General features: G+C 43.5%; 2 protein-coding genes across 6 annotated transcripts; one reads left to right on the forward strand and one right to left on the reverse strand.

The window, feature by feature from the left end:
• Window positions 1-25,487: 25,487 nt before the first annotated feature.
• FBXL4 (F-box and leucine rich repeat protein 4) lies at window positions 25,488-94,298 on the forward strand. Of its 5 annotated transcripts, none has more exons than XM_042802948.1 (10): window positions 25,488-25,567; window positions 31,301-31,472; window positions 32,276-32,865; window positions 39,293-39,325; window positions 40,894-41,239; window positions 49,795-50,039; window positions 59,706-59,919; window positions 75,469-75,540; window positions 76,740-77,052; window positions 84,987-94,298. In XM_042802948.1, the coding sequence occupies exons 3-10, from the start codon at window positions 32,357-32,359 to the stop codon at window positions 85,148-85,150; spliced, it is 1,896 nt and encodes a 631-aa protein (XP_042658882.1). In that variant the 5' UTR covers window positions 25,488-25,567; window positions 31,301-31,472; window positions 32,276-32,356; the 3' UTR covers window positions 85,151-94,298. The 5 variants fall into 5 exon arrangements, with proteins under 5 accessions (XP_042658882.1, XP_032862305.1, XP_032862306.1 ...); XM_033006414.2 differs by lacking the exon at window positions 25,488-25,567 and adding an exon at window positions 25,697-28,675; XM_033006415.2 differs by lacking the exon at window positions 25,488-25,567 and adding an exon at window positions 25,697-28,675 and having other exon boundaries at window positions 31,301-31,443.
• Window positions 94,299-111,134: 16,836 nt separating this feature from the next.
• POU3F2 (POU class 3 homeobox 2) lies at window positions 111,135-112,851 on the reverse strand. The gene has a single exon (XM_042803286.1). The coding sequence runs from the start codon at window positions 112,573-112,575 to the stop codon at window positions 111,229-111,231; it is 1,347 nt and encodes a 448-aa protein (XP_042659220.1). The 5' UTR covers window positions 112,576-112,851; the 3' UTR covers window positions 111,135-111,228.
• Between the last annotated feature and the right edge of the window lie 31,328 nt (window positions 112,852-144,179).

The raw sequence follows: 144,179 nt of genomic DNA on the forward strand, positions 1-144,179 counted from the left end.
AAAAGAGCATTCTGGCCAATTAAAGAACTGGGGTAGAAATAATGGTTTGTCACCAAGTGTGTAACTGAGGCCAATTGGTCCGGATTAACCAATGGGTTATCCTTTGTAAGTGAATTTAAAGGTCACGATGAGCTGTCTTGGTGGGTAAAAGATAAAAATGTTAAATTAATATGGTGGCAAAAGATTTTCAAATGTGAGTCGTGGAGATAAAAATTAGATTTGCAAATCATGCAAAATCACCTGGAGTGGACTAAGCAAATTGCTCTTATGGCAGAAGGTCATTAAGAAAAAAGTGTGAATAAAAGTATGAATTTCTATCCACTGTAGAAGGCAGAAGCTTTCTTTTAGTATTCATAGGCAAATGTACTCCTGAAGGACTTTTTATAAACTGACAGCCGGGTGCATATACCTCTGTATTCTTGGGGGAAGTGAGGTGGGGCTGGTTTAGGGCAATCTAGTTTCCACCTTCTACAATAAAACAACTGGTTATATCATTGGTAGCTGACCTATGGGATACAACTTGATCATGAAGAGATGATCTCTAATCTAGCTGTAAATGTTAGCATTTCCATGTTGCAGACTGTCCTGGGGACAAAACCCATTGAAGACGATTTTTCCAGCATGTTTTTCTCTACAATCTTCCATTGCACAGAGAAGTAAAGTTTGACGCTGACTCTGGACAAAGAAGATGTTCACAGACTTCAGAATCCCCACAAGACCTCTAGGAAGCCCTAGGATGTCCATGGGGATGGAGTTTTAGTGTCCCTGGTTTGGCTGTGACAGAGCAGAGTCCCTAAGGTTATGTTGCCTGAGCATCCCAAACTACAACCAGACACCTCAGGAGAGAGAATTGAGAGAGAATTGAACCCAAAAGTTTGCACTCAGTGCTGGGAGGAACCACTCAGTGCTGGGGGGTGAGATCTGTTCCTCCCAGACTTGCTCTTGACTTTCTCCTTGGTCAGTCCTGCTCTGTCCCCACAGACTGATGTAGATGGAGATGTGAGTGGCCACTAACGGGATGAAAGGATGTTTACACTGTAAATGACTTTCTGGCTTCCCAAATGCAAGGGAGCCTCACACAATGTGATATCTAGCTGAGAGCTGAAACCTCTCCAAACCCAACTCTCCCTGTGGTAAGGTAAGGTAAGATGTCCTGCCCTCGTGCCTACCCCACGCGCGAGGAATACGGGGGCAGCCTCACAGCTCTGGCTCTCATCTACCAGCACTGCCAATCCTCATGGGCACCTCTGCCCCATCCCTCTCCACAATGTCCTGTTGTGCTATTAACATGAGAGAGAGCCAGTCCACCAAACCCTTCTGATTTCTTGTGCATCACAGCCAGCAACTGTATTCAAATGGCTCTGCTGCTACTTGAGAGATAAGATTCCCCAAATAAGGCAGCAAATATCCATAGTAGCTGTTGCTTATTTTTACAAGCACCTGCAAGAAGGAGGGTCCACATTATCACTGCAGTGCATAAAAATGTAGATGTTTATGACAAGCCAAGTCTAGCCAGACCCATAGAGAGGCCTCTTGGTGCTCACAGCCTCCCAGCTGTGCTCGGCCTCTCCCTTCCAAGCTAGAGGGGGTAAACCCCAGCACCCCAATTGGGGACGTGCTGCTTGTTGCCTCTTCTGGGTCCCTCTTTCAAGCAGATGAATAGTCTGGGATGGAGCCTGCTTGTCACGCACCCTGCCTGGGGCTGAGCTGCTGGGGACGGGTGGGTGGGCACTTTCTTTGTCTTCCAGAGCTGCTGGAGAGGAGAGGAGCAGTGGCAGCCTGAGTGCAGAAGCAAAGAGCAGGACCAAGGAGGTTGCAGCTGGCTGCTCCTTTCCTCCAGGCAGAGTGAAAATACTTGTTATTTAGCCCCCTTCTTCCAGCACCAGGTCTGACTGCATCTGCAAACTGCTGTTCTGGCAGGATTTGGGTGGCTCTGGAGTCATAGAAAACAGAAATGGCTCCAAGAGAGCTCAAGCACTGTTAAAAATCGTAGAGCTTGATTCCTGCACATAGGATTGAGATATTGGTGCCAAGCCGCGAGGTTTCGGGGCTTCAGAAATGTGTTATTACAAGTATATAACCAGTGATCATAAATGGTATTTATTTTTCTTTATGTGAGTACCTAAAATACTCAAAACACACATAAAACAGCTATTTATTTCTCCAAGGAGCATTTAAAATGCTTGTTCTTCCATGGATTACCCATGCGAGTGAATGAACTTAAACCACTAAACAGTTGATTCTGAGCCAAATTTTCAATGGATATTAAAAAAGATGTACACATACCTAGGAAAGTGTGCACTGCCACACTAGGTAAATGCATGCAAATGAAGATATCCAAGTACAATGGCCATAAAGCGTTGATGAAAGGTATTTTATTGACACCAAAGTAATCTTGTTGAATTGCAAATTTTGGCTTCATTTCCTTTTCTGTAACCAGTGCAAAGGCAAAGAAAGGATCTGATTTCCTGGAAGCAGGTTTGTCTTATCTGTTAATATATAGTCCTACCTTCTACATTGGATGAATATATTTGTATGTCCTTGGTTATCATAATTTGGGACAAAAAGGAGGAGATATCTTGATTTCTTAGAGAGAAGCAGCTATTTTGAAGACAAATTCTTGGGGAGTATTCGGATGTTTCTTTAAAGAAAATGTAAATCCAAATCATGTCAGAGCATTAGCAAATTGCTAATTACCATTCCGAAACTTGTAGTATACGGTTTCCTATAGGTAGACTACCTTATAGGGTTTTGTAGGAAGAGAGACAGCCAAGCTGAAGTTGGTTTGTATGTGAGTTTCCTTAGGATGGGGCCTTCAGAAATACTAGGCGGTGCATGAGTTTAATTCCCATTTTTGCAAGCGCCTGAGCTTAGAAACACAAGAGCACGTGGCAGCGGACACTGGTGATGGTGTGGAGAATCCTGACGGCTGCTCCCGATCAGGCTGCACCGGCATCTGTCCGGGTCTGCCTCTGCCTGGTGGTGTCTGTAAGGCGATGGAGGAGCTAGCAAGCTCTTCTGATTCTGGCTAACGAGGCTGGTGTCAGGGCTGTGCTCATGTGGTGCCACCTCGGGGACCGCTACACCACTGCTAGCTGCACTACAGTCCCACTGATTCTCAATCCAGTGCAGGATCCCCAGTCCGTTACTCGCTTTTGAAGACTCACTTAGGAAGCTTCTGGAGCTTTTCCCTTAAGTCTCTTTGCTGGCACCATGAGAAAGTGAGGGAGCGGACGCAAGTACTCATGTAAAATAAAAATATAAGTACTTAATATATGAAATGTCAATGGAACCACTGTTCTGCTTAGAGATAGTCCATTCAAGTGCCAGAGTGAGAAGCATCTCATCTTAAACCCACAGAGCTGGCAAAAGCTCCCTCTGAAATCACAGTATTTCTTTCATGAGATGCAAAATATGGAGAAATACTGTCAAACTTTCCCTTCACTCAGGAGGTAAAATAGAAAAAAAACCCCAAACCCTACACAAACAACAAGTAGAGCCTTCTTGACCCAGATGACTTCACTAGTTGGTGCCTTGTTTTCTTCCCTTTCCTTAGCTGTCATTGCATCTCGCGCCCTGTAAGCAGCTCAGTCTCATTAAAAGCAATGTGGTGAAACTAGCCACATCATTATACTCACTTAGACGGAGTTCTTGCAGCCAGCACTTACCATTCATAATAACTGCCACTTAGGATTTGTGAACCCCCTATTGGCACCTTCCCGGTGGTTTGTTGGGGGATTTTTGTGTGTGTGTCTTACTTTGAAATTTACATGCCTTCAGAACAACTAAAATTCACAAGAACAAACTAATTAATGGATTCCAGTTTTGACAGCTACAAGAAGACAGATGAGAAAGTAACATGCTTCTGGCAGCGTGTTATCAATTGGGAGGCACCAGTGCATCGCCTCTATGTGGTACAGTGAGCTGGAACCGACACTGACAGATGACACAGCCCTTGACAGTGAAGCCTGTATGAGCTGACAGCTCCACTTGCACTCAGGCAGGTCCACGCTCGGCGCTGGAACTGAACCAGCTTGATGTGCAGAATATGCTGGCTTTTATCTTCCCCCCGGCTGTACGGTGGGCAGGCTGAACAGCACTGTCAGGTGCATCCCAGGACCTACCTTAGAAAGTGAGAACTGTAACAACTGCGAAGATTTTTACCAGTAAAAATAAACTAAAACAACAAGTATCATTATCTTCCAAACCGGTGCTTTGCTCTCCTTTTCGGAAGCAGGGTGGCTCCCCCGGCGGTGGGACCAAGGGAGCCTGGTTTCCTATGGACCAACGGGTGTCTCTGGTTGGATTCTCAAGTGTCTACTAAGGGGCTTGCTCCGAGCGAGCCTCTGCCACAGCCGGGCAGCCTGATGGATCCTGCCACGTGGATTCTCCGGAGTCGAGGAGTGGCTGAACACCCATACCCGCCTTCCTTTGAGGTGAATCTCTCTTCTCTGGGTAGCTGCCTGCTTTCACAGAGACTGTCCTTGGGCCTATTAACCCCCTGGCAAACTTGGTTAAACCCGGCCAAAGGTTTAGGTTCAGGTGGTGCTGGGGGGTGGAGAGAGGGTGCAGATGTACATGCAAATACACGATATAGCAGCATAGGCCTAATTGCCTTTGCAAACAAGGGCAATACAGCATGGGTAGAGTTTCTTCACACTATACATTCAAGAAATATCTCTACAACCTTAAGATTAGATTGAGTCTGAGTGTGGAGGCCCTGGCAGACTTATCTAATTCTTCCCTAAGGGGACGGGGATGCTAGAGGCACCTGGGTAACTGCTCCATGCCGTGGTGAATTACAACCCCACAGCAAGTATCTCTTCACAGATTACTGTGACAGATATTCGTTCCAGTCCTCCTCTCTTACTGTACATAGACAAGCTCAAGAAAAGACCGTATGCTTTTAAAAGGAACAGAATAGTGGAATCAATATTCTCTGGTGGATTTAAGACAATATGGTTTTAATGAAGAAAGAGTCTGGTCAAATTAGTTTGAATCAGCCTAGATCTTCAAGAAGCTTCCTTTCCTTCATCTCTAATGCTGTCATTTTTTTCAGATCACATTACAGAGGAACTGAGAGCCCTATTAAGGGGAAAATCCAAGTTTTATGGCTCCAGTGAGGGGATTTATTGCAGCCAACACATCTCTCTCCCTTGCTCCTTACAGCTCCATGTGGCCCTTCTGCCTGCTTCCCTCCTGTTCATTACGGTCTCCTTTGGCCCTCGAGAGCAGCTGCCAGTGCTCCCTTGGCCTAACGCCGGGGTGACACAAGCAATAATACCGGCAGAAGCCAGAATGGCATTGGGCATACTTGTCCGCGTTCAGCAGCTGTCAGCGGGAGCTATTTGAAAGATAGATGGGGGTTTATATGGCTTTGTTTGTGCACATGTGCCTCAGAATACAGCGCTTAACTAGAAGGTACATAATTCCACCAGCTTCACTGGGACTATTCGTATCCTTAGTATTACGCTCCTATTTTAGGGGTTTTGTTGAATCGGGACCTAAATTTGTGAAATTTGTGTCGTGTGCACATTTGCCTGGATTTCTCTGTGCTGCGGCTATCCGTGCATGCTGTTGTTTCAGCTATTCAAGAGCTTGATAGTACTACGTAACAGGAGGTACATTTCACACAGTCTGTTTTTGACTGTTTTAAAGTGTAAGAAGAGAAGAAAGTTCATTAAAAATCGGTCTATAAAAAGACAACTGGGCAAATTTTTTGAAGTGCTTTTCTCTGTGAAGTTCTATGAGGACAAAAGGTTTTTTCCAGATATTCATACTTTTGCTTACTGCTACACATCTAGATGATGCATAAATAATAGATCTGCTGGAAGTCTTCAGAAAAAAATTGTTTAATGAGGATCAAGATTAGCAGAACTTCTCTTTAAGTCAACAAGAAGGAATTTATACTCCTTTTTTTCCAGGTGGCTTTTGTGCATCACCTTCCCTTTCCCTAGAAAACAAACAAAATCCACAGCCTGAGTTGCTCCGACTTCTCAGGTGGATGGTATCATTGAGAAAAGAAAAGAGCGTGCAAGCATGATCATTATTTATCTTATGCTAATGTTTGGATGCTCTCACTCCAACTTCACAGCCAAGGAACCGCGAGGCAAAGAGAAGCAATTGCCTAAAGCAACATTATGGTCCCGTGCTGAGCCTTGAAGCCCCTATTGCCTCCGAAGTGACGGAAAGCCACATTCTCATCTCCACTTGGTGCCTCCTTCTCCTGTGGAGGCAATCTGCCCGGGGGGACAGCACGAGAGCTCGCAGGCGCTGGCTGAGTCGGGGCAGGGCGTGGGGAGAGCAGCCGTGCAGGCGCTGCCGGCCCCTGTCAGGCTGGTCGTGTCGGGGCGGAAGGCTCCGCTTTAGCACTGCGGTCGCGCGCTGCCCCTCCGAGCAGACGGTTATCACCAAGTTCTTGCTTTCAAGATCCTACTCCTACTTGAAAAGGTACCTTTTCGGAAGAAATTCAAACACCTCTTCTTAGCCTAAACCGGTTCGGAATTAACAGAACATAGGAAACCAGGGATTTTCACCGTAAAATTATTTTCGTAGGCAAAACCACTGTATTTCCTGGATCCAGATATTTGAACATACATGTTGCACCAGACAATTTTTTTTTAAGGAAAAAGCTTATAGAAAAGATGAGCTAAGGGTATGTGGCCAGAGTTCTTTCTCTCTTATTTCATACTGATGAAAACCAATTTTATATAAGCAAACAGAAAAACATCACTGGTGTTCTTAATTTTTAGGTATTATAAAAAAAACCCCAAACCTCTCTGGGGATAAAAATATTTTATGGATACTGCTCCTGATTTAAGAAAAGCCTTCCCAAGCACAGAACAAACATGCTGTGGGAGGTTCTCAACAGCATTATAACTGAGTGCTCTGGATGGTCTTCTGCAAAGGTCAATAGAAATAGCTATTTAGAAATCAGGCCCTCACTTCAATCCCTCTAATATGAAATTGAGCAGTGAATTGACTACCCTTCATAATGCACCTTGCAGCAAGAATCTAGGGTGTTTGACTATTCAGAACTGAAGTCATTGTCCTTCAGGTGTTTTTTTTTCTTTGAGGTTTTTTGCTTCTATATTGGTTGTGAGAGTCACATCCTTACACACTTACAAAACAAAGCAGGATCACTGAACAGGCAATTTGTGAACTCTGCCTATCTAGGTTAGGAGCTGAATCCAAATTCAAACTAGATCCAAATGAAATATTTATGAGTATGCATAGATAGATATTTACACAGAGAGACATGGATATAGACAAATTCAGATTATCTGTTTTTCTCCCGCATGATCAGACTGTTCCTGGATTGCTCGCTTAGATATATTTTAAACGGATTGCATTTATATTCATGGTGTTGCACGTATCTGTGTTCTTGCTGTTTTAGATAGATTTTAAAATATCATACCAAAATTTTATGGAGTCTGATAAAGTTGGATAGCAAACTTTCTTAAACAGACTGAAATTGTACTATCTAACATCATGCAAGGCTATCCAAGATATTCTTTAACTTCATTAAATACAACATAGGGCATATAGTTCTTTTTCTTTGACACTTTTTGAGCAAGTTCTCTTCAAAAACCTCCATCATTTATATCTGCAACCCAAGAATCCACGCGGTATTTCTTTACAGCCTTGTTTATCAAGAAAATCTCAAGCAGAGGAAGAAAAGGTGAGCCAAATTTGGTGAGCCAAATTTTCTGGTGGTGTAAGTGGGGAAGCTCACTGACCTCTTGGAAGCTCTGGTAATTTATACTACTAGATTCGGACTTTTATGGTGTATCCACATTATGGAGATTAACAAAACATAGTTAAAATTTCGACTGAGTATGTACTGTGATACTGTCAGCATGAAAAAAGAAAAAAAAAAAAAAAAAAAAAAGCGTATTTTACATAAGGAAAAATAAGCTTAAATTTTTTCTTAACAGTTCCATTCCATTGATTTTGTCCTGCAGTCAGACAGGTAAATGCAGTGTCTCTGTTTCTTATTTCTATTTTGGAGCCATCCATGGGAGAGAAATCCAGCAAAGAAAAAAACACTCTCTCTGGCTCGGAAAGCCCCTAAGATGCAAATCTGTGGTTGCTAGGAGAGTATTTTGGGGAAATATCACTATGTGTTTTCTCTCTTCTCATACTGTTCTGTTGCCATCTGCCCTTGGGCTCTGCTGGAAACAGGGTCTTGGGCTAGATGGACCTTATATTTGTTAGAGTCAAAGAGGCTAGGAGCAGATGTAAACCCACAGCGGTTTAAATTCTCAAAGTTGTCCTATAAGTAGAACTGTTTGCTGATACTCAGAGTGTACTAGATTCTGATAATGACATTTTTCTTTTGTCTAGATGGCTCTGTGTCTTTTTGTCAGAAGTAGGTGTTTGTGTTTCTTTCTCAGAAGTTATGATGAATAATCAGACAAACCCTATTCAAAATATCCTACTCAGAATGTCCTCACAATGCCCCTTGTCCCTGCCTCTTATACATGGGAAGAACCAGCACTTTGCTTTTTGTCACAAAATCATACCTGGAATATGAGAAATGGGGGTTCCATTCTGTGCGTAGATTTCCTGCTGTAAGTAACTCTGCAAGACAGAAATGGGGAGCTGAAGGTGGTGAGGACAGCAAGGGAGAAAGAGTTTTACTCATTTGGGAGCATTAAATGCTAAATAAGAAACTAGAACACTTTTCTTTTTTTTTTTACCTTTTTTTTTTTTTTTTTGAAATGGTGTTTTTTCACAGTAGTGGAAGTGAGGGAGAGATTATCCAGTGGTTGGGTAACAGGACTGAGATTCAGGACGTGCAGCTTCAGTTTCTGCCCTATCCCAGCAACTTCTCACGTGTCTATGGGAGTCTGTCCATGTTACTAAATGAATGAGGACCAAAGATGAAGTTTCCACTCCAGGTCCCAGTTATGTACCCTGCTAACTGCTTTCCCACTCCTGGCTTTGGTTTGGATCACTGCACTGAAGACAACTAATTCACAGACAAGGCACAGGTACCTTCCCTGCTGAATTCACTCCCAGGCCTGTTCCTGAAAGGCAGTGGGAGGAGATTGCATTAGGTCTGGCTCCTCCTGACTGGCAGCTTTCCATCACTACCTCACCCACTTTGTACCCTCACATCACCCTGCAGGACATGTTACATGAAGCCCTCAATTTCTTAAAAACTCTGTTCTAGTGGGTTGCAGCGCAGGTTTCATATTATTCCAGCAGTTCAAATTGAAGAAATATATGGAGGGAGCAATGATTACATCTAAAATCTGCAGAGGCACCACTTGGCCCAAAAGGGGCCCAGGTGTCTTGTGGGTGATCTGGAGAGTGCTGGAAGGAGTATGTCCTTCTGCTTTCCGCTCTGAGAAAAAAAAAAAAAGTATTTTTTAAGCAGCTAGATTAACTGTTGGAAACACTAAGCACTACTGTAAACTTAGTAAACAATAAAAATGAAGCTAGCTTTCTGATAAAGCAGTTCTGGTAGGAAAGAAAAAGATTTTCAGTTTTCTTCCTGAATGAGATGTCTTTAAAGGATGGCTCACTGGAAATGTATATAGCAATCCTGTTTCAAGACATTCTTAAGAATTTCCTTAATTAGCCATCCATGTTTACTGTACTTGTCCCTTATAATATGTGCAGTGTTATATTTGCTATCTGTAATCTCTTTGTTGATTTTGATTTTTCTGAAATGCATTTTTCCCTCCAATGAAATGTACCAAAAGGACTTTCATTCAAGAAAATATGCCTGGCATCTGAAAGTTTGGGATATGTGGGAGTCACATCCTTTTTGTACAGTTCCATTCAGTACAGTGGGAGTTTAACTCCTTACTGTCTCCAGCAAAATGAAGTCAAACTTACGAAGCTTGCAGTGTAATGTAGTGTTACGGAGCTCGGGGGGAAGGGAAGGTTTTAAGGGAAAGCCCGGCAGCTGCTGCTCCCCTGGAGAGGGGGCAGAGGGGAGGGAAGGGGAAGGAGCTCTACCTGTGCTCGCAGCGCTGTGTGCTGGAAAGGCAGAGCACGGCTCTCACCGCTGCAAAACACCGAGTGCAGCTGTACAGCAGCTACGACTTTGGTGCTGGGTAGGGAGGGCTCCCTGGAGGCACTGACCTTTCGGAGGCTGAAGGCCTCTGCAGGCTTACGAGGCTGCGTTTTCAGTTGTTATGGATCGGGTTTTGTACTGTTAAGGATCTGGCATAATAGCTCCACGTCAAGCTTTTTACATAGCTCCGTGTTCCACTACTCTTCTGGCTCCAGAGACAGGTTAAAAGCTCTAGGAGGTGATGAGAAAGTATTGGGTGCTGGACTGGAAAGAAAGCAAACAATATGCGGATTTTGTCACCCTCTTAATTCTGGTTGATTTATGGGCCACAGGGGCTCCTCTGCTCCCCCGCTGTCTGTAGCTGTTCTGCTTTGACAACCTTGCACATTGGTTATGGTCCGTGCCACTATGCACACTTTGCACATTAAATACATTTTCTCCCACCCATGAGCCACCATCTCCCTCTCTCGACTACATTTGTTCACCTGAGATTATATGGCACAGGCATAAGAGCAGTACAAATGTAGGCAGTGTTGAGACTGCAGCACCAGAGAGTACTTCCCAGCTCCTAAACTGCCTTAGCATCAGACCAAGGTCTGGCCTGCACAGAAGCAAGGGAGCTATGATGCTCTTCAGCAGGGTCCCTGAGGGCACCTGCCCTATGCTAAAGGCACAGCCATGGGGCTGATTTACTCTTTTTGGCCCTGGGGAATTGCCAGAGATTATTACAGGCTTTTTACTCTGCAGGAGAAATATAAAAGAAGGCAGGAACCAGTATCTGGCTCACTGACAAAAAGATTTCAGGCCAAATGACTCACCTCTGGAGGAGTCAGACAAAGCTTTTCAGAAGACATGACTTAGAAGGAAATTCAGTAGCTAGGATTTATTTATTTTTCAGGGCTTGTTGTGCTTTTTTTAGCTCTTGAAGAGTAAATCTGCATACACAAAGAACATAGACTTCAGACTCATGAGGGTTGAGGACAGACTTCATAAATGGTCGCTTGCTGTGACTTACCCACAGAGGAAGAGAAAACAGGTTTTAAGAATCTTATTGTTGACCAGATCATAAGACCCTGATGCTTGTTTATGTGAAGATGGCAAGCTGAGCATTTGCCTCTGGTTATAAACACATCATCTGTGAAAACATCCATCCTGAAAGAGTGGAGTTTGCTTCTTGTGAGAACTGTCTCCCTTTTCCCTCGGCTCTTCAGTTGAAGCTTTTCCAAAGGGGTCAAGTAGACAGCGGTCTCACAAAACTGAGAGTCACCTAATGTACTTAGTGTATTCATAACTCTGATGGTTTCTAAATATACTGCTAGAGAAGGACCAGAGTGTTCAGGAAAAGACCACACTGATAAAAATGTGAACATCCAGTACAAATTGCCAGACACCGAGTAAGATTTAATACAATGGACTACTTGGAGCATAGCTCTAAAGCTGCATTACCTTGAAATTCTTCACATTCTGTGCAATAGTTTATACCTTAAGTCCTTCAAGCATTTGCTGCCATATAAACCAGGTATGTGAGAATAAACTCACAACTTACTTTGGATATCACTGAAAATTAACTGGTGTGCTTGCCTGGAATTGGGGATATTATAATCTATGGTAATTCTAATGAAATGTTTGGTTTTGCCATACTAACTAGAAATGATTATATTACACAATTTTCAAGAAGAACCTCTCCAGTGAATTAAAAAGATGGGAAATTGCTTAATCGATATATTTTTTTTTCCTTTTGAGAAGTCATGTAACAGATTTGTTGGGTAGTTTGTTCTGTAACACTTTGCATCTTCAGAACAACGCCTTTTATATGGGATGGAGAATGATTTGATACCTGCTTGCAATAAAACTACAGGCTGCATATCGTTGCTGCTTCACTAAAATACGACTTGAAATAGTCTGAATTAAACTCTAAAAACAACAGTTCCAGATTGACAGTTGAATTAAACTCTAAAAACAACAGTTCCAGATTGACAGTTTTTGGGTGCTTTGTCAATCCATTTTTAGTTAACCAGCTTTGCTTTAGGTAATATAACTGCAAACAAAACACCTGTTTAGAGTTGCAGACGTGGTTTTCAGTGCCATCTTGCTTGCACTAAGCCTCCAGCTGCTGGTCCAGAGGGGTGCAAGTTGCTTGCAGCCCCGTGCGGATGCCTCAGATACCACAGAACTTCTCAAATAACATCGAGTGCCTATATTTAGGTAACTAAGCTGAGCTTTAGATGTCTACATGGAGATTTCTATGGGTGACCAAGGTATCTAACCTGTGAAGATCTACTCTTTACAGTCAATGCAGAACTGAGTTTGTCCTCCATGGTCCACTGACAGTACTGACAGGGTGTCTATTTACTGAGACAAGACCTTAGATACCTGTCTCCTATGTAGTCATCTAAACATATGCATCTATATCCAGAGCTGAATCCCACTTCAAATTCTGGTTTAAATTCTGGTTTGTTTTGTTCCCATCGAAACCAGCCATTTTTTTATTGCTGTCTCAGTTGTGGTGATGTCTAAGACATATGCAGTTTGAGATTAAATCTCTCATTTATTAAGCCAACTTTAAAGTCTAGCTTGATGGTGGCAGAAACAGCACATTCACCTGTGGCATGCTGGCAACATGGTAACAGTGTGATCTACTTACTACAGAAGATTATGGAGAGCAAACTATGAATTAAATGTGAGTGTGCAGGTTCTCTTCCTGCTGACATGTAAAAGGGATGGCTCTGGAAAGCAGTATTGCTTTTAACTGAGCTTTTACTGTTCTTCATTGCAAGACAGCAAGCTCCTCTCAGCCTGTCAGAACATGGGACTACCAGGAGGTGTAGCAAATGTTCTTCACGCTTGGTCATCTGTATGTGGCTCCAGACAATTGTCTGTTTGTTCCTTATCTCTGTCAACACCAAATTGGATTAGAAATCTTAAAGAAATATATCTGTCAAAAGCGAATTATTAAAGGATTTCTTAATTTCCTTCTGACGTTGTACCTGAGAAGCCAAAAAGAAAAATGAGAAATAGTCTATTTCATTTAGGTACTGACTGCAGATTAGAGACGCGGCAGGAAGATATAAAAAATAACACTGGACTAGGCTGGATTTGAATGGTCTTGGCTGGCTGAAGAAGAAATGCCCATGGAGAAACTTGGAAAGCTCAAACATGGTGTACAATTTATCTAAGTAACTTTATTCACTTGGATTCAGCTCGCAAAGCTTGGTACTTAAATAGGATATATAGTCCCAAATTTGGGTGTTGTAATGGGCAATTATCCTTGGGTGAATAAATATGAAGCAGAATTTGTGCCTCCTATTGCAAATACGTAAGTATGAAAAGTTGGGTTCTAAATATTTGCCTTCCTGGCTCAGAACAATTATCAGACATTATATTTTAAGAAGGACACTTTATAGCTTGCAAATAACAGTCATGTGTTTTAATGTATTTAATTTTACTGTCCTGACTTTCTCATATTTTAAGAACTCCCTACCTCTCCTTGGCAGCATAAGAAATTTACCTTGCCAGAGGGATATAAAGGGTCTGTAAATGAAAATCAGGGCTCAGTTATTCTAGTTCTGAACATCAAGTTCTCAGGTATTAGGCTGTCTGAGATTATTGTTACCTACCCTACCTTAATGCGAAAGAGAAATCATGCAATGAAGAATGTGCTAGAATGAGTGAAATACTTCCCCTTTCTGTCGTTGTGTTTTGTTTCCTTGCAGTTAAGAGACGCATTAAATGTGCAATTGAATCCTGTTTGGTTGATATTAAGATAATAATTTCATGCACATACCCATACAAACAATGCTGCAATGAAAACTGAATACATTTCTGCAGCCTATGAAAACCTGTAGTAAATAGCCCTACTCTAAATTAACTAATAAAACTTTTCTAATTACGCATGGTAGAAAGGGTAAAGGAGAGTGATAGCAGGAAATTCCTTTTGCCTCGCGCTACGGGTTTGGAATTGCAGTGACAGCATTCCTATTGCCAGGCACTAGAGGAGATCATAATGGGATATAATTGTTGCTTGCTCATTTGATTGAACTCCAAAACTATATCAAATAACACTTAATTATACACATAGAATATCATTACAGAAGAGAACTCAGAACTGAGAGCTCTGTGTAAGCAGAAGCATTTAATAATTATACAACTCCTGTAGATGCAAATAGATAACTTGCTGCTAATTAGTCTGGAATTTTACTCTCACAGTATCCTAAGTAAATCCAGTGAAAATTAGTCGGGAGCCTGAACATACAGTTTTACTACAGCTCCATCTGGTACGTGCCCTCCGATTACCCAGCACGTTGGCTAGTTGTTTGAGGGACACATTTGATATCTGGCCAAGTTTAAAGGTCTGCTGGAGGTAAAACAATGCCCACCCTTTTACAAGGGGATCACTGTTGCTCAACAATAAAGCTCTCTCGCTTATTTGAATGTCAACAATTCAGAAAAGTTGATGTTTGGAGCCATCAAATAAAATGTTTTTGTGAAACAGTTTATTATTTCAGTGGTAATTATTTGAATCATTCATGGTAAAGGATGTTTGCTAATGAGAGCTTGGCTGCTGTAAATTCCAGGGAGACTGAATGCTCTTTGTGCTGACAAAAAGGCCCAAATCACTGGAGAGAGACTGACTGGACAAATCATTCATCTATGCAAATGCCAGCTGAAATGGTCAGATGCATTTATTACCCTCCTCATTATAGTAAACAAGGCAGAAATCGTGACTGGCAGTTATCAACTTGCCCTGAAGTGTGATTTGTTCTCTTACCACTATTTAAATGAGAGGAAGAAAGGCATGCCACCAGGGACTTTGTCGGTTTATAAAAGAGTAAATGTCACATAGCCCAGTGCTTAAAGACTTTTGATTGACAAATGTTTTATTTGACATATCAAACAATAATGGTTTTCATATCAAATAGTCCATATTTGTTAGCGGAAATTTAACCCTTGTAAGAGTGAGAACTGATTTTTCAGAATGCTCGGAATCCAGATGGAAAGTTATAAGTGAAAAGAAACTCTCTAACTGGGTAGACTGGAAAGACTCACACAGTACTGTAGAAAGATGTTTTTAATGGGGGCTTCAAATGAACTGCTGTCTCAGTTGCTTCAAGGAAGCATCTCACATCAGGAAGGCTAATAGCGTGTAACAGAAAGAAATACAAGGGTAATCTTCCCCCTCCCCCCAAACAAGATACAACAGCAGTTTGAGAGATCTAAACAGGACCTGCTTCATCCTCAAACTATGTTCCTAGGATTTATGCTTGTATTAGGACAGGATATAGTCCAATTTGTTTGAGGAATGTATGGGTTTGATTATCAGAAATACTACTGAAAAAAATAAAAACAAACACAAAAATAAGCAAACAAGAATACAAGTCAGAATTCTTATTTGTGTTAGGAGTGTGTATTTGTTGCTACCTTTCATTTTAACAAGCACAGGCTTTTGCGTTGGTGATCTGTCATTACTGGCTATGAACTGATTATTATATAGGTGGCTCTAAGACTGTATAAATATTTACAAAATCATATGTCCTCTGGTATTAAACAAGAAGGAAATTACATGTGATTAAATGATGCTCCACATAATTTGCTGATGATGTCTTTTCATCTCTGTTAGCTGGTGCAAGGACCAGATGGAAAAAGCATGTATGCTCTATCCAAATGTGAATGTACACTTTGATTGTCAGAGAATGGTCTCTTTCAGCTTTACAAAAGCAGGAGGACAAACTCTGAGTCAGATCCTTTAAGCCTTTTTTACCCAGAACAGTAAACTGGGTCTCAAGAATGAGATCCTGACGCTGATTAAAAATGAGAGACCATTAGGTATTGTAAGAGGAGAATAAAGCGCTTTGATCATGACTTTCGGGGAGCAGGGGAAGGACATGATACCTGCCTATACCTTCTAACCTATGCATACTGTTGAACTGAGATTCTGTAATCTGGGTAGCATGGAAGAGAAATACTAAGTGGAAAAGAAGCAAGAAAAAGCATATCAGAAAGATGCTTTGGCTTATCTGGGAAATATAATGTGTTTTTAGTAATAGTATGAATATGAATAATACTGCTTATTAGCTAGCATGATAGAGGGAGGAATTAAAAACAAACAATGTCTATACAGTGCTTTATGGCTCTTGTGAATCAAACATTAACTGATTCATTTTCTCATTAGCTCTGTGAAGTAGCATCATTAATCCTCCTTTGTGATGGGAGAGCATCTGTATACATAGATAGGTGATAGATATTTAAGATCACTCAGCTGGCTGCAGCAGACCTAGGTGTTACTACCTAAAGCATCTGATTTCCACTTGTGTGCATAGCTATTACTGTATGCTAGGAGTACGTACAGAGACATTTCCTACGTGCTGAAAATGTATCACCACAGCATTAACTTGTGCTGCATACCTCTGCTATCGAAATTTAAAGGTCCCTGCCTTCTAACATCATTAAAAAAAGCACTTGTCATCGTAGTTATCACTACTGTCATTAGAAATACAGGATTTTCCACCCTAAACTGAAATAATTATTCTTAATTCCAGTACCCAGTGTGTTGAGGCAGGTCAGGCTGGTGCTTCAGAGTAATATCCTTGGCCAGTCAGGCTTTGCTGCCTTGCATATGGAAGGAAAAATCCTCCGCATATAACCCAGAACCACAAGGACATCTGGAGCAATATACCTTGCAGACAGAGGACTACAAACATTCTTGCTGATCACAAAATAATCCAACAGTAGTATTTGATTTTGTAACGTCACACAAAGATGACTGTCAGAAGATGATTATTGCAAATACAGGGAATAAAATAGTCCTGTTTTTCTCTAACATAGATTCTATTATTAGACCTAAGTGCCCCCTTGCATTCTGTTCCTAATGTAGTCTGAATACACATCTAAAAAATAAAAAAGTCATTTGTTACCAGCATCCTCTTTATAGACATTTTGAGATTACCCTCCTGTTCTGGGATCCACCCAGCTATTATTTATGGAAGCCCCTGTTTCTCCTTCCTCCCATGCCCCCAAATTCCCCTTCTATCATCCTCATGCTCCTGATTTCCTCCTCAGTCTCTCAGAAGCTGGTGTGCTTAAATGCTCCCATGGGTCCACCCTTTGAGCTGCCATCAATCTCCTTCAGACCTGCCACGTCATTCCAGAGCCGTTGATTCTGCAGGTCTTGAGGGTGCTGTCACAAGGGGCTGATTTAACACGGTGGAAGAGGCAGACAAATGGTTAGCTGCAGAGACAGGCCAAGCCAGCAGAGCTTTGTCAAAGCTATAAATAGTGTTCCTGGTTTTGAGGATTTTGTAACTGAAGAAGGCAAGGTGCTAATGAGGGAGGGAGGAGCACCTGCTCTTCAATGACATTGCTGGCCTCCACCTTCTCCACTAGAGAAAAAGTTAAAGGAGTTGATTAATACAGTTCAGGAAGGTTTCAGGATTAATTTTCAGGAATGTGAAGTAATCAACATTTTCTCAAGCAGTTAGTATGTTCAGTCAATAACAATGCCACCTTCAGGACTAATTATGTGCCCAGAATAAGTGATCACCAGGAAGGCAGGGACAGGACAACACTCAGTCTAACGGGTTATAATAATAGAAGAGGAAAAAATCTCACTAACAGCGCTGGGTATCTTTCATTAATGAATACTGGAAGCTAACAGCAGGCAGCAAAAAAACCCCTGTTTCACTTTGCCAGTTATTCCAAGTAACTTGGTGTCCCCTGCGTGGAGGTGAGTGGGCTGCATGCACATAAGCAGTTTTCTGTGCATCCCAAGCCTCCTTAACCCGTGCAGGAGCTGCAGATGTCACTGCAGCTTCAGGCTTGGACTGATGATCTCTAGCTACGTCCTCCAAACAGTAAGGGAAGCTTTTGGTGCCAGGAAGCAGAGAAATCAATAGATAAAAAACAAACAAACAAACAAACAAACAAACAGATTCAAACCAAACACCGCTCTTCTGTTGAAACTGCTGTATTTCACAGTTAACAATGAAAAATCTCTGTCGTGAAAAACCTATTCCAGTGCTTACAGCAACGGCACACTGTTTTTGGATGCGCTAATTAATTACAGTACCAGTAACTCACTGGCAAATCTCAGGCATGATATGTTGGAGGAAAAAGCCCTGGGAAGAACTGACCTACCTACAATCTTCCTTAAGCAATTTTATAATGGGGTAATTCTAGTCACTTCAAAAGAGTTACTGTAATTCAGAAGTGTACAAATCACTACATAAGTAGGCCAAATATTGTATATATATTTGTAGTCAAAAACTATTTAACAGTCATAATTATGTGAAATCATTGGCAGATGTGCTGAACAGCCTGAAATTGAAGGGAGAATGGAACAAACAAAACAAACTGTGGAGACAATTCTACATTAAAAAAATTGTTCCTTACACAGTCTGATCTGTATCCAATACAACGATATTAATACCAGTCTTTTCATTATTCAGAATTCTTTCAGCAACTGCATCCAAATTAACATAACCATCTATTTCCATGTGAGCAGGAATTCATGCTAATTGTACATTAATTCCCAGGATGAATAATTGAGGTATCAGATGCAACAGCTCAAAAAACTAAATCTTGTTTAGTGCTAAAGTAACAAGTTATAAGCCTTATATTAATCAAGAAAACTCTACATCGGTCTTCATTAACATACCAGGAATCAATCCACATCTGATAAAATCACGGACCATGCAGGTTTAACAGTGTGCGACTATCACACTTAACTCAGTCTGAACACATCTGTGTCTTTGAAGTTTCACAGCACTGGTAATTTTATAGCTAGGAACCATCACCTCCCATTATGCTATCAGTTCGCTTTCCAAAGCGATAATGACATGTGGATGTAGGAAAGGAATTATTTTGAAATGATGCCTAGTTTTTCTTGTTTGGGATCAGCTAGCATTTACTCCTGCTTCCCTGAATTTCTCCCTGGCAATGCTGCGTGGAGAACTTATATGTAGATGTCCTGCCCATTCCTCTGTGTACTAGTATGACACTATGTTGCTTGATATTGCTGTCAGTTCACCCTCTCTTTCTAAGTAATATCTAAATCAGAAACCTACTTCATCAACTATGGAAAACAGCCAAATTCCAGCAAGAAAAATACGATCATTTCAAAAGCTAAAACATGCTAAATAAACTAAGACCCAAGGATTGGAGAACTACTTGTAACCAACAGCTCACTTGTTTCTGACTAGCTGTAAGACAGAAATAGAGCATTCAGCTCACTAAGGTAGAAAATTCCAATATAATTAGTAGACAAGAATGAAAAAAAACCCAGATTTTGGGCTTTTATGTTCTGATTGTTTGAATGCCAACATGGTATCCATGCATACTTCAGAAGTGACTTAGTCCAGTTGTTTCTGTTGCTGTAGCAAATTCATTCCTAAACAGAGAATGCTTGGGTCAGACATCTGGCTGTGTTGGTTTGTATTTGCAATGTAACCACACTTAAGGGACTCTCACAAATTAAGGAGATCAAAAGTGTTTCCTGCAATGGAGGCAGGGTGTATGTCTCTGTGTGTGTAATAAAACACAGCAAGCACTAAAGTCTCCTCAATTTTTTATGGGTACATTTTTTTATATTGTCTTTTAATATATCACTTTTTTTATACTTGCATGATACCTTTGGCAGTGGAGAAAACTACTGAATAAGCATAGGGTTTTACCGTTAGCATATTTACATGGCTGAAAGCAGCATTTCTGCATGCAGTGGATGCACATTATTTCTGAAAGAAAACTTCTGCACATCGTGTTGGAAGCCTGAGACATCAGTTACAAAGCACCACCACAAACTTCGTCACTCACTGCCATTGATAACAATGCTTGCATTGATCTGATTGGAACAGTGATATGAACTTCACAATACTTTTCATAGTTTTCCAGGTTTCTAACCCTCAGGTGGAATCATCTTACCATTTAGCATCTGTAACTCTTCAGCTCTACTGAGCTCTGATTTGACTGATCGTGCCATTGTGAAATGTGGCAGCAGTGGATGAGCCACAGGCAGTTTTGTAGCCATGGAACACAGCTGACCTATAAAAATATCTCTGGTCATCTGAACATATTCTAAAGGGTTTAAAATGGTTATGTGATGCTGGATGAGAGGCTAACAATGTATTTTTGTGAGGCTAGATGACATATTTCTATTGAAATCAATATGGCTCAGATCTGCAAACACTGAAGTACTGCACTGCAGCTGTATCTATTCCCTTGGTTTCTGTGCAAAGAAAAGCGCACTGTGTGGACATTACACGTCTATCTCAGAACTACCAGTCATCTACTCCTTGTTGCCAGTCAGTTCAAACAGCCATTATGTAAGAAAATATGAAATGGCTGATGTATTTCTAAATGTACTGGAATGATAAAGGAGACTTGAGCTGATTAAGGCTTCAGCTGATTAACAATTACCACCAGTCAGTATCATAAGCCTGATAAAACACAGAGTCCTGCTAATTATTAGAACTTTCTTTTCATCATGAAATTGCAACAAGACCTTGTTCAAATGTACCTTGCAGATCTCTAGTTGTTATGAAGAAGGAATAAACTGTCCCCGTTCCTTGAGCGTACGTGCCTGTGATACTCTTCTGCACTCCTGGCAGGCTGCAAGGAAAGCCTAGAGACTAAAAGGAGCCGACAGTGCACCAGAAGCACTTAGCTTCAGAAATCTGACATTCAGAAGGTTAAAGCAACGGGCCTGGTTTGAAGAAAGTAGGTGCTTTGCCAGAATTGCCTCTGGGAAAGTTTTTATGGCATAGACACCTTGAGCGTTTACTTGTCTTCTGCAATAGAAAAATGGCGGTAGCCCAAGGGCTAAGGGAATTTCCTACTTATTCCTTCAATTGTTATTCAGCTTTCAATGTTACTGTATATCTTGCTAAAATGTTATACAGGTTTTACATTCCCACTCTTAAATTTCAATTGAATGCAGTAACAAGCTGTGCAGTGTCAACACAAAAGCTTAATAAGATTCTATCTATCTCTGTCTCTTTAGATCCCTATATGAAGTCTATTGCTGGTTAAAATTAGCATATTATCCTTACTGGATCCTACTGCTGCTGACAAAGGATTCTGATTTAAAACTTGTCTGAAGATTCTTGCACAACAAGCTCCTTGTATACAGTAGATTTTACTATCTCAAATTCCCTAATCCTCATTAAAAACCTCACGAAGACTTCAGTCAGCACATCCTTTGCAGGCTTTAGGATTATTGCTCATATTTCTGCAGAAAGACAAAAAGGAAGGAGGAAAGATTTTTAACCATGATATGTCAGGGTAATACTGTATTTTGATAAATCAGGATTTTCCCATTCTTTATGCTTTTTTCTTAAAGCTTAATTACGTATCATGTGGAGTGCTTCCACAGTAAGGGCAGTGCTTAGCCATTCAAATGCTGAAACTGTTATTGTTATATAACTTGATAATATATATCAGGTACTTTGCAGAAGACATATCAAGACATTGTCCTTGTCCCAGTGAGTCTATAGTCTAAATTCTCTGTGATCTACTGAGAACCAGTGCCAAGCAGCAGAGACACAGATGAAATATTACAGTAGTTTAATTGTGTATAAAATTTAAGCATGTACTTGTACTGTGGTACGTTCTTCTCTTTATCTTTTAATATAAATACAGGAAAATAAATATGAAATGCAGCAAATATTATTACCTATGCAATATGGTGTTTTCACTGAGCATAGCAGAGAGAGGGTGCTACACAAAATGCTGTTACATGGAAAAACAGGGAATAAAAAATTTATTGTGGAAAAAACAGACTTCAGGCTGACAGAGAAACCAATGACTTGCTAGGCCTGGCTCACGGAAACATCTACAAATATGTTTAAATTTACACAGTGAGGAGTCTCATTGACTTTCTCTTCCACTTCAAAGAATATATGTAATTTCACATATCAAAAAGCAGTAATGTCGGTCCAAGAAGCAGTGAGATGTTTCCCATGCTGGGTTAATATCCTGGGATGCAGAGGAAGCCACAGAGAACAACTCACACCAATGGCAGCAGTGTTGTGCATACGCACTCAGTGCTGCTTTGCAGTTAACACTTGGCTAAGTTTGTTGTATTAAAAATAACTCACAGATTAAAATGATTATTTTTAGGGTTCAATTTAACACTTTAAAATACAGAGCCTTGCAAAGTAATAACAAAATTCAGATCAGTTTCCTGCTGGGAGCAGGAACTGGTGACTTACAAGCCAGGTAGTTTTTTGCATGATTTGTTTATTTACAAAATGTCTTCTCAACCGATAGGTTAGAAATAGCAACACAAGCCTCTCTATCTTTGCGAACTTAACTAGTGTGTTACCTGTTTTCAGGAGGAGCCGTCTCCTAACTCTTTACCCAAGGCTCAGGTAGGCTTCATTGCTTCATCAGCAGATTCTACGTTCTCACTAAAAATCCCTTTGGTACATGTGTTTTTTCAATGACCACCTTGCCTGGAAAAGTGGATCTGGACACCTGGGAGTGCAGAACATAAAAGAGCCTTGGAGATCAAACCACCAGACACAGTAGCTGATGTGGTGGGATCTTTATTTCCTCCTCCGGAAAGATTGCCTCTGGACATTTTTATCAGTCACCACAATGGCGCCATGTGGTGAGAAGTGAGTTAAAGTACCTGACCGTGGATCCAAGACCCAGCCATGTGTCTTGGGAGTCAAAAGTAATTGAAATAGCACTAGCCACGTCATTCCTTTATGTGCCTTTGGTATAGACACTGACATAACTTAATCGCATTTAACCATGCCAGTTATGTGGCTTTTCCATTCTTTATGCCTAATTTTGAAAAAACAATATTCCTACTGGCTTCAGTAAGATTTCCCCTGATGACCAAGCCATAGCACCGCTTGTCATAATAAGCAAAAGTTGAAGGAGAAGCAGGATGGTCTTAAGACATGAATTTGGTGATTACAAAGTTTGATTAACACACAGAAGAGAAGTCTCACTGTTGTTTTACAAACGGAAGGTTTCTTGTACTGTCATACCAGTGTGTTTCCTTTCAACACAGAGGATCATTTCTGGAACATATTCTATGCCTAGTTTTACTGCTGATGTGTATATAGAAATATGTATAAAGCATTTATATGTCATAGCTTACTGGAAATTATCTGTCAGCTCCAGATGTGGATAACTGTTGAATAAAACCAGATCATCAATTGATTTTTACAAAGGCTGTGGAATGACGATTGGACAGTTATTTGGAGCACATCTTGAATGCACATAGCTTGAATTTGAGACGGCAGCCTAGACAAAAAGGACGCTGTCACCCAATGTCCTCTGTCCCCTTCAATAAATACTAGTCTCTCTGCAGTTTTAAAATGCTACCCACCATTGGACAACTTCTGTGAATAACAGTGAAGTTGGTTCTGTAATTTGTCTAGCTTGGTGAGGACTCGTTCATACACAGCACATCCTATTTGCTGTATGAAGGCTTGGGGACGGTCTATCATTATGGGAGAGAGTTGTACTTCCAAACAGTGGTATCTCCTGTGTACCTGAGGCACCTGTCATCAGAGTGAGTGGGATAGGCTGGATCACCTGGAGGTATCCATGTCTCCCCATGGATTATGGAGTAAGCCTAGCAGACTAGATCAAACACATAGCTTCTACAAAGCTAAATTTAAGTCAGATGAATCTGTGATAATTCCAGCCTCTGTGAGCTGGCAGATGAGTGGACTGAGGGAAAAACTTTTCATACCCGTCCATCTTCTGCACTGATGCAGAACTTGGTCTCAATACAGTCTTGAAATAAGCACAGGAGAGGAATGATTTGGCCAAACATACACCTCTGCACACATATCTCAACTAGTTGCCTGCTTTTTCTTTATAGCCAATAGGCAGAAATAGAAACGCTTAAGATCCTGTTTTTAGGTGACACATTTAATGCTAAAGTAGAAGTCTTAAATGGGTTAGATAAATTGTGCCTCCCAAGTGTTCCCTTCCTCTTCATTTCATTCAGAAAGGGAGGATAGCATGATGTGTTCAAAGCCTAAAATGAAAACAATAACATAAACAAAATAAAACACAAGAATTCAGCTTCATGCCTAACCTATTTTCTGACTCACCAAACCTATTCATAGTCTATTTCAATTTTTTTATTTTTTTTTTTTTTTTTTGTATTATGAATTCAAATTTTGAGGTGGCCACTGCCTGGTAAGGTGATTATTGAAAGAACCTTTATAAGCAGCCTGTAGCTAGCACCTGACTGCTAACTGATGCAGAAAGGCACACTACACCGCTGGGACTGGAAGCTGAAGACCCCACTTTCCTCTTCCAGGGAGTAGTGCCTTACAAGTTGGGGCTTACACTGTTATTTTAAAATGGTACAGTGGCATCTTATGCATATAGGAAAAATGCGCGCATCCATGGGTGTTTCTGGATGTGCAGGGAATATGACTTGCCTATAAACTGGCTACCCTGGCATGCCTGCTTGTGGAAGACAGGGTTGTGTAGTGGCCTGCCTACCGCTACAGTTAGCCACAGAGAAGCACTTTATCCTAAATTTATAGATTTATGGTTTGGGAATTTATTATAAATGTATAGAAATTATATGAAAGCATTGTACATAAAGTACCTTAGATATGAAGTACTTTGACTCTTTCCTGGACTTTTAGGGTTATTTTCTGACCACCTAGTCAAAGTCAGCATCACCGTTTCTTACTGCAGCTGATCGGTCCCAGGTACCATCTAACCTGGAGCATCGCTGGAGACATAGAGACAGACTGACAGCAGTTTGGGCGATCATCGCAGGAGCCGGAATCGGAAGCGGCGGTTGAAAGAAAGTACAAATGCTTGGGCACGCGTACCAAATTACAGGATACGGGAGCAAAACATGACACTTCCTTTGCGACATGCCAGTTAGGGACCCAAGAGGCACTACAATTCGCTGGAGCAAGTACTCATTAAGATCAATTAACATCAGAGCTGCCCTTCTGGCACGCCGGGGACTCAAAACACGACGTTAAGAGCACGACCCGGTTGGGCTGGGACTAGGGCGAGACTCAGAAGCCGCCTGTTAGGGAGCTTGGGGAGAAGCCAGGCTGGAGCTTGCCGTGGGCAGGCGGGCTTCTGGCGGTGGGGGGGGGGGGGGGGGGGGGGCGCGGCTCACAGCCCCCGCCTCACCGCACCCGTCCGCGGGGAAACGGCACCAGCCGGCGTAAAGGCTAGGGTAGCCAACAGCAGCGCACCGAGGACCCTCCACCGCCTTCCGCTTTGGCTTCAGCAACGAAAATAACGGCAGGGCCGCCGGGACCGAGCGGCGCCCCAGCCCGCCTGCCTCCCTCAGCCTCCCTCAGCCCAACGGCCGCCGCCACCGCCCGCCCCGCGCTCAGGCGCGGGCACGCGCGGCCCCGCCCCCGCGGCACACACACACACACACACACCCCCCCCCACACCCCCCCCCCGCGTCCCCGCCGCCGCCGCCGCCGCGCTCCTTCCTCCGGCGCCCCGCCCTCCCCGCCGCACGGGGCTTCCGGCGGCGCCTGGCGCGGCGGCGGCGGCGCGCGGCCCGCGCTGCTCCGCCCTCCGGACGGGGTAGGGTGGCGGCTCCGCGCGCGCGGGTGGGGGCCGCGCCGCTCTACCGGGGCGCCCCTCCCCTCGGGACGGCGGGCGGGAGGGCGGGGGGCGCCGCGGGTACCTCCTGCCGCGGCCCGGCCCGGCCCGGCCCGGCCTGGCAGCGCCGCCGCGGCCCGGTGCGTTGAGCCGGTGCTGCGCGGCCGGGCCGCGGGCGTCCCGCGCCTCAGGGAGAGGACCCGGAGGGTCCGTGGGCCTCGGCGAGACCCGCCCCCGGGGGAAGGCCCCGTGTCGGGGGTGCCCGAGGCGGTGGGGCAGGGTTGGGAGGAACCGGCACGGGAGCGGACAAAGGTGGCGGAGCTGGGGGGGGGTGCGGGTGGGGCGGCGCGTCCCGCCCGGCTCCCCCACGCGTGGTGGTGACCGCTGCGGGGTCCCTGCGGGGACGCGCGAGTTTGCACCCAGTCACCCCAGTTGCCCGGGCGCAGCACAACAGAGGCGGGGGGGGAGCTTAACCAGCCGCCTCCGCTGATGTGGGTGGGCGCTTGGGGCTGCCTCCCTCCACGCCAGTTGTTATTTGTCACGGGTGCAGGCGGCTGGAGGCGCAGGGAGGAGGCCAGTGACCGGCGTGTCAATGCTCCACAGAGTGTGACTGCGTGGAGGGGTGGTGCAACACTCTGAAGAGAAAAACGAGGAGACAAATGCACTCGAATTGCCTATCGAGAGTAGTATTGAATGGGGATAGTTTTATTTTTTCTTTTTTTGGCGTGAGGAGGAGAGTTTCGCCATAGCTGGAAGGGCAGCTGTTCAAAATGAAGCGGTATAGTGCTGGTGACTTCAGGCTTTGTGTAGAAGGAGTCATGTTTAAAAGATTAAAAACCTGTTGGTTTACCCATATTGAGAAACAGTTTCTGTTACGCGGTCAGGCAGCCCCCAGAAGGCAGGGTGGTCACCTGGAGCGTGTAATAGATGCCTGAGGAACTTTTCTCTCTGTTACACTGCGATGCTAAACCACGCCGACGAGTTCTGGTCCTAGCAGGAAGGAACAGGCATTCAGTGAAGTAATCTGAAATCCTGGGATTTCGCAGGTTCTGATGCTCATGACAGCAGCACAAGCAAGATTTTAAATAGACAGAATTGTCATAATGTTCCAGTTCTTTTCAAGCGGTAAATTCGTAAGTTGCAAATGTGTAAAATGGCTATGTTTTTAGTGTCAGAACACATTACAGGAAGAAACGGAGCAAAAGGGGCCTGAGTTTATGATGTAAGAGATTATTCATTTTTAATTAATATTAGCTTCTAGTTTCAACAAGTTGAGTGTAGAAGTTGGTATAATCTAGGTAATTAACAGTGAGAGATGCTAACCTGTGGTAAAAATACTCAGTTTTAGCTTGTAATGTAAGGATCCAGTATTCCCTCTGTGCATTAATGTAGAAAGATAATTAAGAGATTTCCCATTTTCCATCCTTTATCTAAGATGCATATATTAAATTGCATTAATCTTTCTTCAGAGATAATACAATCTATTGTTTTTGTCATTTATATGTTCTTTGTCAATGTTGCTGTTTCTTTTATAGTCAAATGAAAGGAAACTCCACACAGTACTCCCAAGTGTGAGATTAGCAAAGGTGGTGTAAAGGGGAATTATTACCTCTCTGGCTTTAAAAATCAAACCTGGTGTATACATGACTTGTATATACAACATTTGCTTCTCCTGAAATAGTATGAGCTCTTGTCTAACACATGCGTTACCAGGGATGGCTCAGGGACAAAATGTGGCATCATTATTTTTTTTCGCAGTCTAATAGCTGTTATTTGTTTTTACACACACCCTTCACATTGGAGCCCTTCCAAATCCCCAGTATTTTTCTGTATATTTCCCACCTTTTCTCAGCGGTCTGGTTGGTGAATAACTGCGCAACTACATCCTGTTTCTGCTCTCATAGGATGAAATTGTGAATACTGGGGAGCAGCGTTTGTGAAAACAACAAAAAGTAATAGGTATAGTAATTGTTAACAGGATGGGTTGGTTGGAAGCTGGAAAGTAGATTTGTGTATATAAATTCTCTGTAAAAGAGGTAAAATAGACTGAAGAGATCTAGTGCTTTTGAATGCTTTAGTTTAATTAGAGCCCGTTCCCATGAAATTTATACAGAAACCGTAAGACATTTTCCTTTATCAAGGTTTGTTGTGTTTGAAAGAAGGAAGTAGTGAATTACAGTCTTAGAAGGCTTTCTGTGTGTATAGCACGAAGGGAAGAAGGGTTAGTCGTAACAGAAAAAGAGGATTTGCACGTATAATAGGAATAGTTGTCATTTAAATAATGATATGAATAGGAGAGATTGTAAATAATAACATGGGCTCTAATGTATTTTGGAAGAAGGTAGCAGCTTTCTTCCTTTGGAAAGTTTTATTCCAGGTGTAGTTCAGTCTGGTTCTCTGGAGTCCTGTCTGTCGTGTGAAACTAGAGGTAACTCTTCCACGGTCCTTTCAGCTGGTCGGGCTCGGGGCTCTTGCAGTCTTACTGCCCTCCTGAGCCAGCACTGGCTTCGTGTTAACTGGCAACGAGTTGGGTCGGGGAGATGAACGGTGTGAAAATTGCTTGTGGGAGTGGTGGGTGTCTGGCCCGGCCGAGCCCCGGGACTCCTCCGGCTCCCCAGCAGTGCTGGCTGGAGAGGTAGCTGCAGAGCAGAGAGGGACGGGTCTGTGCGGGGCCGAGCTCAGGCCCCTGCCCAGAGGCTGGGCACTGGATCCGGTTTGGAAGTGCCAAATGGGCACGTAGGGCATAGGACAGCACTTCACAGGGTCGCCGTACGGTCATAGCGCGTTGCTTTCTGTTTCTAACCAAACCCTTAATGCCCTCTGTGCTGCTCTGTGGTGGCTGCTGAAGGACCTGGTATTTAATAGCTCTGCTTCAGTCCATTTAACAACACCTGGACAGAAAAACAAACAAACAAACAAACAAAAAAAACCCAAAACCCAAACAAGTAGAAGATGACTGCTGCTTGGGAGGAGGATAAGAAGATACATTTAAAAGTAACCTTTATTAAGCTTTGATTGGGCATAATTATGCCTGTACAAAAGGAAATATATAATACACAACAGACCAAAGATGCTGCTGGAGATTGGAAGGTATAGTTGCGTAGGCCCAAACTGATCTCTTAAAAAATATTTAAGCAGTTTGGGGGGGGTGGGTTTTCCACATAAACTTTGCATGTACATGAACTGCTCCAGGGCTGTCTGTCTTGATGCTTTGCATAGGCCTGAGTCTGCATTTTTATCTTTTTTTTTTTTTTTTCCAAAGTTAAATTCCTTTAATTGGAAGTCAGCTTAACCTGTGGTAGTTCCTGAAAAAATCTCTCTGTACCATCTGGCCCTACTGGTCTGTATTTAATGCGGTTCTTTCACTAGCTTATTATCCATTAACCTCCCTAGCAATTTTTTGTTGGTCTTTTAACTCCACACAATTCTTAATGCTTCTCTTAAAATGCCAAAAGAAGAGTTCCTATTTGTATTGTAATCCTAAATCTTATTTATCCTTCTTTTGTAATAGTTTTCTGTTTCCTCATACTTGTTATGAACTACTAAATCCTATATTGCCTTTAACTCTTTAGAAGGAATTTACCTCCACTTGTATTGTTTAGAATAATACATTTTTATGAAAGCTGCATGCTCCTCCCTGTTTCTTCTTACTTACTTTTGAGCCTGTTGACCAATGTCAGCCAAAATTGACAAAGTGGCGTCAGTGCCAAGGATATTACATTTTTACAGGTTTTATGAGAATCATGAAGTTGGTGGAAAGGGAATGACCCAAATTTATGTTTCCGCTAATGGAAGGTCTGCAGCATGATTTCAAGTTATCTGCTGTGTTAGACCTGACTTAAACTGGCCAGCTAGTTGATGTACAGCTCTGAACCAGCCGGCGGTTGTGCTGCTCTGACAAGCTGGTAGGGAGCACAGCCGGGTTTTCCAGCAGTGCTGTTAGAGCTGGGGGCTGTGGCCAGAGGAAGCCTGGAGTTTGCAGTGCAGATGTGAAGTTCTCTAGGAGGTATATGTGAGATAAGTGATTCACACCTGATCTTGGAGTACCCCAGCTGAATGATTCGTAAAATTGAGCTCTGTAAAGCCATAATTTCTGTGGAGCAGCCTTCAAACCATATTAATCAGTGAAATTTTGAGTTAGAAGCTAGTGTATGTGCTGGTCTGCACATGATTCCAGGGCTTGACAGCAGTAAGTTTGTTGAGGTTTAATGTCTGTTGGCATTTTCTGTAAATAGATTTTTCATTTTAAGAGGGAAAAATCCAGAAGGAGAATGTATTTGTAATCTTCACTTACATCTTACAGCAGCTCCACACAGAAAAAGTAACGATTTTCAGTTTGGAGTTGGGCTTTTTGGGTGGTTTTTTTCAGGGAGGAGAGGTTGGGGGTTGTTCTGTTTTTTCCCCAGTGCCTTTTCTAAAAGGTGGTTCAACAGGATGTTTGGGGGAAATGTGACATTATTGGGTTTTGGCATTCCAGGAGAGCTTGAAGTGGATCCAGCATATCGTCTTATGCATTCCCTTCTGCACCGAATGTCAGGAGTAATTCATGTTGTTGACAGCTATGTCAACCTGTGAAACTGAATGAAGGGCAGGAACTAAACAAAAAGCTAATAATAGAAGAGGCAAGAGAGTGAGAAGTGAACACTTCGTTAGTAAACTTTCTCGCTGTCACGAGTAAGAGGGTCAAATAGTGCAGCCTGTCCTTATCTGTTAGCACAAGCGCCTTCTTGTTGGCAACGTTCAAGCCAGAGCGAGCTGTTTGTACATCTATGTACATTTTGTGAGTATGGGAAACAAGCAATTTACCCAAGAAACACGCGCAGTGGATTTATATAGAGGCATACAACAGTCGCTTTGATTCATCTCCATTTCTTTAATTATTTACCCTACTTTAAGGTTATGCTTCTAAAAACTCTATAAAGAATGGTCTTGCTTGTACCCATTGCAAACACTGAATATGTGGTTTGTCTGCCAGGCAGGGTGAGGTATCATGTTAGTTGTTGTTTGATGCATCTTCTGCAATGGAAGAGTCGCCTCTGTTGGCTCAGTGATTACCACAGTATGTGTCCTGTGATAAACTAAGTGGCACTTCCAGTACAGGCTGTTGAAGAAACATTTATTCTATTTTGAGACATGCTTAGTCATCCCTGGTTTGGCCTCTGATAGGTTACGGGCATTACTCCTTATTCTTTCCTAGTAAAACTGATGAACAAGTTAATTGGAAGGCCAGTTTGTGGTACTGGAGGCTGTGAATTCTGGAGCGCTGTGTTGTTGCCCTGGTGTGTTGTGTACTGCTAGCAGAAATCAGAGAATATGTTCCATGTTTCGTTGTGTGTTGGTAAATGTAACAGTTTACATCACGCAGGTATGGAGCAGCTGCTAAATATGGGACAAGCATATGTAAGAGGATCTTTATTAGTAGGCAATATGATATAGCCCTTCTGTGTCCTGAAGACACCATTCAGCTATAAATATTTCTTCACTGTTGTGAATAGAAAACTTTGCTAAAGAGACTTACCTTTAATATGGCTTTTTCTAATTGTTAAACCTGCTTGCTTGTTGTGATTTGGTGTAGGCCGTGTAAAACACATCGGTATCCTTAATTATTAGTATGTTTTGTGTTGATTTTTTTTAGGTGGCCTGGCAGTATGCAGATCTAGTACATCTTGTGTTTAACTGAATTGTTACATAAATGAAAATATTTTCTCTTATCAGAAGTAAAATGCTTTCTACGGGGACTTCTGCTTCTGATGCCAGGACTCTTTTGAAGACTTACTTTGTTGCTCGGCTTAAAGGAAGATGAGGTTGTTAATGAATTCTAAGCATCCTTCAGGAGGCTGGAGACCCTTCTATCATTGGTGAATACTGTCATGGGCAACTTCAAAGGGTAAAGACAGTATTTCTGTGAGTCTGTTTCAGGCTAGTGCTCTGATACAGGAAGGGAGCGGGTTAAGCTTTTGCTTTAGGTTAACTGCCTAAAGCTCGCTCTTTCCACTCTTAAAACCATTCACAAATTATGGGAACAGATTAGAGGAAACAATTTGCTGGAGTAGCTATCCAACTTTCTATAAGAGCTGTCTTTGAAGGGTATTTTCACTCTCCAGATTTTAATATTAAAATGGGTGTACTTGAGCTAGCTTTAAATTAACTAACTTGGGCCTGGGATCAGTCTTATTGCAAAATATAAGCAGTGAAGTAACAGGTTTTGTTGAGCTGTACTGCTGCTGCCTGACTGGGTACCTGAGTCCTTTGTTTAGAACTCAATTTTAGTTTAAGTATTTCAAAACTATGCTATGGATAATTTTAGCTGTACCTTCAGATATACTTTCATTTCATATCTGATACATACAGACTTCATTTCATACTTGATTTAATTTCCATAAGTCAGTGCAAGATTTTTTTCTCTTAATAAATCCCTGAAAATAATGCTTAATTTAACCATTAGTCTTTCTGTTGCTCAAGGGCTAGTTTTGCCTAATGTTTCTTCACAGTCTTCTCTTTTTTTTTTTTTAAATACAGTAAATGGGAAGCAACACTTAATAGCCCCCAACTAAATAACTGTCTGAAAATAAAATAGTTTATTAATGGTTTAGTAGCAATCCTGTGTTTAAGAGGGTATTTGAAAGAGTACAGTTTGCTTTCAAAGAACGTTTTATCTGCTCACTATGTTTATTCATTCTGTTTTATCAGCTCTTTTCCAAAACACCACAAGCAGTTAATGCACCTTATCAGGGACTCCTGACCTTTTGCATCTTCCGAAGTTGTACCTAGATGTCACCAGTGTTTCCCATGTTAACAGTTCTGAGCATGTTTTACTATATGTGCCTTCGGCGCCGAGCTAGGACAGCGACGAGAGGAGAAATGAACAGCCGGAGGGCTATTGAATCAAACACCCGAGCCTTACCTATCAATGTTGAAATAGTTCAGTATGCCAAAGAAGTGTTGGATTTCAGCTCTCACTATGGTAGTGAAAACAGCATGTCATATACCATGTGGAATTTAGCAGGTATTCCAAACGTGTACCCTAGCTCTGGTGACTTCACTCAGACTGCCGTCTTTCGAACTTACGGGACCTGGTGGGATCGTTGCCCGAGCGCTCGGCTGCCGTTCACGAGGACGCCACCCACCTTCTGCAGCCAAGACTACGTGGAACTTGCTTTTGAGGAACCAGTTTATCCCACAGCAGTGCACATTCTGGAAACATATCATCCTGGAGCTGTAGTCAGGATTTTGGCATGCTCTGCAAATCCTTACTCACAAAATCCACCAGCTGAAGTAAGGTAATTTTTTTTTTTTTTTTTTACTCCTTTGTGCTTTCCTGTAAGATGTTAAATGCTACAAATAATGCTGTTTAGTGAACTTTACTTCCTAGTATTTCTCTGTTTTGTATTTGACCCACTAATGTTTTCTCTATTTCTGCATGTTTTTAAAACTGTGCTGACATATTTTCATAGCATGTTCAGAGATGTGGATTTTTTTGTAGGAATTAATACAGATCCTAATATCAGATTTAATTTGTGTAACGATAGTTTTTGTGTTGGAATTTTTATGAGCTATAATTATTATGTAGGTACAAAAACAACTTTTGAAATGGCAGTTCTGAGTTCTTCTCTTTCTCGAATAAGAAAAACAAATTGTGTAGAAGAGGCTAAGGAGTCACAGTTGCTGTACCATCCTTCTTCAAGTGGCCATAAACTCTTTCTTCTCTCTACGTGCTTTAGGTTGTATGTATAGTACAATCAGGTACTATAACTATTCATATGGAAATATGGCCAAAACCAGAAGCACAGAACAGTCGGACAAAAGGTGATGCCATTTGTCTGATCTTTTATTTTTGGTCTGATCAAAAGGTGTGAGCCACATTTCATTTTTACCCTTGCTTCGTAGACTAAAAGAAGTTGATTTGATCCTGCTGGTTTTCCTTATAGTAGGAACTCCTGATGAAATTCCAGTTGGGGGGGCAGGAAGATGGGGACCTGGGGAATGGTAAGATAATAAAGCAAAACACTCTGTATGAGGTGTGAGGCCCTTAGTGAGGAGGTGAGGAAATAGTGATGGAAGGAGAAAGACACCAGGTAAAAGCACATAGTGGGGAAAAACATTGGGGAAAGCTATCAGTATATGCAATCGAAGTATTCTGTATGCATCAAAAAGAGATTAAATGGTAGCAAACCCATAAAGGAAATGAGAACTGATAGAAGAAAGACTTAACAAAATGTATCCTGTAGAAAATAATATGCAAACAAATACTGTATTGCTTTAAAACGCATCCTTTGGCAATATAAGCAGTGCTAGCTTGGATACTGGGTGTTTTCTCCCTGACCTGCCTTTTACAGATAGAGCTAAAAAGCATACTTTTAGGTCTGGATTAGTATCCCATGCTTCCTAATACTAGGCCGTTGACGCTTATTCAAAACCCCTAGAAAACCAGGTGTCATGTTATATATTTAAAATTCCCAATGTGATTGTTCTTCTTCTTATCCTGAAATTCCAAATCACACAATCTTGTGTGATTCTATCATCTCCTGTTGTTTAGTGCAGTTGTTTATTTTGCAGCTCTATAATGAGTATATACTGCATAGCTCTGAAGTAAACATCCGAATTCAAGGAACAGTGATAGGTCAAACTAATAATAATAGGCTGCCTAACTTCAGAAGTAGGAATGTGTTTGGCACTGTAATGCAGAACTTATTTATAGATGGTATGTGGTGAAGACAGCTTTTAAGACTTTTGAACTTGGAACCTAATGTGAAATGACTTTTGGCCAATTACTCCATGAACTTTCATTTTACTGTTTTTTTTTTTTTATGATGTAGAATTTACTTATTTTATAATGTAGCACAGATTTCTATAGAGATTACTTCTGTAACTTGATAATACTGCATTAGGGTAATAGTGAGATAGTGTGCTGCAGGGCAATACAAGGATATAATTCTGAGTAATAACCTAAAGCTGTTTTATAAAAATGTCTGATTAGGTTTTGGTTCTTAATACATTTTTTTATTTTTGTGTAAAGTTCAAGAAGTGTTGAAGGAAGGCTCAAGGAACGTTGACTGAAGGAGCTATTTAGTAAGGTGCACTCAAAAAAGAGAAAATTGTTCAGAGAGCTAAAAGAAGATGGAAGTGAATATACAAATAGAAAGCTTTTGGGGATTGCTTTATGGTTCCTCTTGGGGTATTGTTAGAGTGAGAGCTTGGACTTTCCCTTCTTAAAAAAGGATGTAGTTTCTGCAGGGCCCTGCTTTTTGATTTGTAGGTAGGAGTATCTTCTGTTCTGTCTACCTAGGATAACAACATTTTTGGTTAAAGAAGGTTGTTTCAGGGAGCTTCAGAACCAGCTGTCTGTGCTGCATCTTCACTACTTGCCAGTCTTGATGCTAGAGAAGTGTTAGAGGGACCTTTTTTTTTTTTTTTTCCATTTTGGCTTACCTTTCCTCAGCAGGACTTGTCTGTTCAGAGCTGTGTATTTGGTTTGCCTCCTCCTTTCTTCTGAGGGAGATAAACATGTCTTATGCATGGTGTCATGAAGGGAAGATCAAGGAGCCATTTCTCCACAGGAGGTGTGCAGTACTTTTTCCTGTTCATTTGCTCACCTTTATGAGAGGAATATTAACAGTTAGAAGAACACAATCTCTTTTCTGATTCAGTTCTTGGTCCCTTGTTTTCACTTCCAAAAATTCTCTGAGATGTCAACTAAGAATTATTTTTTTGAAAGTGGAATGTTGCTGATAATCTCAGGTGATTTCTGCGTTTAGCTGATGTTTTGGACTTGAAAAACTGCCATACTGTTTGCTTCTGTTAAAAAAGGCCATGTCCCAGTTACTCGAAGGGCATTTTACAACCTTGTTTTCCTCTTCTGACTATTTTGATACTCAATTTTAAATCACCTTATTACCTAAAAACCTTAAAGTGCTGCTTTGTTTTATCTGCTGATTCAGGATCTGTTTCTTTCCGAACACCAATGTAGACAGGTCAGGCAATTAGAAAGGTTCCTTTTCACCAGTACCTACTTCGATATAAAAAGAAGGCCAAATTAATGGTAGAGTCAAAACTGAGAGGGAGAAGTCTGTTGAGATTTGTTTAAATGTTATACTTTGTGGATTATACTAGTCCCGCTCAGTAATCTGTTTTTCTCTTTGTTTAGTATTTGAAACATCAGCTCGTCCAAGGCTTTGCTGTATGCAAAAGCTTCTAACCTACAAGAGGCTCTGTAAGGACTTGGGGTACTGCAGTCCTTGCTCAAGAAGACTTTGTATATTCTTGTAGAAATATAGCTGTAGCCCACGTAGTTGGTCAGCGTACTGCTCTGTTGCTCACTTGATGCTTCAGTTGCATCAAAGAATGACTTGTGCAGGGGTTCAGAAAAAGGTCTTCAGTCATGTTCCTCTGTTGCTGGCACACTGAATACTGCTATCAGTGACAGCTTTGTATGATACTGTCTCAGATCAGTTCTGTCCAGTCTTTTTAGAGGTGAGATCTGCTCTTCATGTAATTGGAATATGCATTTATTTTTCAGAATTGAATGTAATTGTTCCTAAATAATTCTGATGCTTAAAATATGACAGTTAATGTGAAGATTTTTCATTATGGTTTAACCAGCTTCCATCAGTTTGAGGATTCTTTGTCCTCTCATCTCTCTTGCTGCTTTAAACACAGAAGATACTACATCACTCTCCTCTGCGTAAAACAATTTTTAAAAATCATAAATATCAGGAAAACTGCTGTCTTTACACGTGGAGACCTTTTGTGCTTGTCATTAGTGCCACTCCCACCTTGACTGGTAAGAAGTGTTTGGTAATTTCTTAAACTGTACTAACAGATGTTAGTATCCATGTACAAATTTATTATATGAATTACCTGAGCGCAGAAAATCCAAGCAAAAATTAATAATCTGGGGTTAAGGAAATACTGTAGCGCATAGTCTCAGTTTTTATGTGGTGAAGAAATCCCTCCCTCTTTTCTATTGTGTTGTGCTATGATGATTATGCTAATGTAGCCTTCAGATTGTGCACGTTCTGTGTACTTGGGGTTTGGTGACAGCCATGAGTCCCTCTTTGGCCCATGGAGGAGGCAGAGCTCCACACAGGCGTGATGGGGACACTGCACCTGATAATGGCATGAGCTGAACCCAACCAAGAGAATTTTCTTTGTTTCTCGTAGCGTATTAGATTGATGGATAAGCTATAGCTAGATTCTGTGAGGAAGAAAATGTTTTCTTTCCTGTTTGTTTTTCCTCCTCATTTACCCAGAAGGCTTACTCTTGGCAATTCCCTAATGGCTTCTTCGGTATCAGCCCTTTTGAAACATTTTGATACTCCTAATAGTTAGCTGCTGTCAGACATGAAGAGTCTGTGTGTGTTTAAATGGGAGCTTTCAAGTCAGAAATAATTTTTTCAGAAGTTTTTAAACTTTTTCCCTGTACAAAAATAACTTAGCTTTTTAAATTTGGGATATAAAAGAAAAAATTGGTCTCCGTTCTTCTTCTGTCGTGGTCTTTTTTTAACTTAATTTGACAGTTTCTCTTATCTCATGTACATTATAGTGACACCACATGTTCGTGTGCTTTTATAAAAGCTCAAAACCAGAGATTCCTAACTAGTCAGGGGTGCATGGCAGTGCTTGGGGTGATGTTTCATAGCACATGTCCTTACTGCTCTGAGATTATTGCTTCTTCAGAAGGCTGGAGATAGTTTTGTGATTATTTTTTCCCTTGTTTTCCACAGATGGAATACTGATTAGTGTTGCTTCTCTAAGGTGTAATACTGATTAGGTTGTTTCTCACAGGTGAGATACCACGATCACTTGACTGACTGGGAGCAGTTCTGTTCTGCCTTGTGTGTTCCTGTCATTTATTTAATTTTTTTTCATGACATTTAGATTTTTGCTAGATTGTCTTCTGAGCAAAATTCCAAGTTTGATTTGTAGACGAGTGGCTTGGCTCAGTATTGCCTAGCTTAGCTGTGTTTGCTGAATGAAAGGTTCCTTTCTCTTTCCAAAGGCCTTGAAGCCTGGAGAGGCAGAAGCTGCTGCAACCAGATGAGCAGGCTAAGAAAGATGGACAAAGTAAAAGGCTCCCTCTCCTTCCATGGGGAAGTTCATTGTATTTAGGCAATAGAGTGCTCATCCAGATAGGAATTCTGTGGACTTGTTTGCTGGCAGCCAGGATAGGGATCAAAATGTTTGATGAAGAAAATTCCCCCTTTCGGATACAGGGAGTGAAACCAGAAAGTGTACTGGATGTGAAGTACCCCGAGTCTCTTGCTTGCAGAGTGGCATTCAGATGTTTTTTTTTCTCTACCTTTTATTCCCTGTGAATCTCAGATGAAGGCACCCAAAACACTGCTGATACCATCAACACATTAGAATGTGATAAGGGACCTTCAGGGCTGTATCTCACCTATGTGTAACACACAAGCTTAAGTTCTGGCCATTTGCATCCTTACTTATAACTTGTTTTGACATCTTCAGGCAAACAGCTTTTTCTTGTCCAGATGACTGTCATAGAAGAATTAATTCTGGGTTTATTGGAGACAGTAATTTTTGAGAAACCCATAAAAAGCTCATGTGGACAGGGCAATTATTTGAAGTATCTTTTGCTATTTAAAATGCATTGAGCATTCTTGGAGTCCTGTCTGCTCTCTGTTATCTCAGAACTGAACTCAAAAGTAGAAATAAAAATCTGCTGCATATTCCCCCATACTAATTAGACTGCTGTGAACAAATGCAGGCAACCTTTAGGGAGTCTTCACTCCCATTCACATTACATGTAACCCAGTGAAGTGTCAAAGCATGGATCCTAGATGAAGTGTCCACTTCCAGTTGTAGTAATGTGTGTATTACGAGTTTGTCTATACTCAGGAAGAATCTACCAATGCTGACTCAGAGCGATTGCAGTGGCCTGTTTTTGTGTGCAGTGCCACCAAGGCAGAGAACATCAGATCAACCTGATAGACTTGAGGTTTTCCATTTAAGCCAACAGCTAACTCCTTTAAAGTTAGATTGGTGAGCTGTTGTTGAAAAGAAGACAGTGTGATAAGCACAGTGGAAAATAGTCACCAGTCATCTTGTTCATCAGCACGTGGTATGTGTTGTAGAGTTTCACAAGATTGTAAGGTCATGCTGCGTATCTTTCCTTTTCTCTAGATTATTACAAGGGCTGGAAACTAGAGACACTGTTTGCTGAAGGAGGTTATTGCTCTGCAATTTGATGAACCTAGACCTCCAGATGCTTTATTTTTTGCCAGAGCTCTGCTACTGCTAGATAATCCAGGACACTAAAGGAGAAGTCAATAACTGAGACGCATTTTGTTAAAAGTTGATCGTCCAGCATGTGCTAAATTAGTGAAAAAATAGCCTAGAGTTTCCTTGAGGATAGTTTGGGTGGGTATATGAAAGTGTCTAAGCAAAATGTCAGATGGTGATCTGGATGGATTCAGGAAAGGTCATGTGCATTGCCAACATTAAGTATTTGCTTAGGGAATCGACCTATGTGAGAGGGTGTGACCGTGGGACTGCATCTCTTATTTCTTGCCATGAGTTGACAATCTTCTCTTGGTAATAAGTCTCATTAAAAGCTGTTAACCTTAGGGTAGAGTTGTCCACTCTCCTATGTTGGTACTTTCTGATGTGCCATATATTCACCAGTCCTGCATGTTTGTTTTTAGTTCATGACTTCTTTTTTTTTTTTTTTTTTTTTTCCTTTGACAGAAGACTTCTGCAGGCCTCCCATTCTACTGTAAGGTATTTGTGGAGAGTGGCATGATGTAGGATAGGAAAATTTATCTGTGCATACCTGAAAATGTCCATTGTGAAATGGAAGTTTCAGTCTATGGATTAATTTTCCTATCCTGGAAATAGTAGCAAATATCAAGCTTCTAAGCCTTGTTTATACTGTGTGCTATGCTTTAATGAAAGTCCTTACCTATGTTCTGCTTTCTGTCATGATGGATAAAGTTTAAGCATTTGGTTCTGGAAAATAAAGCATGTTTGATTTTATTTCTTTCCCCCCTCCCTTCGCGTGTTTTGCGGTACATGTCAGTATTGAGCAATGCTTGTAAGTTCAGAGTAGTGGTATCTGGTGGGGAAAGCCAAGATGCTGTGGTACTGGGAAGCAGATAGAGCATTTCTGAGACCCATATGACAGGACAAGTAGCCTGAGAAATCCTTGAAACTGGGACTAGGGTGGTCGAAAGAGATGGAGTAGGTGTGGAAGTGTCTGCGTTATGCATGCAGGATGCAGAGATTTTTGTAAGCGTACTGTCAAAGGGAGTAGCAGCAGTGCTGCTGGAGGCTTCCTTCTTTAGGCATTAACTAGACTTGAGGGAGGAAAAGGCAGGCATCAGGGACTGAAGGACCTCTAAAATCCATTCACTGGATGAGGACCTATGCAGACATAAAGAGCATGTTTCTGTCTTTAGCCCTTTTGGCAAGTTTGAGAGCACTGAAGACCTAAGGAATATCAGACTTGAATCTCCAGATGACTCAATCGGTAGTAGGTTTCACTGTCATTTACTGGAGGAGATTTGAGGTCTGCGTGTGAAAGTAAGGATTTATGTACGGAAGTTCTGTACATGCCCTGAACCTCCTTCTGTCACTGGACCACTGGAGAAAAACCTTTCAGTTTAGCAGTTTGGGAACTCTAATGTTTTTTGCAAAGGAACCTTTCAAAAATGACTTGAAGATTCTATTTTCTTTGGTAATTTGACAGTGAATTACTTTTATAAGGAATAGTTTGCTTGCTTAGACTGATAAAATAAAATTTAGATTATTTTAAAAATAATTTGCAGTGCTGCAATTTGAACACATTTTTTGTTAAAGTCTGAGCTGTGGGATTTTTTTTTTCCTTTATTTTATTTTGTGAAAACGTTTTTTGGGAAATGAGAGGTTAGCTGACTGTGTATTTGGGTTACATGGCAAGACTGTTTACTGCATACTTATACTAACATGCCATCATTGTGAAGACATCTGTAATCCATTTGTTACGAGTACCTTACCTGTGAGATGTTAGAACAACTTGTGAGTATATAACAGTACTCTAACACTAGTGTGTGACTGTGAGTATACAGCTTGTTTTGTTAGTTAGCAATGCAGAGAAAATATGCAAAGGTTATGCATTAGTGTGCCCTGTTAAATTAATCCTTAGGATATTTATTGAATCTAGGGAAAACATAATCTTCATTGTCTTTTCAACCATGTTTCTCACGTTTAATACTTCTGACAAAGAAGCACTCTTACTGTGTTCAGGAATTGCTTTAGTAACTTTGATTTTAATTCCTATACTGTCTGTGTGTGCAATTTTTCTTTTACAGATGGGAAATCCTTTGGTCCGAGGCACCTACAAAGGTGAATGGTCCTCAGGCTCGGCAATTCACACCCTGTATCAAACAGATAAACTTTCCCACAAACTTAATCCGACTGGAAGTGAACAGCTCTCTTCTGGACTATTACACTGAACTGGATGCAGTAGTACTACATGGTGTGAAAGAGAGACCTGTGCTTTCACTTAAGACTTCGATGATTGATATGAATGATATTTATGAAGATGAGGATGAAGAAAAGTATGACTGTGGAATGGACACCCTTAATAAACAGTTCAGCATTGTTACCCTCAGGGAATGGCCAACTAATGGATATTTTGATAAACTGCCTTATGAGGTAGGAAAAGCATGTTTATGCTCAGTGTATTTGCCTTGATCATTAAGGCTGCGAAGGTGCTTTATAGGGTACTGGTGAAGATTGTTTTTTCCAGTTAAGAGTTCTTGCATTCTTTTGTGAATGTTCTGCGGTTATTGTATAATTATGCCTGAATTATATAAGTCTGTCTATTTCCATGGATGGATATTAGCAAGCCACTTAGCTTGTATCTGCATAGTTACTGCACTTATTTCTCAAGAGTCTGTCCACTCACAGGTGTTTACACCAAGTATTCTAGCCTTGAATTTGTAGCTCTTGAATTTCTAAGCTTCTGGCAGTTTGCCAGTAGTTTTAGTCCTCATGCTTGATAAAGATGATGTATAAAAGAAATATTAAATGATTCAATCAAAATCTGGGAGTGTAATTAGTTTGTAATAAGCTAAAAGTTTATTTTCCTGTTATCTCTCTTACAAAACACCAGAACTTTGTTCTTGAAACTGCCATCAAATTTTCATATCCTTATGAAATAAGCTTCCATTTCGCGAAGTACTGAATCATGGTGCAGGTAAAAAGTGTTATAGTCAGACTTCTGTACTGCGTCTTGTTTTGATGTTTGTTACTTTTTATTCTGTCATTAGCACAGAAGACAACTGTGAAGAAACTCCTTTCAAATCTGGGGGCAGTGGGGCAGTTGCAGGTGTGCTGAGAGTCTGTGTAGATAAATATTTTCTTTCCTGTAATTTCCAGTGTAATGCGATTGTGAAGCATGAAGGCTGAATGCTGTGTGCAGGCCAGGAGGTTCTCAGTGGGGTGTAGCTGTTTATTGAGGGTAGTACCCTGGTTAGAGTAAGAATTGAGAGACTAAATAGTTGTCTTAGCCTGTCCTGAAATAAACTGGGTTTGCACATAGTGGAAAGGAGCCTTTACTTGCCGGTCAGACCTCTGGACTTGGGCAGAGACATGATTGTTCCCGCTCTTCAGTGTACTGCGGTCTGGCAGAAGTGAGTGTTCGTTTACTGCAATAACTCTTCAGATGCTCAGAGTGCTTGTGGCCTGATTCAGACTTGCTTTTGAAAGTGAAAGGAGGAGGGTGAGAGATGCTGTCACTGATTGCAGGGCATTTTCAGAAATACCTGATCTAATCGAATAGTATTTTGGTTTTCTTGCATCTTGTGACTCTTACGTAGTTCAGCTCAGCACCTGAAGACCATGGTTGGGTGACCCGGGGCCCTAATAACCTGCAGAAGTTTGCTGTGCTTGGAAAGAGAGGAAGAAAATGTAACAACTCTCTCCGTCTTTCTCCTGTGTATTTATCTTCTCTTGGGAAGTGGAGTAATAAATGAGGGTACTAACTTCATCTTGAGTTAGCTCTAGTACTGTGGTTTTTTTTTCCCCAGAGTTCCCCGGTTTAATGTATTTTATTGTCAATGCTTGTATGTCAGTGCTGAAGCAAAGTACTCTGCACATGCAAAGGTGCAGTTGATTCCAGAACGTCTTAAAACATGTAACTGTTAGAAAGAAAATGTGTTGGTTTTAGTCATTCAAATAAGTTAATTATAGAAAAAAACTTTTAATCTAGGAAGTCTTGTTTGAAAAGGCTGGATAAGTTAATTTGTGGTATAGTAGAATATCAGAGAGATTAATTAACCTCTCTTCTGTTCCATGTGATTATCCATATTAAGATTATAATTTAGCAAGTATTTATGTAACACTCCTATTACTCCTGTGAACTTCTGCCTCCATATACTTTACTGTGCTTTTCTGTTTTCCTGTTTGTTTACCAGCTTCCTTTTTTATCCATTTTTTAACATTCTTCGTTTCATGAATGCATTTATATGGTCTATCAATACCAAGTACATTTTTTTTCTTCTGCTTTGATTTAAAGAAACTGAAAATATGGGCAGAATATTTATCAGAAAACTACAGAAGACTATTTCTTGACTGCTTTTGTGACAGCAGAAATCCCAGTCTCCTACTTTCTTGGTCCAACTGGAAGGTTTGGGTATCAGAACAACAAAAATGTTGTGCTTTGTAGTATGACAGTTTTTTATCGCCTCATATATGGGAGCAGTGCTGTGCATGCTGTCTTCAAGACTGACAAGTGTCAGATTTTTCTGGGAACTGTTCGAACCTTGTAATGATGAAGTAAGGCAACCGTTGACTCCTTCCAGTTTTGATTGATATATTACATGAAAAATTGTATCTTTTTATACATTTGTGTTGATTGTGAACGTGTAACTGTCCTAAGTCTTTATACATATGCCTATACTTTGAGCTGTTTCAGGCCTTTTCATGCTACTCTCCATAATTCAGAAAATACGCAGGCTGAATGGTCTTCTGGCAGTAGTTCCTCCGGCCTTTGTCTTGCCTTGGTTGTCTTTCTGAAACTTTCATAAACTATCCTTTCATAGACCATGTTGTTCTTCAAAATGACATTAGGAATGTCTTGCTGCCGTGTGAGCTCTAAAAACATGAGCTCGCACTCAAAACATTGTAAGAGTCCACATTGCTCCTTCCTACAAAAGAGAAAAAATAAATGCTCAACTCCTGGGGCACAGACTTCCTCAGAAGAAAGTGTGAAATCTTGGATGAACTAGGTGAGAAAATTTTCCTTCCGTGCTCATGGACATTTGTGCTGGGTTTAGGTGGCGGGAGTTTTGGTAGCAGGGGAGGGGGCTACAGTGGCGGCCCCTGTGAGAAGCTTCTCAGAAGCTCCCCTGGCTCCAGGTCAGACCCACCTCTGCACCAGGGCCGAGCCAGTTAGTAACGGTGGCTGCGCCTCTGCGATTGCATATTTAAGAAGGGAAACCAGAGAGGGGGGCTGAGATTTATGAGGAGGAGTTAAAAGACACCTAGGCGAACACCCAGGACAGTGGAAGGAAGGGAGGAAGAAGGGGAGGCGTGCCAAAGCAGCGACCCCTGTATCCCGTGGGGAGATGGCAGGGCTGCCCACCCTGCCACCCGTAGAGGTCTGTGGTGGAGCCAAGGCTGACCTGAAGCCTGTGGAGGAGCCCACCCCAGGACAGATGGCTGCACTGAAAGGAAGCTGGGACTGTGAGGGGAGAAGCGGCCCCCGCTGTTTCCGTTCGGCGCTGGGAGGGCTGCGACGCGCGGGGATGACCCAGGCCGGGTCAGCGCAGGAACGGCTGCAGCCCGTGGGGAGGGGTCAGTGGAGAAGGTTCCTGGAGGGCTGTCTGCAGTGAGAGGGGGGCCCCGGGGAGCAGGGGAGGGATGGGCAGCGTTCCCCCCCTCCTGAGCGGGAAGGAGCAGCGAGCTGGCTGTGACCCCCATCGCCTGCCCCTGCGCCGCTGGGGGAGGAGGGAGATCCAGAGCAGAGCTGAGCTGGGAAAAGGAGGGAGGACTAGGGGGGAGGTGGTTTTTGGATGTGATGGCACTTCTCACTGTCCCACCTTGTCTGTTAAGCGTTGTTTTTGTTAGTGTTTGAATTAGTGATTTTTTTTTTTTTTTTATCCTTCCCCTACTGAGCCTGTCTTTTGCCATGACCCTAATGGGTGAGTCACCCTTCCCTGTCCTTATCTCTGTTCCCAAGCCTTTTACTTTATTTTCTCCTTCCCATTCCTGAGGGGAAAGGGATGAGTGAAGGCTGCATGGTGCTCAGTTGCCCTCTGGGCTCAAACCAGGACCATGGTGTTAACTAGCCCTTAGTAGCTGTGAAATACTATCATCTGTTCTCCAGAATTACCTTCAAATGGGGGAAGTATTTTCTAGGAGACACTTCATGTCCTTGTCTGTCTTCCCAGTTATCTTTGACTAACTTATGCTGCTTGTGAAGTGGAAGGAGTAGGGCCTTAGTCTTAGCTGGCTGTGCAGTAATGCTTGGGACCTGAAGGCCTGAACATGTTAAAAGCCTGTGAGAAAGGTGAGGAATACCTGCCACAGCATACCTGTTGTGCAGTTTTGAGACTCACCAAGAAGTGCCAGGCATCAAGAACCTAACTTTTGATCTCCATAGAGGAGACTCAGGAGAAATCTTGCATGCTGCAGTCCAAAAGATATTTTTTATATATAAATTTTGATATAAAAAGATATAAATGACATCTTTGTCATTCCTTGAAGCCAATTTTTCCTAAAGCTGCCTACAAGATTTATGAGCTGTTCATGTCTACTGGGGAAGTGAATTTCACCGCTAAATGTGGATTTGGCACCTATGTTCTGGGAAAATGGGTCTTGAATATAAGATTTACGTCCCTTAAATGATACTTAGATAGAAGAGTCGGAGCCATAAGCAGGATCATTTTTAAGCATCATACGCTTTTTTCCCCCTCAACAGTAAACTTCTTACATCTTTCCAGAACAAATATTTGTAGGCTTTCAGATAAGCAGCAAGATTTTATGCCTCTCTGGAAAGAGAAACTCATGAGGGTCTTAAAAGCCCTCTTAACAGCTAATAACCATATGCACAAGATTCCCTTCATATAATGGCCAATATACTGCCAGTTGCTGTAGCAGACTAGACTCTGAGCAGCGGTACGTGGAGAGGATCTCTCTCCAGCTTTAGTCTTCCTGGAGTCCCAATTATTTGATTGTGCAGTAAGATCCTTTTCTGTTCTTTGAATCAGGAAGGGGCTTAAAGCCTTTACAGCCTTTCAGTTCTGAGAGGATCAGAGCCTATAGCCTGCTCTGCCAAAGCATGTTATCTGAGTAGAAGACAGAAAAGAGAGACTTAAATGGGTGTGTTTTGTGAAACAGTTGGAAGGTCCACTTTTCATGTGTTCAGGTATGCCATTAAATGTGTATGTACTTGCTTGTGCAAGCTATAGGATCATGGAACTAGGGACTGTGCTTTCTTAAGGTATGTTGGGGGATGTCAAAAGCCCTAGAATACCATCTTCTCCTTCCTGCCTTCTCTCTTTGCCTTTTTGTGCACCTATCCTTTGTCCTTTATCTGATCATGTCTTAGGATCAATTCTAATTAATTAGATTTTAAGCTGTGGCAGCTCTAGCTGCAGAGTTAAAAAAAAAAAAAAATGCAAGTCATTCATTTGTGTGTTTCTGAATGAGTGGTTTGCATAGGCCAATATATTTTCATACTGGAGGGACTCACGTTGAAAACTGGAAGAGGAAATTTGTAGAAAGTGCGTGTGTTCTAGGTTTGACCAGCATCCAAGCATCATTTTCTGACCAAATCAAGTTCTTCATTTCTGTGCTCTAGTGACAGAAGGTATTTGATTGGGTGCAAATGATTATTGCTTGCTGTTAATCAGCAAAAAATCTTTAAAAAGCTGGGAAAATTTTTGTGTGAGTATGTACTATTAGGAGCTACACCACTAGTAAAGTTTTACCCCATATATTGAAGAGTGTGATGGAGATCCTGTCTGAGCTGATAAGTGAACTTTGCAGTAGGTGAAACATCTGTTTTTTTTAAGATGTTATATTTTTTAATTGATAATTCAAAATATATGCATATATGTAAGATACTGCAATTGGTGACTGATAATAAAGCACACATGGATCAGGTATGAATCAGGATCATTTTTGTGCTCAAATGGCACAAGGTGAATTTGTATACTGCTGTTTGTTGAATTGTGGAGAATTATGATTTGGAAACCTCCAGGTTTTGGAAGTTTTCACTGTAGTGGGTGTTGATCTCACCACATCTCTACAGTTGGCATGTGCCATGTTTGCCCTGGAAATGGGAGAGAAAGTACTTTTGTACTTTTGGTTCATCATAGTCTAAAAAGGCAATCAGTGTTGTATAAATTATATTTTGTTTTCCTCTTTATACTCCTTTGTATTGTTTTTTCAATAATTTTTTTTTACTGATTGATTTATAAAAAAGTATGAAACAATAATGGTTGCCATAATTTTTCATAAATGCAGAGTAAAAACAGTTGCTTGTGAGAAACTGTTATGAAATTAGTTTTCAAAGCAGATAATTCTGCAGCATTCTTGGAATCACCATGAACACAGCATAGCACAATACAGCACATCATGTCACATACTCATTATGGTATCAAATTGTACTTTATGCTAGGATACACATACATAAAAAGCAAATTTCTGACAGACACCAGACTCCAGACTAACAGTGATTAATGGTTATTAGCCTGTAGGTTTGGAACCTGTTATATTTGTTTAATCAAAAGCCAGAAAAAAAAATACTTTATATCTTAATGTCGCAGTAGTAACATTTCATTATATTTTTTTCATTCTAGATATTATGAAGTAGCATAATTTCAATAAAAAATAAAGAAGAATTATTTTTTCAGATTAAGACATTTGTGTTGTGAGAGATTTCATCCCAGATGTGGAAAGATTGCAATGTCCTGTATGTTATGAAAATATTCATGGAAGTCATCAATTAGTGTAAAGGGACATTGGTGGGGCATTTACAGTTTCACTCACCATTACCTTTACTGCTCAGAAGTTACAAAATAACTTTTATTTTTCCATTGATCAAAATTTGTGTTACTTTGTTTTTATCAGACATTATTACGCCACATTAATTGCAGACATAAATTTAGATAGTTGTGCAGCCTTTGCTGATCTCTCTGCTCTAGAAAACTTACTAAATAAGCATGGGAAAAGTCTGAGGGAAGAAACATTCATAAAACAGATATTTAGGTGGCTTACATAGTGTGAAATAGCTGAAAGATTGAAAAATAATTTGAAGCTGTCTTTCAGAATATTTGAAAATTTCTTGAAGTGATTCCATGGTCTTAGAAAAATAGGTATATGTTTAGGTATCTGCTATTAGAATGACAAAACTGTGTTAAGCAACTTTTAAGTACGGGTCTGAGCCAAACAAAAATCAAGATATTAAACTGGGAATATATCTATGTTAGCTCCTAGTTATATTGTTCTTTCTCAGATACAAAAATGCCAACAACCTAAATGTCAGTTGGGAGAAACTTTGTTGATTATATTAACTGCAGTTATTATATATGCATATATATTTTATATATATATATATTGCTGTCACATTGAAATGTCTACGCAGATCCTCTTCATCAAACTGAGGTGAGAGTTCCAGGCACCTGCAGAGACAAAAAGTCTGGGCTGCTTTTAGGGGAAAGGAGGAGCGAGAAGGGAAGAGGGAAGGCTTGAAATCAAGCTTGAGAGAAACTGGAGTATATGCAAACACTGTATTTTGGCATTGGAGTTGAAGCTAAATTTTTTGAAGAGTCGTAAATAGTGTTTGAAATCCAAATACTAAATCTGGAGCTGAGTAGGAAGTAACATTTTTCATTTTGCAGGAAGTTGGATTGTTTTCTTATTTCTTCTCTTTCAAAAATGAAGGGGGGGAGGAAGGGAGGCGGAAGCTAGCTGCATAATAAACTGGTACATTGGAAGTACAATCTGTTTGCATCTCACAAAAAGCTTCATTTTCGTTTTATGTCAAGCATTTTATTCTGATTTTTGGTGGGTTTGTCTTACGAATCATTATAAAATACGAAAATGAAACGTTATGGTATTTTGAAAGGGCCACAGGAGTCTTCAGTTTAAACTGATTTGTGGGGTTTTTTGGTTGTTCTTTTATTTTTTTTGGTTTACACTGATTCATTTCAGCGAGTTACTGTGTCCCACTTCTTGAAAACAGTCAATTTTAGTTACATAACTTGAGTGCAGGTACTTATAGCTGTTAAAGACAACCCTGGTAAAGTAAACATTAATTTTTAGATTTCATTTTTGCAAGTGCATTTTCTCTCAGTTGCTAAGCTAAAGGAGTTTTTTTTTTGTTGAGCATTTTGATTATTTCCTAAAGTGAGTATTTATGTGTCTGTGTGTGTTGATCTTCCTTTAGAAAGGAAAACAGAGGATGATAGGAAATGGGGGATAATTCTTAATTTCTGAGAGAAATAAGTTATTACGAAAACATGTATAGTGGTTTCATCATCAGAAGGACTGGTGATTATTCTGAAGCTGAGATGGTTCAGTCTCATAAAGATAAAAAGGGGGTTTGCCTTTCAGATTTGACTCTGGCATAGAACAAAAATACTCTCAAGGTATTACAGCAAGGAGGAGATTACTTCGTAGATCTACATGTGTTGAATTTTTTACCTAGTTGCATAGTCCAGCATGGGTGGGAGGGGATATGAGAGAGAAGACAGAACACTGGTTTTTGAAGCAGGGAGCAGAGGAATAAATCTGAAATCGGTTCAAGGTGTGGGGAAACTTGGACATGGAATGGCTTTTCCATGTACTCTGCAAAAATGCTACTGTCTTAAAAACCAAATCCAGAGAAGGAAGAGGATGACAATTCAGTGTTCTGATCAACGGCAGTGCAGACATTGTGAAGGGATATATGTAAACATAGTGTTTACACATATATCACTGTTTAAATTAGCATGGGTAAAGAAACTTCTAATTTGAAAGGTTCCTGTCACTTCCATACACTGATCTGCTTTTTCCTTTCTTGTTTAATATGTTGTCAAATTGAGAAGGCAGTGCAATCCTATTTAATAGTTAATCAATGATATATTTGAGAAGTTGCTTTTCAGTAAAAGGATTTACTTTTCTTTGAAGTTAGAACATCTTTCTTTTTCCTTGCAATTTTCCCTTAACATTTCCAGTGCTATATGACCATGTGTGACTTTTTTCTGTTTTTAATATAGCTCATCCAGTTGATTTTGAGTCACCTTACAGTACCAGACCTGTGTAGACTAGCGCAAACTTGTAAGCTTCTGTATCAACATTGCTGTGATCCTCTACAGTACATTCATCTCAGTTTGCAACCTTACTGGGCAAGGATTAATGACACATCTCTGGAATACCTACAGTCTCGCTGCACTCTCATCCAGTGGCTGAATTTATCTTGGACTGGAAACAGGGGAGCCATCTCTGTTTCTGGATTTAGCAGGTCAGTGCTAAACCTACAGAAGTATTCTGACAAGCTCTGTTTGACAGAGCTGCTGCACAGTACTTTTACTAAGCATGTGAAGCCTTACTAAAAGACAAGAAATGCCTTTGATTTACTGTAAAGGGTGTGATTGTTATGATGTGGGGAAAAAAACAACAGCTAAACCGGTAAGAGGTACTAGATACAGCAGCAGAAGTCTGTTTCAGTGCGTGGAGTCTGTGTGTGCCAAACTGCCTGTGACTGAAAGGCTTCTTCCAGGGGGAGCCAGTGTTTTGCTTTCTCTTGGGCTTCTAAAAGACTCCACTGGCACCAAGCTGTCAAAAGTCCCTCTCACAAATAAGTTGTTTGCAGTTGTTCTTTGTATAGATGAGTCATCGGTAGGACTGTGTTAGAAAGGCTGCAGTAATAAACTGATTATAGTGCATGCTTGCAAGGTATGGGCCCTAAGTAATCATTGGAGTGCAATGTAAATGCAAATATTTTCATAAAAATGATTTAAAACATTAGCCCTGTTGGGAAACAGGGGGTTTGCATGTGCATCTTCCACTGAGCTGAAAATATGACTGTGCTGTAGGTCATTAAAATAGCAAATTCGCAGGGATTCTTCTCTGTATAACAACAGTGTTCTCTGCTTTCTTAACATATCATTTCTTGCTTCTTTGCTCGTTTGCATTAGTTAAACAGCATCTATCAACGCATTTCATTTAAACAAAAATTGCTGCTTCAACTAAGAGGCAATCAGCAATGACTGGCGAAAGCAGAACTTGACTGATAAGAAAAAAATGTTTAATACATCTAAAAAAAATTGTCTTTACTCTCATTTGTTTTTGGAATAAAAAGGTTAACTCAAGTATTCAAACATTTTATTTCCTTTGGTGCCTGGGTGCCTTCCCTGGGGAAGTAAAATAATTTGAAAAAATACAAAAATACTTTGTCAAGATGAGAATTGTCGCTTCCCTTCTTTCCTGACCTTCCAGTATAATCCAAACACCCTATTCTCTTTTGTGCTTGTTGGTAGGAAAAGGAGATAGATATCAGCTAGGTGTTGAATGGGGTACAAATATTCCTCCTAAATTTGGATTTCATATTGGATATATTATGCGGAGGCTAAATATGCAAGCTTTAATGGAGAATTCAACTCTGAAATTGTGAAGTGCTTGCTTTCCGATGCTTAGCTATTAAATCTGTCTTTTGAAAACTTCCATCTTTATGGCATATTTTTTTTTAATGTTCATGATTTTTTTAAAACGTGCAGTACTGCAAAAAATAGCTTTATTGCTAATGACTTCTTTACTTCTGTGCTGAAATAATAGCAGAACTTATGTGGAGTCAGCATTTCTAAAATAATAACTGTTCATTGTTTGACTATTAATAATCTGTGAATAAAGATGGTCAATTTATATTCATTATAACCAGTGATAATTGTTTGTAACAAGGGGGAAAAGTGTTCTTGGACATTGATAAAATTGTGGAGTTACCTGTATTTCTGGGGAAAAGTATTTCTAGGAAGATACGTGCAGTCTGGGAATGGGAGGTGCAGTTAAATTGTAAATTTTGAAACAAAGTTGTAAGCTAAATAATTTTCAGGTGTGACTTCTGCTCGGAATTTCCCCTTCTGAATCAAAAATTCTCCACTGTAACTAGGTCTGGTTTTGAAAGTTTTCTTTTTCCCAGTGCAGAACTAATTTTTTAACTCTTGGTCTGTAGAAGTGTTTTTTCTAGTAAAATTTCGAAACCAATTTTCCTTTTGACATTCTTCGTCAGCATGGTTGTCAAATCTTCTAGCCTCCAGGAAAGGAAAATTTGATGCTCATTTGCTATGGAAGTATCTATTAATACAGGAGACTTATTAGAACAACACTTGCTTTTCAAAAGCATTAGTATAACTTACTTCAAAAAAATAACTTCCTGATGAGAGATACTGTTCCTCAAAGGAGGAATCTGCCAGGTAATGTTTTAATTCTGTTGCCCTGCCTATCATTAAGATACCACCACCACCACCATGTGGGTATTACAGCATCCAGGACACAGTCATGAACTCCTACAATTTTTCCTTTTGAACTTGTAGATGTTCCTCACCCAGCCTGACTTTTGGGAGATACTTATGCAAAACAGAGTTTCCAGAGCTTGGAGGTACCTCGACTTTCCTAGGAATTCTGTTTCACACTTACATTTTCTTTCCAGTTTATTCTTCAGAATATGACTATTGCAGCAGAGGTTCCCACCTGGCTGGAGAGAGTGCATTGCTGCTTTTATCAGTTACCTGCTGATGCTAACTGTTACTGAAAACTTAACCAGATTTTCAGACTGTAATTGTCCTTTGCAGAAATTAAATACTTAAGTATTTCTTTCTGTCTCTGCATAACAATAGAAGACACGTACCACTAGATTTATTCGTGTGAAATCTTCTCTTGCTTCCTACTGCGTGAATGTTTCTGAATCAGTTTGTTGAGTTCTCCTTATCCTGCTTTCTTTGGCTCCCTCTCTGGTCTCGGTATTCTCTATTTCTTTCTGCAAAGAAAATTTTAAAATAAAGCAATGAGGTGTGCCTGTAGAATAGCAAGCTGTGCATCTTTTATTTTGGATTTAATTGGTGAAAAAGTCTCCTTGTAACTTGTGGTTGAGTTGAAATGAGCCTGAATTGCTTGTTCCAATACTTCAGGTTTATAAATTTTGTGATGAGTTGCTGCATAAGAGACCAGGAATGGCTGTCAAGCCAACTGCTTGGAGGTGTAGAGAATTCTGCCTAGAAATTGTAACAATTTGAAGGACTCTGTTATACTGTTTTTAGGAGGCCAACCTGTATTTGTCAGTTCAAGGAGAAAAAAAAACATTATTTGCTAAACGAAATTTGTAAATAACTTCACAAACACCACAAATTGCTGCAGCATAGAAATGGCAAAATGCTAAACCCAAAATACCTTATCCTCATAGATAACAGCATTTCACTTTTACATGACCTGCTTTTTATTTTGTTGTCTTTATTTTTGCACTTTTCTCAGCATTCGGTGTTACAGTTGGCACTGTTGAATTCAAAACTGGTATAGTTAAATTCTTACAGCTATGCGATTTAGGATTTTTGCAAATCGGGGCATGTTTAAATGCTACTCTTGCTTGAATTTTATTTTGGCAAAAATCTTTCAAAAATGTTTTCATCTGTGGTTTCTTACGAGAGTGTTAGAAGTAGCTTGTGTAAATTTGTGTGCTGCTTTAAGAGGTTCCTATAGACACCATTGTAAGAAATAATTGAAAAATACATATTTTCTTGCAAAAATATATTAAAGTAGAAAATTTTTAAAAATAGTATTTTTAAGAAATGTGACTGAAGCAAATACTGTATTATCATGAGAAGATAAAATGCTTCAGGCATGTGAACATCCTGAGGCAAAGCTGAAGGTATTTTAACTTATTGATAACATCTACTCCTTAGGGCTAGAAATGACTATCATAAATCTTTCATTTCAGCGTATAATATAAATTAACTAAACTTTATCATTTAGATTGAACTAGAAGTATGCAGAGAAGTGAAAGACAAATGAAATTAGTATTTGAGCAGTCTCAAGTGTCTGGTAAGCAAAGTGACAGGGAGTAAGCAAAGATTTCACTGCCAGTGTTACATAAGCAGCACTGCATTTCTCTTGGCATTAGAGGTATGGTGAATTTCTTCATGCCAGGGGAATATCAGCGTGGGAGGGTAGGACCTATATAGGAAAAGCGAGGCAAGTTGACTGGAGATGTACTGAATATCGAGATGCTGAATAGGTGCTCTGAGGTTTAAACAACTCAAGGACGATGACAGTTTAAAAACAGCTCTGCATGCAGATTTCTTTGTATCATGGGTAATGTCACTAGCTTGGTTGAACTCTTCTGCTTTAAATATCTGAGATGTTAGGATGTTTCTTTACTTCTAACATTTTACACTGTGAAAATGAATCAATAGTGTTTTATTTTCAGGTTAGTGGCGCGGTGTTTGCATGTCAAGCGCATTCAGGAGTATTTCTTCAACAATTTCATTTTTGTTAATATTTGAGGGGTTTAGGTGATGTTTAATAGAGGTGTATTTTGACAGTGTTGAACTTGGTGAGGCTTTGCTGCGAATCAAACTAGCAGGAAGGTCAGAGAAATTACTGAAACACACATCAAGTACTCAGTCACAGAAAATAGGAGTAATGTGTGACTTTACAGGGATTCCCAGTTTAAAAATCACGTATCTCTTAATTTCCACAGTTTTTTAAGTAAAACCTAAGGTCTCTGTATTTGAGATTACTTAATAATGTTTGGTGTTCATGTTTTTATTGACATAGTATAAGCTGTGTTGAGAAAAGCACAAGATCGGGTACTTAATATGCTCCCTACTTGCATGCAGTGTTTTAAGGTTTGCTGACAAAAAAAGGTGTGATACATGCTAGATTAGAAGATAAGATTGTAACAGTTAGAATAGTTTAGAAGGGAAGGAGACCTCACTTTAAAAACAAAATTATTTTATTCAGTCTTACTCCCAAACGTGCATGCTTGCATGCACCAAGACAACTGAGATGTATGTCCAAAGCAATCTGTCTAGCCTATGGTGTCACCATCCTGTGCCACCTCTGTCCTTCATCTCCTAATCTGCGTGTCTGGAGAAACTGCACATACATATGTTCAAGGATCTTGATGACCTGCTAATCCAACTTCAACTTCCACCAATACACCCCACTCTACCAGCCCTCGTACTGCCTTTTGTTCTTTCTCGTGCTTCTACACCTGTATGTACTCTTTTGTTCTCCAGTCATACCTACCTTAACACTTTTATTACAATTATCTGTACTCTAGATGCTGCTGCTGTTGCGTAACACAGCAGTCCTGAAAGGAAAAGGATCACTGAAAATAAAAATACCTGAACATGATTTTAAGAATTATATTAAAATATAATTCCGCAAGTCACTGGATTAATTACAAGACTGTAACTGCAAGACAGGTTGGGATTATGAAGTCCTCTGCCAAATTTGTGGGAGTAATCATATAGATAGAACTAGAGTAAGAAAGAGAAAAACAAGATCTTACAAATGAAATGAGGAAGAATAATAATCCAAGTGTGTTGTTTTTTTTTTTTTTTACATTATTCTTGTGTGGTGGCAGGCTCTGGAAAGCGGGAGGCCTGAGTAGCCAGAAATACTGGTTTTAGGAGAGAGGTACCAAGGAGGGCTAGGCAAATGGGGCAGTGTTATATCTTGCAAGTAATGGAGGTAACATCCCTGATTTGCATGCTAGCATAAGGTGGGAAAATGCTGAAGTAAAAAGAAATCTATTGAGCCCTGTGTTGTTCATAAATAAAAGTTGCTTGCCCATCCCCTACCCTTTGACACCAAATTCAGTGATTTATATGTCAATGACTACAAAATGAGTATGTAAGATTTTAATTGAAAATGAGTATGGTTGAAACCTGTTGGGATAATTGTACTAAAGGAATATGAAACTAGGCAGCTATTTGTGTGTAGGGAGGATGAGTAGATGAGAGAGAACTGGACTGTGATCCCTACTCCCTTGTAGAGTTTTCTTTGTAGAGTAACTCTAAACCATGGGATATCAAATAAGTGAAGGTCATTGTGCTAACAGTGAATTGTAGGTTTTGGATCCAGTGCAGTTCCAGTGGAAACTACTGGAGCAAATGTGGTGTGACCAGTACGCTCATAAGCATATGTCCACAGGTAGTTTGAGAATTTTGTTTGGGAGGTCTTATGCAGCCAGTTCTTAAGGTACAAGAGATAGCACCCTTGATATTTTAATTTTGGATCTTCTTTGGCTCACGGAATATGCTTATGATACAGACATGAATTGCAGTATTGGAAGTTGTAATAGGCTGAGTGACCCCATGACCACGATGGGTTTAATACCAGCATAAGCAAATTGTGTCCTAATTGCTAATAGATACACTCAATGTTTCAGAAGGGTTTGACTAGCACTGACTGACTTCCCTGAAGCTGAAGGGGTTGGAAATGAGCAGCAGTTCTTGAGAGCAGGCTGAAGGTGATGAAAATCAAGATTGTTTTTTTTCATTAAAAAAAAAAAAAAACAACAAACCACAAAAAACCCAAAGCAAACAAAAACCAACCACCTTGCCCAAAAAATACCCAAAACAACCCCCAAAAAAACAACCATTAAAACCCCCCTGAAATACTGCAGTCTAGAATGAGGATAAATATAAAAGGAAAGGCTCAATCTGTTGTCTAACAAAATAAATGTATATGTTCACATTATTCTAGGTTGTTTAGTCAGTTGTATTTCATAACAAACATGAAAAGATGAAGGGAAATCACTTCAGAAATTGTGTGTATAAAATATTGATAATAAGAGCAAAAGTAAAGGGATGGATGACTCTGCAGAAGGGAGGAAAGTCTAATGACAGGAACCAGTCAATCCTCAGTGATTAAAGGAGAGGTATGTGAAGAAGTGTTGATTTGGGTAGAAGGTGCTTTTCTGGGGATTGTTTGTTTTCAAATGAGCTAAGTCAGAGCTAGGCATCCAGTATCTGTTAAATCTCAGAAGTATGAAGGCCATGCTCTGTTTGTTCTGAAACCACGAGAACCCATGTTCTACCTTGCCATATGGCTTTGGAGATCCATGTGAAAAGACATTAGCAAAAAACTGTTCTGAGCAGCCTGTTAAGTGCAGACAAAGATTGGGGCGTCTTAATCATTCAGAGAACTCTGCAATTCTGCCTGATGTTCTCTGCCCTGTGCTGGTTGGTGACTCCCTCAAATCCTTCCTCTTTTTGTTCATCTCTTCATCGCATGCCTGTCAGCTCATTCTTGTACCCTGCTGCATGTCCCTTATCCCCCTTGCCTTTCTGTTTAGTGTCTCCTAAATAACCTTTTACCAAAAAGGCAGCAAAGCTGTTAAGTGCAACGCTCGTTGCTGTCACTGTGTTTGCTCTGCCTGTGTGTTTCAAGTGTAATGAATTTAAATAAAACGTTCTGAGGATAATAACTCCTCAAGCTGGTGAGCCTGGAGTTCTTCTCCAAATCTAGGGGGTTAACTGAGTGTTTCCCTGACCTGGTAATGTTAACTTTTTTAATAGTCCTAGAAGGAGAAAATCGTTGATCTGTACCAACATTTATAACAGCCAAGCCCTGTTAAATTATATGGCAGTTAACCTAACATCCATTATTGTAATGGAGTAATTCATAAAATATTTATTCGTTAGCAAATTAAAAGCTAGAGGTATAATAAGTGGAGATTGACAGGATTTTGTGGAAAATACCACCATTCAAACAAAGCTTATAATTTGTTGATGAAAGAAGCTCTGTGAATGTATTGTTGAAGCACTCATTAAATAGAGGAACGGGCTAATTGGTAATCAGCAATGAATCCATATGTCTCTACTCTGATTTCCAGGGGATTTCCGTCCTGCGTTTCTCCATGGCAGTGTTGAACTCTATTGCTAGTGTAAAATACCAATTTAATGTTTAAATACCTAATGTTAATTGATGTGAATTGTCTGTCATTTCAGCTCTGACACTCCCATAAGAAGACTTACCAGTCTAGGTGAATTCAGTGTATCCTGTATGAAAACATCAAATAAGTGCTTGGTGTTTGATTAAACTCTGATTTTACAAGCTAAAATAGATTCTAAAGAGCGACTGCAGAGTTAGACAAAAATAGTGGAAGAGTAGATTCAAAGGCCATGCTTGGCAGAACCCCTGTGGCTCTGGGGCTTACGTCTCCCCTTTCGTGTCTCAGACCCTCTCTTTGTTTTTGTTTGCATAGGGTCATAGAAATGTTGGATGTTAGGGACCTCTGAGGGTCGTCTACTCCCAGCTGCCATTTGAAGTGCCAGTGTCCCCAGCACTAGATCAGGTCAGTCAAGGTTTCAGGTGACTCTTGGAAACCTCCAGGGATGGAGGTGCCACCCTGGAATCTCCTTTCCCCTCCTTATTATGTAGGATCTGCATAATCAAGATGAAAGGAATAAAGAAAGGTGGCGATGAATGGCAAGTATGACTGGAGTGAGTAATGAAAAAATAAGGAAAGAAGAAGATTTTAAAACTTGGATCTTGAAGGATGGACTTCAGGTCCTGTGCTACTGTTAGCATCCTTGAGGAATGCCTCCCTGAATGTGTCTGCTTTTAAGACCAGCAGCTATGTCGTCTGACGTTTCAGCAGCAGCAAAGTCTGGGGAAGGCTACTCCCTGTCTAGGGGTAGCAACAGGAGTTTTTGTGCGAGCAGGAGCCTCATGTCTCTCGGGCATTTCTGTTGTATCAGTTAAACCCAAGAAGTCATACTAACTTTGCAGTGAAAGTGTCAGAACCTAAAGCTGCTTTGTCTTCATGAAGTAAGCTAGAACTGGTAGTAGAGCAGATCAGAATATTTTTTATGAGAAACGAATCCATACTCTCTTGCAAGTAGCTCTGTTATTCTAGGAAGCAACAATGGGAACTCATTGCAGCCCATAGGTTAGGAACTTAGTTTTTTCTACTGCAGAAATTGTTAAAGTATAACAATCATAGTAAACGTGTGGGTTGTTTCTCCCCACTCCCCCCCCCCCCCCCCCCCCATTAAATATCAAATTTAGAAGCCTAGGGGTTGATTTACAGTTCAAAGGTTTTCTTTGCGATAAAATGGGACATAAGCTTATGTGTGTTTACTTAAAGCTTGGATGAGATATTACAGAGCTTGAATTTCTGACACAAGATCTCTGACAAAATGTGTGATTCAATTCAGAGACCATCAAATTTTCTAAATTTTTGATATTTTTGTCTTCTAATGTCTTAAATTTTTGTAATTCCAATGAAAGTCACGTGAAATAGCCCTTAGGAATCTCTGTGTTCTAAAACAGCTACTAAGTGCTGATTTTGACTTGTTTGTTAATGAAAGGAATGAGATGTTTTTCTGAAAGTCTTAAAATACTTCTCCTGAATATTTCATTCATTTGTTTAACCTCGTTTTTACATTTGCAGACTTTTCTGAGAGAGAAATATGAAATTATTGGTGAAAACTTGCAGGCCATTGTCAAAATCAGCTTTGGGGACTGTTTAAAGCATTTTAAACATTATCTGTGTTGTACTTTGTTCCATTGCCTCAGAATAAATGGCAAGAACAAAGCATGTTCCAACTTTCTGAACCAAAACAGCGTTTTCAGAACTAATGTTAATTTAATTAAAAGCCCTCTCTGTACCATTTTCAGCCCCAATGATTCTTTTGCAATTTGTTTTCAAGATGAAAGTTGTTTATTAAGACTGCTTAGGTGACATAAGCCTCTTTATGCCATGTACAGCGTTATATAGCCTTTTGTGATTCTTAAAATGAGTCAAATACTCCTTTGTACAAGCCATTGCGTAATACTGAGGTTATGTACAATACCAAGTTAATGTTGATGAAACAGTCTTGACTTTCAGACTACCTTTGCCTTTTTGCTATTGCTCTCAACTCAACACCTAATTGACTTCGTCTCTTCTGGACTTGTACAGATTTGATTCAGAAGTAACTTCTTCAGAGTGGTTATAATTAATTTACTTTAACCTAATCATATTTTCTGTTAGTTAACTGAAGTGACATAAGAGCTGTCTGTAGGCTTTTCATTGTTGAAAGGAAGTATTCCCTGGTTTGCATGCTTAAGGTTTCGACATTATTCAGACTCTCACCCGAAAGTATGTTTATTTTTCACTTTAAATGTGGGTCTTTTACAGGTTCTTGAAAGTTTGTGGCTCTGAACTAGTACGTCTGGAGTTGTCTTGTGGCCATTTCCTGAATGAAACATGCCTGGAGGTCATTACTGAAATGTGTCCAAATCTTCAGGAATTAAATCTCTCATCATGTGATAAAATACCACCTCAGGCTTTCAACCACATAGCCAAAGTGGGCAGCCTAAAGCGTCTCATTCTCTACCGAACAAAAGTGGAGGTAGGAACAAGTGTCTTTAACTTTTGCAATAAATACTTTCAATCAATCCTGGTAAAGTAAGTTTGTTTTGTTTTTTTCATTAATGAAGTGAATTAGAATTTCACATGTAAATTCAAAGATGAATTCAGAAAATTCAACGGTAGTTTCAAAAACCATTTGTATTTTCAAAATAGCTTCCAGATGTAACAAAAATAAATAAAAAGCTTGCATGTTTCAACTTGCATGGAAGATTGGTTGGTGACTTTTCACCAGCTGTTTGAAGCCATGTAGTGAAATCACAAATGTGAAAGCTTTTCTCTTGTTTTGAAGTGTACTCCAGACCGATTCTATTTGGAAATGTAATTGGGAAATTACCATGTTTAGTAACTTACGTAGTTCTCAACATTCTCTCCTTTACAATGATGTACTAATTATTAGATTCTTACTATCTTCGTGTATATTAGCAGTATCTGAGACATGGAACAGAATTTTTTTAAAATACTTTTTATTTACAGTGTAAAAATTACTTCTTTATGCAGTTACTCAGCTGCCCAGATCAGGGTTGTTATTTGCTGCAATACATTTCCTATCTAAGATGGAATGGATTTACATGCTACAGTTGAGAAAACTGTTGCAGTTTACTACATTTTACAAATGTTGTATCCTAGTAAATTCAGCAGTTTGAATCGGAAGCAATTCCATTCCTTCTCACTAGCTACATTACTCAGGTAACTTTTAAAGTTCGAGGCGTCATGCTTGTAATAGTGCAGCAGCAGAGGTATACTCTGAAAATGATTGGTAACTGTCATTTCTTAGCTATCACTTTGCTGAACAGAGCTTGAAATTAGATTGAATGTAGGTGGCAGAGATTTCCTGACTTTGAAACCCTTAAATGGGGAAGATTCATTTGTGCCTTTCATGTGTATGGACGTGCATCTGCTTGTGGCTGACGAGAACATTCATTCATAATCAAGCTTACTTAAGACTGTGCTTCCACTTTATACATAAGTATAAACTGAAGACACTGTTGCTAACAGACCACAGTAGAGAAATTGCTAGAAATTTAAATAGGTAAATAGGAGAGGATGCTTTTGTGTTACTTGCTAATATGAAGCCACTTAACAATATGCATTGTGCATCACAGGTGGAAAAGTAAAAGGGAAGGAGTGAAGATGTAGCATAGAATTTGAATTAGAGGATTAGAGTTGCAAAAGTCACAGATCTGTAGAAGTAACATTACTTTTCTCAACATCAGCTTCTCGTAATGGAAATCTTTGGTTTTCTGTACAAAATAGGCTGTCATTCCTTCTGTACTCTTCAGCTGGTATGGAGATGCTAAGTAGTAACTGGTGTCTAAATGGAAAAAAGACAGGATAGATTGATCAAGCATGCTCTGAAGTGATTTAGACTTTTTTAAAACTTGTCAAAGAACTGTAATATGGTAGTGTTCTTGATCTTTGTGAAATTTCTGCTATCTGTGTCTTCATTGCTGGACCTTCTAAGGAGCAAACAAATGGAACAATGCGAATGTGTAATCAAGAGCTTGGCATTGTATTGTTGCCAACTGGCCCTGGTCAGGGAAAAGAATCTGAGGCTGTGAATCCACAAAGGAAAACTGCAAACTAATAACAAGTATCTGACTATTAAGAGAAAGTAAGAAAGAAGGTGAGGAGAACAGAGCTGATGTGTGTGTTATGGTCCTCTGTAAAAGTTCTGTCTCAAAAAAAAAAAAAAAAAATCTGTTCATTACATTTAACCCACTGTTTTCCTAAATAAATCAATGGTTTGCTTTTTTTTTTCTTAAAAAAAAAAAAAACAAAGAACAAACAAAATAAAGCACCAAGTCAATTTAAATTTTCTTGTATCATGTTCTAGAATAGCAAAAGTACAGGTCCTACCATAATTATCAGCGTGTCCTCATTTTCTGTGACAGAAGTATGGCATCTCTGTTCATCCTATATGTAAAATTGGGGTGATATGTTTCTGATATTACTGGAGATTTTGAGGTAATTGCCTAAATGTGAAGAGGGAATGATAATGCAGAGAACGAGTTGGTAAAAAGCTGACCAAAATGAGTTCTCCAATGGGGTATCATAGTATTTTTTGGTGTGTATCTTACTGCACAATTCAAGGCAGTCACTGGAATTAAGGCATAATAAAATTAGATCAAATGAGGAGGGAGACTGCCTTTTATACTTGTAAACAGTCTGATGAATTTATTGTTACAGCTGATCAACGTAAGTTCTTGAGTTGAATTATTTAAGCAAAGCGATCATATTTTTAAAAATGAGCAACACTAAGGAGAACAAGAAAAGCAAAATAGGACTTAATTAATTGATTTTCAAAGGAGGGCCCCTCTCTGCACGTTATTTGTGACGCTAGTGAAAAGGGGGCTATTTTCCTACTCTGCAATTGTCAGTCTCTGCTGAAAATGCAGTGTTGTGTCAGTGGACATCTGGATAAATAGTACAACTTGTTCTTTTGGTTGTGAATTTAGGCGTGTGAGTAAATAACATAGGATATGGGAGATACGGGATGAAGATTCTCCATCCTTTTTGTCATTATTTGATGAAGCTGTTTCTGTTTCTGCATGATGCTTTATAAAGTACAGTATTAACATTTTAATAAAAGAAATGGTAGTTTGATTATATAAAAACAAACTCCCATGTACCTGCCCAGATGTAAGATTTCCTTCCTCAGACTGTCTTGCAATACTCTTTTTCATTTTTTTTTCTTTTTAATGCTAAAAAAAAAGAGAAAAGATGTTTTTAACATTTAAATTTTAAGTATTTGTTGTACTTTTTCTGTTTATATGATTACTATGACACTAATGGATGAATTCTGAGAAAATACTGTGCAGAAAACCGGCTACTGTTAATGATATTTGTGTTAGGTACAGAAAAAACAGGTTTTGTGGAAAACAAACAGTAAAATTGACAACATACTATGTAATTGTCTGACCAATTGCTATGACAGTCACATGTTACTTTAGTTTTCTTTGAGTAGGTTTTGTATTTTAAAATATTCCCATTGTCTCTGTAATCAAAGCTCCAGTTTTTGAGTGTACATTTTTAGTGAAATGGATAGTTCTGGTATTCTGCTACTTACTTCACTGCATTGCTGTTTTGGAAGATGGCTGTACCATCTGGAGGAGTTTATGATCTTTGGTCCTAAGCCTGCTGATTCTTAAGGCCACCTATAATGTTACTTCCTTGACTTATTGAGTGCAAGTTTTTGTGTACAAAATTGGTTTCAAACCTCTGAAATGAAGTTTTCAACGTACTTGAATTATTCCAACCTCTCTGCTACAAGAAGAAAAGTCCAGTGACTTTCAGTACTTTGTTTCAGGCAGAATAAGCAAAAAGAAAGAAAAAAAAAAAAAATTGTCTTGCATCACTATACTCCTCCCCACTAAATGCAGCTCATTTTCCCGGTGCTTCAAGTTAACTATTAAAGGTTTCATTCTTAAAGGTTGTTTGATTATGCATATGCTTGAAATAATTTGCAACTTTGGGAAACTGATCTCAGCATTTTATACATGTAACTCCTGCTTGCTCAAGACCACTGTTATACTTGTGGGCTTTTTGTGCTAGTGGTTTTGGTATTTACTGATACATGACTCCTTAATATTTATTCATTGAGAGTGTATTCACAGCATAATTTAAGCACTTGTTGGCATTGATACATTTGAAGAATACAATGAACAACAGAGGTATTATTGTATACAGTAATTGGCAATGCACATCTTTATGGTTTGAGTATGAATATTATCTTGATTTCATGCTTATCATGAAGTATTCCATCCATATAAATAATGCAGGCAAGATTGTATTTTAAAGAAACCAAAGCCACAATTACAGTAGGAGAACCTGACAGTCTCTTTATTGCTGGGTGTAAATTTTAATGTAAGATTATATGTTTCATGTTGCATGTTATTCTGGATTCTTTGTAATGTGTGAAGAAGTTTTAAAATTACAATTGAAATACAAAATGAACTAAATTTAAATGAAATTACAACGGATAAAGGACTTTGCTTTGCAGTCATTTTAAAGCAAGCGTTGTAGTTATAAAATTTATCTCTGATGCCCTTGAACAAGAGCAAATTCAGAGCTTGGGCAGTTGTCAGAGAGGACACTGGAAATTTTAGATATCAAGAAGAGGCATAAGAATATTAGCAGTAAATGTAACAGCTTCTAATTTTTTATGCCCTGAGCAATGAAAGAGTTAATGCTGCCATAAAATTGTTCTACAGAGATTTAGAAATATCCTGTTATGGGTCATGTTATACTTCTGAGAGCTATTGTCTGAGGTTTTTCAACTTGGACGAAATTTCACTGGCTTGGGTACAAATCTTTAGGGTTAAGAGTTGCAAATAGTGGAAAAAAAGTGAAAGCCTCTAGCTAGAAAGTGGATTCTTGGAAGGAGGTTGAGCCGGTGACAAATAATCATGCAATACAGGGCCTTGATGGTGCCTTCTGATCCTGTGTCAGGCTCATAGGGCTGAATTTGGTCACTTGAGCCTGAAATGGGAAGAGTGAGGGGGAAGAATGAAGGTGTAAACCAGATTTGCAGACATAAGGGAGGGCATAATTTGACCAAATGAAGCAAAACCAAAGTACAGTAATTGAATTAACTACAGAGACTATTACTTTCATTGAATTAATTCAGTAATTGCTGTGTTGCTGTGTCCCAGTCCCTGCTGTGTCCCTGGCACTGCCAAGTAGTTGTAGAAAACAGAAAGGTGCCCCTGTACGTCCTGAATCCCAGCCTGCAAATCACATTGTGCCTGTTTGTGAGGAGGCAAGTGTTTTGACTTTTGAAAGGCTGCATCTGCACTCAATAATAAGGTTCATTCCACCTTCGTTTCCATGTACTCTCATTTTTTCTCCTACCTGATGCCCATGTAGTATTCGTATTGCATTTATTTTTAAACCTGTGTCAGAGTTTGGGAGGCAAAAGTTTTATCACTGTCCAGTTCTTCATCTCAAAAATGGTCCAATAATCCAAGTACCTGATGGTGGATAGGGGCAAGGGGAGGGAGGGGGAGCTGATTTTTAACAAATATATTCAAATTCTTACCCTTTTCGTAATATTTCTTTCGGAGTTGTGTGTTCCAAGGTGATAGCTGATGGGTGCTCGAAGGAGAGTAGACTTTCTGTTCTAATGCCAGCTTATACTGTAAAGTGGTTTTGCTGCCATACTTGTTTAGAATCTATTAATGAAAAATGTCTGTGTTGATTTCTCTATCCAGAAGGCATCACTTAAATACGCTCGTGAGTGTGATAATAAAAGGCAGGATGGGGTGTCATCCCCTTCTGCAAACATCAGTTGAGAAAACATTGAAGGGACTGGCTCCTACATCTGTTGACAGCTTTTTTCAGTCTAGTTGGAGAGGGCGGCTGAGCTGGAGCCAGGGGGGCTGGGCTAAACACTCTCCACGAGTCCCTGCCAACACTCGGCTCTTCTGTGATTCTGTGGCTTGGTGCTGATGGCACTAATTGGGGACTTAACTCATGAGCTTCGTTCCCCTGATCTGTGACCAGAACGGTGGCCAATTGTGAGATGCACCATTTCCATATGCCACGCTTTTCCCATTAGTACAATTTGCATAATGGCAACTTTCGAATTTAGTAGCTGTGGTATGAGCATAGATACACATAAAAGTATAAGATTCTCTGATATGCATGGTACTATATAGGGGTGTATATAAGGACTTTAAATACTGTACCTTGATAACATTCTTTTCTAATCTGTGGGAAGTTCAGTTAGTTACAAAGCTCAGTCTTTTTTCCTCTGGAAAAAATGAGGAAAAGATTGCTAAAGAAAACTTGCTTGAGAGGTATAAGCATTTCTGTGAACTGAATGATTGGAGGCTTTCAGTGGTTATCTCATGTCAGGGACTACATGGGTCTCTTGTTCTTCCTAAAGCCCACAAAAACTACCTTGTAAAGGATGAGGTGACCTCTTCTGTTTGCTTCCTCATGAAATGGCACTGCTTAGCTCAGGGAACTTGAAGGACTTCAGCATAAAACAAATTTGGCCACCATTTAGTTCTAATTTGGCCCGTGATTCTCTGCCATTTTCTGTAACATTTTATTAACCGAAAACTAACCTACAGAGAAGTGAAAATAGATGAAACCAAAAGCTGAACAACTTGAATAGCTTTGTAGACCTCTAGATCAAATTTTACTTTCCAGAAACGGTATTTTCTATGTTATTGAATATTTGCGTACTATCCCAAGAGGTGTTCTTTCTGTCAAAAATAAGATACTGATGATAAGTATTTATCCTTTGAACCCAAAATCTTAGAAGTAGTCTGAAAATGAGTGGTTTCTGGGAAGCCAACAGGTATGAAAACTTTACCTGAAAACTAAAGTTAGCACTGTATAATTATCTAAAATTAGTTTTGTGTTCTTTTTTAACTAGTTAAGCCAACAACTCCCATGTATTTATACGTGCACATCATCTCATCTCTTTAAACCTCTCAAATTCCCTTGTATCTTTAATATAGTTGTTTCAAAGTATCATAGTATTAACAAGTACATAACTGAAATTATCTGCTGGATGCCTTAAAATCCTGCAGGGGGAGGAGAGGAGATATATATATATATATAAAAATATATATATATATATATATATATATATATAAATAAATAAACAACAAAACAAACAAACAAACAAAACACAACAGAAAATAATAATAAAAACAAAACAAAACAAACAAACAAACCAACCAAAAAAGACCAGAAGTATATTTTAGTTTCTTTGCTGGAGCAGGTTTATCTAAGAATCATATTTCACCATTAATATCCCTTTTGTTTCTGCATTATTGTTGTATTACATTCTTTTTTCTGTGAGAATAATTGTGTTTTTAGACAGTCGTAGGTTGATTGTAGGTTGGTTTTTAGATGCCGAGATGCAATACCTTGAAATTCATGAGTAGATTTTTTTTTTTTACCTTTTTATAGGCAGTATTGATGTGCCCTGTTGTATGTTTCAAAATGAATGGTTTAATAGAAGTTTACAGAATTCTGGCTTTGCATCTGATGTGTTTTTTAATGACTGTATTAGAGTAGCAGATGCCAAGTAATTTCTGACATAGATCTTTCACAGACTATGCCAAAACCTTCCACCCAAACAGTTGATTTTTGGCTTTGTCCGTGTGCTATATAATGCCAAAGGGGGGGGGAAGTATTCTGAATTTATAAAGATTTTTAATAACTTTTGACAGTCTTACGAAGATTACCTTTCCTACTTGCATGAGGTGTTTGTAATTACAAATATTTATAGCAGTAGTGACACTCAAATTGAAATAAAATTGCCTGCTTTCATATGAGGTTTTTCTTGGTTGGTTGGGTTTTTTTACCACAGGTAGTTCTAATACGGTAAAACTTTTTTCAGTGCGGTACCTGTGAAATGGAACTTCACTGGCTTAAGATAAAGATTGTGATAAATTATAATTGTATATTTTTCAAGTAGTTGATGGAAAACACCAATAACAATGTTTCTTCAGTGTGTTTGCTACTAGAAGCTGAAACTGGAAGGAAGAACTTTCTCTCTCTTGCTGAACAGTGTTATTGGGGAGGGGGAGAGGATTGATTGTTGATGTTTTTATTTTTGAAGGATTCTTACTAGAACCTCCTTTTATCCGGTTTTATATATGGAAATCAATTGCCATTCAAAAGATACCTTAGTCACATATAGTAATAGCTGTAGTCTTAAAATAATCCAGTGATGTGCTGCCATCAAGATTCCTTGTCTCCGCTTTACACAGGAGCACATGGCAGTTGCTATTCACTGAGGTATTTCTGGAAGCCCTAAAGCAGAATTAACATTTAGTTAAATGTCTCAGTTACTTTCCCTGAAATTAGAAGTAATTTGGTTCATTTTCTGAAGAAAAAAAAAAAAAAAAAAAAAAAATTGGCACTACTTTGACAAAAGTTGTATCTGTCAGTTTGTAGTGAGGAGAGGGAAGCTGCCGTACAAAAGAGGGCAGTTCAGGATGTTTCCTTTGGTTGGCCTTTTGAGGAGGGGCTAGCTCTCCAGAGGCTGAGCGGTAGACCACAGCAGCCTTTTCGTGACTGAAGGGTTCATGTTGGGAGAAGTGGGGCTCCACGGGAAAATCTCCTCCTGCCAGACGTTGTGTAAGAGTGCCTGCCCCACGGGAGGTGGATGGCCTTCAGGAAAGCGTGCTTTTTCTGGCCATTGCTCAAGCACTGCTGCCAGTCACCTGATGTTTTGCTCTGCTAGCCATCATTATTACCCTGTTTTTCCATCCTTCACCTTTGATCGGTTGGTGTGACTTGGAGTAATCTGAAGAGGATGGTGATAATGATGGAGATGTAGCTGCCCCGAAAGAGGCAGTGCGGGTGCTCCCCTCAGGAGGTTTCTGTCAGGCCTTCCGTCTTGCAGATGAAGCAGCTGAATTTGGTTGGTGATAAAGCAGTATTTCGTGTAAGAATTCAGAGTGGATGCATGTACGTTGAGACCTAATGCAGACCACTCCAATACCCAGAGATCGCATGTGATGCGGATGATGTTTTAAAGCCAGTTTAGAAGCCATCACATCTCTCAGGTGATGATCACATCATATGTGTGACCTGTCTGTTAAACCAGTGTGTGTTTTGTAGGTCCCTGCATGTGTCTCCTCGGTTACGTTAATTCTCATGGGGGGAAACTACTTTGCTGCCCACAGAATCACTAACCATTGCGCTCTTCAGAAACACGCCCTTGGTGAAAAGCGGGATGCTGTTCAGTAGGACGGGTCCTAACAAAGGAGGTTTAAATAGTTGGTGTGAAATTGGGAAGAGGATAAATTTGTAGTCACTAGTCTGCTGTTCCAAAAAGTTTGGCCTTGATTTCAGTAGTCAGGCCATTCGGTAAAAACTTCCCCTTTTGATTTGGATTACTTGATCCCAATAAATAACCCATGTGAGATGGTTATCATCCTGTCAAGCGGCAAGGACCACACACGTGATTGCTCTTGATTTGGGTTACTTGATCCCAATAAATAACCCATGTGAGACGGTTATCATCATGTCAAGTGGCAGGGACCACACACATGATTTCTCTTGATTTGCCAAGAGGTTGTTTGTAGTTTTGTAAAGGAAGTGGTGGTTTCCTTCCTCTCTGCTTTCCCATCAACTTCATAGCTCTTCGTTTCACCATGGGGTTCTTCATGCATGTATGTTCAGCATTAAGAGGTTTGGTTTTACTTGTGATAACTTGGAAGATCTTTTTTATTATTATTTCAATGAAGATTTTAACGTGTTTGGCATGTTAACTTGCTAATTTCTGTATCAACTTTACTTCGTGACTGCATGCAGAAAGACATGGTTTGGACTTCTCATGTCTTTTATACGTATGGTGTGTCTCACTTGGTTCTCCAACAAGATAATTTTAGTCTGTGGCATGCTGGAGGCCTTGTGTTACCTATGAGGAGAATTCCCAAAGTCATTTTGTACCCAGTAATGTGTGTGCAGTAATACTAGTGTGCAGGACAAGGCAGTTGTGTAGGAAGGGAGTTTGTGTCTCTGCAGTGGTAGAAGTAGCGTTCGTGATGTGTGTGCTGAAGTTTGCGGTGTTTTGATCTGATCTGTTCCCACAGTTGTGCATTTGGCTGAGTCAGCTGGTCCCAGCTTCCCTTGCTGTAAATTTAAACCTTTTGGGAACAAAAGGAAGGCTCCTGCCCAGATCGTGAACAGAGGAACCTTTCTGTGCAGTTCTGGGAATATTCTGATTTCTTTGCTGAGGGATCAGCTTCTGAAAATACGGATGTGATTGATGGGCCGACAGAGACATGGAAGATTTCATTGGCCTGGCCTTAGTCTGTAGTTCTCCATTCTCCTTTCCATCTGCTTCTCAGGTTCCAAGAATTTTAAGGAATTAATTCAAAATTCATTGACTATGGCTTTTATTAGGAAGACAGAATAGTTAAAAGTACCCTGCAGAGTTACCTCCTCATTACCACATTTAACCCTCCTCATTCAGGCAAGAATGAATTTTCTGTCTTGGATTTTCACTCACATTATTAGTTGTTCCTAAATGGAATAATATTGTCAGGTGTTCTGTCAGATAAATGGGGTCCCAAAATATAACTGCATGGTATCAAATGTATACGTACTGTTTGATATCGTATAGTAATTGCCTAATTGCTGTATCAACTTCTAGCTAAATGTGTTGAGAAACATAAATTTGATTTATGCACAAACAGCATGTGACAGTTAGTGACTGGGCTCTGGATATTTGGGGTTCCACAGTTCTTTACTAGCCAGCTGATTAAATCTTTTGATGCTTTTCCTGTTTATCTTACAAAGAGGTGATTATGGCATAAGCTTGTCTAAATGTGTTATCCAGTACACTTGGTTAATATAGTCCTAAAGACCCTTATTCCAACTTAAAAGCAAGTTTTTTTTACAATATTTTAACATTGATTTGTAGAGTAAGATGAAAATGCTGCCTAGAAATGTGGGTAAATACTGTGATAGAACCTGTTATTAAATGTAACAACCTCATAAATTTATATGCAAAGGCAACTCACTGCAAAGATGCACTCTCTTCAAGATGCATTTCTTGATGGAGAGATAAGTAGCAGAAATATGAAAAAGAAATTGTGGTCTTTAGGAATGTTGTTATATTAATTCTTTGATATTGTGGAAAAATGCAATATTCTTCTTGTGGTGTGCTTGCAAATGTAGGCATGTTATCTGATACCTACCTGCAACTAACATTATATAAGTATTGGAATGTAAGTAGAGACAACAGGGTTTGGTGGGGATAGGGCAGGAAGGGCTAGAGATGAGGTCGTCATTTGGAAATGATAAGAAGCCGTAATACAATTTTGGTTGTCCTCTCATATAATGCAATTGGGGGGGCAGGTATTAAAAGATTTTTTTTTTTCCTACCCTTAACTTAAATTTTTAATGTTAAAACCAAAAATTAAGTCCTGCACAATTCATTTTTTTCCTGAACAAAGACATTAACTAGAGAATTAGTAACAGTGATTAAAAGCATATCAAGCAAGGGAAATAATATTTTAAAAACGGAGGAAGCAGTCTTTAATGAGACTTTAAAATTACTTCCAGCACTCACTTCATTGAAAAATTTGAAGAAAAAAATTCCGGAGAATAAAAGTAACGTAAAAGATTTAGGCTATCTAGTTGTTTCATCGAGGGGCTGGAAGAATTCCCAATTTGTCAGACACGGTTCTTCTGAGAAGGGGAAGAAACAGCCTGTTTGTTTCCATCCTAAAAAGGAACAATTTAAAAGTAGTTTTTAAGATTTCTCTATAAAAAAGTTTATAAAAAGGTGCGGACTGTTTCTTCCCTATCCCAACCCTAAAAATAAAACTTTGTTGTTTTTCTTAAGATCTTCCTTTAATCTTCCAGAGGCACACTGTTGCACACTTATTTTCATGTCTTATTTTAATGCAGCCATTATGTGATAGCTGTATTATAGTGCATAATTGGTATTTTTTTTTTAACTTTTTTTTTTTTTAATCTTGGATTGCTTGACAATAAAACTGCAATGAGTAAATAGTCAAAATTCAAAGTGTGTGTCTCACAGGTGAGCCACATCTGCCACAGACAGAAGGGTTTTCTGGTTTTCTGTTAGAGGTCAGGCTATCTGTTGGATGCTTTCCTTATCATACCAACATCAGAAATTATTTGCACTTCCTGCTGAATCAAGAATGCAAAAATTCCTGAAAAAAGTCAAGGAAGATTCAGTCTCACAAAGTTTATTAATCTGGCACCAATATTTGGTTTCTCCACGGATGAGTTGTCTGTTCAAACCAGCAACAGTCTTGCAACATCTAAGTCAGAACTTAAGCGTGATGCCTACAGGCTTTACAGAGACACATAGGATACAGGTTGGTTAGTCCAGTATCAGCTGTTTAGTTGAAGTAAAAACAGCCCGTAAATGTTTCCCGGCTGGCCTGTATTACAGAGTGGAGGACTTCCATCTTCGGGCAGACCTCTCTCCTGTCTCATGGGGAGTAAGTTAGGATTTCAGGTGGTAATCTTTTCTCTTCCCTTGTCCGAGGCAGGATCAGCTCTGTTGATGTCCTCTCTGACCGATATTCATAAAGTTCTGACCTGTTCCTAAAGACTTCAGAGACTCTTTGGGCAGTCTGCTTCCCTTTTCTGAGGTGTAGGACTAACGGCTGTGCCTTAAAATATTTCTGTAATCTGCTCTGTAAGGTTGTGTTTAGCAGCAGTATCCAATCCTTCTGATCACTTTGATGTTGGAGTGTTTGCTCTTAAAGCAACTCCTGCACTGCATGTTTTCCTCATCTGAAAACCCTTTTCCTGGGAATAGAGGTTAGAGTAGACCATTCTGTTTGGCCCCTTCAGAATCTTCCCGTTGTCTGTGCCATCTTATAAAAATGTATTATTTTAGTAGGTTTTGTTTTGGGTTGGATGTCAGAGAAATTTAGACCACTGAAGCCATATCATACACTACTTCACAGCGGAAAAATAATTCTTAAGTTTGTTTCCAGAGTGTTTGTTTTGTTTTGTTGTTTTGTTTTTTTGGTCATCCACTCTTTTCTCAGTCTCTGTAAAGAGGAGCAAGTACGAAGTCAAACCTTACCTTTGATTCAGGGAAAACTCAAATAATCTCCGAACAATACATGTCTTGGCTACTAGGCTCAAGAACAGTATTGTATGGGTAGTCTTTGATTTTACTGTCTCTGCTTGGCTGAGAAAGTGAAATTAGACTCTCTCCAGGTTAAAGCTTGCTGATCCAGAATTTAGGTGGTCTCTTAGCTTCTCTTGTAAAGCACTCTAACATCTGAAGTTTGGACGTTGTTACAGCTTCAGGGTTGGGTGATTGCCTTGCCCTTCTCCTTTGCTTGAATAGGAGCATTATCACTCATCTCATATTGCAAGTCAAAGGGATGACTTGTACAGACAGATGGTTTGAAACAGACAGGTTATTACAATGATAGTCCTTCTATATGTAGTGCATATGGGTTTTGTGAGCTGCCATTCTCTCCTGCTATTTTCATGTCCTTTGCCACCTGGATTCTCAATTGACTGAGGCACAACTAGGCACGCACAAAGGGTTTTTTCTTCTTTCTCGACATATGCAAACCTCACCTCAGTTACAGAAGAACAGACACTGCTTCCGAAAGAAATCTGATTTGTTGTGCGTGGGCATGTATGCACCCCAGAAGAGGAATTAATATAATTAATGTTGAGTAAGTATTTGTTTACTCTTGGGCTTGATTTGGCATAATTTGTCACTGTACGACATAGTGTTCTACCAAGCATTACCCACATTGCTAGTGCTTTTTTTAAATTGTTTGGGTTTTTAAAATAATTGTTTAAAATAATACTTTAGGTTTTATATGACTGTTTCAAGTTAGAGAGGGGCTAAAAAAGGTATTCTGAGAGATGCATCAAATTCCTGTTCAAGTTAACAAAAGTAGCTCAGTTATCTAACCAAGATAACTATGAACAGTAGTCTTCCTACCTATTTCACCTCTCTCTGAAGAAACAGAGTGGAATTGATGTCTCACACTACAAGCTGCTCAGAGTGACTGTTCACTTTTGCACTGTTTGTGTCAATTAAGGAAAGATGTTGCTGCTTCCCATCCTTTCAGACCAGTGTCTAAATTCCAGTCTGGAAGCCACTGCTAAAAACCATGGTGGAATGCAGCAAGGTATTCAGCTTCCCTGTGAAGTCACCTGAATACCTGCAGAAACCCTGTTTAGAACTGTGTGCAGTCAGAGACCAATTTATTTAGCTCTGATATTTAAGGTTTGTAGAGAGGAGTTTGGGGATTTTGCTTTTAATTTGTGCACCCGAGTAGGTTCTAAAGCTCATAGCTTTCACTGAGTTAAATAGTAAAGACTGTGACTCATTCTCTTGAAGTTACTCGTTTATTCAGGTTTAATGATCCAAATGAAGCATTTTCTTAATAAGTACATTATTTAAAACGTATTGGATATTTACACATTTACTAGCTTTAAAGTGTTCTTAAGTGTTACCTCTTTAATAATGACTTTTTAATGGTATTGTGCTTAATTCCCTAGCTACCTTTTTCTTTAAAAACCATGAATGAAAGTAAAGCAAGCAAGCAGACAGTGGCTTTGTAAGACCTCTGCAGAGATACATGTGAGGAAGGCTTACTCGTAGCATCTACTTTTAGTCTGCCTTTGGGAAATCAAATCTTAGAAGGACAAGTTGGAAGCTGAGGTTCCATACATGTCAAGTGTTGGGTGTTTCTAATTACTCCCTGCAGACACCTAAATTAGATGTCTGAAGTGGTCTCTCTGAATACCCCATGCTGTGTGCCTGTTCTGTGTCTGCCAGCCTTTCAGTGCAAGGGATCAGATATTTCTTCACGGTGGTATGACAAAGGATCATGTTCCTGCCAAGTTTCATTAGAATATAACAAATCGAGGAAACCAAGTAAAGCATTTAACTGTAAACTTTATGAAAACATGTAAATTTATATTTTAAAAAACCTGTATAAATTATACTAGCCATGCGTACAAATATTGTTGACTAGTATTCTTGTAGGAATTCCACTTGTTACAAGTAGATTATTTTGTCCCTTGTATACTGCTTGTTTTTTTGTTTTTTTTTTTCCTGCTAGACACTGTTGTGTATCCTGTAGAAATCCACAGACTTGTAATGTTAATGCTTTGTGAAATTTACTCCCGTTTTCAAGCTCACGCAGATTACAAAGTCCTAACACGGTGATGAATGTTTGAAGTATGATGCACGGCTATTTGTGATGTGGATCCCAGACTGTGTTCTTTTTTGCACCGTGTGTATTTTCAACTACAAAACAAAATACGGCTACAGACAATGAACAAGAGTCTTTTCTGTATCTTAGAAACCCAAATAAAAACCCGTGACGTTTCCCTTGTTGTGGAGCAGAACAGCTGCATACGCTACATTTTTTTTTTTTAAGATGCATCTGATGTTCCAGTCCAATTTCAGGCTGAGCAATGCGCAGTACTTTCTGAAAAGAATGGCCATGTTAAATGGCAGGAACATGACTGTAAAATACACATTATATCTGTTTCAGTCTGCGCGCTAGTAGTGACAGGTGCTCAATGGTTGTCAGCATCCTTGTCAGCACGGAGGCTCCTTTGACATTAAAGTCACCGGCTCGGTCCTGGTGCTGCGCAGCTCTATTGGCAGTTCCATCAGGCTGCAGCTGATCAGCGAATGTCAGAGCCTCCGCTGTTCTTCTGCTGTGTCACCAGCCCTCTGTGTTTTCGAGCTGGCCTCGCCTGTTAGTTGAACTTGCCCACACTTCTTCAGCAGCTTTCCTGTGGGAGATGAGCGGATAGGTCATGGGTACGCAGGTATCTTCAGGGCAGTGCAAAACCACATCCAAAGTGGCTTGCATAAAGGTTTGTAACGATTACCGTCGCTTTAAGCCAATCAATGGGTAGAGCACCCAGGGACTCATTAAGTGGCATTTGTGGTGTCTGTAACAGAGTTTTGAGCCGTATTTCAGGAAATGCGGTGACAGCCTTTAATGTCTAATTGACCTCTTCTCTTTGTCTCACTTTCCATATTTCCTTCTGATGTGTTCCCCTGTGGCAGCAAACAGCCCTGCTCAGTATTCTGAACTTCTGCTCGGAGCTGCAGCACCTCAGCCTGGGCAGCTGCGTCATGGTGAGTGCGTACCCCACTCGGGGGGTGGGTGTGTGCTTTGGATCTCAGTCGGGGTTTATGTTTCACAAAGACGTGTTAAATGCTGGGTTGATATTATACTATACTCTCTTGAAAGGTCCAAGGTTAATGCAGCTTAGTCACATACTCAAGGTTTACGTAGTAGTTTAGTAGGCCTAAAAACATAGCTTGTACGTTCTCTTACAGTTCTTCAGCCTCTCCCTAAATTTCTGGGCATTCTTTACATGCGTAATCACTTTTTCTTTCCAGAATTAATAATCAAGACTGACTGACTTCTACTCAGGCCAAGTCATCATTCCTAGCAGATTAATGCTTGTGTCTGTCCCTACAAGGATAACCCTGAGAGAAATACTTTCATCGAAAGCCAGTTTGGGTCCCAGGCTTGCTGAGTGCACCCGTTGATTTAAAGGAGGAGACCACAGGGACAGCAGCGGGGCACTCACCTGGGCTGTACTGCCTGTGCGTGCCAGAGCTGTGTGTCCATGCAGGGGGGCTGGCTTGCTGGTAGAGAGGCCAGATCGCTCCTCAGGGAGACTCAACTGGCCTTCCTCGTCCTTCCAGAAGCTAGAGACAAAGCAGAATTGGCTCAGCCTTCTCTGCTTTGACTCGTGGACAGAGAGGGGAAGGCAGCATGACTGCGTTTTTCCAACAGTCCTTGTCTTCTCGTGGGTTTTGATAGTGGACTTCATTCCTTGTGCCTCTATAGTGGGGCCCTGTTTCAGTCCCTTTGGCTTGCCCAAGGTAACTAATAAGACTTCCATAAAGGGATGCAGCAACTGATCAGCCTAGAATGGCAATAAGCACATTCTTCAATCTACACGTGCTCATGGGTGCAGCGCCAATGGTCATAAACACAGGTTTAATAATCTTTTAAAGGAGAAACAACTGCGCAAAAAAGGTGCTTTCCAAAGAAAATAAACTTTTCGCTGCTTTTTCACTGTTCCTTAGTATTAAGTGAATTTAAAAGCACCTGTGTCTGGGGGTTGATAGGAAATGTATTTTACTTTCGTCTTTTGTAAAAGTAGACCTCACTGTACTCTACAATGAATAATTTTCAAACCTCTTTAGAAATGACAAATGCTTTAAGACAGATCTGTAGGTGTGTTAGCAAGCAAATCTTGAAACACCTATGTACGTCTGGAAAGACGGTATACATGACAAAGTGTTTGCTTTCCTTGCAGATTGAAGACTATGATCTTATAGCAAGCATGATGGGAGCAAAATGCAAAAAGCTTCGCAGTCTGGATTTGTGGAGATGTAAAAACATAACTGAAAGCGGAATAGCAGAATTGGCTTCAGGCTGCCAGCTTTTGGAAGAACTTGATCTTGGCTGGTGCCCTACGCTACAGAGCAGTACAGGCTGTTTCACAAACCTTGCACGTAAACTCCCAAACTTGCAAAAGCTCTTTCTTACGGCCAACAGGTCTGTGTGTGACACAGACATTGAGGAGCTTGCTGCTAACTGTACGCATTTGCGGCAGCTGGATATATTGGGTAAGAAAATGTAGGAATATTGGTACTTATCTTACCGTGTCTCAAAAGCCTTGTGGTTAAAAAGGAGCTCTTAAGACATAACTGTCTTCTAAACATATTTTTAAATAAATATTTATTAAAATTAAGGTTTAGCATATGAAAATAACACAGAGAGAAGTTCTACTCCCTACAGTGAGTTTCTGACTCAGAATTCAGTGGATTTATACCAACCATGTAATTTGACTGCTTGGGAGGAGTTGCTTAAACTGAGATTCAAGTGCAGGTTTTTTCCAGTAACTTCCGGTTTCATGACCATTAGGGTTTTTTAACTGAAATTCTTCTCTTTTGGTATGTGAAGATCCAATTTCTTATCCTCCTTTCTTGCTTTCGTTTGTTGTTTTATTTCTGTGAAGTGTGACAAAGTATATTTATAGCACAAGTCTGTGATCAATAAACAGATTTCTGCTTTTGCACAATACAGATACACCAAACAATATTGAATTTCTTTGTCACTTTTACAAGGAAGTGAATTTGACTCATTAAAGAGGAAAAGGTAATTAACAGCAAAACTTAAAATGGACTTTCTAGTAAGGTGGGAAAGCAGTAATGAGGGGAAAAAAGCATAGCAAATCTTAAACTTCTAATCTTCTGTAATGAAAAATATGTTTAGAAATCTAAAGTAAATGTAATTTTGACTCTTAAGTACTTTGAGAAATATAGTTTTGCATGATACTGAATTTGCTGTTTTTATGGTGGAATATGAGGCTTTCTTTTTAAAATAAGGTAGGACAGCAGAGATGTTTGACATCAATGTGGGAGAAATCTCTTCATGCTTTTACTGACTTAATTTCACATGGTTAGTTGAAAAAGGAAGATTTACATGAAAGGGAATGAAATAGCTGCACTGTGTATTTTTAATATTTAATAATTTTAATGAAAATACTACATTTAGGCTGAGAGAGATAATGGAAAGAACTGAGAGCCCTCAGCTCGAATAATGTTCCAAGCAAGTTTAAGGCTATCAGCATTTCTCATTACAAAAAAATTACTATATGGCTTCAGATTGTCACTCCAGTGTAGCTAGTACACTCTTCTATCATGAGATCTATCGTCTCTGACTGAGAAAGTTGCCTTCTGACCAGCGTGGGACAGGAGGATGAACAGATAAAGGCTTAACTCCACCTAGTACAAACTGAAGAGACTCGATGTGTATGTCCACAGGAGGCACCGTGTTTCGTGTATCCTTAAGGGAATCTGGTTTGTAGTTAGATCGTCAAGGGCACATTTCCCTATTCAGGCATGAAAAATTTCCAGATGGCATAGTGAATGAAGTCTTTCATAAACACGTACGTTCTCCTGACCACCCACTTCCATGCATTTCTACCACAATGGCATTGTGTCTGCCCACGAAGTGGCCTGACCTTTTCACTACACCCTAGGCTGCCCAGTGAATAGTTGGGCTCTGCTAAGCCTATGGATAGTCTGCTACTTCTCTTGCCTCTCTGCTGGCAGCAAAAGCTTGTTACCACACTTCTTTAGCATTTGAATTCATGTTTGAGTTCAGTTGGACATCTTATTGACGTTTTTGTGGAAAAATAACGCGAGAACGTGGAGAAGGAATTTGTCCTGTTCCCTGGGTGCTTACCAGCATCCCGGAGTCAGGTGGATTTGTAGTCAACCTTTCCCGGTGAAGCTGCGTGTTGGGTTCAGATAAATGCTGTCCAGGGGATATCCAGTTGAATTATCTACAAGAGGTTACAAAAAACCTTAACATCCACCTTCCAGACCTCACTTTCTTCCTTCAGAGGAATACTTAGTAGGGTGGAAAGGAGGTTGTCTTTTGCTGTAAATGAGTCAGTATGAGGTGATAGGATATATGTGAAGGAGTGACCCAGCTTTTTTGGCAACAGCAAGGAAACTGTTCATTTCTTTGTCTGAATGTGGGAACCGTTACAGTCTGTGGTTAAAAGAAAGAGTTGTCAAGTAGAACCACACTGGGTCATCTGGAGGTAGAGTTGCCAGGTGTTCCTGCCTAAGTGCAGAAGTCTGTCTGAACTAAAGAGCTAGTCTCTCACAGTGCGGGAGTACCGGGGAAGTCATACATCTCTGTATGTGCTCTAACTTTTGGCATCTGATGTAGGGCCATCCTGTTACTGTAAGCTACATAAATGCTTAATATGTTTTTGTCCTTTTGAAGAAGTGTGACAACAGGTCTGAAGCTGTTAGAGGCCTGAGGTCAGTGCTCAGCTTTGCGAGAGTAACCTTGAACAGTGGGTCTTCTCTGTGATGTGAATGAATGAGAGGTGCTCTCATTATACCCTTTGTCATCTCCCAAGTACAGAAATGTCTGGCTTGTACATGCATTGTGAAGGGTGTAGAAGTATTGCTGCTAGGTTAGCAGTGCATGCTGGAAGGGAACTTCTTTTGCTTCAACAAAGCTGTGCAAAAGCTTGAGGTTTTTTGCTGTATACAGACACTTACCTAAGCAGGGATAAGAATGTCTTACCTTGCACTGTAGTCGCCAGCGTTGACAATGCTGGCTTCTCTCTGCAATTGTTAGAACTTACAAACTTGTCAGGGAAAACTTCTTGTTTCAGGTATCGATTATTTATCATCACAATAGCTTCAGGACTGAAGGAGTCTAAGCCTCTGAAAGAAATCTTGTTGAACTGTGTGTCATTCACTTAAGCATTACAAAGTGAATGTTATATATACCCTGGATGCTGTCTTCAGGTGGTAGGTCCTGCAGCTTGCTACCCATCTGCCCTTTATTTAGCCTCTCCATTATCATTTGGCAGTTCCTTTGTTGCAGAATCAGAGGACTCCGTAGAAGATGAAAATTGCCAGTTTTCAAGGGCTCCATAACCTTACTGGCCCATGCAAAACATTGTTTGGTGCGTGGCTGCGTTTGTGGTGTGTAAAACATACTTCAGAAAGTAAATTTCTGTTTAAATAAAAAAAAAAATCATGGGTTGAAGCCATATCTGCTGTATTATTATACAATTTGGAAGAGGAAGCATGATGTGTGTTACTGAGTACATGAGGGTGTGCTTCTTGAAGTTTGAGTTCTGAGCTTTCTTTTACCCATTACATACTGAGCTGCCTTTTACAGGGATCATTTCCTTCTCTGCCCACATCTTTTCCACTAACTGACATGGCAGGTTTCCACCCTGCAGTAGAATGATCCAGCTGTGATCATCTGACAGTTTTGTAGTGTTGGTGTAGATCATCCAGTGCTGTCAGAAGTTAAGTGGACACCTCTAGACCTGTAGTTAAAAACTAGTCTTCAGACTGCGATCCGCGTTGCGCGATGTGATGAGTCAGATGACAACCTGAATTGGCAGTGCCAAAAGCTTTTCTTGTACATCATGTCAGCTGCATAGTTCTGTTGCTGTGGGGCTACCAGCTGCTGTCAAGGATGAAGAATAAGTTGTCTTAACCTCACTCCCCAAAAGTCCTGGCTGCCTCTGTCCTGCACAAAAAAGAGTAATGAAAGTAGACACCCTTGTTACTGCAAAATTCATGTATTCCTAGCTACATACCAACACCTCCCACACCTTCCTGAGCAACAGAAAACCCAACTGCCCCCTTGCCAGCTGTCAAAATTTTCAGCTTTATCTTGAGAGCATCAACACGTAGTTAGTCAATTCAAACATGAAAATGTGTAGCATGTTAAAATTCTGAGTTGTGTGCAATAGATCGAATAAAATGTAAAGAATAAAAGGCTAATCTGGCTGGTTTGGGGGAGGAAAGGAAAAGTAAGAATGTTTGAGGGGATCGTGCTAGTTATTTTCAGGGTCTCTACTCTTAAATACCGTTTGGCATGCAGTAGTATCCCTTGCCCCAAAAATTTGGGGTCTGGCAATTTTTATAGCCACCATACACAAGGTCTCCTGAACAGCTCTAGAATTTGAAGACTTGGATATATAATAGATATAAATGAAATAATTTACAGCTAATAAACATAATCGTTCTAGTATTAGTAATTACTCAGAAGTGCCTTTCACAAAGGTGATACCAAAGAATAAGCTGAACAACAAAATTAAATAGCAGCTTTTAATATACCGGTTATGTATGTATTCTGAGAAATGGCAGATTAGTCCATGTAGGAGAAGTTGTGGTAAGTAACGAAGGTCAGAAGGCCTCCAAACTAGAAAAATGCACTGTATAAGTAACAGGATACATGTCAGTCTTTCAAAAGCAACAGAAAATACTCTCTATTACACTTACGAAATGCTTTAGAATGTGCTTTTAAGGAAGATACTTCACTAATTGTATATTCTATAAATAAAAGTAAGATTGTGGATGATGTTTGCTTATCTTGTGGTGTGAATAACCGAACTCCAACCAGATTGCTGGCCTTTTTAGCTTTTCAGAAATATTTTTTTTTTCCTAACACAAAATTTTAAGTCTGAGGAGGAAAAAAGAAACAGGTGCAGTAAAACATTCAATTTAGGATGGCCTACTTAGTTACAAATCCATTAAAAATCTTAGTCTTAGATGAAACGGTAGGAGAACTGTTGAAGTTCAGGTAGGAAGGAATGAAGAACATCCTACACAAAAAATCTGTGGCTAGGCATAGAGATCTAGCATTTTTGTAGAAACACACATTTGGATCTTGAAGCGTAAAAGCTGTGATGCGTAAATGAGACTGGTTTTAAATGAAGGTGCTGATGCAGTAGCAATTTTAAGGCTTGGTGGAAAAAAAAGATAGCATAATGTTTTGTTCCTAGAGTTTCGGTTAGAACGGTAGAGCAGATCCTGATGGTAGGACAGTGGTACTATGATAAAATTTATGGTCAAGTGAAGCGAATAACTAAAGTGTATTACAGAATTTCTGTGTGTGGCCATAGGGGCTGTTACATCAACCCGAGACAGTTGTGGTGACTGGTCATATAATATAATAAGGGAGTTAAAAATCACAATAATAATGACAAGGTTTGATTGCCTCTGAGTAGGTGGAGTAAAATTTGGGGGCATGAGATAGCAAAGACTGTTTTGGGGTGATGTTATATGATGTCTCAAAGCAACTAATCTGGGAGCCTACCATGGAAGAAGTGAAGACCCCTCTTAGATACCCCCCTTGCTTATGCAGAAGAGTACAAGAAACTACTAAAAACAGAGGCATCTTTCTGGAAATTAATCCTGTTCAGAGAAGGAAAATAGGAAGATGAACTCTAGAAAGTGAAGCAAAATCACAGTAAGGCAGTATGAGATTTGAAGGAACCACTGGCTGAAGGTGGATGCTAAAACTGTATTTCAGAGATGTTAGAAGTTTACAGGAGAGTTACTGAGGTTGGTAGATACTCCAGATGTGAAGGATCACTCAGATTCAAGAATGCCATTGCAGGAGGACTGTTGTCTGTCTATCAGTGTTCATGGCAAGGGCAGGGATCAAATAGGCTGCTGCATCAGAGCCGTTCTTTCCAGGAGATTAGCCTGGAAAGCTGCCTTAAATTGGAATGCCAATACAGAAAGCTTTTGGACAAATCAATATATTGAACAATAATAAATTGTTAGGACTAAATGGTATTTATGCAGCGATTCTAAATGAGCTCAGATACAGGGCTGTGGAAATCTTATTTCTGCTGTGTGATCTGTCACTTAAATCAGCCTCGGCACTAGAGGAATGAAGGGTTACAAACACGGCACAATTTTCTGCAAAGAGTGCGGGGTAGAAGCTGCAAAGCAGTAAGATTGCCTTTTGCTCTGTGTAAACCAGTTGCAATCATAACAAAGTCAGTGGGTGAGTGGACATGAAGGTCACTCTGTTTTGAAGGAGAGCTGCATAGGTGAGGATAGTATAGCTATGTCTCTCCAGTCTTTTAGAATTCCTTAGAGTTCTTGGTGAAGGTGAGCACCGTTCCAGCCCGTAGAGGACTGGATTTTTGAAAAGCTTTAGCCAAGGTGCTTCTGCTTTTGTAACTTAGCTGTCTTCTCCTGGTTTCTGAGTGTTTCAAAGACAACAGAGGACAAGAACATAACAACTTTTTTCACAATGAAGTCACTGCTGTGGTCACCAAGGGTCTGTACTGGTCTTCTTACAACTAATCCAGGCAAAGGGGTGAATCATGCTGTACCAGAGGGCAATGCACAGGTGTTCAAGGTAGAAGAATCTAAAGAATTTAACACTGAAAAATTGCAGAATGATCTTATGATACTTACTAAACAGATGATAAAGCAGGAGGAAAACTGTTCTGTCAGGTGCAAAGTAAAAGCAAGAGGCAAAATTAACTAAGCATACGACAGGTGGTGGCTTTATGTTAGTTTCTGGTTTCTAGGAAAGAGATGCTGTGGACAGTTTTTGGAAAACACCAGCTCATTGCTCAGCATCATTCTAATAGGCAAATAAAAGGTTAGGATTTCTTAGGAAAGAAATGGAGAAAACACCATAAGGACTCATTATACAGTTACTGACTTTGTGCTCAGTACACTTCATAGTTATGGTCATCCAGTTTCAAAAGTACTAAATCAGTGCAGAAACAAGACAACGGGGGTCATGTGGAATGTCAAAGAATCCAGAAAACGGCCTTGAGGGAACAGGTGTCCGAAGGATTATGAATGATGTGGAAATAGAGAATGGGAATGATCTCCCACTGCTTCTTATTGATTCATTGCCCCTTGGTTATTGCAATTAATAGGCAGTGGGCTTAAGGCTGATTTTTTTTTTTTTTTTTAACATTATGTAGTTAAACTGTAGAACTCATGTGAAGGAGCCATAAATATGAAGAAGTTCAGAAAAATAATAGCATTCAGGAAAGGTAGCTTCAGAAATCCCTAAAATGATCATTTGTGGCAGTTGAGAAGATCCACCAGTGAAAAGCTGTTTTAAAAATATGCTCCTCCTTTTTTTTTTTCTTTTTTTTTTTTTTTGTAAGCATGATTGTCCGTGGCCATAGCCAAGACCCGGGACTAGATGGATTTTTGGGGTGCAGTTCAGCTCAAGATGGAGCTGTGTAAGTTGAGGTGTCTACAGTCACGTTGGATGTATAAACTCTTCTTAGAGCGAGGAGGGCTCGATGAGCAATTTAGCCCACTGTAGGCATCCGGGCTTGGTTCGCTTGCCAGAGTCACCAGCCGTTCCAGTAAGACCTGGATCTCCTCCGCTGGGTCCAGTGTCCTGTCTGCCAGCTCTGTGTGGATGTTCTGCATGGCGTAAGGAACCCCAAGGGGCACTAGGCACTTCAGGCAACTGAATTACACCCCAGTGCCCAGCCAGCTAAATCGTGTGCTGCATACCACTGACTGTACTGGTTAGATTTTCATCAGCTGTAATGGATGTGCGGATGCACGCTTATCAACACCTATTTATTTGATTTCTGACTGGATCCCATGCTTGGTCTGACCCCGTGTGACGCTCGGGAGTTCAGCCACTGTGGTCACGTTTCCAGCAGGGGTAAATAGTGTGGTTCCTGTTAGAGTTAGCGTGTATATAGCTATGATTCGTAGTCTCTTGAGCAACTGCCCCTGCATGTGCATAACACCTACGCTCACTCTAGAGTCCTGGAAGCCTTGCTGATGTGTTTGGAGTTGGAGTAGCCCACAGTTGCTTGCGTGCTGTGCTGGCCAGTGCAGTCAGCAGGAGAGGCAGGAGAGCACGAGTGTAGTGTTCGGTGTTGCTCGCTGCCAAAGCCCAGCACCTGGTCACTGGTAAGTCTGGTGGCTTTGGGTACTCGGCTTCTGCAGTTAGAGATTCCCCCTGAAGTTGTAAAGTTGCCCCCCAGTAGAAAATGATGGAGTTACTTAAGCAGTTAAGAAAATACAATAGGCCTCTTAAAGGTAAAAATTCTGCACTGTCTCTGAGAAGCTTTTAACTTGAAGTCTGATTGAAGTAAACTAAATAAAAATTGTGTTATAGTAACATTATTTTCATGGCACAGTGTTAGCAGCTTTAGAAAAAAAGACTATTCTCAGTAACTTTACAATTTATTTCTTTTTTTTTTGTTTTCAAACAGGGACGAGGATGGTAAGCCCTGCATCTTTAAGAAAATTGCTGGAGTCTTGTAAAGATCTTTCTTTACTCGATGTGTCCTTCTGTTCACAGATTGATAATAGAGTTGTCCTAGAACTGAATGCCAACTTTCCTAATGTGTTCATAAAAAAGAGTTTCACCCAGTGACTCACTACATATGCTGCTGTGGAATTCGTTTGACAGAGTTGTTTCCTGTGAATTTGTGCTGACTTTTTTACAGAAGAATATAAATCCCCTATGAAATAGTGGAAAGTATTAACTATCTACACAAATGGGTAACATACATTTAAATATATTGCGCATTTCTTAAAGAGTTGATATCTACCTAAGAATTGGTTTACTCTGTTAATTGGTGGCACTGCATGTTTTTAAATAGCGGCCATATGTGTGGCTTTAATGAGAAGAAAATGAGTAACGCCGTCTTAAATGGCCCTTCATAGGGTGTTACATACAACAAACTGTTTTAATGTCTAGGTGAAAGCAGAAGTTCAATATCTAGCAGTAAGGAAAAGATGGGTGCTTCCTTTTTATGTATATGTGTTTGTGTGTGTATATATAAATGTATACAGATGTATTTGTATATACATACACAGATACTGTAGCATTCTGGTTTGGCCTGCAGCATAAGCTGTTATGATCTGGCCTGTAATTAGTTGTTTGAAAACCTGTTCAAGCCTGCATAAGAATGGATTGAAAAGACACTTTGTCGTCTTCATTTTTCTGTCAGTGAGTTCTATCTGATACATTTTTCTCCCTTCCTCCACCTGAAATAAATGTAGTGATGTTTTACAGTCCAGCCTAAGTGACACAACAGATAAATGCAAGAACCCTCCACCTGAATTTAGAGCAGAAACGAAAGAGAAAATTGCCTGCTGCTTTCTTGGTATTGGATATAAGGTTTGAGCCAGATACTTGGTGGCATAACTGGTAACACGTCGAAAACTCCAGAGCAGTTTTCAAATTTCTGTCATGGTCAAGACTTGATTTGTGATACACCTGGTTATCACACAGAGTACCATAAAAACTAGAGCTTAGGGTAATGCAGCAGCGACTGTACCTTACACTGGCATCAAATCTACTGTCAGGTGTAAAAGCAAACATCATTGTTCAGTAAAACAGCAATGAAAATATAGTGGGTTTAAAACAAGGGCAATATGATTTGGTGATTTAACAGTCACCAAACCTCAGTGTTGGATTGGGTTGGGGTTTTTTTTTTGTTTTTCCAAGAGGTGACTGCTCACAGTACTATTGCACTCTCTCTCTCTAACACTGTTTAGCCTTTGGAGAAGGAAAACTGTTGATGGACAGATTCTAGAGGTTTCTTCCTTTTGCATTTCCTTAGATGAAGTTTTTCTTTTTTTTTTTTTTTTTTTTCTTGAATACCACTGCTAGAGCATGTTGCTATGTACAGCTTGAGTTTAGAATGTTACCTTTTTAGCCATTGTTGATGCATACAGACCATGAAATACAGCCTGCCATTTGGTATTGGTTCCACTGTTCTTGTACTGATGGCACTTACTACCTACTGGAATAAGAAGAAAAATACTTTGTCTGGCAGAAGTACATTATTGCACTGAAGATCACTGGCAAAGAAAACGTCAGTTTATGCAGTAAATAACCGACCGCTACTGGAGGACTGCTACGAATCATTAAAGATTTGACAATCTCTGTGACTCCTGAATGAACGCTTTGAACTCTCTGTGCTGGTGCCAATACTTTATAAACCATGTCATGAAACAGCTACAGAACATTTATCTGATTTTATAGAAAGACCTCTTACTTCAGATTTTTAAATTTTACAGAATCTTTTGGGAATTCCAGATCCAAAGAAGGGTATGCACAGTTGGCTTTTTATTTTTTTTTTTTCCTCCACACAGATGGCACTATGGGATTTCCAATTAGATTATGCCATTCCATTTTATTTTTTAATTATTTTTTTCCTCCAGAAAACTGGACAATCTTTAGATCGATTTACTTTATTTTTCCACACTGACAGATGTCAGCTATGGTGTGATTCGGTATGAGACCTCATTTCTTTCAGTCAGGTTTGGGTTGATTTATTTTTCTGGGAACTTTTAAGTTTTTTTTAATCTACAAGTAGAATTTTTTTCATTGTAGTTAAGTGTTAAACATTATTGTTCTAGTTGCAGGAGAACACAGGTTCAGATAATGAGAGTTTACAAAGAACAGTATTTCAAAACAAATGTTTTTGTTGTAAAATTTCACTTCTCAGGGTTCATCTGTATTTATCTCCTTTTTTCCCTTAGAGATCCTTCTTGTTTGTTTTTCACTGTAAATAGAATGGGATGTGGATGAAGTGATAGCCATTGTGCCTTCAAACTGGTAAACTCCGTAAAAAATACAGTTTCACTTCTACAGCATCAGTGAATCACATAAGTGTTTTTGTAATCACGTGTGTGTAAAGGATTTAATTCTCTGTTGCTTTTTTGGTAGTATAAAGAAGGTTTAACTTGATGCTTTGTTCATACTAAAGGATTTTTTTTTCCTTACGTTGTGCCTTCTGCTTCAAAATGTTTTTGTCAGGAATTCTCTGTTGTCACTTGAAAGATAAATTGAAGTCTGCTTTTTATTTGGACGATTTAAAACTTTGGTATTGCTAACACAATTAATTCAAATAGCGGAGAGAGAATTGGGAAAGACTTCCATCTATAGTTGTAAACTTTAACTTTCAATCAACGGGTAAGAAGCTCTTTTAGCTATGGCTTTATGCGTCCAAGAAGTCTTCCAGTAAAGAGAGGATAGACCAGACTTGACATTTATGATATTTCTAGAATAAAGAAAACAACATGCTTTTAGACCTTCCTTATACTTCATGAAGAAGCAAGAATAGGTCACTGTTTTTTTTTAGTTCTGCTATTTGATACTTATGTGTGTCTATCTATTTATACATAGGGATGTATAAATTATACATATGCACACATATGTTTGTGTATATATGAAAATTTTTTGTATGTGTGTACATACTTCTACATATATGTATAAATCTCAAAGGTCTTCATGTAGGAATTACTTTTGTGAAGTGAATGTAATAGCAAAAGATGTTTCATAGCAGTTCTGTTTTCAACTGTTGTTTTACTGTACCTGGAGACGGAGTTGCTCTCCACCCGTGCAGCAGGAAAAGCCTGGGCAGGAGTTGTGCTGGATTTCCTGTGTTGCTTTGCCAAAGTGCCTTCTGGTTTGTCTACACGTGCAAGGTATTACAGGGTATGGTAGAGTGTGAATGCAAAGTCCGGTAACTACTGTGGACTGTCTCCTGGTGAAGCAGTCATATAGAGGGAAACTTACCCTAATTTCATTTAATCCAAAATGAATGGTGGCAATTCCTCAGTCGGAGGAATTTAATTATTTTGGAATTGGGTTGTCATCTCCAACACTAAATCGTCCCTCAGTTGTGTTATCTAAATTCTGCTTTTAAGGATATTCCATTTTTTTTTTTATCGTGTCCTTTCATCTTGTCTGTCTTAAGCAATGTAAAAGATATGCTTTGGCAACAGATGTTAAAAAAGCATTGCTGACATGTCCAAAAAAAAAAAAAAAAAAGGCTTGCTCTGAAGTGCTCGTGTTCTTAAACTAAATGGGGGCTTCTGTACTATCTGTATGAAGTTGGTGTGGGATGGCATATAGGTAGATACGTCATTCTTCTGGTCGTTTTAAAAATTACTATGATAATTTTACCATTTAAGTCATCTTCCCAGCTCTTGAAGGCTTCAATTCAATAGTGTACTTAACTTGTATTCATAATTCTGAGCTGTCTGGCTAGATAGCTCCTTGGAAATGTATGGGGTTTCTGTTGTTTAAATTATGGACATTATTAAGTACATGAGTGAGCAGGACTTATATGGAAGAACAGTTTTGCATAGGAGCTTGGGACTTGTAATCCCCATGTACTTTTGGAGGTCCAAATTTCAGACCAAAAAAAAACCCAAAAAGATTAAAAAAAAAAAAAAGACGACCCTTGTATTTACTGCCTGATTCTTTCCCTGGAGCTCTCAGCTCTCATGCCAGCGTTTCCACGTACAAGACATCCAGCAGTTGTGGTAGACAGTGGGCAGAATTCACCTCACTGAATGTTAGCTCTCAGAGTTAGGCATCTAGTTTAAGGCAGGAATCTGGGCACCTCTAGAGAGCAATTAATCTCCCGCTAAGATAGATGTTTAAGGAAAGTGGAATGAGTCATATTTTGGAGGGCCTCTCTGGAGGCTGTGGAAGCAGCAGTTTAGCTCAGGTCAGATACTTGGATTTAGAACACTAAACTGAGATTAATTCCATCCAGCGCTGTACTACCTGGCTTGGGATAGCAAACGACGAGACTGGAACAACATTCATCCCCAAACCTCAAAACCCTCCAAAAATCCATCCACAAAGAAGCAAATTAAAGAGGTGCTGACAACTTGAAAAGTCAGTGTTTTAAATGCCGGGATCTACTTCTGCCCCCGAGTGCCATGCCAGTGGCCAATGCCTGTGGTATGTGCTTTTTGGTTGGTTGGTTGGTTTTAGTGGAAATGCATCCCCTTTCCCTGCTCTGAAATCTCATGTACCTAACTGGCTGTATGTATAGTTCTGTAAATGCATGAAATTAATGGGCAAATGTAATTAATGTACTGCAGCTATTTTGATAATCTTTCATATTGCTATAATTAAGACTATGACTAGTTTAACTGCTCTCCTGTCATCAGAAATGTCACCCACTGTGCATTTGCAAAAATTGTGTGTTTAGTCCTCGTTCTTACTGTGTATACTTACTGCATCTGATGGGATATGTTTCCCACATCACATCTGCAGGACTACTAAATTCACAAAAGCTAGATAAAATGTAGCATTTTATTATATGGAGTACGGGGGTGACTTTCTATATTGATTTACATATTCATTATTACTCATTTGCAATGATTCCGTAAGTTGTAGCTTTTGAAATTACTAGGCTAGAAATTCTTGGTTTAATGCATCTGTTACATGCCGTGTTAGACACAGGCAACGTTTTTCCCAAATGAAGGCATTTATCCTTCACTGAAATGATGATTTTTGTGGTCTTAGATTTCTGACTTGAAAATGAAATCCAATAAGGGCTCTTTATTAAATATTACCAGGCATGGGACAGGTTGGTATAACTGACATCAGGAAGGGCTGAGGCATGAGTCTTGTGTGTTACAGTTCCTCACGATCTTCAGAGAAGGGCCTCAGCAAGATGTGGCTCTTTTTTAAAACAATTCAGCCTCAGTATTAGCAGGCAGTGGTGAGATTTTCCTTTTTAGCAAATGGACTACGCACTGTTATTCTGAGTTATGTAGCTCTAGTCTCTCCCTGTCTTGTTTTCATTTAAGAATGAGAAATGGCACAGTTAGGGCAGGCGTCCTAAATTGGAGGGGATCCTTTGTGAGGAATGAGGTTTTTCTCTTGCATGTTTTGTTTCCCTTTTCTAAAAACAAATAAATAATAATTAAAAAAAACTCAACTATTTGAAAGCTCTTTTTTTTTTTTTTCTTGGATACTGAAGAAATGCAAATGTAAAGAAAGTTGAGAAAAGAAACAAAGGGGATTTATCCAGATTTATCTGGAAATTCATAAAAGGTTGTACAGAGCTATTTATAGATGTGAGGAAAGTGAGTGCACTGTTCTAGATCAGCTGTTACCTTTCCCAGAAATTGTTTCCCATATAATTTCACATGCTCATACTTACAAGTCAAGATTTAGCATTTAGATGCTCTTAATCTTGACCTTTCATAGACGTGCTTGTGCAGTAATTCCTGCTGTCTCTTTGTTTAATTTTTGTGAACTACATAAAAATATTTTTTTCTTCACCTACCGCTGCCCAGCTGCGTTTTTTGTTAACCTCGGAAATGGTTTTCTGCACGCACACACAGATGCATGTAAGACTTCATTGCTTGGGATTTTTGCAATTGGTCCTTTTTTGAGGACAAATAAACTTCAGGTTTGGGGTTAAAATGGTAAAGAGAAGGCTCTCTGGAGAAGAGAAGGCTCAGGGGAAATCTTACCAATGTATTTAGGAATAGCTGATGGAGGCGGGGAAGGAGGAAGAGGGAGCCCGGTTCTTCTCGGTGTTGCCCCTGGACAGGACAAGGAGCAGGGGTCACAAACTGAGACACGGGAGACTCCATCTGAACACAGGATGACACGCTTTACGGTAAGGGTGACCGAGCCCCGGCACAGGTTGCCCACAGAGACTGTGGAGTCTTGGTCCTTGGAGGCCTCAAAAGCCACCTGGACACGGCCCTGGGCAACTGGCTCTAGGTGGCCCTGCCTGAGCAACGGAGGGCTGGACTAGCTGACCTCCAGAGGTCCCTCCCAACCTCAACCATGCTGTGGATTCCCATCTTTTGTGCATTTATTTACTGTTCTACCACTGTCAAGAGCTGTCGGGTAATTACACTCCTCTGCTCACCGTCAGGAGTTGGGTTCTCCCTGTCAGTCCTTGGTCTCTTTAGATTTATTTTCTTCGGGGCGGTGCCACAGATCTCTGCACATATACACTGTTCTGAAACTAATAGAGGCAAATTAAAAATAGCTGGTTTGGTTGTGATTTGGAAGCTAATAACTAGTCTATGCTTCGAGTTATTTTGGAATAGTTACTGAAAGTGAATTAAAATAAGTAGGGATTGGTGTGTTCTTGGGGAGACCTTGCACTTTCTGATTTAACTTTCACATACAGACAAGTCCTCATTACCAGCTGTCCCTTGAGCCGTGTTGGTGAAATGGATGTGAGGGTCTCATTCTGGTGAAATCTCATTTCTGACGGTCTCAGTCCTTCCTAGTGAGCGTAAAGACACAACAGCTCTTTAGCATCTTGTGGCATTTTGCATTCACCTCCTTACCAGGCCGACAGTGGAGTTGGGGTGTGTCAAGTCTGGACTCATCTCTGCAACTGAGGTGCATGAATTCCCCGAGGAAGTTTCCTGCTCAGATTTATTCCTACGTGCAGGTGAGAAGGAATGGCATCCCCAGGCCTTCAGATTTAAATACCTGAACCCAGCACCTGGACTCATTTAAAAATAATAGGCCTCTCCCTGCCCTCCACAGCCCCCCCCCCCCGCGCCAACCAGCATCAAAATATTTGCACTGTATTGATGTTTTAATGACGTGCTCCATTTTCTGCTGCAACAATAGGAGTTTGGGTAGTGTTGCGACAAACTACTGCGTTACCTTTTAAAGGGACTAATTTCTGTAAAAGGTGGAAGAGCAGCAATAGAGGGAACAGTTCCAGACACTATCTGTAAATAGCTATGCTATGCATGCTATGCCAGTAAGCACCAGAAGTGAGTTATGCCTTTTTTAATAACAAGTCGAGAAGGACAAAAGGGATAATTGCCTCTAAGCACATTTTCTATAGCCGGAAGATATTTCTATCATCTGATTTTAAATGTCTAGGGTAGGTACTAAAGTTAGGAAACTAGTCTCCTAGGGTCCCTTCGTGCTGGGTAGATGGGTTCTTCCACAGGGTAATTCAGATCGGGAGATCAATCTTAAACTGAGGTCTTGAACTGACCTCTAGAGAAGCTGAGGTCCATATAGACCATATAAAACTTCTGTTGGAAGCTAGCTTCCTGCACTGCGCGTGCTCTCCTAGTGCGTGTGGATTCAGAGTAGGAGGTTGCTTACCCCTGGGTGCTCCCTGCTAGCCCCCAACTTTCTCTTGCTTCCACCAAAGGCCACCACTTGCGTTGCTGTCTTGGTTGAACTGTATCTGATTGCTCCCTACAAAATATCTTGACTAAAACGAGGAAACCTTTTGTTTTCTAGTAGTTGAGTGTTTGAAGTTTGGTTTTTGTTGTTTTGTTTGTTTGTTGTGGGTTTTTTTTACCCTCCCAAGTAGGGTATTAAATCCAGCAGAAGGAAGAGGGCATTTAACTTCGGTGAAAAGAACCACAAGCAGCAGGTGGGAGCATGCTGGTTGTGCAAATGTTTTAATTGAAATTAGCATAAATGAGGATAGCCAGTCTTGATTGTGTTCCAGGGCTCCTTAACTTTTAGAGAGTTCATCTCGGTAAACGTGTCGCAAAGATGTCCAAAGCGAGGTGGTTTGTTTTCGCCTCATAATGGTGGTTCAAGCGCTAAACTATAGAATGCTACTCCAAACACAGGAGAACGTGCAAGTCCTAGCTGGCTTCAGTAAATTTCCTAAGGTCCTTTGGAAAACAGACGCTGGAAGTTTTAGATTAGAAAGGCTCATAAGAGCGTATTTAAAGCATGGTGAAGGCAGTGATTAACAAAACCAAAAGCGGGAGGTGGGGGCAGCAGTTCGTGGATGTGTTTTTCAGGACTGTTTCCTGATGTTAAGCTACATGGGCCCATGAAACTAACATCCACTGCTTTGCACTGCCGCAGTCCTAAATATGGACAGTATTCCAAGAGCTGTGTCTGTGCGTGCAACCTTAGATCCCGAATCTGTTCTCTGTGCAGTCATTCAGTAAGTCATACACATTCTCCATTAGCCCCATTTTTTGTTTTGTGCTCCTCTTAGTGTACTAACAGTGTTTACCTTAGCATCTTCCATATATTTATTTTTAATATTCCCCTCTGAGGCTTGTGCATTTTTTTTTTTATATACTTATGTAGTACTTGATTACATTTCAAAATTACCTTTTCTCCCCCTCTTGGTTTTCTGCTTGACCAGTAGTAAACGGGACACACTTTATTAGCGTATTACTTCAGTTCAGATTTGACTACTGCATCTTCTCTGTCTGTGTAAACCCAAAGGTCTCTGTGCATATGCAGACACAGTTCAGGCACGAATATCTGGCTCTTCCTTGCTTGAATACCTTTGACTCGCACCACTTAATATGTTTTCATGGTATATGGTAAGGGTTTACTCAAACACACACAAAACGGACGCGTTAGCCCTATATTTATAAACAATTGAATTTATTATGGAGAAATCATTTAATGCCTTATCTTGCTAACTCAAAGATAGTTTCTTTTTATCTTAAAAAGTTAATTACATATTTACATACCAATTATTTCTATTTAGTAAATGAATCCTGGTTTATTCTGACACACTGGATCATTTAAAATGTCATAATACTGTGTTGTACAGTTTTATTCTGTTACTGCCAGTATAAAGAAGTTGAAATTAATGTCCTGAGTTGTCAGTGTCTGCTATTTCAGAGATGACAGAAATGTGTTAAATATATTCAACCTATAATATTTATCTCGCTTTGTACTTAATTTGTTTCCCTTTGACTGTGTTGCAAAATACCAAGCGTACATAAAATAATGAATAAATAAAACAAAAATAAATTATTTGTCTACATTCATTGACCTTTTGTGCATTCATTTTAAAAAAGAGTGAAATAAGACACAAAATATGATACATTCGGAGGAACAGTTGGTCATATTTTTATCACGGTTCATTTTGAAATAAGCCACCCTGGGTGTTTCTAGATGCAAATTTGTAAGCTAACTTTAAAAAAAAAAAAAAAAAAAAAAGTGTAGTTTTGTTTAATATTTAGCTTACTATATCCCTATGGAAGCACATGGAACTAGGTGCATTACACAAAGTAGACGCTTTGCTGCCTGAAATGGTTTGTGATCTAAGTACGGAGAAAGAGACAACAGATGTGTGTAGACAAATAGGATATAAAGTGGAATATGGAGATTACAGTGTACCAAGAGAGACCTCCAAGAAGAAAATAATTGTCAACTTTCTTTCAAGAATAATTTCCTACTCTAGCGCAATTTATGTTATCACAACACATTTCTTAATCCCTTTAATTATATAGGTAGTGATATAGTTGTGTTTAAATGTTGTGGAACTTAATATGATAAACTCTAACTTTAGCAAAGATGTTACAGAGTGCTGCAGCTCTGAAAATGGGAACCAGAGGGGAACAGGCGATCAGCTGGACTTGCCTTGTCCAGAAGAACCCGAGTACTGAACTGGAAACAAGTAACGGCTTGTTAGACTTTGTCCTCCTCCTTCGTGAATTATCTATGAAGTGTGCTTATTGGTTCAGAAAACGGTGTTGGTCTGAACAGTGCCCATTTTCTTCTAGGAAAAGTTTACTGTGTTAGATTTGCCTGATAATTGTTCAAGACAGCGCTCCTACTGAAACATATACGAAGCTTTGTGTTATTTTCTTGCATCTCTAAGGAAGCTTTTATTAAGACTTTTAATCTCCAGCACCTACCAAAGTGCTCAGCTTTTGTATCGCAACTTTGCCTCAGGCCAGTGTCATTTCAAACGTGCTAAAACTACCTTTTAACACCAGCTTACAGCTGCTGGTGCTTCTGATTATCGAGGAGCCGAAGGACAAGACTGGACCCGGTTTCTGTGCATGTTGGGCAGAACGCAGCTGACTTTTGGCACATGCTAAGTACAGTTTCAGATGTCATTTCTGACTGCCCTGTTTGTGTCAGATACCTGTTTCTCGGTGCTGTTTTCATGGTATTGAAAATTCACACATACAACCGAAAATTGTCAGGTGTCTCTGTTCCTCTGTGTGGCACTTCTGAGCACGCAGTTTAAAAAACACACAGATGAAGCCGGGTTTCAAAATGTTCAAGATTTCCAGCCTTCAGTGCCCAAGAGCCTGTAATACACTTTATTACATTATTATTTAGCAGGAGTGCACTATTACTGGGGGAAGCGAAAGCAGTTACCTGTTCTCTGTACTCCCGTAGTTTTACATGTTATGTGCCCAGAGGAAGGGAGGGAAGTTCAGTGTTCTGTGAAAACGTTCAGTAATGTGAACTTGTCTCTGTCACTTTAAGCTGCAGTTGTCAATCTGAATTGAATTTAAACAGAACATTGTAGATCTGATACCATGTGTGCTGTAATTGGTTATTCACTGGTAAAATCAAATGTCATCATATACAATGCAGGCATTTATTATTACAAACAGATTTTAAAGTAACACTTTCCCTCGCAGTTTTGAAGAGCTAGGAATGAAAATGCTCTGACGCAGTGACCATACAGTTTTGAACTGCCAAATATGTTTAGAAGTTAAAAGAAGTGCAGCAGCATTTTTGTAACAAGGTCATGTCCTTCTCTCTGGACGCAAATGCACAAACAATTTAAGTTCAAGCTTCAGGCCAGTAGGTCTACGAGTACTTTTGGAGCCCAGTGATACAGTCCACATAGTTCCTTTGTAAAAAGGATAAATTATGTTTAGAATTAGCTTTGTGAACTGGCTACAAGCTTAGGGCTTGAATTAAATAGTCTGTATTTAAAAACTATGCTGAATGTCACAGAAAAATGTGGTTGGCAGTTCCACTTAGGTTATTTTTTCTAGTATTTGTATGCGATAGTGAACGTAACAATTTGGGCAGCTGTTAATTTAGCACAGGAGGCCTCTTATAGAAAGGATCAAGAGCACCTTGCTTAAATTAGTCATTTTAGCAGTTGGTAAAAAATATCAAAAGCAGCTCAGAGCTAATGAAAACTTGAAGGGGAACTAAAATAGAAAGTTGCACTACATCTAAGAAAGTGCAATTGAGGCGAGCAATTCTCCCTCTTGCTTCGAGATCCTGCTGAAGATGGTTGGGTCTGGTGCCTGCTCCCGCTTTCCAACACCTGTTCCCGGGATGCTGCTGCTGCTGGGAGCAGCTGTTCCCCTGCAGTGACTGCAGCGAAATGTCAGCGTGCTAAACTGCTTAATTGGGCATTTTGAAAATATGAACAACGAGTGCGCTTTGGGATGAACTTCAGAGACCTTACTGTGAGGTATCGCTGCTTAGAGAAACCTTTACTGCATTTTTGCAGTCACTTAGTAATTGCAAACGGTTTGTGCACAAATAATCTGACCCATAGGGAGAGTTCATTGAAGGTGATGACAAGCTATTTTCAGCATTTGTATTTTTTTGGTTTTTTTTCTCCATACAGTGGTTTCAGAGACTTGATAGGATGCTTTGCAGTAACTTTCATTCCTCCAGTAGGCATCTTTTCTTTAAGGTCTGCAACCATCACCTAGTGTTGAGCATAAGATACTCATCTTTAAGTGACTGGGGAAGGGAAAAAAAGTGGTGGGTGGGTACAGGTAGGCACTCTGGACTGAGTGACCTAGGGACAAGTTACTAAACTTGTAATTCACTTTCCATCTGTGTGTGATCCAGTAATATTTACCGTATTTCGTGCTAATGAGATTCGTGGAGAACTGAAATGTTATGCAAGAGTCAATCATTATCTTTGAATTGGCTAAGAGAGAGGATTTGTAAGAGCGAAGTACAGTGGGTACCGATCAAACCTAGAGATCTACAATGCCGCTCTGATTTTTTTTTTTTTTTAATGCTTTTAAATAATTCAGTCTTTTCAGAGAATGACAGCAGCTTTCAAGTTAAAGTATTGATCCATGGGTGTTCTGCTGCTCTCCAAAAGGCGCAGAGGCTTTTGCATCTGTGCCTCTGCTGCTCAAAGTGGCAGATCTTCAGAAAGGAGGCGCAGATCAAGAGTAATGATCTCCAGCTAATGATCAGGTGCTATCTGTCACCTGATAGCAAGAAGTCAGTTGCGAGGGGGTGGGGTGACGACCCACCTTTTTGCGTTTTCCTAAATGCACAGTCCTGAGGCAGTTTTTACGTCTTTCAGTTGGCAGGAATTGAACCTGAACTCTGTCAGCTGGAGCTGCTGTGTTCAACCGTGGCTCCAGACTGGAGGAGTTCAGTGACATGCAGCAGCAGCAGATGGGTCACCTTCATGCACGCACTTGATCGGTAGCAAATATCATACCATACTTTCAGTGTTACTGCAATTTATCATCGAAAAGTACTGAACACGGTTTTATTAATAAAGAGATTATTTTTCCTAAACGCCGTAAGAGACTAAGTGACCATGTACACTTTCCTCTTTGGAAGAAAACAGTCATACTACCTTGCTCCTTAGCTTGTTGGGGTTTTTTTTTGTTGTTGTTTTGTTTTTAGTTTGTATTTTTTTTTATCCTCAGAATAACACTGTCTTCTTATAAAAACACTTTTTCCCAGAAGTCTCCTACAAACGATGAGTTTAAATTTGAAAGAGTGAGGGAACCACAGCTCCTTCTGGCATCTTTCTGTCTGCCGGCCTGTTAGTGGCTGTCATGGCCCTGCTCTTAGAGAGCAGCAGAATCTCTCCAGGGAAGGCAGAGGGGCCGTTCCCTCTGTTCGAGAAATAGCAATGCTGGATTTTGCCTCAAAACTAACAGAAATGAGAAAAGGGGCCGTATACATGCATGATGCTGCTCTGTGTTAGGTATCGGGTTGGGATTGTGGCGTTTCGATGAGGCTGTTACTCGTGTTTTAAAACATTCGCCGTTGCCGCAGCCGCTGCCTCTAAGGAGTCCTGCAAACTCCACAGCGCGTCCTTCTTACCCCCGGCTCTCCGGACTCTGCTGAATTTCATCTTAAATAGAAAGCATTTGGGACGTCTAAACGACAGGGCTTCCCTGCGGAGCCGCGGACGAACGACACGCCGAGATGGGTTCAGTGTGGGTGATAGAGCATCAATCAACGTGTGTCTTTATTGGTCCAGGGTACATATATTTATACAGACAATGATAATTATTATGCCTACTAGTCACTAGCTGATTGGCTTAAGCTCTAAAGGTCGTATTCGCACGGTCCACCTACTTGCAGTTAGCTTACAGCCCAAGCTTCTCATAACACTAAGTTTCTCATGCTACTAGTTCTGATTCCTGTTGACTTGTTTTCGATACACGACAGTACCGTAACACAATGTTTCTCAGGCCACCGTTATCGTAACACTGGGTTTCTCAGACCACTATTCCTAATTCCCCTTAACCTGTTTTCGACACACCATGGTACACAGGGCTGAAGCGTCCTTGACATTCCTCCTGTATCAGCAGCTGCAGGCAAACCCTAGTGAGGCCCAGCATCAGCAGCTAGAGCAGGCTCTGATCATACAATTGCTCGGTGGGCTCAGGACCCTTGTCTCTGAGCCATTCTCCAACACTTCCCACCGCCTGTGACAGCCTGTGGCCGCGTGTTTAGGCCCTGCGTTTAGCACTAGTGGGTGCTGGGCACTTACCGCAGCTAACCTGACTTGTCCCGGCGGGTGCTAGCTCTAAGTCTGGTGGTGGAGGGTCACCGGGAGGTGGGAAGCTTTGGATTCGGGCCCCGGGGGGGGAACGGAAGGTGCAGCTGAGGCCCAGGCGCTGGGCCAGGCCTTCTGCCCCCTCACTGCGGGTGTGGTGGCGGGAGTCACGGTGCTGGGCCAGGCCGGGGAGCGGGAGACTGATTTCAGCCTTGTGGGTAGAGCCAGCGGGAGGAGAAGGGAAGCAGGAGCTAACCTACCCCGGAATAGGTGAGTTAAAGCGGCCTGGCCCCTGCCGAGGGTGGGCCCGTGTTCCTGAAGGGCCAGCTGGAGAGGTGGCAGCACCGCAGCCGAAGGGAGGAGCTGCCCCTCCGCGGGGCCTCCGAAATGTCTCCTCCCGTGGGGCAGCTACACCAGGCGTGCGGGCGGGCTGGGCCGTCCGTCCTCCCGCTTGCCCAATTCAAAGGGCCGGACGGGCATGGTTTTGTTAAGGGATTGCTGAAGTTAAGGGCCTGGATTCCGCCTCGAATTAAAACTGTCTGGTTTGGGATATGATTTAGGCACCGGGGGCGTTTGGCAAAATTAGTACGCAAAAGGTCGATGTTACCCAGCTCCCCAGACCTATTAGCAAATAAATCAATCCGTACTTATCAGCGGGTTTAGGAAGGGCTCCTGAAACAAAGCCAGCTTTTCCCTTTAGAGGCTGAAGCTCCGTCGTGGCTTTCTGCCTCCTGTGAACAGAGCTGCGTCCACAGCTAGGCCTGGCTCGGGCCTGGGCTGCGGCGGAAGGTGGAGCCACTGCTTACCTCTCCACTTCCAGCCGTATGCATAGCATCTTATTTCTGTTATCTGAGCAGGTCCACAATTTGATGTTCAGCTGGAAAACAGGTTATTTTCTCCCATGTCTGCCCAGTGCTACAGTACTGTCTGTCTGTAGTGTGATTAGCCCTGTGCAGAACGCCCGTTTCTTTCTCAATCTTTCTTGGGGGGTTTTGTTTTGTTTTGTTTTGTTTTGTTTCAGCTCAGTTTGCTTGTTGAGTTAGCAAGAGACTCTGAGATCGTGATATGTCACTTATCTGTTTTCAGTGCACTGAAATCTGCTGTAGCAGAATGCCTGGATGGCTTGGGTTCTTGATATTCACAATATTTTAACATTTTCAGCACCTACTGGCACAGCGCGGCAAGCGGTAGTTACGAAACCGGTCGCACTGAAAGAAACACAAGAGGTGAACCTGTGCGGTGTTCCCAGCCGGTGCTGCTGCTGGGGTCTGGGTCCCGTAAAGAGCTGAACCCCTGGCAGCTGCCAGGCGGCTTGGGGAGGGTGTCGTGGTGTGGGGTGAAAAGAGAGAGCACCCAGCCAGCACCCAACGGCCCTGCGGGAGACCAGGGCACTCTTTGGTTCTCTGTTACTGGGAAATGGGGAGGGTTCACCCAAAAAGGGGAAGAGTTTTTTGGGGGTTGGGTTGGTTGGGTGGGTGGTTTGGGGTTGGTTTTTTTTTTTTTTTTTGGAGGTCTTTGGTGATGGTCTGGCATCTGGGCTGATTTGACTTCAGCAAGAACAGAAGCCAGTTGGTGAAATGGTGGGATTTGAGACACCCTCCCAACCCCTAGAAGAAGGCAGCCGGGTGGGGAAGGCCCTGGCAGAGGTGTGCAGCTCTTGGGGAGGGGGGGGCTGCAGAGACCTGCCCCTGCTCCCGCTCCCCCCACTGCGCCCCGGTTTGCTGAGTGGGACAGAACACGGGTGGGTGTGTGGAGGGGCGGGAGCAGCTCCCACGGGCCACGGGGTACCGGCCGCTGGGCTTAGACCTCGCAACAAACTTGAGGGCAGCAGCAGGAACCACCTCGCCCCCCCACGCAGCGTGGTCAGAACAGCCGAGCCCCCCACGGGTGTCCCACTCCACGGGTGGTGGGGCGGAGCGAGGCTCCTCGGGGGCGGGCGCCACGCGGGGCCGCTTCCACGCCACGGAGGGGAAGTGGCAGGGGGTTTGTCCCCATATCCAACACGGCTTTGCAGAGCTGGAAGGCGGAGCAGGGGGGGGGGACACGACACAAGACATCTCCCCATCCCGGCGCCTGAGGGGGGAAGGCGAATCGCATCCTTCCTCCCAACCTTCGGGAGCCTGCAAGAGAACCGGAGTTTTGCTGGGGCTTTCTGGTTTGTTTGTGGTTTTGTTTGTTTGTTTGTTTGTTTTTGGTTTTTAATCCCAGCTAGACGGCTGGGGAAGGCGCACGTTGAACGCGGGATTTTGATGCTGTTGTGTATCTATTAAAAAACAAAACAAAACAAAAACGACAAACAAACAAACAAACAAACAAACAAAAAAAAACAGAACAAAAAACCAACCAACCAACCAACAAAAAACAACAACCAATCAACCAAAAACCCGATAAAATTCAGGAAAACCCGAGGGCAAGACAACAAGGGTACTCACGACTTTCTTCCCCCCCCCCCCCGCCCCCGGAGGCCCCGCGACGGCTCCGCCGGGTGCCCCGGAGCCCAGCGCCGCCGTCCCCGCGTCCAAGGAGAGGAGAGATGTCTCGGAGAAGATTTGGGGGGGGGGGGGGGGGGGGGGGATGATGCTCCCCTGCCCTTCCCGGGGGTGTCCCCGCCAGGGCGGCGGCGGCCGCTGGGGGGCGCCCGCACTCCACGCGTGGCCGCGGCTCCGGCCCCGGTCCCGGCCCCGGTCCCCCCGCCGTGGGGGGGGGGGGGGGGGGGGACACACGACCGGAGCCGGGACCGGGACCAGAGCCGGTGGCATCTTCCCTGGGCCTCGGCGCTGCCGGCGGCGAGGCCGATCCACACAGCGAAGCGAGACGAAGCATTGCAGGAAGGAGAAACAGGACACCCACCCAACCTCCTCGCCCGCCTCCTCCCACCCCACCCCCCCAAAAAAAAAAAACAAAAAACAAAAAAAAAAAAAACAAAAAACCAACCCCACTGCTGTCCCCGTCTCGCCTCCCCCTCCCACCTCGACCCCGGGGGAAGCTCGGTCCCCAGCCACGCCAGTCGTTTGTCAGAGGCCATGGGAAGCCGTCTCGCCCCTTTGTGCATCTTGCGGGATTTCTCCTTGCATAGGCAATTGGCAAAGGTTAGGAAGGCGTCTTTAGATCCCCTATAATCCCACTTTAAATATTAAAAGTATAAGCAGCCTAGGCCCAATATTTACCTATGTAACTCCATAGATTTCCCTCCAGACATGGACTTCTAAGAATTTACGGGACGGTTTGCGTTTCTTTTTTTTTGGTTTGTTTGTATTTTTTCCCCCACCTCTTCGTATTTATTTAACAAACTAGAAGGAAGAGGAGGAGGGGGCAGACACCAACAATAAAAGCAGTGTTTTTATGAGCGAGAAGTAGCCAGTCTCCCTGTCTGTAACGTGAGAGGAAGGCGAGATTCCGTCCCCGCCGCCCGCTTTGTCACCGGCTGGGTTTAAGTGGCCGGCACAGCAACACAAAAGGCAAAAACACACACACACGCATCCCAAAACTCGACACAAAACCTCTATTGGCTCAATAGTTGGCGATGGGTATTTTGATAACGAAATAACCTCTCTGCTCTGGTGGGGTCTGGGAGCTGCTTCCCACCTCCGCCGTGTTTGAAACGGCAACCGCCACGGAAAAGGGAAAAAAAAAAATTCCCTCAAGAAAGTGTTTAAAGAAAAAAAAAAAAAAAAGTCTCAAACGGGATTAAGGTTTTAATTACAATTTCCTATCGAAGTAACATGTTTGATGATCTGATCTTATCCATTAATAGTAACCTTAATTTAAAACTTATGAAATAGATTCACATCAAATATATCTCAGACTCAAAAAAAAAAAAAAAAAAAGGTAAACGCTACAATCATAAAGTACCAAAGCACTAGCAGAAGAAATTGTAAGGAAGAAAGGTGCTGCTCTGGCTATAAATAATTATTTGTGAACACTTTTTTTTTTTTTTTTTGGGGGGGGGGGAAGGCGCGAGAGAAGTGTCTATCTAGTGATGGATCTATAAAAAATGGAAGCTCTTTTAAAAAGGGAAAACAGATGACTGCTTCTACCCGCCAACGGTATAATTTCATCGTATTTTTGGCCCGCGCTATATTAAAGAGAAAAACAAGGTAATTGGAACATGCATCAACAGTTTTCCATGAAATAAGAGTTAAAAGAAGTAATAGAACTAATCACTGTCTCCTCAAATCAAGTAGAAAACATTTCAATGCACTAATTAGAGTAATTAGAATAATAAGACTGCCTATATGTGGTAAGACAATGTGTACAAACAACTTTATTTAATGTATACTGGTAATCAGCGATGCGTGCGTGCTTGAATGCTTAGTGCAATAAAATTCACCCCCGTCCGCCCAAACAATCAAATACAAATTAGTTTAATGATTGTGCCTGCTTGAACGTCTTAGAAATCCACAGGCAGAGGGAAATAAATAGCACCATCCTTGTTTGTACGTCTCCCCTACTGACCAAGGAGCTGATGCCTCCATGGACTTGGCAATGAATGACTGTAGACATGAATGAATCAAGGAGGGAAAGGGAATTAATGAATGAGTCAGGCTGGCTAAAAACAAGTCCTAACTTTTAGACGAGCGCCTCTCACAACTCCGGGGACGGGACGGGGAAGAGGAGGGGGAGAGCGGTCTCGCCATCACTTTTACGAGCTGCCTCTGCCCGGGTTTTCCTGCCAGGATTTACCGCCCTGCGAGGAGGAGGGGAAGAAACACCGGCCGCTAACTTCCTACCGGCCTACTCTCTTTTTTTTTTTTTTTTTTTTTTTTAGCCTTAAAAGTGACATCTGCGCGGACATGCCCGGGGATACACGGAGCGGCACAGCGCAGCCCGGGAAGCGGGGCCGCCGGGAGATCCGCAGCCGGGCCGGAGCTGGAGCCCGGCGCCGGGGTGTCCCCCCCCCCACCTCTCCCTCCTCCCCGGCGCCTCCCCGGGACATCCCGCACCGCCCCGGCCCCGCCGTGGGGTCCCTCGGGAACGGCCGCGCCGCCCCCCCCCCCCACTCCACGCCCCGTACCCTTCGCGGGGAGGAGGCAGCCCGCCTGCCCCGGCCCGGCAGCCCGGTTGGGGGGCGGGGGAGGGGGGGGGGGTCGGGGGGAAAGAGAGGGGGGGCTGCTGACCCTGTGAGCAGACGGGGCTGGGCAGACACCGTCCAAACTCGCCCCCTTGGCCGGGGCGATGGGATCGGGCGCTCCCGCTGCCAGCCGCCCGCCCCCCCGGGGAAAGGCGCAGCGCCCGCCGCGCCTCCCGGCAGCACCGGCAAAGACTTTCCGCCTCTCCTCCGCCGCTGCCCTCGCCCCATCCCTCTCCCTTGCCCGCCGACGGGAGGGCGGGATCCCCACCCTCGCGTCCCGCGGGGAGGCCCCGGGCCTTGCGCGGCCGAGGGTGCGAGGGGAAGGGGCTCCGCGCCGGTACCGGCGGCCTCCCGCGCCCCGTGGAGCCCCGGCACACGCGGGACGCTCGGCCGAGTTTCGGAGGTATTGACACGGACTTTGCAGGAGGGTTCTGCGGTTCGAGGAAAGAGACTTGCAGCGTGGAGCCAGGCCACGGGCTGAGGCCGAGTGCGGCGTGGAAATCCACGCGCTGCGGCTCGGACTCGCCTGCCGAAAAGGCCGCTTGTTTGGTTTATAATTTGATGAGAAGTCGGGTCTGAGAAGGAGCTCTGGCTTTTTATTTTTTACCGTTTCTGCTAAAGCACGCTTTGCTTTTGCTCTGACTGATTTCCCCTGGAAAAACACCCGCTCCTCCAAGTACCGCCCGTGACCCGACCGCCCGGCCGAGCCAGGGCGAAACTCGCCATTTTCGGAGCATCTTCCTACACCCCCGACGACACCCTGGCCATGCCCCGAGCACCAAGTACCAACTTAACACCCGCGACTCTGAAATTTTTTTTTGTTTGTTTGTTTATAGTTTTTTTCTTTTTTTTTTTTTTTTTTTTTGGTTAGTCTTGGGCTTGGGTTTGTGTTTTTTTTTTTTTTTATTTTTTTTTCCGTCTCGAGGTTAAAGCCGGAGCTGCAGCCCAAACCCTCGTCCCTTCCGAAACAAAAAATAAATAGATAACCCCCGCAGGAGCAGAGGACGCGGGAGAAATACGCTTTCCAAGACGGTACCACACCGCCCAGTCTCCCTTTCCGAGGCGGCCAAGGCCGCCGCTGCCCTGTCCGCCCCCCGAGGAGCCGCGGGCCGTTCCCCCCCTGCTCCCACCCCCCGGCCCCCCAATGCGCTGCCCGAGCTGGGGCTGGAGGGAGGACCCCCCCCGTGTACGCGACCCTCCCCACGGCTTTATCTAAGAGGGTTTAAGGCGGCTAAGCCCAGCCGGCCCGCCCGTGGCCGCTCTCCCCGCCGCCGCCGGGCCCCATCGCCCACCGGGGACCGTCGCGCTTCCCCTCCCCGAGTGGGTCACCCGGGTTCTTCCTCCTGCACCGGAGAAACCTCGCACCGACGGCACCCGAACAAAGAACCATCAACCCCCCCCCCCGCCCCCGACAACGCGGTTTGGGACAACTTCGGGGCCTGGGGCCGCCCCGGCGGGCAGGGGGTCGGCAGCCGGGAGAGGGGGGCTTACAGCCGGAGGAGAAGGAGGAGGAGGAGGAGGAAGAGGAGGAGGGGGGGTGGGGGAGCCCTAGGCTGGGGGTCGGGGTCGAGGCGGGGGGCAGGAAGACGGGAAGGCGCAGGCAGCCGGGCCCGTCCCGCCGTACCCCCCGCGGCACGACGCGGGCCAGATGGGCGCCCGGGGGACCGGGCACTGGAGAGGGGGTGACGGCGGGGGGAACCCCGATCTCCCGCCAGCAACACTCGAGGGGGAGAGAGAAAGAGAGAGAAAGAGAGAGAGACACGACGGGGCGGAGCCGGAGGCGGCGGGGGCCTCTGCCCCCGTCGGGGCTCCCGCGAGTTGCCCTGCCCAAGAGGTCCTGCACCCCGGCCTGCCCCGCGAAGTGGGGGCTTTGCCGGATTATTTCTCCTTTCCCCGACTTCTCTCCTTCCAAACCCTCGGGAGAGCCGGCGGGGCTGGGCGGCGGCGGGAGCTCCCCGGGGCGGGCGGCACCGACCGCCGCCTCTCACCACCCGCGGGACCGGGGACACGGCGGGGAGGCAACCACGACTCAAGGGCTTCGGGACACACAGTCTCCTCCCGCCTTCCAGTTTCGGCCTCCATCAGAGGGAGCGAGCCGAGGAAATAGGGCTTTTGTTGTTGACATCTGACCTACGACAGAGAGGCCCTGCTGGGAACGCGGCGGGGGGGGGGGGGGGGGGGGGGGAGGGACGGACGGACGGACCCCAGGGATCTGCCGCGCACCCCGACATCCACCTGCAGAAAGCGCACCCTACAGATGCTCCGTTTTCCCTTCTTCTTTTTCTCTTAAAAGAGAGCTAGAAGGAAACAAGGGAAACGACCCCCCAGCCGGGCGGCCTCCCTGCCACCAGCCGGGAAGGGCGAGCGAAGCGGCTGGCATCTGGTCAGCCTCTCGCTGGGCAAAGAGCCCCGGAGGAGCTGCCCGGGGGGGTGGGGGGGTGGGGGGGTGTGTGTGGGGGGTGTCCCCCACAACCAGCGGCCCGGCCCCCCGGGATGCGACGGGGCGCCCCGCCCCGCCCCCGGCTCTCGGCGACCATCCCCGAGGCGCCGGGCCTGCCCCGCCGAGCAAGGGCACCGTCCACCCGAGTCACCTCCAGTTCACCCGACACGGGAGCGCTCGGCGATAGCAGGGCCCTGTCGTCAAAGGCGAAATATTTTTCCCCCGGCGCCCACCCGAGTGTCCTGCAGAGGGCAGAGGCTGCCCGCTTTCCGCAGCCGAATCCGCGGGCTATTGACCACGGACTTTTAAATCCATACCCGGCTTCAACATTTTACCCGTCAGCACGTCTGCGGTCACAAAACACTTCTTCTTTCTGTCACTTCTCTTCGAAACTATTGATAAGATCATTTAGCTGAATCTGTTCGGGATGAGTGTAATATTGACTAGGAGTTAGAAAAGATGATTAAATCTAATAAGCCAAGAAACTATGGTGAAGGGAGGTTGGGGGGGGGTGGGAGTGGGGTGGGGTTGGGGTTGGAGGGGGGAAAGGAGGGAGAAGAGCAGGACATTGCACTTAGGAAACGGAGCCAGCCAAAAAGGACCCGAGCACACCGCCGCACCTGAGAGCACCGCTGGCTTGGATGCCTCTCCCACGCCGGGACCCCTCCGGGTGTAAAAACCGGCCGGGCGGTTCCACGCGTGGAGCCGCGGCCGCCCGAGGGGCAGGTCCCGCCGCGGGGCCCGGGGAGCCCCCGCCCGCCCCGGGGGTGCGCAGCCCCGCTGCCCAGCCGGAGCCTTCCTCCCTCTTTTAAACAGTACTCCCCATAATTAAGCCCCGCCTTTTTGTTTTTCTTTTTTTTTTTTTTTTTTTCTTTTTTTTCCCTTTTTTTTTTTTTTTTTTTTTGAAGGAGTCAGACCTTCAATTATCAAAAGGGAACGAGGAGAGAGTCTTTTCTCCCCCACGCCTTCCGCCAGAACATGCAACTAACTTGAGGATCTCCTCACCAGCATCAAAGGCAGGACACCCCTACCCGCACAGAAATCAATGCTCCAAAACACACGGCTGCGGTTCGGCTGCGGGCACACACAATGAGCACAGCTCCTGAAGCTCTCCTTCAAGACCCTGGAAGTTATGAGCGTGGAACCTCTCGGTATAGGCATCAAATTTATTCCAAAAATTCCATGAAATATAAAGGAATGGCGGTGCTTTTACACAGAACTCAACTCAGTATAAGTACTGGGGTATTCTCCCTCCAAATCTTAAGAACTATGCAAATCTGTGCTATCTTTAAAAATAAAATAAAGATATTTCAATAATTAGAACAAACTATGAAGGTATTGTGCATTTCTGTTTTATGTAGATAATAAAATATTACTTTAACATAAATATATAAGGATCTCTGCGTTTTTATTTTTCCCCACAAGCACATCCAAATGTACCAAAACAAAGTATTTTTAAAGAGACTGAACCAAAAAAAAAAAATTACATCCCATATAGATTTTGTTCACCTACTCATTTAAAGCTACAGAAAAACAGTTTCCAGAACCTGTTTGCTTTAAAAGAAATAAATATACATTGAGGCAGGCCACTTAAAAATGATATGAAAATATTTCCCTGGGTAGCATTTAAAAAAAAAAAAAAAAAGAAAAAGAAAAATAGACAAAGAAAACATTGAAACTATTTCTGCATTTCAAAGGACAAATATTAAACATATATACATAGTGGTAAGGTTTGCGTGGTAACTTTTTTTTTTTTTTTAAAAAAAGTAAACCTATTTGGAGTTTGAGGCTTTTCTCAAACGTCCTCTCGACTCCGTTTTCTGACCTTACGCACGTATTAATAAGTGTCTGAAAGTTCATTTCCTCCCTTTACCACTGGATCTGCCCTGATCTGATTCACTTCACTAGGCGCTAGTCCTCAACACTTTAAATAACAAGCAGCTCAATACATCAAAAAAAAAAAAAAAAAAAAAAAAAAGGGGGGGGAAAAAAAAAAAGAAAAGAAAAGAGAAAAGCTTGGTGCCCGTATCTTTGTAACAATTGTTGGAAAACTAGGAAAAAGGCTAATGCATGTGCCTCTTAGAAATCATCATCTGTCTTACCAAGAAGAAAGAAAGAAAGGGAGAGAGAAAGAAAGAAGGAAAGAAAACCCAATGTCACAGGCGCTTTAAAAGACAATGAGAAACATACTCTAAAGCCTTAGCTACTGAATGCAATATTTATAGGAGAGTTCTGCGAGAGAATGCTTCACTGTTTTTTCTCCATAATTGTCCAACACTCAACTAAGTAAACTTTTCGATTATAAAAATGCTTTGTCTATAGCACCCGTTTGTGCTGACTAAATGATCCCTTTATGAATTTATAACTATCATAAAGTTCCTCTAATGTATATGCATAGCTGTGTGTGTGCATAAGTACACAAACACACGCACGCAGACACACGCACATACATGCGCTGCTCCGAGGTCCCGCTCCTCTGCTTCCCTTTAGAGCTTTTTGTTTTGCTTTTTTTTTCCTTTTTTTTTTTTTTTTGTCCCCGTGGGTTTTTCTCTTTTTTTTTTTTTTTTTTTTTTTGAAAGTTAACCGTTTCCCATCGAGATAATGTCACGAAATGCACTTTAAAACTATTAACGAAGGGGGGGAAAAAAGACGGATTGAAAAATGGCATATATATATATATTTTTTTCCCACTTCATTTCATTCCCCAGTGAAAGACACAAGGCTGCCCAAGTTAAAACTGGTCCTTTCCTTCAATAAATTATACCGCAATCTGACCAAAGGGGGGGGGGGGGGGGAGGGGGAGGAGGGCTAGATACAAATAGAAAAAGAATAAATACGAAAAGTAAAAGCGAAAAAGAAACGCACACGGTCTCTGCAGAGAGGAGGGGGCAGCGTGGGTTTCCACGCAGGTGTAAGCGCCCGGGCACACACACCCCACCCCCCCCCCGGGCCCACAGCTCCTCGGGCTCTCCCTGGCTCTGCCTTGATGCGAAACTGCTCAAGGAAAGAAAGTTTGGGGGCTGCCATCGGCCCGGGCAGTGGGAGCGGGGATGCCAAAGGCACGCGGGGGGAGCCTCGGGTGGGGGGGGGGGGGGGAGAGGAGGGGAAGGGAAGGGGGCTGGGGAGGGGGGTTGAAGCTAAATAATCCCCTTTCCCTCTCAAGGAAGTGCCACTTTCTCCAGCAAAACTGTTGTTCCGTCTCTGCCTTTCCCACACCGGGCCTTGCTCACCCGCACTGACACAATCTGGAAGGGCTGCAGATATTTTTTTTTTTTTTTTTTTTTTTTTTTCCTCCCCCTCTGGCTGCGCCTCGGCCCCCGGACACACTGCCTGAAAATGAAGTTTACTTTGTCGATTTGCATTATTCTCCCTTCTCCAAACTCGACTCTTGCCGTTGAAGGCGTCTATTAAGCAATTACGAGAGTCACGTCTCTGGAGAATGGAACCTGGTGGTGCATATATATGTGTATATAGAGAGATTACATATATGTGTACATATGTACGTCTATGCACGCATGCATATGTATACATACATACAGATATACGCATACTTTTTGCTACGGTAAAAGGAGAAAATAAGCGTTACACATATTTAAGAAGACTTGTTTATAACAAAAGTTCACATATACACATAAAGCAAAGGCTAAAACACAGTAACATATCGTAGACCGGTCACTGGTTGACTAACGCTCACCGTGGAAAATGCAAGTCATTTGCAAAATTAAGGTCGGAAAGGAAGGAAAAAAAAAAAAAAAAAGAAAAAACAAAAAGAATTTGTTTATGTAAACTTCGATTTTCTTGCAGTGCAAATTGGTACGGTTAAATACTGTCTACATCAAAAGGGATAGCTTTTCCTTTCTCTTCTTTTTTTTTTTTTTTTTTCCTTTTTCTTTTTTTTTTTTTTTTTTTTTTTTTTCATATATTCCTACAGGGGATCCACAGAAAATAAACACAGCAGCATGTGCCAACACCGAGCGACATTCCACAATGCAATCTGCCTTTGTGTGGCGGGAGGGGGCTGCGGAGGGGACCCGAGGTGGCTGCGGCCCCCCCCCCACCTCCCCCACCCCAACCCCCCCACCCCACACCACCACCACCCCCCACACCACCCCCCCACCTCCCCTCCCGCCCCCTCCCCGGCCGGGCAGCGCCGTATTTTTTTTCACCAGCGAGCCACGGGAGTTTTGTGCGAACCGCTTCGCCCTGCGCCTGCCCTGCCGGTGCCTGCCGCTGCCCTGCCGGTCCCCCCGCCGGTCCCTGCCTGCCTGCGCGCCGTACCCACTCCACTCCGGTGCACGGGCACTCGCCTGGAAAGGTCAAAAATACAGCATCGCACCTGCTGCCGGCTAAGGGACAGTCCGGTGCAGGTGCTTTGTCTGTCTGTCTGCTGTGATTCGCGCTCGCCCTCTCGCTCGCTCGCTTTTTGTTTTCTTTTCTTTTCTTTTTTTTTTTTTTTTCTTTTTTTTTTTGCGCGGTTTTTTTTTTTTTAATCGTTGTTTTAGTTTTTTTGTCTTTTTTTTTTTTCTTTAAAGATAGGAGAAAATTTAAAAAAACAAAACAAAACAAAACAAACGCCAAAAAAAAAAAAAAAAAAAAAAAAAAGAAAAAAAAAGGAGGACAATCAAAAGTTGGGGGAAGGAAAGGAGGAGGAGGAGGAGGAGGAGGAGGAGGAGGAGGAGGAGGAGGAGGAGGGGCCGGGCGCCCCCGCCGCGAGTTCACTGCACGGGGGTCTGCACCCCGTGGTGCGGCGGCGTGTCCCTGCTGGCCCCGTACACGTCCTCGGCGCCCGGCAGCGTCCCTCCCGGGGGAGTCATGCGCTTCTCTTTCTGTCTCCTGTTACAAAACCACACTCTCACCACCTCCTTCTCCAGCTGTAGGCTGTCCGCGAGCGAGGTGATCTCCTGGGCGGAGGGCTTGGGGCACTTGAGGAAGTGGCTCTCCAGCGCGCCCTTGACGCTCACCTCGATGGAGGTGCGCTTTTTCCGCTTGCGGCCCTGCGCCGCGATCTTGTCTATGCTGGTGGGGCTGCCCGAGGAGGAGTCCGCCTCCTCCAACCACTTGTTCAACAAAGGCTTCAGCTTGCACATGTTCTTGAAGCTGAGCTGCAGGGCCTCGAAGCGGCAGATGGTGGTCTGCGAGAAGACGTTGCCGTAGAGGGTGCCCAGCGCCAGCCCCACGTCCGCTTGGGTAAATCCCAGTTTGATGCGCCGCTGCTTGAACTGCTTGGCGAACTGCTCCAGGTCGTCCGAGGTCGGCGTGTCCTCGTCCGAGTGCGGGTCGTGGTGCGGCGGCGGCGGCGGCGGCGGCCCGGGGGGCGCGGCGGCGGCGGCGGCGGCGGCGGGGGTCGGCCCGGCCGCCCCGGGGTGGGGGCCGTGGGGCGGCGGCGGGTGCTCGGGGCCGTGGTGCGGCGGCCCCGGCGGCGGCTCTTCGTGGGCGTCGCGCAGGCCGTGGTGGTGCAGGGCCGGCTGCGCGGCGCCCAGCATGCCGTTGACGGTGAAGCCGGGCGGCTGGGAGTAGAGCAGCCCCGCCTGCGCGCCGTTGGCCGCGGCCATGCCGGGCGGCAGGTGCGCCGCGCCGCCCGCCCGCCACGCCGCCGCCGCCGCCGCCGCCGCCGCCGCCGCCGCGTGGTGCCCGCCGCCGCCGCCGTGGTGCACCAGGTGCGGCGCCCGCCCCGGCGGAGGGTGCTGCGGCGGCGGCGGCGGCGGCGGCGGCGGCGGCGGCGGCAGCTCGTCGCCGCGCCCGCCCGCCTGCACCACCGCCGGCTTGATGTCGGGCTGGCCCAGCGCGCCCGCCGCCCAGGGCGCCTCGCCGCCGCCGCCGCCCCCGCCGCCGCCGCCGCCGCCGCCGCCGCCGCCGCCGGGGCCGCCGTGGGACAGCGCCGCGATCCACTGGTGAGCGTGGCTCAGCGGGTGCCCGTTGCTCTGCAGCGCGTAGTCCGCCTGCACCAGGGCGCCGGCGTCGCGGTAGCCGCCGCCGGGCTGCATGCCGCCGGGCGGCTCGGCGTGCACCATGGGGGAGCCGGAGGCGAGCAGGCTGTAGTGGTTGGAGGCTGCGGTCGCCATGACTCGCCGAGCCGCACTGATCGCGCCGGTTAAAGGCGCCGCGCATTTGACAGCTACTTTTTCGCCTCGGGCGCCGCGCGGCGCCCGCGCCCCCCCGGCCCGCGCGGCGGGGCCCACTGCGAAGGCACGCGCGGCCGCCCCGCCCCGCCGCCGCACACCATTGGCTCCCCTCGCCCTGACGGACGCGGGCGCCCCTGGCGACCGCCGCCGCCGCCGCCCACCATTGGCGCGCCCCGACGGCGGCGCCACGCCCCCCCTATGGCCACGCCCCCCCCCCGCCCCGCCCCGCCCCTCGCTGGAACCCAACTCCGGAGGGGGAACGGGGCGCGGGGGAGCGGCGGCCGCGGGGCGGGGGGGGGGGGGGGGGGCGGCGGGAGGGGAGGGGAGGACGGGGAGGGGAAGGAAGAGGGGAGGGGGGGGGGGGGGCTCTGTCGCCGGCCCCGCCCCGCCCCGCCCCGCCCCGCCGGCGGGAGGCCGCCGCTCCGCCCGCCGGCTCCTGTTGCTCGCACCCTGCCCCGGGGCCCCGCGCCCCGCTTGCGGATCTCTGCGCGGAGCCCGGCTGTGCCGCCCCAAAGCGGGGGATGCCCGTCCGTCTGTCCGTCCGCCCGCCCCCAACTTTCCCAAGCCGGGCCGAGCGCAGGCAGCGCCGCCCCGCCGGGGGGGGGGGGGGTCCGGGGAGCGCCGCGCCCCCGGGGGCGGGGAGCGGGCAGCCCCCCTCCTCCCTGCTCCGCTCCCCCCCCCCCCCCCGGGGCTCCCCGCAGCACAGCACTCCGTCGGGGCTTCGCACCTCGGCGCTGAGGGGGGTGGTAATTGTTCCGCTTGTCCCGTCCCGGGGGGGGGACGGGGGTGCCTACGGGTCCGCCTCGGCGGTTCTGCATCGATGCGGAAGATTTTTTGGAGGGGGGGAGGGTGGCGGAGGTGGTGTGGGGGGGGGGAGGATGGAGAAGGAAAAAAATAAATAAATAGAAAAAAAGAGGGGGATAGGGAAGAAAAAAAAAAAAAAGAAAGAAAAAAAAAAAGGAAAAAAAAAAAAAAAAAAAAAGAAGTTGCGGCCCGGACAGGAAGGAAGGAGACCCTGGAAGTGGATCCGGATTTCCTAGGAATGAGCAGCGCCCGGGCTGGCCGCCGCGAAAAAAGAGTTCACTGCCCGTTTTTGAGCTGGAAGCCATAGCTTTGTCTCGAAAATAAACTGCTCACGGGGGTAGGTGCGCGTCGCAGGCTCCCGCTATCTTCATCGAAATAATACAATAGGGCGGACCGGGGAATTTATTACTACTAACAAGAAACAGCTTTCTTCTGCGAGTTGTTTATAAATCATCGTATTTAACGTGAGCGCTGGAAAGGCTTCTTGCCTGGAAATATTCCTCTGCGTGGGGGTGTGGAGGAGCGGGGGGATGGGCTCCTGCACATAAACATATACACAGAAGCAGCATAAACAGGATATCCAGTGCCCTGAGACAAGGGGCACAGCAGGAGTTACCTCGTTTCGTTAGTTTAGCGGCGTATCAAGAGCTCCTTCTGCCGGGGGGTGGGGAGGGAAGGAAGGAGGGAGGGATGGAGAAGGAGGAGGAGGAGGAGGGGTGCGTGTGTGTGTGTGTGTGTGTGTGTGTGAAACAAACTTTGTCCATTAAAGAGTGGAGATCCTTCCTAAGAAGAATGTTTTTCCCCCCTTTCTTCGAGGTGCAAGCGAAGGGAAGAACAATACTGTCTGTTCCGCGAGTGTCTCGGGGAGGGAAGTCAGCTCCTCTGAAGTGAAGCTCTGCCTTTTGTTTCCCGCGTGGAAACAACGGGGCACCCGGGAATTTTATAATTTGCTGCTCATTTTCTCGTCTCTCTCCTCCCAATTAGGTGTAGACCAGTGAGTTGAAACAAAACAACAGGGCAAGTCCGCAGCAGGCTTCCTCCGGAGCATCGTGGGGACCGTCCCGGGAGAGCCGCCGGGCTCCCCGCGCCCGGGGCCAGCCCTCCCGCCCCGCTCCCGGGGCCGCCGAGGCTCTGCCGGGGGCTGCTTTCCCTCCAGCCCGCCTCCAGGTCGGCGGCCAAAAGTTCATGCGTGGACGCGACACGAGGGGCCGCGCCACGCGTCGTTAGCGGTCCTAGATTTTCACGCGGGTGCCTCCAACCTGCGGTGCCTCGGCCAGCACGGCCTCACCCCCGGTGACCGTCCCTTGCGTCCCGGCCCCACGGCGAGCGCGCGTCCCACGGACAGCCGGTCCCCGTGGGGGGGGGTGGTGGTGGGGGCAGCAGCACCACGCTCCCCGCCGCTGGCCACGACGGGGAGACGGGACGCGGGGGGTCAGCGAGCTCTAGCCACAGCTTTTTTTTTTTTTTTTTTTTTTTGAGGGGGGACACCCCCCCCCCCACCCCCTGCGAGCCCTGCCCCGGTCGTGCATCTTTTCCCACCACGTCGTGTGTCGTCGTTCCCCCCCTCCCCGCCACCACCACCTTGTCCCCGTCCCTCCGGCCGCCCGGCAGGTGACGATGCCTGCGGTCACGGTCCTGCGCGCCTCTCCCCCGCCGCCTCGCCGGCGGCAGATCTCGAAGGCTAAGGGGAACCACAACCGTCACCGGAGCAGCGAGGAGGAGGCGGACAAACCCCGAGCTCGGCGGCGAAGCCCCTCGCCCCTTCCCCCCCCGGTCCCCCCCCCCCCCCCCCCGCTCCTGGGGAGGCGCAGCTGGGAGCGGCGAGGAGCGCGGCCGGCGCATCCAGAGCCCCCGCCGAGACTCCACCTCCTCCTCGTCCTTCCCCAGCGCTGTTAGCCCTGTCATTAATACCGCTCCTTAAGCGGCCTTCGCTCCCGTCTCCCCCCGTGGAGGGGAGCGCCGGGGAGCGGGGGAGCGAGCGCCCGGCCGCCGCGCTCCGCCGCCGCCCGGGCTCCCGGGCTCCCGGGATGATGTGAAAGGGACAGTCATGTGGCCCCTTTCTGGCGGAGCTGACCCCGCGGGATTAGAGGTCTCGCCAGCCTTTCTTTCCTTTTCTCTGCTGGTATAAAAGCAGGTTGAAGGTGATGCGGTGTCTTGGGCAGACACTGCAGTGTTTTGATTCAGCTCAGCCCTTTTCACTGTTCAAAGCAGCTGTTCAAATACCGGGGCTGCTTACTTTGACGTGAAGAAGATTTTCAAACAACCCCAAAAGCTTTGAACTGACAGGCCTCCTTGATATCTCCTTCATTGCAGTGCAGCTACTCGAGAATATTCGCTATAAAATACATAGAGCGCCACTTAACTGGAGCTCTCTCCTGGCTGGGAGGCGAGGTGCTGCATACACATCAGGTGCATGCAGAGGGACGCTGGCGGGCTCCGGGAGCCCTCCGGCCGCCCCACGCCCGGCCACCCCGTCTCCCGTGGGTCCCCTGCCCGCCACCCGCCTCGGGCTTCTTGCAGCGGGCTCCGGCTTGCGAGATACGGGGCTCCCTCGGCGCTCCGACTCCCTGCACGCCGGGGAGAAAGCTTGCATTTCCAGCAGCAAAACACGGGCACGGCTCGTTTCGGCTCCCAGCCGCTGCTCATCAGCCTCCCCGGCTCTGCGGGCCGGGGGAGCGCTCTTCAAACACTCGCTCTTGCCTGCCCTTGGGGGCGAGCCTTAGTAGGGGGGGTAATATATGTTGCATACGCCTGTTCTGTCTAGAGGTGAAAAGCTTAGTTTAAACTTTGGTCTCAAAGCCTTGAGAGAGACTCACGCAGCTAAAAGGAAAGTAAGTGTGTGTGTGTGTGGGGGGGGGGGGGGGGGGTGGGGGGGTAGGTGGTGGTGGTGGTGGTGGGAAATCCCCGCGCCTCCTTTCTGCATCTCTATTATCTTCCCATTAGATGTTGTTTTAGGAGGAAATGCGCCAGGAGTGCAAAGACGTGGCGAGCTGCTCAGAGAATTGCTGGGTGCAATAAACGTGAGGCTCCTGGTGCTCCCTTTTAAAGGCCAACTTGGAAGATTTGTGCTTATTGCTGGGGCGCATTTAATGCACCTTTTGTGAGATGGGATTGTTTTGATCTCTGCTTCCTTTTTAACCTTTTTCTATGAGGTATTCAAGCCTGCACTTTCGTGTGGCTCTTTCCAGTGTTGCTCCAAGGAGTCTGATTCGGTGGAGAGACCCAAGACATGAATGAAACTTCAACTTTAAGGGCCTGCGGAGAGACAAAACTGAGGCCGGGGCTTCACAAGTGATTGCTTTAAAAAAAAATCCAATCTACACAAAGAGGCAGCTGGCTGCTTTAATGAAAACTGCTTAAAGCTGCAAGAACCGCAGCCTCAGGGATGTATTTATAAGATGACTCAAAAGCTACACTTTCAAGTTGCTTCTCCTCGGGGGTAGATATAACAAACACATTTAACTAAGAAATCTAAACAAAAAGGACAGAAATTGATAACTTTGATTGCACAAGCTCACATTACCCATTGAAATTAAAATCCACCATCTAAATAGATTTCTCCACCTATCTCTAGAGGAAAGAAAACCTCTCTCGCTGTATATAGATATACACACACGTACGTGTTATACCATATACATTTTTTTCCCCTGCTAGAATACTGATTATCCCAGAAGATAGAAAGGTGTAGAACAAAAAAAAAAAAAAAAAAAAAAAAAAAAAAAAAAAAAAAAGAAAAGTTCCTGTAAAGTTTGTATTAATGTTCATTTCCAACATTCCCCGCAACTCTATTCTTCCGGCCACTTCATTCATCTGAGACTGCTATTTTATCTGCATCACTGTTTAAACTAGTCGGATATAATGTTCTAAGTTCAGTATTTGAAATTAAATTATTTGAATTCACGGATATTAATCTTTTCCCTTCATCCTCCAGTTCTGAATCTTGTCATTAAAAATGATCCACCCTTTGTAGTCCGCAAGTGAATATTTTATAGACAGATACCGCTATGAAGACTTCTAACACAACGTCAACCAGTCAGACTTAGCTGTTGCAGGGATTACTTTGAGTAATTTATCAAAGGCAGGCTGCTAAATTTTGAGTGGTGAATATGAGGCCTTGGGGGGAAAAGAAGCAGAAGAAGCAGAAGAAAAAAAAAGACAAATTCCATCAGTCTACGAGATAAATTCTGGTTGGAGTTAATACAGCTTGTTTATTGAATTCTCGGAGACAGACCCAGATGCGATTGGTGCTGCGGAGTTTGCAATTTAGTGTTCAAAAGCCTGGCTGGGGAATGACCGCCCCGCGCCGGAGCTGTGGAAGGGCGTTTCTTCGGGCGTGAAAAGCAGGTGAATTGGTAGGAAAGGGGAGGCTCGGCAGCCTCTCCGGCACGGGAAAGCGGGCTCAGCCCGGACTTTCCAAAGCCAGCGCTGGCCGGAGAAATGTGCAGGACGAAACACAGCAAGAGATAAAAAAAAAAAAACAAAAAAAAAAAAACAAAAAAAAAAAAAAAAGGAGGGGGAGTGTGTGGGAAATAAGAGAGAGGGAAAAGTGCCCAGCTTTCTCTCTCTCTGACAAATCTAACAGTTGCTTTTTTGTTTGTTTCGTTCAGTCATCACGTCTGATGGAGACAAGCCGCCACCCTGGGAAGAGCTCAGATAAATCGTGTCCCCGCTTCACCGGGGGACGGTGATCCTTCCCGCCCCCCTTTCCCGCTTTCGGGGCACTTTGGGGCGCAACTCCCGCTCCTTTCCCGAGGCGCCTTCCCGGAGGGCTCTCGGCCGCCGCTGCCCCGCTCCGTCCCTCGCGGTGCGAAGCAGGAGCCGTTCCCGGATCGGGCGGGGGAACACACGGACACACAGAATTTTTCGCCCCCGCAGAGGCGAGCCCGGGAGCCGGGAGGCGGCCGGGGGCTGAACCCCACCGGGGCTGCGAGCGGCACCGCTCCGGCCCCCGCCGCGCAGGGCCTCCCCGCACACCCACCCGGGGCTGGGGGCGTCCTGCCCCACCCCACCCCACCACTCCCCCCCCCAGCATCACGCCCACTCCAAACCCTTGCAGCCCAATGCAACGGGACAGCCCTCCTTTCCCCTCCCCACCCCCCCACCGCCCCCCCGCCTCCAGGCAGGGCAGAAATGGCCCGTCCTGGGGGAAGCGGGGCCCACACTTGCGTGTGTGTGTGTGTGTGTCCGTGTGTCCCCACCCCGGGCTCCCACGTGGGGGTCGGCCCTGTCCCGGAGGGGCTGAGCGCGGCCCGGTGGCTCCGCTCCGGGATTTGCGCAGGAGCCTGCCCCGGGGAGCAGAGGCGAGAAGGGGCGGCGGGGGGAGTTGGTGTGGAAGGAGGAGGAGGAGGAGGAGGAGGGGGGGGGGGGGGGGGCTGAAAACTTTCTTTCGCTCGGCGAGGAAGAAGAGGAGCGAGGCGAGCAGGAAGGCTGGGCCATTGTCCACAGAGGGTGCATTTTTGTCAGGCTGGCGTTGGTTGCTATAGTGAGGAGGGAAGGGGAGAGAGAGAGAGAGAGAGAGGAGGGAAAGGGAAAGAAAAAAAAAAAAAAAAAAACAACCAAAAAAAAAACCAACCCACCCAACCCTAAACCAAACAGAGGAGCACAGTTCGCCTCCCTCCGCTCTCCCGGCTCCCGCCGGCAGCGCTGCCCGCTCCCAACCAAAATAAGAGCGCGCCGCGGGCCGTCCCGGGCTCCACGCGGGGCGAGGAGCCTCGGTGGCCCCCCCCGGCCCCGCCGGCCCCCGGGGCGGCCGTTGCGCGCCTCCCCGCTCCGCTCCGCCCCGCCCCGCGCATCCTCCGCCGGGCTCCGCGGGGAGCGGCGGGGGCCGGCCCGGCGGGACCCCCCAGCGCTTCTTGCCGGCTGCGGAGCGGCGAAGCCGTGGAGCTGCGGGGGGTGCCCCGGGTCACACAGCCCCCACACCACACCTGAGCCAGCGCCGCCCCACTCGGTCACAGTGGCTTCGCACCCTGCACAGCATCCGTGGCACTGCTCCTGACACGAGCTGCGTGGGGGTTTGTGGGCTGTTTGGGGTGGTGGGGCTCTTTTTTCCTTTTTTTTTTTTTTTTTTTGGTGCCTACATAATTTAGAGGAGGGGGGAAAAAATAACTTTTTCCGATGCAAATGAACAGCTTTAAAAGAGACTCTTATTTTGCAGCAGTGTTTTTTGTTGCCTTGCTATTGAACTTTGAAAATAGTGTGGCGGGGGAAGGCAATAATGAAGGGTCTCGAAGGCTTAAGATTTAGTTAAGTGAGTGACTCAAGATGGCAAGAAGAAAGTTAGTTACTTAGTTAATTGAGAATTATTCACCTTCTGAGATCGGCGCAGCAGTTTGTTCAGATGACAGTGCGAACTTGGGGCGGGGGGAGGCAGGAGGCAGGCAGGCAGGGGAGGAGGCAGATTTCACTTTTTTTTTTTTTTTTTTTTTTTTTTTTTTTTTTTTTTTTTTTCCAGGACAAGTTAAATTGCAGCTGAAGGAGAGAGGTCAGTATCTTTTCAAATCAATCTCTCTGTCTGTCTGCCTATGTCCCCATCTATTCCCTGTAAAGGGAAAAGCTCCAACTTTGTTCCTCCATCTGTTCTGTATCATGTGCAATCGACAGTTCTGTAGATTGCATGCACTTTTGCTCCCGATGAAGTGAAACTTTAAAGGTGTACAGTCACTTATCTGAAACAGGGAAAAAAGGCAAGTCGTCTTTTCCAGTCTTACAGGAGAATTGTTCTCTTCCCGTGCAACTGTTAATTTTCCTTCTCTTGGTTTCTTTTTTTCTTTCTTTTTTTTTTTTTTTTGTCTCCTTTTCGAATTGTAGTTGACAAGTTTTATTTAAAAAACACTTTAGAAGCCACCACTTAATGCATTATTCACATTTTTTAAAAATGCTCGAAAGAAATCACGTTAATGAAGAGAACATTTGTAGTAATTTGGTGATAATTATCAGAATCACCAAATATTCGCAAAGGCTTTAACATTACGTGTTGGAAGAAAAGCAAAACACATTACTTTAATAGTCTGATATGCAAACTATGGACCATTCAATTACATGGCTTAATAATGCATACATGATGTGATCTTGTTATTGGGATAGGAAGGGCTGCAGTAATTCACTCCAAAGACCAAGTGTGCTCTTACATTCAGTAAAATCCATTGCCATGGATCAGGGGGCCCTGCCAAACTACATTTAAGAGAATAAAAATTAATGACTGAGAATTTGAGCGTTAAATTAACATTAATTATATGACCTGCCTGCTGGAAAGATTAAATTTCTTACGCCCTAATTAGATAACGTCTCCTCATACATCAAACAATTTCCATTTCCAGATTTCAGGATTAAAATGCGGGCTGGGGAGCCGGGGCTCGCTCGGTGCCGGTGCCCGCCGGCCTCCCGGAGCGCTCCGGGGGGCTGGGAGCGGGGCCGGGGGGCAGCTCCGGGGCAGCCTCGACTTTAACTGGAATTTCTGGCACCCGGCGCCCCGGAGGTGGCGGCGGGGCCGGTCGGGGCGGGAGAGCGCGGAGGGTGCGCGGGTGCGGATGGGGTGGGGTGGGGTGGTGGTGGTGGGGGGGGGAGATGCGGGAGCTGCTCTGAGGCGGGGCCCGGGCACCCACGCTGGCCCAGGGGCTACCCACGCTGGCTCACGGGCTGCCCACGCCGGCCCACGGGCTGCCCACGCCGGCCGCCTCGAAGGGGTAGGGACAGAGAGGCAGGGCTACCTTCCCTCCGGCTGGGTGCAGCTAATTTGTGTTTAATCGCTTTTTTTCAAGAATAAAACCTCGGCGGTTCCCCCTCCCGCCCCCACTCAGAGACACGCGGGTTTCTGCCTTTTCCTGCCGTAAAGGAATCGCTGAGAAACCCCCTCTCCCCTGCGCCTTCACTCCCCCAGCTCCGCGGTCACCCACGCATAACCCACGGGGCACGGGCACTTTCAGGCAGCTGCCTGCTGCTTGAGCTCGGCCGAACCCCCCCACCCGCACCCCCACCCCCCCCCCCCCCTCGAATCCCGACGGCGCCACGGAGCGGACACGGGTGTGAGTGGCGGGGCCGTGCCACCGGCGGGGCCAAAGCAGCTCGGTTTCAGGGCTTCGGGTTTCAGGGTTTTAACCTCGACTTCTGCAGGGGAAAAATAAATAAATAAACAATTAAAAAAATAAATTAAAAAAAAAAAAAAAAAAAGACGAGTCGGGAGCAGGGGAGGGGGATGCGTGGGTGCGCACCTGCTGGGGGGAGGATGCCGATGGCCCCATCCTGGTGGGGGGGAGATGCTGGCGGCACCTCGACGGTCCTTCCTCGGGTCTGAGTTTGTTGTGTGCTGAGCCTCCAGAAAAGCTGCCGAAGAAAAATCTGAGGAAGCCAGGATTAAACCAAGTGGTATTATCCAGAAGCCGTTTTGGCGGAGGGAGGGCACAGCAGAGCTGTGGTGGCCTTTGGTGGCCTCGCGGTTAAACGCAAAGGTCATCGCAACCCCCTCCCCACCTCGAGAAAGCTGCTAAAAAGAGGAATCACGACATCGTAACATTTTACCTTGTTCTCACTTCATTCCGTAGTACCATATAATTGCTTTTTCAACTCAATTGAAACGCAGTTTCTGTTATTGCGATGTTACTGCTCCTCCATGAGCCTCAGCATTTGTCTAAAACATCCATGTCTCGTCTATTAGTGTCTCTTGCTCACTTTCTGGACTGGATTGATAACCAATTATGTTTAATGCTGTGTTAAGTAACAGCTTCCAGAAACGGAGTAGTTGAGGAGGCTGTGAAGGAGATAAGAGGAAATTGTCTTGTTCTTGGGCTGCCTCCCTCAGCTCCAGAAGCGCCTCACCTTCAGGTATGAAGCCTAGGCCACGCAGCCAGAGCAATGCTAAAAACAAGTCACTCTTCCCCAGGCAGCTAGTCTTTCTGTTAAATAGCAAATACTTTGTATTCCAAATAAGCAATAGCTTTTATTTTAAATTTGATGGCAAATAAAGTCTGGTTGACAGGGGGCAAGAATGCCGAGGGCAGTGGAAGTTAGCAGCACGCAAGAAGTCTGTGAACTTGAATAGCAGCTCCAGCAACACATCCACGCTCCAGTAACAACAACCTCCAGCCAGAAACAGTTCAAAAACATATGTAAAGGAAGCAGATCCAGAAACAGCACAAAAGAATATTGTGGCAAGCGGCATAAAACTGTAGCAGCCTGCAGAGCTCCCACTGTTCACCACTCCTTGCAGCTTTACAACTGCTCCTGTAGGAGATTACTTTTTCTCCTGGTCAGGTCGACGTCTGTCCCCCCATCTCCTCCCATCGACTTTAGCGGCAGAATTGAAAGGGCTGCAAAATGTGTTGAAGAGGGCAGGAGTGAAGGGGTGACGTTGTGAAGTTGTGGTCTGCAACTAAACCACACCTGCAGTCGGTTAGTTACCCAGTTATCAGACTGGGAGCGCAATAGCCTACTGCTTGCGATAATCTAGTAAGTCTACAAGTTTTATTTCGCAAAGGGGCTACAGCTGTCATAACTGTTTCTTCCCCAAAAATGCAGACGTGGATGTGGTGGGATGTCCCTTTCTCTTCGCTGTGGTGAGCGATAGCTCAAAGTTTAATTTTAAATATTTCCAGTCCAGCACATTTTCTCACACTTGTGTAAATCCGGTGGTTCGAAACAAGGTAAACCGCTCTCTCTTTTCGAGAGCAAGGTGGGCAGGGACCTCGGCTTGAGCACTGCTACAGGTGAAATGGTGGTCGCACTTCTGCAGCTATGCTTGGCTGCCTGGGGGTGCCGACACCAGTTAGAACAGCAAGGATTTCTCTGCCGCTCCCACACACAGCCCATGAAAGGCAATCAGTCTTTGCAGCGAACAGCTCAAATAATTCATGTACCATAATAATTGTATATTCCCACTAAAATGTCACTGAACAGTCGATTCTTCAAGAAAAAAGATTTGCCCATCACGCTAGATGATTGCTAAAGTGTTAGATATCTAAAAAAAAAAAAATTTAAAAAAAATCCCTAAAAACCCAAGATGGTCTGTAAATATGGACAAATTAGTGATGACTCCTGAACATAGAGCTCCCTGGCTGAAATGGGAGGCTCTCTGCACATGAGCCGGGTGCCAGAAATGACCCTGGATCCCTCCCCTTTGCCTGCTAGACCCTTCATATCGTGAGGACTGGGTTGTACAACTCCAACTCCCCCCCCCCCCCATCCCGTTGTCTGCTGTGCAGACATATGGTTGGTGTTTCCTCAGTAGGGAGCCCCCAGCTGAGATTGCACCTGTGGTATAGTCAGCAGTAAGCGCGACTAAAGAGAGTTAACCTACTTACGCGCACCGAGAGAGATGAGTTTACCCACTTTTATTTACTGCTTCACCACCGGACTGCGCTTCATCATAAATTGGTTCAAGGTGCCTCGTTTCAGCAGTCCTACAGAGAAGTGGCTTCTTAGTTATTCTGTAACTCAAAGGTGTGCAAAATAGCTGCCTAACTGGGAATAAAATTATCATAAGCACAATTATGCCTGTGCTGAAAGGACAAGGTCAGAAGAGAGAATCCAAAATGTCAACAAGACTAGTTCATGATGGATTGTCCCAGACAAAGCTGTCCGATGTTATACATCACAAAAAGTTAAAAGATGATGTAATTTATACGTTAGACTCATTGTCAATTCACACCAGAACCCGAGGAACGGCAAAATCAGTTGTAGTACTTTCGGCCATATGGCACGTTTTGGGATGTGTGGTGAGGGTGGTTGGCAATACACGATTTTTATCTTCAGCGTGTCAGTAAAGCAGTTTCTGAGCTGACAGTAGCTTTTGCATTTGGCACCGATAATCCTGGGGGACCCTGTGTCAGTCTGCTCTCCCTGCCATGGCTTCATGACAACTCGCTCTCCTCTTGAAAGAGGTCTTTATGCACCCAAAAGGGTCCCTGAGTTAGTTCTTTTTCTCCAGAGTTCAAAGCTCTTGGGCTGGTGCATCACAGATAGGCTGGACTGCTCAAGGGCAATTCAGTGGCTTTAGTGGCTTCTATCAGCCCTCAAATGTTTCTTGTAGGTCTTCCTGTGCTCCTCCCCCATTATTTCCCTTCTTCCTTTTTCTTATAGCTATCTTTTACACTAAACCAACATATTTATCCAGTAAACGTCCAGAAAAGACTGGATGAGTGTTCATACATGGTTTTGGAAGAGGTCCATATTCATAGCTGCTGAAAAAATAAATACATTTTAAAATCTACATGCTTTTAGTTTTAAGGGTAGGAGATGAAGACCTCACTCTTTTCTTTGCCTCCTATCTGAACGCATCCTGGTCATTACAGGTGGGAATGAGAGAGGTGCCTTTTGCTGTAGGTGCCTGACACTTCCAGTTGAAAAATCTTGGCTATAATATTGCTAGATTGTATCAACAAGGACAACACTTTCTGTTGTCAGCCAGAATTTCGGGAATGAGAACAAAAATCAGGGCGTCCAAGTTCCAGGGTGCAAAGAAAAACTGCTATGCCAATTTGGTCAAGTTAAAAAGAGTTTGGAAAAAAAAAAAACCAAAAAACCAACCACCAAACAGGTTGTCTGCATGCAGCAAAGCAGCAGCAGGCGTCTTCGAAGTTTCTCTCCTCCCTGAAACACCTGCATTGGCTCAGCCCCCCGAATGCACGCGCGCACCCCCAGTAACGGCACGCAACGCCGATGGAGACGCAGACGGGCTGCCTCTGCCCTCCTGGTGCACGGGCCAGACAGCAAAGCTCCCTGGCACGGAGGTGGAGGGGAAGGAACGGCGTGGAAAAGGAAGGAGAAGACGGAGACACCGATTTGGGTTCGCCTCTGAAGTTGGAAGGAGGAGTGAAACCGTGACGGGGCCTTCAGATTAAGAGTGAGAGCTGAAAATGAGAAAAGTGGGGTAGGAATGGTTTGGTGAAGAAATTAGAGCTGGGTGAAGAAGGAACCTGGGTCTGAGGAGTGGGGGGAGGATCCTGCTGTCTGAGAGACAAAAGGAAAGTTTGCTGAGGGCACTCTGAGTAAGCAAGAGGCTGTGTGGAGGGCTGGAGTACCTGGGGCTGGGCTGGTAAAAGAGTCAGAGCTATGCGGGGAGGTGTGGGACACGATGTGAAAGCCGGCACAGGCAGAATTTTCATCTACAGTGGCACAAAGAGAAATGTCCAAGGAGTGGGGAACGGATTGAGAGGGACTGGCTTCGGGTGGAGTACATACTATGGCAGAACTAGCTCTTCCAGATGTTGCTGAGGTCTTTCAGCATGATGCTATATGTCCTGCAGACATACCAAGGGTGGAAATCGGGGCCGTTAGGAAAATACCTACATAGAAATGATTGTTCCTCTTTTCTGGAAAAGTAACTCTCCTGGGCCTTGCATTGGACCATACGTATTGTCCTAAGTTGGATCGCAAAAGGCAAGACCATAGAGAGGGCTTTTTGATTTTAGTGTAACTTTCTATTATGTCCATAAAGAAAAAGGCACATGCTACATATATATAAATACATATATTTATTTATTCAGAGACATGCAAGGATGGTAGCTGCATGCCAGGGTTTGGATGTGGTGTGGTAAAAATACTAGTTAAATTGCTTAGGATAGCCACAAGCCCTCTTCCCTCCCTCGTGTTTGCTGAAGGCACAGAAAAGAAACTAGAAATGCAGTTTAGGTCAGATACCCAGAAGGGGGCTGAAGCCCAGTGTTGCAATGCCTAATTTTCAGATATCCCGCTTTCCAAGGGAATCCTCAGCTTGGAACTGGACTCCAGGTTATCTAATTACAATCCTGATAAATGGGGACCTCAGAAGTGGCATGCTGGCTGGCCTCAACCCGCTGATAGAAAATGGTAAGCAGAGGCAGTTGATCTTCTCTTACCAGGAGTTATTTTCTTCTCTTCTCTTCCCTGGGTAGTTCTGGAGACAAGAGCGTAGGCAGCGAGGGCGAGGATCGTGTCGCCTAACTTCAGATGTCTTCAATGCAGGAGGCACAGCTCATCTGCTGTGCTCAGGTGTCTGCTCGGGGATGAAACGCAGTGCCCAGGGTAACTCACTCAGATACAGCTGACTACACCGTGGATGCTGAGGTTAAACAAAATTAACGCGATGCCCTAGTTAAAAAACTAGTCATTTCCAGTGGTAAATAACAAGCTTCGAGGACGTGAAGTTTGAACGTGGCCGTCTCCAGGGCCAATTCAGTGCCCAGCCCCGTGTATGTAGAAAGTCGTGGCGGCGGTTTTCCTTCACATCTAGTTCTGTTGGTGTAAAAGATGAGTGCTCCTATTCGTGTTTTCATCACGTTTCTGCCTTTGCAACGGGGTTGGTAAGCAACCCTAGGCTGCTCTTTCGAAAACCTTGAGGCAGAAAGTGAATCCAGTTATTTTTGAATAGTATTTCTGAATTCAAGCACCAGAGCAAAGTGGCGGTTTTCTATGGATTCATCTTTGGTGAGGCAGGAGGAAACTACCTCTGTTGCTATTAACTTACTTGAATGGGATCTTGCGAAATGTCTGCTGAAAGGCAATGTTCACATGATTGGGATAGTTAAAGTGGATTTAGATGAGAGGTAAATGAAGGAATATGTATGCATATACATAGGAACACGTGTCTCCCACACTTCAGGTATTTTTCTCTATTAGTTATGGGTGAGATGTCTCTTCTGCTTGACATTGCTGTCACTTCAGAACATTTTTGGGCCATGGGTCTGTGAGGCATACTGATAAAAAAAAAAAACAAAACTTTTACAGATAAATTAAGTGTTGGCATCTCTCACAGGACTTTCTCACAATTTTTTTTTCTCCTTAAATCTCCCACTCCTGGATTTAAGTAATTAAATGACAATCTCAGCTCTTGTGAAGAATAAAAAATATGGTTTCTATACATCATGATTCTAGAGGGATGCTTCAAAAAGTGATTTGAAAGTACCCTGAATGTGCAGCAACCAACAGAGAAATAAAATGAAAACCACATTTATTATTAGGAAAAATCTTGAAACTTTTAACTGTGCTTGTCATTTTTAAAGTTGACTTATGATTTAGATTAGACATTAAGAACAGCTTTCTAACTTTCAGTTGGAAAGCACAAGAATAGATTGCCTAGAGTGGCAGTGGGAGGATTTTGAAAATAGATTGGACAAATGTCTGCCGGGAACGGTTCAGCCACAGCCGATCCAGCCCAGCGCAAAAAGGATGCGGGATGCGCTAGTGGCCTCTAATTCTGCTGAGCCTGCAGCACGTTCGGCTCTCTGAGAGCCGGCAGTGGTCCCCCTCCGCCGGGAGCCCGGCCGGGTTACGCCGAGGTGGGGTGGCCGGTGGGTGCAGACGGACAGACTGCCGTCCTTCCCGGGACGCCTGCGGCGGCCGGGCCGGGAGCGCCGGCGCTGACAGGAGGGCTGTCACGGCTGGGATTCGCCTCCCCCCCACCCCCCCCAGCCCCGCCTGACCTTTCCGCTTGACTTCTCCGAGCGTATTTTTGGTTATAAGCAGTTCCTCTGGGCAGCCAGGAGCGAGGTAGGGAGTCACCTTCTCTGCAAATGTTATACATGAATAAACACCTGCCTAGGATTACTTAACCCCAGTCCGCTGTGTGTCTGTTTCCCTGCTGACACACCATTAGCATCTGAAGCATCTATATTTCCTGAATCACAACAGAGATAACTTATCATTCCAGCTGCTTATCTCAGACCTACCCTGTGGATCTGGTGGAAAGATTTCCCCTTTAGCACGTAACAACAGGTGCCCGATACTCACTTTGAAATGTTCCTCTTTTAAAAAAAAAAGATTTGGGATTCTTGCCCTGTACATTTTGCATCTCTCTTTCCATCTCTATGCCTGTAGAGCTCAGTTTATTATTATCGGACCACCAGCCCATATCTTGCTGGCAGTGATAGCAGTTCCATGCAATATGTGCCCTGGGAAAATTCGCATGTGTTAGGGGCATCCTTGCACTGCAGTCGCCAAAGTTGTTGAGCCATTTCGGAAGTGGGCCAGGAAGGGATTAGGTACATGTTCAGGTAACTCTGGAAGCTGCAGGAATATGGCAGTACAGGAACAAGTGTCTGCCTCTTTGTCTTTTTCATGTCTCTTTTTACTCTTAGCAACTCCTCTGGATATTAAGTAAGCACGTATTATGTTATGCATAAGTTCACTTTCTGGGAAAAGAGTCAGTAGAGGCAAAAATGCCCATAGCAGCTGGTGTGATGGCCCTGGAGAGCAGGAGGGTGGGACCGGAGAGAAACGTACCCGGGAGACATCCCTTCGTGGTCCCTCTTCCAGGGAGTTTCACTCCGCTCCCCGGGGCAGGCAGGTGTGGCACCGCTGGAAGCAGCTCGTCCGGCGAGCTCCTCAGTCTCCTTTCTTGCATACGTGGTAGAGAGGAGACCACTTCTTGTCTCTGCTGCAGCCTGGAGCTGCCAGCCAGCCCCCGGCGTGTGCGGGGCTGCACGTAGGTGCGCCCGCTGCTGTTCGCGTCGCCGCCGAGCCTGGCCCCAAAAAGGTGTGACCCCTCTCGGAGGTTGCTCATGCAAGCTCCTGGCTCGGTTTTAATCTCCGTATTTATGCACACCCCTACAGACTTCACTAGGATTTGTCAGGGGAGCCGCTGGTTTAGAAATGTTACAGCTTTTTAACCGTATCGTTAGGTAAGAAAATAGACGCACTCCGAGGGAGGAAGGAGATCAGGGCAAGAAGCAGAGATTTATTCTTACTGTACCGAGTACTGCTACCCCTAAATCGTGTGCTTTGTTACACCATGAAATCTTATTTGAGGGGGTGGAAAGGACACATAACTTACCACGGAGTTGAGATTCATTGGCTGGAATTTTACTGTAAGAGATACAAGGATCATGACAGGCACACTGGTGCTATCACCTATAGATAAGTTCCTTGATGCTCTTCATCATAAGATGCTGCTGTGTCTTGCTTATATAGTTTTGCCATCTGTCTTGATTTGAGTGTTTCAGTGCTTGATGTTTTCATCCAGATCAAGATCCAGGAGACAAGTGAAAATATAAACAGCCCGTCTTCCATTTCAAACGAAAATCTTCTTGAGTTTGCAAAGTTTGCAAGGGAAGCCTTGCAAATGCAATAAGAAAGCTAAACCATCTCAACTGCAGGTGCCTGCTTTTACTGCTATTTGAAAAAAATCACGTTTTTACAGCTAATCTATGAGGCTTTTTGTGCATGGCCTGATTTGTAGTTTCTTAATGCTTGGGACTGGCAGTATTGTTTATAGCTTTGCCAAACTTATAACAATGAAAGAGCTTTTCTTCCAGCTAGTCTCTGACTCAAGGCAAACTATTTGGGAAACAACCAGTGTCATGGTTCAATCATTTCAGTGAATGAAATTAAGGGAAAGTGACATATGTGAACATCCTAAAAAATTATCACAATTATTTCACTGGGAAGATGTAGCACAGCATCTTTTGGTACAGAAACTCAGAATTTTGTGGGACAGGGAAGTGCCTTCAACCAAACTCTGATATTTCTGAAAACGTCAGTTTTCAGCTGCCTGTTTATCCTGGGCCAGATGCAGTTTTTACAGGCTCCATATGCATTTAACATGCTTCAGTCTCTCCCCTCACCTGGTCATGACCAGATCGTGAACGGAGAAAGAGATCCCAAGGCAGATTTCTCTGCAATCTCTCTCTGTGGTGACTTCATATTTCTGTGTTTCTGGGTAAAGTAACTGCCAGTAAGGGTCACTCTCTTGTGATCTTATGTGTTTCATCTTATGGGATGAGGCTGGAGTATGGAGAGGAAGAAGCTGTCAGAAGTGTGGAGAGATGGAGGGAGGATGGGGTTTCAGACAAGGGAAAAGAGGAGAAAGGGAAAAGCAGAGCAGGAACCGCATGAGAGGGAAACAAACATCAGGGCCCAATGTAGGAGGGAACACGAGGCTGAAAAGGGGATAGAGGGAGGGGCCAAAGGGCTCGTAGCTCCCTAAGGGACCTGGGGCAGGATCCAAGAGCGCCATTTCTCATAATTCGTGCTCCGACTTGCAAGTAACAGTGGACATGCCAGCCTTGCATGTGCTCCCATACGCCTCTGGTGAGCATCACATAAAAGACAGCAGCCCGTTACTGCCATTATTTCAAGCAAGGAATGGTGCCATAGAGCTAATTGTGAGTGGAGGACTTAATTCTCCTACCCGGTGATACATTTATTTTAAAACAAGTAATAAAGTTTTCCTCCTCCTGAATTCCATCTGTCTGAGGGGTATGAAGGTTGAATAATGGAGCCTTCAAAAGTTACAGTATGCCAGAATTGAGTTTCTTCTCTTCTGTATGTAAATTAAAATGTGTCTGTGTGATCACATATCTGGCTCCAGCTGACTAAGACTGGGCATCCAAAGTTGAGTGAATCCTTGTGAAGGGTTTGATCAAATGACCAAATGCTTTTTAAAAGGTTTTAATTACATATGGCAATGATAGATAATAACCACACATTGCATGTGCATTATTTTCATCCCAAAACCTCCCTCATAATGTGGGTGGAACACTTCATTCATCATTGAAAATTAGCCCTCACCAGGGTAGGAAATCTGTCCTGTTATTTGCCGGAGCACAAGCTCATTACGCTCAATCTTCAGGTTGGAAGTGAAAGAAGCCATTACCTTTTTATTTCGTCAGGGAGAACAGAGAACAGCATTGTGCAATGCAACGTTGAGTTATCCTCGTCGAGTGCCCCAAAACTTTTCAGTGTAGGTGAGCCACGGACACCAGCCAATGTTCCCTGTGATGATGGCTAGTTCCCACCCTGGCCTTCCTGGCCCTCCGAGACATGAGGTTGCTGGAAGAGGCTGGAGAAGTTCCCAGTGGTCCAATTGTTTACAATGAGAACAATCAACCACTGGAATAATCTGCCCAAGGAAGTGATGGATTCCCCAACATTGGACAATTTTAAGATTCGGCTGGACAGGGTGCTGGGCCATCTTGACTAGACCAGGCTTTTGCCAAGAAAGGTTGGACCAGACAATCCTTGAGGTCCCTTCCAACCTGGTATTCTATGATTCTATGATTGTCCATGTAAATGGGCACAGAGCAGCTGCAGCATCCTTATACTCAGGGCCCTGGTCTGACTGCTGTTTTCTTCCTCCTTCTCAATCGCTTTTCAATAAGACTCCAAAATGACAATTTCAGGTGGGTAGAGTGAGTGTAACTCTTGGGAACAGAGGTTTATTATTTTTCTGGCCTTATAAGCTTCATAATTTTCAGTGAGGGCACAGGAAAGGCAGAAGTTATGGTAGCACACTGAATATTCAGCAGACCGTTCTGCATCTACTAATTCTTAAGTAGAGATGAGCCATTGCTGCACCAAGGAAAATTAGATTTGTCAGTTCATTCACATTTAAAAAAATAATCTTATAAATCTGCATTCTTTCCATCCCACTTATAGCTCCTCTATCTCCATCTTTGCACAGCATAAGCCCCGGGTTACCCGGGTTCCTGCAGTACACGCAGGACGTACGGCAATCTGTTCATTTTTAATGAAGAGCATTTCCAAAATTAATTACCTAGAAACAAATATTAAATGACTGTTCTGTATAACATAGGAGGAAGAATTATTGCGGAGGAATGAAGGCTGTTATGAATGTTGCCGTTGTGCTCCGGAATGCAGCCCCCACGTCCTCCCCCGGCCCCCCGCCCCAATGGAAATATAATAGCAACGAATGCTACGCTTCTTTCAAGATTTAGCTATGTGCCTCATTTCCAGCAGGTGGATGATGCCGGTGATCTGATGTGCCCCGAATTAAGCACGGCTGTAAGGTTTCTCTTTTTTTTTTTTTTTCTGAATTGAGACTTCCAGTTGTGTTATACCGAGGTTGGCAGTGCCTTCAGTTAGCTCTGGATGTGACTGCCCGACTCGGATCTCCCCAGCTCTCCAGCCCCGTGCTCCCTCGCAGGCTTCGCAGAACCGCTGCCCGAATCTGATTGCTCTCGTGCTGGAAGAGCTCTTGTTCCTCTCCAGTAATTCTTCAGCATGCTGTTTAGGATTTGAAGTTATAAAAATCTAAATAGTAAAGTCAGCGTTAAACATAGCATTTTAACTGTTTCCAATGTTTTTTCTTTTCGTAAAAAGATACCCCTGTAAAATAAGAAACAGTTCACTTTAAAATTCTTATGCAGGCAACACAAATTTATTATCTTTTACCCTGATGTTTTATACATCAGTTAGGGTGGGGACTGTATGTGTGAATCTAAAAAAAAAAAAAAAAAAGAAAAAAAAAAAAGAAAGAAATGACAAGAAAAGAAAAATCGAAAGCTGTATGCTGACAGGTGTAGATGGGTTTAGATAACAAGGATTATATTACAAAATCTAATATGAAGATGGGTTATATCTAGCCCTTGCCAAAATTAAAAAAAGGAAATCTGATCAGCATGGTAGGCAGCTGAGTTAGACCCAAAGACTTATGGAATAAAGTGCCATTTGCATCCTTTTTCTTTTCTGCAGTCTCAAACCAGTAATAAATAGTGCAATAGAAAAGAAGTGTCAGTGGAATGCCTCATTTTAAAACTTTTTTTATATTAATCTCTTTTCAAAAGGAATAAAAATAAGAAACTGAAGGTAAACAGTTCTGTTTAATATATAAAAAGCATATAAAATGAGCTTTAAGATTTATGTTTCTATGTATACACGTTTATACCTCTTTGATGACAGTAAAAAATATGAGAATGAAAAATAGATCTTCATTTTTTTCCCCTATGCATTTTATATGCAACTTTTTTTTCTAAGGTATCCTGGTGTCAGAAATCACTTGCAATATACATGATACAGGGGTTTACTGTGATACACAGTTTTACCGAATAACAGAGTAAATGGGAGACTGTACGTAGAATAAATGGAACCTAAGTATAGTATTATGTAGTAGAAGGAAAAAATAAGACGGTCTGTCTCCTTCTGGCTGCAGTGCTTGGCTTCTGCAGGAAAATCCTGGTTACCTTTCTGCCTGCCACCCAGACCACGCTGGGCGGCGGACGTCCGGGCTGACCGCGCTGTGCCGGCTCCCCCTGCCCCAGCACCCAGCAGCTCACGAGGGTTTGGCCAACCTCTTGGGACAGGAGTTTCAAAAGAATTCGACTGTCACGCGTGTACCTCACCCAGGGGCTGGATTTTCAGAAGAGCTTAGCAGCTGGGCTGGTTGGAAATGCAGATGTTTCCTTTGGGTGCCTACGCAGGAGCAGGCAGGGGCAGGGCTGCGGAGAGCTGCGGTCCGTGAAGTCAGCCTCAGCCCTGGGGGACACTTCCAAAGCAGCAGACATTCCCAGCCAGGACGGTAGACACACATGGCTGGGGCCGTGTGTCCTGCTGAGCCTCCTTTGGGCATTGCTCAGGAACCCCAGAGGTTGTCAGAGAGAAGCAGAGCACTAAAGATACGTGTAGGGTGGAGGACCCACCCTTAGTGAAGGCCATGGGATTTTTGCTGTTAATTTGAAGGACGGAGAGACTTCTCCTGACCAAAGGAGTCAACACTCATTACTGAAACCTTCAAATAAATCTTTGAATGAAGCCTAGTATGCCCACAGCTATGAGCTAGTACATTTGTCTACACACCATGCTTCTGTTCATATGTACAATGATGAAAAAAGTGTGTTCTTAAGGACACTTGTAGGCTGTACAATGCTGTGCTGAAGCTTTTATTACATTGATTCAACTACTTTCTGCAGGTTATGTAAAGTAATCTTTCTGTATCTGACGGAATTTGCATCCTGGGAGTGATTGATGCTCTAAGTGTGATGAAGCTGACTTCCATTCCCTGCCACACAGGTGTGTGATGAATCCCAGTTTGAGGTGTGCTATTATTTACTGCCAAGGTTATTTCATAAATTCAGTTTCACACTTCTAATTCAGACCTGCATGCTTTCTGTGAGGAGGGCTCTTATTAAGTCATCATTTCTTGAGCAAACTAAACCAAACTAAAAAGCCCCAGTAATAGATTGGTTTTATTCCACTCCATAAATGTGTGAAGTATTGTTTTATTATACATTAAAAGTGTGATTATGTGTGATGGCGTCGTTGGATCATGTCAATGGATGAGTGCCACTTTTCATTTCTAGCTTTAATCTGGATGTAGATCACTTTTAGTTTTCTAAGAGATTTGCTAATGGGATTCTGAAAACTAACACACAAAATGGAAAGGAAAAAAAAAAAATCTCTAAAACTGCCCAGGTGGTTAGTATTAATTTTCAGACTGTCTGAATATTGGCGTCGATATATCACTTGTCATTAAAAAGCCAACTCTCCCATGCACCAATTATTTTCCATTCCAGGGACAAGGAAACGATGTAGGGTTTTGGAGAGCATCCACTATTACTGGTGACTATTCAATGGCACACACTGGATCTCCACCCTTTGATTTGCAGCAGAAAAAGTATTTGTAGTTGGTCAGGTGGTTGCAGAACTCAACCTTTATAACCTCTGCCAAGCATGAAAACAGGGCAGAACTTCCAGAAGCAGGAAAGATGTCTGGTCTTTTTTTAGCCTAGAAGCAGGTTAGAAAGGACGGGAACATGCTTGTTGGGTAGACTCAGTCATGAAACAGCTCTTTTTGCACATTACCCTTCAAGCTCAGCCTGGAATAGCCTGCCTACTTATTTGTTCTTGATTGATTTGGAGTCTTTCAGGCATCTGAAGAACAGAATCATCCCCATCTTTTTGTTCTCTGAGATATAAATTATACAGTATAGTAACTTCTTCTTTTAAACCTTTATTTAGAGCACTCAGGATGGTTTGTGCCCTGAATTTGTGCTCTGCAACAATTTTGTTCTTGTGTTCTTGTTCCTTGTGCAACCGTCTCTGTCTACATAGGAGACAACCGGGCAGCTGCATGGCTCCGGCTGCCGCGTGTGAGCGGAGCAGGCACCGTACCGGCTGGATGCTCAACACAGGAATGGACATGAAATTCACAGGTGCTTTTGTCCTTCTGCTACGTCTGGCCTCATCCAGCATGTTTTATCCCTCGCCAAGCTGTGTTACATGCACTGACTCCTAGGTATAACCTCCACACAGTTTATTTGGACACTTAAGGCCCTTCCTTAAGTCACTGTCCCACAATTTTCCATGACAAAAATTATTCCACTGCTTTAAAAGATAAGGTGAATTAAAATTTTCAGTTGATCTCCTCTCTCTTCCCCTTTTCCTACACACTGCTTCAGCTTTACCTCCCTTTGAATGTGTCTCACCTATTTTCCATACGACAATCACACCGGTTTCTTTCTGTACAAATACAGGAAACGTCTATTTCCAGCAGCCATGGCTCACTGGGCATCTCTTCTCCAGAGTCACTGTGTGGGTAACCTTTGTTATGATTCCTTCAGTCTTAGTTCTGTCCTGGCCCTCTTCAGTTTGGCTTTTGTCTTGTCTTTTCCAATAAAATAGGTTAGTCATTTGTTCACTCCACTGCTTCCCTTTCCTTCTCATAAAGCTAACAGCCAGATGAGACATCTCTGTACTCTTCTTTATACTCTTCTTGGTGTGAACCTCTGTGGCCCAATTCTGTTGTTATGCTTGGCTGCTTTGGAAAATGGTACCTATGGAGCTTGGAGCCTGGTCTGCATCATCCCTCATAGAGAACACAATTGCCATGCACAGTGGTTTTTCTTGTCCTAAGGAGAAGCTGTAATGTGATGTGGATGAGACAGGCCAAGCAAGGAATTTGTGGGGAGCAAAAAATATCATGACAGCATAGGTGGGATAGCACTGCTCTTTCTTCTCCTGCTCTTCTGTGGTCTCCTCCTTCTTCACAGCTTCAGGTGCTCGTTTGCTTTTGTTCTTTCCATGACACGCTGCTGTGTTTCATAGTCTGCCTAGCAGGACCCCTTCTTCCGTAGAAAGGTAACCCAGAAAGTGAAATGGCCAGAGGTAGAAAGGCACACCTTAGCTGGAGCCAGTAACGGGCCATCTGAAATGTGCTTTGCAACCAAAACAACTTTTTTTTTTTTTTTTTTTTTTTTCTGTTGGTTATACTTGGTTTGGAGGAGCGGTAGTGGTAAAGCAGGCAAATAAGAACTTGGCTGCTTTACCTGGCCCCTGCTGCACAGAACTGGCGATAAGGCACGAGAGGCAAGCAAGCCACAGAGAAGGGAACGACCAAAGCAGGAACTAATTGGCTCACCTCTGCCACTGTTTCTTTTCCACTGAGGGAAACAAAAAAGACTTCTAAAATCACTTTGCCGTGGTCCTCTAAGACCTGTGTAATTAACTTTCCAGTTGATGTGTGAACCAGATTTTCTTCTCTTGGCCTTTTCTTTTGTAAGCTATTATCTCATGGTGTGCACATTCTACTTTAGTTTCTGCCATCTTGAGAAGGAATCTACCAGTGTCTGAATGGCCATTTGTTGTGATGGCAGGGACATTCAGTACAGCTCTCCAAACTAATCTGTTTGCAGCGCAGAAGCCTGAAGTGTGGAAGTGTTTGTAGTGTGAATCCAAACCAGCTTCTATTATGAAAAATTATCATGTTCTACGTAAGTAAGAAGTAGTTTATTTTTGTCCTGGTTCGATGCAGATCTTGAACAGTTCTTCTACACCTGTCTTCAGAAAGGATAATTCACATGGGTAATGAAGTAAGAAGTGGGGTCAGACACAGACTTGTTTTTTTCTGTACAGATAGTGGGAAACCACACAGAAAAATCGGTGCAAAGACCTCTAATTCTGAAGATGTGAATATAGTTATTTTGCTGAGCATTTTACCCCTTTTAAAAAGAGAATATGTGTGGCACTTGCTTAGAATGGATGCTTGGCATTGCTGTCAGAGTAAATCTATATACTTCCTTTATATTAGATCACTGTTTTATTTCAAGAGGTACATGCATACAGGATGACAGCAAGCTGATTTTCCAAATTGCTCTGCTTTGTCACTGTTAGCTTCTGGCGTTAGTCCATCTAGATATGCTGTTTTTGAGATGTGCTCTGCCAGTTCCAGAGTGGTCCCTCCAACTATATCACCTTTCCGAAGGTCAGTTATGCTCCTACAGTAAGTGGTACATTAATTTTTTTTTTTTTTTTTCGTAGCGGCATAAAGAAATAAAACCACCCTCTCTCCCAACATAGTGCTCTATTGAGGAAATATTGAAAACAACTTGTAAAGGACATGGGGCTTATCGTTGCTCTCCAGTTTCTTGACTGCTGTGAAGATTCTCCACCACAAGCATTCTATTAAATAAAAAGGATTTTTGAATAAAACACTTCTCAGAACCGTTTGCTCCTCAATGTGAGCTGCCTGGTTCACCAGGAATCACCTATCAGGGTAAGTATTTTCCAAGCAACGGAGTGGAAGCATTGGAAGTGCTGAGATGGCAGAAGTACCAGGGAGGCAGAAGTACCAGGAAAAATTGTCCTTCTGGTTTGCCAATACTTTCTCAGCTGCCAATTTAGACATACAGCTGCAGATGCTACACGAGAGTGGAAACTTTCTGATAGTGTCATACAACTCTTGAGATTCACTGCCACTGAAAACATGATTAGAGATCTGGTTATCCAGCTAGAGGTCAGGGAGCTAGAGTTAACCGCTAACCTGTTTATCCTACTCAAGGGGTAAAGGACATAGGTACAGTTAGAAGCCACTTAAAGCCTAAGAGACCTCTGCTGCAAGCCTGCTGCAGGCTGAAGGTAGCAGTTTGGAAGGTGGCTGAGGGAATGGGAGGCGTGGGGTAGGGCAGGACGCTGGTGCAGCCTGCAGAGATCCCGCTTTGGCCGCGGCCCCGTTGGCAGGCAGCCCCCCTCGTCCCCCGCCCCGTCAGCCCCCGGAAAGTCCCTCTGTTAACCAAGGCTCTGCTGGACGGTGTAGATATACCCTAAGTGACTGAAGAGGGGAGGGTCCTTTAGAAAACCAGACTTAGGTGCTCTTGAAAAAGGTGCCCCAGGCTTTTGTTTAAGCCGCTGCATTTACAAGCCCAGTCCTCCAAAGCCTTACTTGTGTGAATAGTCCTTACCCTTCAGCCTAGCGTGGCTGAAATCAATGCCTCTTCACGTGCCCCTTTCATGCTTAAATGGCAGGAACCACAAGTCGTTTGTTTCCTATCCATTCACCACCTGATTTCCTACATTAAAACCCCCACATCTATCTATTCTGAGTAGGCAATGAAATCCCTTATGCCCGTACAATGCAGCCCACTTTCAAGCAGAAGATTTTTTTGTTACCCTCTTGTTCTTATTAAAATAACTCCTGTGCATATAAAGACTTTGATTATCAAATCTACATAATGCAGCCAAACCTGAACAGGACTTCTATGGGGCTGGGGAAAGTCATTCCACCATTCCCCGAAGACAATCTTCTTCCCAAATCTCTTCTCTCTCCTCTGGAATATTTCTGGGCTACAGCACTTGAAAGAAGCCAGAAGAATTATTTTTATATCAGGGAAATGTCATTTTATTTTTACTCTCCTCACACTGGAAAAAACATCCCTTTTTTATCAAAGTTTTCAGAAATGTTTTCCCCCCGCGCAGGTTGAGCGTGGTGTTTCTCTCCCCTCATTTTCACCCCTGACAAGCCAGCAGCCCGGTTCAAGCCGCTCGCCCGGGCTCCCTCAGCAGCTCCCGGGCATCCTCGGAGGGAAGTGCTCTCCCTCCTGGGAGAGGTGCTGGGGGGGGGGGGACACGCAGCGGGGGGGTCCCAGCACTGCTGCACGGGGGGTGACAGGTCAGCTGGTGAGATGAGTCTCACCCGAACTGCAAGGATTAGGAGCGATTGCGAAGCGGAAAAGTTTTGATGGCTTAAATGGGGCAAGGCTTCTGCTCCTCCATTCGGGGTAATACTTAGGTACCCACCAAACTTTTCAGTATGTGCTCACTGGCTCCGAAGACAATTAAGAATGTGCTTTGGCCTTGTCCTCTCACTGGCACGCTCACCCTAATACACTATGAGGGAGCATATTATTGCCTGTTGCTTAATACAAACATGATGGAGTAGTTGATTCATATTATTTAATAAGAAGATGACTGACTGTTCTGCATTATCTGTTTGTGTCTTAGGAGCAGTAAAACGAATCCATTAACTTATTAACTTTTATTTTGAAATCTTTCATGGAACTGTCATGCTATTTTGATTTGAGTAAGCAATTCATCTTTTTTAACAACTATTTTTTTGGTCCAGGGAGACTCATGTACTTCTGTTAATAGGTCAGAATTATGAGACATATCACTCATGTTCAGAATCTTTTTGTAGTGTATAGCTTATTAATAATAGATTTGAATATCAAAAATAATGATATGCTGTTTCAGCATTTAATTTTGGGGAAACATTCAGAAGATTTCCCCCTTGTACTCGCACAGTCAGTGATGAAGATAGAGGGAAACGAAATGTACTGTAGGTGGGAGCAGAGACACTGCAGCAGCTAATGTGAGGTTGAGCTTTAAATTTTTATGACAATTCATAAACTATTTTTCTAGCACAGACCCTGGCTAATCGCAGCCTCTCCCTGACAATTTCCTTGTTCTGATTCTCATGGATTTAATAGTGTTCGTGGGGGGTGAGCCGGGTGAGATAGCTCGCTCCTGTAAGCTGCTTACGCTTGTGTACATTTTTCTTCAGGAATGTCATGTCTTCAGCAAGCTGTTTGCAGGCGAGTGATTTCTCTCCTCTTAATTCTTGTCTGTCTAATGGTTTTACTAGTGGAGGGTGGACATATGGATTCAAAGTGATGGCTCAGAAGCCTTTATTCTTGGCAAAATTGTGCTGGGTTGTTATCATTTACATCAGACATCTCTCCATGCCTCTTCCCTCATCTCCTTTCCACCCCCGGCCCCACCACCTTGGGGCTCTCTCCAACGCTTGCGATATCTTCCTTTTCAGATTTACACTGTGGGCACTGCCAAAACTCTTCTCATCTCCCATCTTGAGCGATGCTGTCTTTTCCTGCGTACATCCACATGGCAACTCTCAACACCTGGCATCTCCTCACCTTGCCCTCCATCTAACTTTCCTATCACGCCGGGAGAAAGATAAGACAACAAATAGGATTTAACTAGTCCAAAACTTTCATTTTCTCAGCTGTAAAGCTTGCCAGTAACAGCTCTTCCACTGCAGGTGAGGACTCCTTTTCTAACTTTTCCCTTCTCTGGTCAGGAGCTACTGGCAGCCTCCTAAGTCACTGCTCTTCCCTCTGGAGGGCAGAAGGGACCTTGCTCCTCACTGTTGAAGCAGGGTTGGGTGACTCAAGGGCTTGTCTCTTCCAGTGTTAGGCAGTTTGCTTGGTCATTTTTGGTTCATTTTTTCCACTTTCAGATCTGCTTTATCCTGGAACTGATGTCCTGTATGAGGGGGTTTGACGTTGTACCCCGGGGGTTTGATGTTGCTTTCTACACTATGTGCCAGGAAGATGGAGATGGTGGAGCAGAACCTAATTTTATAATGAACATAGCTTTTTCACCTCGTGTGGCAATGGTGACCTCTGCCTTTGTCAATGTATCCCAGTTACCCTTGTTAGGATCATCTTTCTGGCTGGTTGTTCACATCATGTTTCTCCCTTTTAGCTCGCACCTCGGATCTCTCTGCCAAAGCCGCACTCTCCACCTTATTGAATACAACTTTCCTCCCCTCCTCACTAAGGTGTAGAGCAGCTCCAGCCTCTTCCTGATTGCTGTTGTACCTTGCTGGAGCAGCTCCTGCTTTGACGGCATCTGACGGTCCTGTCTCTGTGCATAGGCTGTCCTTTCTGCACCAGCTGGTTCATGCATTACCACCTCACCCCTACAATTCTCTTTCAACGCTATTTCAGCTGAATAGCCTGCAAAAATTGCCACTTGCTCACAGCTAGGTACAGGACCAATACATACTTCAAAAATATATTTTCTTTGGAGGTGCCTTTTAAAGATGTGTGAATGTATCCCTGGATGACTCAGTACCATTCAGGGGAGTCTCTCCAGCCCCAGTTCCTGATGCTTTTCCCTGCGTCCTTCTGTCTCCCATCATTCAGGCTGCAACCTGCACAAAACTGGTGCCTTTCCTCTCCACATCGGTGACCTCCAATTACTTTATTCCAGAGGGTATGGACAATCTCCAGTGATTCATAGTACAGCACGTGAAGGGAGCACGCTCCTGCTATCTCCTCCCAGTCACCCACTTGCCAGAGGTTAAGATACACCTTCTCTTCGGCTGGCTCTGCTATAGGGGCATTCAAAGGTGGGAGGTGGGCTGGGAGAAATCCCTCTTAAAATGCGGCAGAGTGGCATTGCTGGAGCATGTCTGCTGGCCCTCTCACCTTCTGCAGTGCCAAGGCGAGGAGCCTCACAGAGGGAGAGAACATTCACCCCAGGGCACTGGCACGGGCGGCCGTCCAACTCGCGCAAAGAATTGTGTCCCCAGTGAACACCGGCAGTCGTGGGACTGTGGTGCACCCGCTTTGGAGGGAGTCACCTGCAGTTTAGAATGCCTCTTACTTGGAGCAAAGGATTTTGGCGCGGGCAGGAGCTTAGTTAGGAGCAAAACACTTGAGTGCAGGGGCTTTTCTTTTAGTGAATTTACGCTTGATCCCACCGTGGATCTTTGGGTTTGATTGCTGCGTTGACTACATAGTATAAAACACACAAGAACAAAGACTTGATGTATGTATGAAGTCCATATAATAAACGCTGCTGGCCATGAGGTAGCAAAGTGAATTTAAAGGCAGAGCAGGGCTTGTCCTTCCAGCTTTTTCTCCACCCGCTGCCCCTTTTCTCCCACTGCAATTCTGCCCTGTGCAGGCACTGTGCCCAAATATTCTCAGTGCTTTCCCTCCCCATGTTTTACATATAATACATATATGCCTTACATTAGTGAGCAGCTTTAAAGTTTTTGTGTGGCTTACCTCACCCTCTCAACCAGGAATTTCATAAATAAATCACTGTCTTTCAAACCTTTTTTGCAGGTTGCATCTGTCTAAAGCATGTGCGCTTCAATAAGTGTGCCTGACAGAGAAATTAAAAAGAAAAATCATCTCCCAAACAGAAACTATAAGAGGCATGTTGAGCTAAACACTCGCTGCACATTATTACAAGGGGAATATGATTTGAGAAAGAGTGTTTAGAAAATAAAGGTGACATTTTGTTTCCCTGAGCTCAGTGGGCCAGAACTTCACCTGGGGTAAATTGACGTAGGTTCACTGAAATCAATAGCTGATTTGCAGTCGCTGGGACAAGTTCTGCTGAATTTTAGCCATCGGTTATTGAAGGGCTTATTTTTTTCCTAAGGAACTAAATATTTCTTCATAGTATGTCTTGCTGTTGGGATTTATTGTTTTCTGTGAGTAATTCAAAGAGATCATCCACTGAGACTGTTTTTCAGTAGAAATGTGGATTCTTAACTAAACAGATTTTTGGAAGCAAAGCTTATATTTTTTTTTTTTTTAATTTTTTCATGTAAATAGATGTTTATTTAAAAAATTTCTGTGGTTTGTTTGTTTGTTTGTTTGTTTGTTTGTTTTTCAAATAGAAAAATTTCAGCTGAAAGCGACCCCACATTTGATCTGGAAATGCTGTGCCAATGCCTGATGGGAAGGGTAGTTTGGGGATGTAAAGCCTCTGTTTCCCTCTGCACTCCGAATTTCCCTGCTTTGTGGCTGCACCATGGCCAGGGCAGGAGCCTGTGAAGCTCCATAAGAGATCACAGTCTGTGAAGCCAACCCTCGGGGAACCGTGGGTCAGTGGGGCACTTCCAGGACCATCAAGCTTTGCAGTTATATGCTTACCTTGGAGATTTTGGCCATTTTCCCTTTATCCATGGACTTGAGAAATCCCAGAAGAAAAACCCCACCCCCTCTTTTTTTTTACATCAACAGGCTTGAGGTGTGGGGAGAGATGAGAGGAAGAAATACGCAATCCTTTCCCCATCTCTCAGCCATTCTGAGGGACCCCCCCTCACTCTTCTGTTGAGTGCTCTCCTCCTGAGCATTTGGGCAACAATTAAAGGTCTTGGTGGAGACCCTACCTCTTCACAGCCTCCCAGTACCTCTCCGTTGGGGAGCTGGAGACATGCCACATCCAGTGGGAATATCCGAGGATCTCCTGGGCGGGAGTTGCAGCTGTGGGAAGGGTGGGGAGGCGGCGGTGGTGGTGGTGGTACCAGAGCTCCAGCAGAACATTAGCCATCCCGATCTGCTCCCTCCCACCCGTGACAGTGGCCTGCCTTGCTGGCAGCCTCTGCACCTGGGTGAGGAGGGAGCAGAGCCTGCGCGCAGCGATGTTCAGCCCGCTCCTCCTCCTCCGGAGCTCTGTGCTTTTAGGGTCAGGCATTGCCAAGATGCCCACCACCTGCCTTTGTGTAAGGGGTAACAGGCAGGTCTTCTTCTCACTTCAAAGCTGCCACCTTTGGTTCATACAGCTCAGCAGTGTACGTGAGCCAAAGGGCAGGTTTCGTGTATTTTTCGGTGAATAATAAGCCTTTATGCCATTCCCATTTTCATTCGAAAGCACTGTGGATAATCTGAGTGATGCTTATTTGCAGTAAGACCACTTTACACCGGGACCTTAAAATGGCAAACACTAAATTTGCCCCCTCTTTAAGATCTGTGTTTATTGCTAGAAGGGGTTAAAGTCGCCCTTGTGGAAAGGAAAGGAGAATTTATTTATTCCAAAGACAGTTTTACTTAAATCCTGCAGGAAGGTTGATTTTTCTATATACAGTTTTATGTTTGGATTATGCTCAGAAATAGCAGTATAAATACTAAATGAATACCTAAAATATATGTGCAGTCAGCTCTTTGTTTTTCTAGTAGACACAGCACAGGATGGCCCTGCCCGCTTCCCGCTGGACTCAGCATCCTTCCCCGCCTCTCACCTTGCTTCAGCTGTGTGTGAAAAACTACTCACTGCAATGGCCT

The sequence above is a fragment of the Tyto alba genome, unplaced genomic scaffold (assembly GCF_018691265.1).
Source record: "Tyto alba isolate M040663 unplaced genomic scaffold, T.alba_DEE_v4.0 Super-Scaffold_40, whole genome shotgun sequence".
NCBI classification, from domain to species: domain Eukaryota; kingdom Metazoa; phylum Chordata; class Aves; order Strigiformes; family Tytonidae; genus Tyto; species Tyto alba.

What these genes read in the sequence shown, in the direction of transcription:
- FBXL4 (XM_042802948.1), top strand. Translation starts at nt 32,357, where the DNA reads ATGTCACCAGTGTTTCCCATGTTAACAGTTCTGAGCATGTTTTACTAT. An exon ending in TTGATAAACTGCCTTATGAG is followed by an intron (nt 41,240 to 49,794) that starts GTAGGAAAAGCA and finishes TTTTTAATATAG; the next exon opens with CTCATCCAGTTGATTTTGAG. An exon ending in GCGGCAGCTGGATATATTGG is followed by an intron (nt 77,053 to 84,986) that starts GTAAGAAAATGT and finishes GTTTTCAAACAG; the next exon opens with GGACGAGGATGGTAAGCCCT.
- POU3F2 (XM_042803286.1), bottom strand. Translation starts at nt 112,575, where the DNA reads ATGGCGACCGCAGCCTCCAACCACTACAGCCTGCTCGCCTCCGGCTCC.